We start from the raw sequence: 144,179 nt of genomic DNA, 5'->3' as shown, positions 1-144,179 counted from the left end.
TTGATCTTGCTTCCAATTGGCCTTGGCTTGACTTCAGAAGGTTGTTGGAGTTGAATTGGATCAAGGAAAAGCTTAGACTCTTGGAGTTTCAATCTCAAAACAGAAGGAGATTTGAAACTCGATTTTCAAATTAAAACCTTTAAGATTATCCTCTAATGGTGAGGGTTTGGATTGCAGTTCAAAGCTTGGACAAGGTATATCTAATTTTGAGCCTTGAGGGTCTTATTTATAGGCAAAGCATTTGATTTCCACACACTTTCAAAATTGACCAAAACTAGCAATTCTCTTGCATGATTGCATGGGCATGTGATAGGCCCATGAAATGATGTGATTAGGTCTAAAATTCCTTGTATGCAATGCTGAAATCATGTCATGTGATCATGCAATGGAGATTGAAATGCGAATGTGAAATTCCTCCAAATGAACCCTTGAAAAGAACCCATGCTCAAGTCCTCCAATTCTTGGCCAAATGAGATGATCATGGACTTTTTGAAAAGGTAGGATCAAGGGGAGCAACTTTTATGTTGAACATTTTTCCATTTTAAAGCTTATATTATGATGAACTTTGAGGTGGAAGTTTGGAAAATCAAATATATTTGAAAATTTTCTAAGTACCAAGTCAAATGTTCACTTCTTCCAACTTGAATAAATTTTGCTATGGGCTTCAAATGTAAAACATTCCATCATAAAAGTTGTATATCATTCAAACATATTCAATTTGGTCATAAATTTGACCTCATTTGGATTTGTCATGAAGGAGTTATGCATTTTAGAAGTTGAGGAAAATCACTTGTTCAATGGTAATGGCCTAAAATGACCTATAATGTTTCCTCTTGGAACATGCATTTTCAAGTTTAATTTGAAGTTTATCAAAGAAACAAAGATGGAGAATACATTTGTAATTTGATCATGAAACTTGAATGGATTTCATCTCATAAATATTGAGCAAGTTATGGTTCTTGGAAGATGACCTACTAACTAGCGTTCAAACAAAATGACCTATAATCATTCACTATAAAAAATGACTTTCCAAGAAAAACTAGATCTTTAATTAAACATAAAGGTTATTTGTAATGTCATTAAGAGTAACTTTGCTCTTGGGATCATTTTCATATGACAAAAATTGTAGGAGATAGGGTCTAAGGAACCCTAGTTTTGACCAGTTAACTTTCTCTTGTGAATAACCACAAACCATCTTGCAAACTTGAAATTCTCTTGATCTCTTGGACTCATGGAGTATAATATTTGAATAAGATGATGTTATATTAAGTATCCCTTGAAATATTTGATGAAATGGTGAAGAAACTTGCTGAGGAAGTCACACAAGATACCTAGATGAATTAGGGCTTCCAAGGCAAACAAGCTTCAAGCTCTTGATGATTTCTTGATAAAAATGATATGTGAAGACCATGGGATCCATATATGATGTCTAGAGTCAATGTGAACCATCTCTTGACTAGTCTCCTTGCATTGAGGGTGTCAAACCCTATATATGAGGTTGATGGAGCATGGGTGAACACACACACTACCTACAAAAGAAGTAAACTATACATTGACATATTTTTGGCATTTTGGTTAGTAAATAATGAAAAACAAAGTATGACACAATGAAATGTGCTTGGTAACCTCTCCCAATGCAAACCCAATGAATGAGGGGTAAGGAGGATGCCAAGGTGTGATCCCAAAGCCAATGCATATGATGAGATGGCATGAGGGATCTTAGGGTCAAAATTGGGGTCTTACAGATATGAATGGTATGGATTCTAAGATTGTGGAGCATATATTATCGTTCAATCCAGAATTCCCGCTGGTCAAGAAGAAGTTGAGAAGGACTCATCCTAATATTGCAGTAAAGATCAAAGAGGAAGTATAGAAGCAGATTGATGATGGTTTATTTGTTACCTCCGAATATCCGCAATGGGTGGCCAACATTGTGCCTGTACCGAAGAAAGATGGAAAAGTCTGCATGTGTGTTGATTATAGAGATTTGAATAAAGCCAGTCCGAAAAATGATTTCCCTCTGCCACACATTGATATGTTGGTAGACGATACAACTAAATTCAAAATCTTTTCGTTTATGGACGGATTTCCGGTTATAATCAGATCAAGATGGCACCTGAAGATATGGAGAAGGCCATATTCATTACACCATGGGGAACATTCTGTTATAGAGTGATGCCTTTTGATTTAAAGAATGTTGGTGCAACATACCAGAGAGTTATGACCACTCTTTTTCATGATATGATGCATAAAGAGATTGAAGTTTATATTGATGATATGATTGCTAAATCAAGTGATGAAGAAGAACATGTTAAGCATTTGTTGAAGTTTTCCAGCGTTTGAGGAAATATAAACTCCGCTTGAATCCCAATAAATGTAGGTTTGGTGTTTGTTCTGGTAAGTTGTTGGGCTTTATTATCAGCAAGAGGGGTATTGAAGTTAATCCTGCCAAGGTCAGAGCAATACAAGAAATGCCTGCGCCCAAAACGGAGAAGAAAGTCAGAGGTTTTCTCGGCCGCATCAACTATATATCAAGATTTATATCGCATATGGCTGCCACATGTGCGCCTATATTGAAGCTTCTTCGGAAAAACCAGTCTTGTGATTGGACCGAAGAGTACTAGAAAGCTTTTTATAGTATCAAAGAGTATTTGTTTGAGCCTGTGATTCTGTCTCCACCTGTTGAGGGAAGACCGTTGATCATGTATTTGACTGTGCTTAATGAGAGTATGGGCTATGTTCTTGGGTAGCAAGATGAATCTAGAAAGGAAGAATATGCAATTTAGTACCTCTATAAGAAGTTCACCGACTGTGAGACTCGGTATTCTATGCTTGAGAAGACATGTTGTGCATTGGCTTGGGCTGCTAAGTGTCTACGCCAATATATGTTGAATCATACCACTTGGCTGATACCTAAAATGGATCCAATCAAGTATATTTTTTAGAAGCCTGCTTTAATTGGGAGGAACGCCCATTGGCAAATGTTTTTATCTGAGTATGATATTGAATATCGATATCAAAAAGCAATTAAATGTAATGTGTTGGCTGACCACTTGGCTCACCAATCGATTGAAGATTATCAGTCAGTGCAGTATAATTTTCCTGATGAAGAGATTTTGTACTTGAAGATGAAAGATTGTGATGAACCATTGCTTGAAGAAGGGCCAGAGCCTGGTTCCTGTTGGGGCATGGTATTTGATGGAGTTGTTAATTCGTATGGTAAGCGCATTGGGGAAATGATTATTACTCCTCAAGGCACTCATTTTCGATTTACAACTAGATTGACCTTCAAATGTACAAACAATATGGATGAGTATGAAGCTTGCATTATCGTACTTGAAGAGGCCATTGATCTTAGAATTAAGTATCTTGATGTCTATTGAGATTCAACTTTGGTTGTGTATCAGATCAAAGGTGAATGGGAGACAAATCAACCTAGTTTGATACCGTATAGAGATTATGCGAGGAGGATATCAACTTTCTTTACAAAGGTTGAGTTTCATCATATCCCACAAGATGAAAACCATATGGAAGATGCTCTTGCAATGTTGGCTTCAATGATCATGGTAAAATTTTGGAATGAAGTTCCCAATCTGACTGTGATGCGTCTTGATAGGCCAGCTCATGTATTTGCTATTGAAGAAGCCAAAGATGAAAAGCCTTGGTATTATGATATTAGATGTTTCCTCCAAATTCAGATTTACCCGCCTGGGGCATCTTTGAAAGATAAGAAGACTTTGATAAGATTAGCTAACAACTCCTACCTAAATGGTGATGTGCTTTACAAGAGAAATTTCAATATGGTTTTTCTCAGATGCGTGGATAGACACAAAGCAGACCTGTTGATAACTGAAGTCCATGAAGGTTCCTTTGGTACTCATTCCAATGGACATGCTATGGCAAAGAAGATGTTGAGAGTAGGTTACTATTGGCTGACAATGGAATCTGATTGTTGCAAGTTTGTGAAGACGTGCCACAAGTGTCAAATTTATGTAGATAAGATTCATGTTCCTTCGACACTGTCGAACGTAATTTCCTCTCCATGGCCCTTCTCCATGTGGGGAATTGATATTATTGGTATGATTGAGTCCAAAGCTTCGAACGTACATTGTTTCATTCTAGTGGCTATTGATTACTTCACAAAGTGGGTTGAAGCGGCATCGTATGCAAATGTGATGAAGCAGGTTGTGGTTCGATTTATCAAGAATCTGATTATATACCGCTATGGTGTGCCAAGCAAGATCATTACTAATAATGGATCAAACTTGAACAATAATATGGTGGAAGATCTTTGTAAATACTTTAAGATTGCACATCATAACTTTTCTCCCTACAGACCTAAGATGAATGGGGTTGTTGAAGCTGCGAATAAGAATATTAAGAAGATTATTCAGAACATGGTTGTGACATACAAAGATTGGGTACCGTACATCCATCTGCACTTCAACAGGGGAAACCCATTTATCTCTCGTTTATGGTATGGAAGTTGTGCTTGAAGGAGAGTAGCCATCCAAGGCGCAACGGAATTTAAAAATTTCTCCATTTAGTGATCTTTACGAATGAGCATGATCAGTGATAGAATCGTTACCTCTTGTGGCGATTCAAACCATTGGTGCAGATCTCTTGTAACGATCAAAACCTTGGATACAAATCCACGGAGCGATCACGAACGTTGAACGATAACAACGTCTCTACTCAGTCCACACGAACGGGATCCTTCAATCTCAGTGCTAGCTGGTACGAATGAAGGCTTTGAGTGAGAGAGAGAGGGACACGAAATTCCAAGTCTTCACCTGAGTTTTAATCTCAGTGAGTTGAGTGACAATGCTTCTACCCAAGGGGTTCTATTTATAGAACCACTTGTGTGGGCTTCAAGCAAAAAAGCCCACTTAAGTGTATTTTGGCCCATATCTCATAATATGCCAAAATCACTTAAGTATTTGGTACCTTACCATATTTCTTAGTCCACTTAAGTGCATCGTACCTTACGGTGTTCCTTAGTTACTATATTTCTCATCAATCCGTCCTTTGTGTGTGACCCTGTAGGATTTCGCGACGTTGGCAATTATATTAAATCATGCATTTAACATAATAAACAATGAGCGGTATCTAGCAACACATCACTGCTACCTAAGACACGAAAATGTCATGTGATCTGACAAAACCTCCTGTGATAATAATTATGTGTATAATTACCCTTTTCCCCTTATGTCTATATTGAACACAAGGTATAGACCTTGTCATCCTTGTCCAGTTCAATATTGGGCCCATAGACATTTATCCTGTTACGCAGGATGAGCAAATTCCATCTAGGTCACTCATGTCCCTCAGCATGCTTTGTGGAGTACCCATCAACCGTCTTTATGGTCATCCAGTTACGGACAATGTTGGATCAACAATAAAGCACTCGACTCTACATCTAGGGTCCATAGTGGTTTCAGGTCGAAGAGTGGTATACACTATTATCACCATAAGAATAACTTATGACACTTTGCATAACTTTCTATATAGTATTCTCATAGAGGGTCAATCCGGTATAAATATTACTCTTAATATTCACACCTATGTTTAAGACTTGATAACTCTTTATCCATAATCCATGAGATGTGATCATCAGTCTACAAACATAATAGTCTTAATGCTTTAATGTTATCCCACTTCACAATAAAGCTCGACTACGGATACTTTAACAATAGTGTCCTTATGTTTAATGTGCTCTCATGATTAAGTCACACTTAATACATTAAACGGACTATCTATTCCAGGGACTTTATTAATCAACCATAATAAAGAAAAAGCCTTTTTATTAATTAATAAATAATTTGATACAAGTACCAAAAGTATTGGCCTCTAGGGCTTACACCAACAATCTCCCACTAGCACTAGAGCTAATCAAGCATACCCCTAATGCCCATTGATCTAGTATGGCCATCATGCTTCTGCTGCGCAAGAGGCTTTGTCAGTGGGTCAGCAATATTGTCAAGTGTAGGTACTCTGCATATTTTCACATCTCCTCTATCTATTATCTCTCGAATGAGATGATAACGCCTAAGTATGTGTTTGGATCGTTGGTGAGATCTAGGCTTCTTAGCTTGTGCGATAGCACCACTGTTAGGGACTATGCCAAGTTCACTAAGGAACTGTTGATCCAAACAACTACCTTTGCTGCACTTGAGGTAGCAATATACTCGGCCTCGGTTGTAGAATCCGCAACTGTATCTTGCTTTGAACTTTTCTAGCTCACAGCGCCACCATTTAAGCAAAACACATAACCATTGGAACCATTCATATTAAAGCATCTCAGCACTTTGTCTATGTACTCTGACTTAGGCCAAGCATTTTGTGATCTATCTCTATAGATTCTGATTCCTAATTTATAGGCTGTTTCACCTAGGTCCTTCATAGAAAAGCATTTCCCCAACCAAGACTTTACTTATTGCAGGGTAGGGATATCGTTTCCAATGAGTAATATGTCATCTACATATAATACCAAGAACACGATCATGCTCCCACTAACCTTCTTGTAGACACAAGGCTCATCTTCGTTTTGATGAATCCATGAGTAATACATCACCTTGATCAGATATCCATATATATCAGGTAGGTGACGTATCCTCCCTGACCTACGCTGGTCTTGTTCTACTTGAGCAGGTTGCTCTTACACAACTATTTGTGTTTCCTGCTCTTATTCATCCATAGGTGTATCAATGCCTTGTGATTCTTGAATTTCTTCAAGCTCTACTTTCCTCCCACTGATTCCTTTGGAAATAAAATCCTTTTCTAGGAAAACTCCAGTTCGAGCGACAAGCACTTTTCCCTCAGAAGGATTGTAGAAGTGATACCCTCTTGTTTCTTTAGGATACCTCACAAATAAGCATTTGTCAGATTTGGGCTCAAGCTTAGTTGAAATTTGTCGTTTCGCATAAACTTCGCAACCCCAAATCTTCATGTAAGACATATTTGGTTTCTTACCACTCCATATCTCATATGGTGTCTTTTAAACCTTTTTGGATGGAACACAGTTAAGTGTGTAAGCTGTTGTCAATAGTCCATGTCCCCAAAAGGAGTTTGGAAGATCGGCGTGACTCATCATGGATCGGACCATGTCTAACAGGGTTCGATTTCTTCTCTCAGATACACCATTCCATTGGGGTGTTCCATGAGGAGTGAGTTGGGATAGGATCCCACACTCTTTCAGATGGTCATCAAACTCTAGGCTTAAATACTTACCACTTCGATCTGATCGAAGAGTTTTCATATTCTTACCTAGTTGGTTTTGTACTTCATTCTTGAATTCCTTGAACTTTTCAAAGGACTCTGATTTGTGTTTCATTAAATACACATAACCATATCTACTGAAATCATCAGTAGATGTGATGAAGTATTAAAACCCTCCTTTGGCTGGTATGTTCAGTGGTCCACATACATCAGTATGTATGAGGGCCAAAAGATCATTAGCTCTTTCACCTTTTCCTGTGAATGGAGACTCTGTCATCTTTCCAATTAAACAAGATCCGCATGTCTCATATGATTCATAATCAAAAGAGTCCAAGAGTCCATCTTTATGGAGTTTGGAAATGCGCTTCTCATTTATGTGGCCTAATCGACAATGCCAAAGGTAAGTTGGATTTAACTCATTAGGTTTCATCCTTTTAGTATTAATGTTATAAATAGGCATTTCAAGATCAAGGACATATAGTCCATTGTTCATTTGTGTAGTAGCATAGAATATATCATTCAAATAAATTGAGCAACAATTGTTCTTTATTATAAATGAAAAACCAAACTTGTCCAAACAAGAAATGGAAATAATATTCCTGCTAATTGCAGGTACATAATAACAGTTCTCTAACTGAATTATTAAACCACTAGGTAAAGTCAATACATAAGTTCCTACGGCTAAAGCAGCAACCTTTGCTCCATAGCCAACTCGTAGGTCGACTTCACCTTTTGCCAAATCTCTACTCCTTTTTAGTCCCTGCACATTTATACAAATGTGAGAACCACATCCATTATCTAATACCCATGATGCACATGTAGATAAATTAATTTCAATAACAAAAATACCTGAATTTGAAGTCTCTACTCCATTCTTCTTATCTTCCAGGTACTTTGGGCAGTTTCTCTTCCAGTGTCCGGTCTTACCGCAATGGAAGCAGGTGCCTTCTTTTGCTATGCCTCCACTAGGCTTTAAAGCAGCAACGGTGGGTTTGGGTTTGACAACTTTCTTGCCTTTCCCTTTATCACCCTGCTTAGTGGGCCTTTTGTTCTGTCTCTTTCCATTTCCGATCATCAGAATGGAGTTCCCTTTTGACTTCAGATTCTGCTCGGCAGTTCTTAACATGGCGAGCAGTTCAGGAAGCGATTTGTCCATATCATTCATATTGAAATTTAGGAAAAATTGACTGAACCCATCTGGCAACGATTGCAAGATCAAATCAGTCGCAAGTTCCTTTCCGAGGGGAAAACCCAATCTCTCAAGGTTTTCCACATACCCAATCATCTTGAGTACATGGGGACCTACAGGGGCTCCCTCAGCTAACTTGCCTTGAAAAAGGGATTTTGAAACTTCAAACCTCTCATGCCTTGCTTGCTATTGATAGAGCAACTTCAGGTGTTCGATCATATCGAACGCTGACATGTTCTCATGTTGCTTTTGCAATTCTGAGTTCATGGTAGCTAGCATGAGACAAGCAGTTTCATTGGCATCATCGACATGCTTCTTATAAGCATCTCTTTCGGCCTTAGGTGCAGAACTAGGAGGTTCCTCTTCAGGAACAGGTGTCTCCAAGACATACAACTTTTTATCATGTTTGAGGACAATCCTCAAGTTTCGGTGCCAATCCATAAAATTTGTCCCAGACAATTTTTCCTTATCAAGGATTGATCGCAGGATGTCGTTAGAGGTGTTTGCTGTCAGGGTAATCTACATAAGGATTAATGAAAATATAAGTATCATTGATATATTTAATTAGGCCTTTACTCAAATATTCTCCCACTATTTTACTCAAAACAAATGACCCTCATCATTTGATTCGGAAAATCCCGCTGGAAGATTTTCTAGTGGGTCGAGATCCATATTTCACTTCGTTCTAAGTCCACGTAGGCGGATTACACAAAACTAGGTTATTTGGGTAGGAACTCCTTCCAGTTGTATCTCATACAACTCTCGAAAATTTCAGTTCGGTGAATAACTCCTTACTCCAATCCATCATATGGATTATTCCCAACTCTTGCTTCTAAACATATATAATAAAATTAAAATTAAGTTTGACTCATCGTTTTAGAAGTTGGATATTACAATTATCCCATCGCACCTTAACTAATACAAAACATGCACCTCGTGTAGGCGAAACCTACATTATTCGATACCAGTCTTGATGAGTGTTAAAACTTGGAAAGCAAACATATATAATATTCTCATAATTTATTCAGTTAAGTTTGACCCATTGTTTTAACAGTTGGATATTACAATTATCCCATCGCACCTTACTAATATATAGATCATGCACCTCGCGTAGGCGAAACCTACATTATCCGATATTAGTCTTGATGAGTGTTAAAACTTGGGAAGCATAAACTTAATATTTAATTTGAGGGAATTGCAATTTCTCTGATCTCACCGGCTTATTTATCATATAAATCGCCTCTCACATGCATCAACATACATTCACATGCATCAACATACATACATACATAATGAAACAGTTATGACCCCTAGCGCAATTGTTCTCCCAAGCCAATGAGAGAACCTAAGTTAACCTAACAACGATCTAAGCTTCTCCAAGCAAGATCTTCAAGGTTGTCCTCCTTTGGCACTGACTTCTTTGCTTTCTTCATATCATTACATTACATAAAGAAACTCGTTTTACATACGAGGGAGTGAGATGAGAAAAGAAGTTATATTTGGGAGATTAAGAGATTGGCACGACACGCAGGTCGTATTTTAAAACCCAAATAAAAATAAAGGAAAACTAAGGCCATAATCGATCATCACAAGACAATAATAAACACTTTATTATTATTATTAATTCCTTTAATTAATTAAAATCAAATTAAATTTAGACGACCGATCACCACATTTTAATGAACAATTCATTTAAAATCGATGTCGCTTTTCGCATCAACACTTGATACTTTTAAAGCACTGAGTTAGCCGAACGGGTGAATTTTGCCTTACGTTAACCGGTTAACCATATGTGTTAACCGGTTAACACTGTTTGAAATCTGTTCAAAAAATTGTTTTCTGCCTTGCGTTAACCGGTTAACACTGTTTGAAAATCTCTTGGAAAACTGTTTTCCGTCTTGCGTTAACCGGTTAACCAAAAGCGTTAACCGGTTAACACTGTTTGAAAAACTCAAAATTTTTATTTCGTATTGCGTTAACCGGTTAACCATACGCGTTAACCGGTTAACACTGTTCCAAAAAGTGTTTAGAAAGCACAACTCTTGTGCAGTCACAACACCAATCGCATAACTCTCTGACAACATAACCCTTGTGCCGTCACCAACCCTGATGCACCAATTTCAGACTGTCAAACACATCTCGATTGTTAATTCAGTATGATTGATCAACACGTCATTGCTTCACCATACTAATGTTGGATCAAGAAGCAAACGACCATTGATCGCTCAAGGGAAAATAATCATTGAGAGTTTGAATGAACGAAACAAGAACACTATATCATATATAATGTATTTTGCATCAGGATTACATATATCATATATATATAACTTGATCGATCTCACTTTAATCTTTGATTCATTCTGTCTTTAATCATATTATTACAGAACAAAAATAGTTATCAGATTCATGGTTTCGTAAGTGGCTCTGATACCACTGAAGGAGAATTGCCATCCAAGGCGCAGCGGAATTTAAAAATTTCTCCATTTAGTGATCCTTACGAATGGGCATGATCAGTGATAGAATCGTTACCTCTTGTGGCGATTCAAACCTTTGGTGCAGATCTCTTGTAACGATCAAAACCTTGGATACAAATCCACGAGCGATCACGAACGTTGAACGATGACAACGTCTCTACTCAGTCCACACGAACGGGTTCCTTCAATCTCAGTGCTAGCTGGTACGAATGAAGGCTTTGAGTGAGAGAGAGAGGGAAACAAAATTCCAAGTCTTCACCTGAGTTTTAGTCTCAGTGAGTTGAGTGACAATGCTTCTACCCAAGGGGTTCTATTTATAGAACCACTTGTGTGGGCTTCAAGCTAAAAAGCCCACTTAAGTGTATTTTGGCCCATATCTCATAATATGCCAAAATCACTTAAGTATGTGGTACCTTACCATATTTCGTATTCCACTTAAGTGCACCGTACCTTACGGTGTTCCTTAGTTACTATATTTCTCATCAATCCGTCCTTTGTGTGTGACCCTGTAGGTTTTCACGACGTTGGCAATTATATTAAATCACGCATTTAACATAATAAACAGTGAGCGGTATTAAGCGACACATCACTGCTACCCAAGCCACGAAAATGTCATGTGATCTGACAAAACCTCCTGTGATAATAATTATGTGTATAATTACCCTTTTGCCCTTATGTCTATATTGAACACAAGGTATAAACCGTGTCATCCTTGTCCAGTTCAATATTGGGCCCATAGACATTTATCCTGATACGCAGGATGAGCAAATTCCATCTAGGTCACTCATGTCCCTCAGCATGCTTTGTGGAGTACCCATCAACCGTCTTTATGGTCATCCAGTTACGGACAACGTTGGCTCAACAATAAAGCACTCGACTCTATATCTATGGTCCATAGTGGTTTCAGGTCGAAGAGTGGTATACACTATTATCACCATGAGAATAACTTATGACACTTTGCATAACTTTCTATATAGTATTCTCATAGCGGGTCAATCCGGTATAAATTTTACTCTTAATATTCATACCTATGTTTAAGACTTGATAACTCTTTATCCATGATCCATGAGATGAGATCATCAGTCTACAAACATAATAGTCTTAATTCTTTAATGTTATCCCACTTCACAATAAAGCTCGACTACAGATACTTTAAGAATAGTGTCCTTATGTTTAATGTACTCTCATGATTAAGTCACACTTAATACATTAAACGGACTATCTATTTCAGGGACTTTATTAATCAACCAAAATAAAGAAAAAGCCTTTTTATTAATTAATAAATAATTCTATACAAGTACCAAAAGTATTAGCCTCTAGGGCTTACACCAACGATGCTCCCCATAGAGCTTGGGATCCCATCATTCTTGTTTTGATGGAAGCCAAGTTGACAGATGTTGAATGGTGTCAAACCAGATATTACCAGCTGGATTTGATTAAAGAGAAAATGGTCTGTTGTACCGGAAGAGAATGAAGAAATCATTTGATAAGAAGGTCAAGCCTCGTGTGTTCAAGAAGGTGACCTCGTGCTCAAGAAGATTCTATCTTTTAAACCTAATGCTAGGGGAAAATGGACTCCTAATTATGAAGGCCCATATGTTGTTAAGAAAGCCTTATGAGGCGGTGCATTGATTCTTACAACTATGGATGGTGAAGAGTTCACGTGTCATGTTAATGTCGATGTAGTCAAGAAATAATTTTCCTAAAAAAGAAAAGAACAGCTCACTAAGTTGAAGACCTGAAAGGGCGATCCAGGCAAAAATCAGAGACAAAAAACAGAAAATTTATCCCGGTATATTGATTACCCTACCTTGGAGCAATCTAGGAAAAAATTAGGGATTATGGCAAGTAGAGTTGAGCTGACGATCGATCCCTTTGCAAATTCATTTTCTCCCCTATGGGTGAGTCAGATCCGATTATCTTTACCTGGGAATTGGTTTATTTCATAATTTATAAGAAGAATTTGGTGATTATTGAGGAATTCGGTGGTCTTTAGTTTGTTCTGACAAATCTTAGCATCCCAAGCATTTGGCTCATTGTCCTCGCTTAGAGTTTTATCTCTGGTATTCCCTAGCGGAGTTCGTTTTCTATTAGAAGATCCCTCGTTCCCAACAGTATTGGATTTTGAACAGTACTTGACTTTTATCCCCTACATGGTTGTCTCCCATTTAACATGGTGTTGACCTAAAATTCCCTACAGTGTTGAGAATTTGGATCCTTAACAGATCTTTGTTATCCTCGACATGTTTGGTTCATCATCTTTCAGCAGTGCTCTCTCCCCGAAGACTTTTCCGTGATTGATTGGAGGCATGTTCTCCATGTCTTTCCCCATCCAGAGTTGATTTATGCAGGGATATATGATTTACTTTCATCCCTAGCATTCTCTCCAGTTGGTGTTTACATCTTGTTGAGATTAGCCGAGTGTTGCAGTGATTCAAATCTTTGTTATTTACATTCTTTGTATTGTTTTGTCAGCATAATCACAATCATACACATGCATAATCATGCATAAAATACATCATTAGATATTTCATTATGCATTTGAGTTTTTCTTCTGATCCCCTTCTTCAATAATATTATTTACCCGTGCAGATTTGGTGTGTCTGTCCTCCTTCAATCGTAGAGTGTCATCCCCTTAGGAAGAAAGAGTCTTTGTTTGAACCACTCCCCTTGAGTTATATCCTTATTTGGGTTGAGTCTTTGTTTGACCGTTTCTTTCTAGTTATTACCTAGATAGATATTTTAGTCCCCCAAGAGTCTATTACCCAATAACTGGTAATATTCTTCTCAATGTTGAGTACATTACTTTTGCCCAATACCTAGTAAAATCTAATCTACTTCCTTTGTATTCCCCAGCGGATTCGTTTCCACGTTCCCCCAGTAAGTTTATCCTTGATATGTTCATCATAATCGGTGATGGATATTCTTCCTTTTTGGTTTTTTGCCTAGTAAAAAGGTATTTGTAATCCCTATTTTATTCCCTAGAGAGTTTATCCTTGATATGTTCACCTTAACCGGTGACGGATCTTCTCTTCTCTTTGGCATTCTACCTAGTAACCGGTAGTTATAATTCCTACTTTCCCCTGCTGAGTTTATCCTTGATATGTTCACCTTCACCGGTGACAGATACTCTCTCTTTGATATTCTATCCAGTAACTTGTAGATGTAATTCCTATTTTCCCCCAGAAGTCTATCCTTGATATGTTTACTCTAACCGGTAATGGATATTCTTCCTTTTTTCCCAGGTGGTTTATCCTTGATATGTTCATCCTAACCGATGATGGATATTCTTCTTTTGAGTTTATCCTTGATATGTTCACTTTAACCAGTGACGGATACTCCCTTTGTTGGTCTTCTGCCCAATAACCGGTAGTTGTAAATCCTATTTGATTTCTCTCCCCAGTAGGTTATTCTTACCTTGTTCACCGGTAATGAGTACACCTCTTTTTCTCAGCGAGTCATCGTTGATATGTTTATCATAATCTATAACGGATGCCCCTCTGAAATTCTAGTTATCAGACTTTAGATGTCACTCGGGTTGTTATGACATCCAATTCTGCACAGACAAGAGTTATGCAGAACTTAAAAGTAAGTGCAGTAAATAACACAAGTAATTGTTCACCCAGTTCAGTCCAACATGACCTACATCTGGGGGCTACCAAGCCAGGGAGGAAATCCACTATTAGCAGTATCAATTCAAAGCTAAACTCACCCGTTTACAACTTCTCACTTAATCACTACCCAATGCAATTTCAATCTTACACTAAGATCAGAGTTCCTACTCACTCCCCCTCAATCACCTCAGTGATAAATACCTTTAATCAAAATTAAAGACACTTTGAAGTCACACTTCAAAGACAACTCTTGATTATGCTTCACAGCTTAAATCAAGATACACAGCACTCACGCTTAAAAGCTTTGAGTGACACAACACTTACAACTCAATGAACACCCTATGCCAAAGCTATCATCTACTTGATAATGGCTTGGCTTACAAGATACGTCTAATACTAGACTCACAAAAATACAGCAGTGAAGTATGATGGACACACAAACTCTTCACGCCTCAAAATCCCCGAAACTGAATGAAGGAACGCCTTCCTTTTTATATTGCAGCACCTGGCCTTTTGCACCTGTATTCTCTTGAATTTTAGGTCACACAAGTTCCCTCAAATTCAACATTTAGGTTACTAACAAATAGGCTATTTGTTAGGTTCATTGAATGTAGCTTGGTTGTTGATTTCCTGGATTTTCTCTCAGTTGTTGAATCCCTGAAGAGTAGCCTGAGAAAAAGCTGTAACAGAAAACTGAATAACCTACAATATAGCATATGCTGTCAGGAATGAATGTCACGACATTCAGCTTGACATCAAGGTCCATATGCTGAGTCTGTTTTTCCAGAAAGCAGACTGTACAATTTTGCTAACCTGTACATGATCAAAATGATTATACTACAGTAACAGCTTACATTAATAAATATCAAAGTGTCCAACTTAACATTTACACAATTGGCCTTAAGTTAGTTCTGTTATTCTTTTGAAGAACAAACTAAGTTACATGCTGAGGTATAGCAGAACACCACTCTGCCTAATCTTCAGCAGCTGCTTTCAATGATGAATGTCATAACATCCAGTTTGACATTCAGTCAGTAGGCCTTATGCCAGGTCTGGTTCTTCCTTGATAACCAGACTGCACTTAAATACTAAGTTCTAACAGAACTCCTGCTGTTCTATTCCTTAGTATCTGTTAACAGGTATGAGTGTCACAACATCCAGTTTGACATTCAGTAAATCCTGTGTTAGCTAGTCCTGCAGTAACTACAATGTAGTCACATATACATGTTATGACATCAGTCAAGACATTAGTGTTTTACCATATAATGCAGCCAATTAAACACCTACACCCTCTGTCAGAATGTATTATCTTCCAAGCCAGTAACCGGTAATAGATAATATATCTCTTGTACTCCTGTGTTGAAGTTCTTTATTCCCTAGTTGAGTTTGGGCGCGTATTCCCTCAGTGAAATTACCAACCCTCCGTTTGGTTTGAGTATTTTAGCTTTTTCTGATCTATTCCTATCCCACGCAGATTAACCTTGTCCCCATACCGAGTCTTTCCATTGATTTATTTTCTTGGAAATCCCTCGTGTCTCCAGAAGTTTTCAAGTCGTACCCTGGCCTACGTATAGCTTGTTATCTCCCCAAGAATCTTTGTCTCCTCAGTGAGCTTTCCTTATGGAATGCGTTATACTCCTGTGGACTTTCAGTCTCGCCAAATTCTTTTCCTTTGTGGCAATATATTCCCCACAAAGATTATTTTTACATTTATATCATATGCATCATGAGGTCTCTTAGGGACCAAAATTTGTTTCTAGATGTTGTTATTTAAGTCCATTATACTAAGTCGATACGATGATTTTAACCTTCACATCTTCGGTTAGAATGTCCTTAAATAGGGGCAACTGTAAGACCCCAATTTTGACCCTAAGATCCCTCATGCTATCTCATCATATGCATTGGCTTTGGGATCACACCTTGGCATCCTCCTTACCCCTTATTCATTGGGCTTACATTGGGATAGGTTACCAAGCATATTTGATTGTATCATACTCTATTTTTCTTTGTTTACTAACCAAAATACCAAAAATATGTCTATGTATAGCTTTGTTTATTTTATAGGTAGTGTGTGCATTCACCAATGCCTCATCAAGCTTATATCCAGGGTTTAAGACCCTCAGTACAAGGAAATCAATCAAGGGATGGTTCACATTGGCTCTTGACATCATATTTGGGTCCCCATGATCTTCACCTATCATTTTGATCAAGAAATCACCAAGAGCTTAAAGCTTGTTTGTCTTGGAAGCCCTAATTCATCTGGGTATCTTGTGTGACTTCCTTAGCAAGTTTCTTCAACATTTGATCAAATATTTCAAGTTATACTTCATGTTACATCATCTTATACATATATGATTCTCCATGAGTCCCAAAGATCAAGAAAACTTCAAGTTTGCAAGTTGGTTCAAGGAGGTTGACCAGAGAAACTCAACTGATCAAAATTGGGGTTCCCTAGCCCCTATCTCCTACAATATTTGTCATACGAAAATGATTCCAAGAGAAACGTTACTCCTTATAATATTACAAATAACTTTCATGTTGATGTTAAGAGCTAGTTTTGCTTGGAAAGTCATTTTTTATGGTGAAATATTATAGGTCATTTTGTTTGTGCCCTAGTTAGGAGGTCAACTTCCAAGGACCATAACTTGCTTAATTTTTATAATATGAAGTACATTAAAGTTTCATGATCAATTTAAATATGTCCTCTCCAACTTTTATTCTTTGAGAAATTTCAAATTCAACTTTCAAAGGCATGTGCCAAGAGGAAACATTATAGGTAATTTTGAGCCATTACCACTGAACAAGCAATTTTCCTCAACTTCTAAAATGCATAACTCCTTCATGACAAATCCAAATGAGGTCAAAGTTGTGGCCAAATTGAATAGGTGTGAAAGAGATACAACTTTGATGAAGTATCCGGATATTTGACTTGGTACTTAGAAAATTTTCAATTATGTTTGATTTCCCAAAATTCCACCTCAAAATTCATCATGATCCAAGCTTCAAATAGAAAAGTGTTCAACATGAAAGTTGTTCCCCTTGATCTCTCCATTCCAAAAATTCCAAAATCACTTCATTTAGACAAGGTTTGAATGACTTGCGCATGGTTACTCTTCATGGTTCCTTTTGGATGAATCTCATGATCACTTCACAATATCAAATGCATGGCTTCATGTTACGCTTTCAACATCACTCATGATCATTTTTGGACCTTTTGAAATCATCTCATGGGCCTATCACACGCCTATGCAAGCATGCATCTCACCTTTCCAATTTTGGCCAATTTTTGAAGTGTGCAAAAAGCAATGAGCATGGCTATAAATACATGACCCTGGTGATCAAAAATAAGATCCCTTTTGCCCAAGCTTCGACCCCCTTCTTCACCAAACACCATTGAAAGGATAATCTTGAAGGTTTCTTGAGAAATCGAGTTTCGATTCTCATTTTGGTTTGGAATTGAAACTCTAAGAGTCCAAGCTTTTTAACCATCCAAATCATCTCATCCAAGCTTCTAGAGTCAAGCCAAGCCAAATTGGAAGCAAGGTAAAGTTAATTTGAAGCTCCTCGAAGGTGAGATTTCAGAAACTTTTCCTTTTTGATTCTCCCTCATTTCTCATCCATTTTGATTTATTGTTGGTTTGCTAAAGTCCTACCAATGTAAGCAACAAGATTGAGTTGCTTTGAGGTCAAATCGAAGCAACTTATTTCATGATCCTCAAAATTCAAATCCATGTATCTTTCAATATACTTGGAATTAGAGAAAATTGAGGCCAGATTCGAGCTTCAGAGCATTTTTTCTTTAAAATCATGTCCTTGTTTTTCATTTTGGTGAGGGTTGGTGGTCATCCAGTCCGGTAACGTTCACCGGAGAAGATGATCAGAGCCCTAGCTCCGGTGGAGTGTTGGCGTGTTCCCAACCCTTTGATCCATTCAAAATATTTTAATCTAGGCCCTTGGTTCTAATTACCATTGGTGTGACGCATTTGACTTGGTCTATCGTGGATAGCGCGAGCGTGGCCATCAGATCTTCCACCTCAATTAATGATGGAGATCTGATGGCCCTTGTTTTTTTTTAATTTCATTTTATTTTCTGAATTTCCATTTAATCCACTTAATTTATTTTAATCATAGAAATTTCATTTTTAATCCAAAAAATATGGGACTTTCACCAAAAATCTTTAAATTGTTTTCTCTCCTATATTCTGAATTAAAATTATTTTTTGGATTAATTTTTGTATTTTTCATGAATTAAATGTTTTTGTGCATATTTTTAATTGTTTAAAAATACTTTTGACTTTTTAAAAGAGTGAAATTTTTTGTCTAAGGTCCTTTGACCTTGTTTAACCTAGGATAAATCCCTTGGCCATTTATTTGGTGTTTTAAAGTGATATTAGGTTTTGACCAAATTAAAATATATATTTATTCATTTTTAATGTGATTTTTAATTGATTAAATGTTTAACAATGTGGTTGAGCCATTTTTATGGTCTTATAATGTTTGACTTTCTGTTTGGGCCTTGGTCAAGGTTTATTTGACTTTCGTTGGATCAAAACCGTTGGATTTAGGGGATTGATGAAATGTACATTTTATCTCCCAAAATGAATGGATGGTTTTGATTTGATGAAATTCCTCCCATGATCAATTTGTGTTTCTACCTTCCCCTCCCTCTCTATATTCATCCTTATTCTTTCCCATTCCCTCATTTTACCAATGAAATCTCTAATGTCTAAAGGCTAATTAATTTATCAAAAACCATGTGTCAGATGAATTAATATAAGTATGATTGAGATAGGTCCTTCCCATTTTATTTTAGTGTGTGGTATGTTTTAGGAGTTTGGTTCTTTGTACCAAATATCTAACATGCATTAACACCTATATTTTTATTGCCTGACCTCAGATAGTTGTGACTTCTGCATAAGTCCAGTTACGATTTCTTAACATAGAGATAAATTTGTACCTCAAGGCATATCATTCTAGGAAGTGAGATTGTAAGTCTCCCATTCTTCATGGCAATGTGTGGAGACTTGACCTTTTTTCTTTTCATGAGATCTAATGGCATACTTGTTGAACTATACAAGTTGAAGCCCTTCTCATGGAAGATGTCTTGGTTTAATGATTCATACTTGTGAATGAATGGTTGAGTGTTCTCCAAAGAATGACTTAATTAGTTAAAAGTCACCAAAATCACCTCTAACACCACTAACGTTTGACTAACATTTGACTGACTATTAGTCCTTATGCTTTTACTTTTAAGTCATTTACTTTATGCAATTTAAATTTCATTCATTTCTCATTCATTGCCATTTACATTTCATATAACTTGTTTATGTTTAAGTCCTTTTCTTTTTGCTTATTTGAGCCATATCTTGTGATTATATATACTTGTTTGTGTGTTTTGATTTTGTTTGTGGTATTAGGACCCTAAAACACCTAATAACAACAAAAACCCTAAAAAACACTTGGTGGACTGTTGAACTTGATCGGAGCTTATGGACTTAGAATTAGGCAACATTCCATATGCTAAAGGACTTAGCCAATCCCAACATTTTGAAGCTGAGTTATCTCTGATTATGCCTTCATCTGATGCAAGACTTGGAAATTTCTTGGATTCATCTACTACTTTGTCTTTGTGCTTAAGTGTTATTTTGATCTTGTGTCTAATGTTTTGTTCCAAGTTGATCAAGGAGTATTTCATTTAGTACATTGAAAGACAATGGAAACTGCTAGCTATTGGAATGCATGCTTGGATGTGGCCATCTTTCTTTGATGCCTTGATCTTCATGATGTCTGGATATTGCTCATTGGTTATTGATCATGGCCTGATTAAAGTCCCAAGGAAAATGGGTTTCTATATGACATTCTTGTCTGTTGGATTGCATTCCATTGGTCAGATCTTTTCAACTCTTAACTTTTAATTTGTTCTTAGGATAACCTCTTCATCTCCTCCTACTTCTTAAGTTTCAAAATCTCTCCCCCTTTTTCAAAACCTTTATTTTCTTGTGATTTCAAACTTCGACACGTCTTAATGATTAGTAACTTTGGCCTTATGCCATTGAATTTTCAAAAAATTTCTTAAATCAAATTTGGAAATAAACTTAACCATATTGACTTAAACTTCAAAATACAAAAAGAACTAACAACCCCATTCAAATTTTTGGCCCTTTGTGCCTTTTCTTATTAAACTTTTTTTAAAAGCAATTCACCAACTCATTTGAAATTTTTACCACAAACTACAAGGTTTTGATCCCTCATTTTTATGTTGGTACGTAGGCACGAGACCGAAGGTCTTGTCAAACACAAAAATATAATCAATGAATTCTTTTCTCATCCCCATACTCTATTTCATCAAACATCATTTATACCAAAAATACATGCACACATAAAAAAGGTCTCCCTAGGAGTACCTATGATACTTTGGGTACTAACACCTTCCCTTTGTGTAACCAACCCCTTTACCTGAAACACTGGAATTTTATTAGTTTTGATTTTGAAACTTCTTATATTTTGGTTTTGTTCGTACTTTTCCCTTTTCCATTGGAAACAATAAAATCACGGCGGCGACTCTGGTTTTGTTGATGTTAGGCTTATCCATAGCTTGATGGTCGTGAATTTACCGCTATAGAGACTACCCAAGCTCTCCTAGCCAGTTCCAGAACCTCACACCATATAAATCTTCTAAGATTTATTGAGAAATCAGGTTTTTGTTCAACTCAAGTTTCTGAACAAAAACTACAAAGATTCATTCCCTTTTCCACTTCATTGAGTTTCTACAAGCAAGAGGAAGAGAAAGCACGAAGAGTTACATCAAGAACAAAGTTGAGAAGCAGCTCAGAGAAGGTGAATTTCACAAAACTTCATCTCTTTGATTCTCCCTCCATACTCTAGATCTAAGCTGAATTTTGTGATGGCTGAAGTCCTACCAATGTAGGCAACATGAATGAGTTGTTTTGGACATGATTCGAAGCAACTCATGTTGAACAGCTCTGGTTTGATATTGAAGATAACTTGATCCATACCTTCACCTTTATTTGTGTTTGTATTGTGTGTGATCTCTTGGGTGTGATTGTTGCATCGATGCATACATTCACGTCATATAATTCATCACAAAAATAAATTCCAAGGAACTAAGGTCATGTTTACAAATATTTTCAGACTATGGATTATGGGTGAAGGAACACTAAAAAATACGGTTTCAGATGTCCAGATTTGAAAGACTTAAGGAAGCTATCATCCTTTGTAGTTGATACATTGGACTTCCAAGACCGATATGGAAAGCTTTTGTCTATTCTGGGTACTAAGTTGGAAGATGGGCTCCTCATCACTTTGGTCCATTTTTATGATTCTATGTATCGTTTCTTCACTTTCTCGGATTATCAGCTTATGCTCACTTTGGAGGAGTATTCTTATTTGGTTGGTTTGTCTATTTCTAATCAGATTCCATCTTCTGGTTTAGAAGAAGATCCAAAGCCTCTTGATATTGCCAAAGCTCTTCATTTGAAGAAATCTGAGATTGAAGCTCATATGACTTCTAAGAGTGTTATTCAAGGGATTCCTACCAAGTTCTTGATAGGAAAAGCTCACTATTTTACTGGTATGAGGAGTGTGGACGCATTTGAGGCTATCTTCGCTCTTCTCTATTATGGATTGGTTTTGTTCCCCAATGTTGATAAATTCGTTGACATTAATGCCATAAAGATATTCTTTAATGGAAATCCAGTTCCAACCCTTCGTGGAGACACTTATTATTCTATTCACCAAAGTACGTTGAAGAGTGGGGAAATGATTGTTTGTTGCACGCCTTTGTTGTACAAGTGGTTTATTTCTCACGTTCCGTAGTCTGCTTCTTTTTGGGATCTCAATAATGGATTAAGGTGGTCATAGAAAATCATGGCTCTTACTCACTCTGATATTGTATGGTATAATCGTGTTTATGATGGGATGATGATTATTGATAGTTGTGGTGAGGTTCCCAATTTACCCCTTCTTGGTACAAAGGGAGGCATTAACTAAAACCCAATTTTGGTGCGTTGTCAGTTTGGGTATGCTATAAGGGGTAAACTAAACAACATTTGGTTGAAAATTTTATATCTCAAGGAAAATGAAGATAATAGAGCTTTCAAGGAGAAGATTGTTCATGCTTGGTATAATATCCATATGAAGGGAAGAGAAGAATTAGGAATGAAAGATTGTGTCTCTTTAGAACCATATCTTTGATGGGTCCAAGCTAGAGCTCATGATCTTAAGATGTCATATCCTCGCCAAGAGTCTTTGCCTATGACTGATAGATGTCCTAATCTTGTTTTTTCGACTGATACTAAGAAACTTCAGATTTCTTTGACCCATATGCAACAAGAGAGAGATGCTTGAAAGAATAAGTGTCAGATCGTTGAGTTGAAGAATTTAGAGATTCAAAAGCTGTTGAAGCAAAGGGATGGAGAAGACTCTTCCAACAAGAAGAGGAGGGCGCAAGTGGATTTATTTTCCTCTAGCCCTATTCTACTTGCTAATTATTCTAATGTTCCTGCTACCTCTGGTGTTTGGAAGAGTGTTGTAGACAACATAGTGAATGGAAAAAGGAAGATGAAAGAAGAGTATGAAGAAAATATCGAAAAGTTATAAAAGATGTTACAGTCTACTATTGGTTCCTCCTCTGATGCAGTTTCTAGGGATCCTTAGGATGCTATTTTCCTTTTCCCTTGTATTTGTATTTTGGTTTCTCAAATTGTACTCTGTGTAATCCTTCCAACTATTATGAATAAAAATGAGATTTTATGGTCAATTCAAATTGTTATTATTGATTATTATGTTGAAATATTTGCAAATAAGACTTTGTATGAAGTTTCCATCAAATGATCAAGTCTTGGTGGATCAGATGAAGATTCGGCTTTCACATGGATTAAGGTAACACTTGAACTCTAGATAGTTATACAAGTGTTCACAACATGTTGCATTCATATCATAATCATTAAAAATAGTTTTATGCATAATCAAACCACCACACTTCATTTTTTAAAGTTATTTTTCAAAACTGTGTTAGAGTAACCAGTTATCACTTTTAGAGTAACCGATTACTCTGAGTAATTTTTCAAACCTTTTTTAAACGTTGGAACCATGTAACCGGTTATCCCATTTAAGGTAACCGATAACCTCAAGCGAAATTCAAATTATTTTGTAACGTTGAATGCATGTAATCGGTTACCCTATTTTAGGTAACCGATTACCACTGATTCAGAATGAAAAATACTTGCATCTTTTCATGAAAACTCCTATGGTCTCTTCATCATGAAACATGACATCTTTTGGATTATTGCATTCATCTGAGGAGGTGTTTTAGACATTATATAAACATCATTTTTCAGATTTCAAAGTAACCTCCTTGCAAAATTTTAAATCATTTTACACACATTCTCTCAAACTTTCTAAGTGTTCATCCAAACTTTCTTAAAAGTGAAACCTTGCACAAACTGTCATTTTCTACATTATAGTTTCATTTCATACAAAGAACACTTGTATAATTATTGTGAGATTTGAGTGTTACAAAGGAGAAGATCAATTATTTAATTGATATACTTCAATTTTCATCTATCTCATCTTATACAAATTATTCAGAATCATATTCCTTGATTATAACTTATTCTTAGGATTGTTAAGGATAAGTTTGTAAGGTTTATCCTTGTTATCCGGTGTGTGGATGCAAGAGGTCCATTTGTGAGAAATTGAGTCTCTATTGGACTTTAAACATTGTAAATCCAAGAGGATTGTTCATGGTGTGTTAGAATAGATAGAAAGACCTTAAGGTGAGGGGAACCACTATAAATCTCTGTGTCATTTACTTTCCGCACTTTACCGCTTTTACATCACTTAAGCACTCAGAAAGTAAAAGTCATAAACCGTCAAAAATCCGGAAAATAATCTTAGTGCCTCATTCACCCCCCTCTAAGGCACTCCTTAAACTTACATTGCATTCATTTACATCACAGGTTTCTTGCATTCTAGCCCTTCGGCCAGGTGTCTCATGATCTTCATCTTTGTATCATTCAAGCTAACACATCAGTACAACACTCATGCTAATCATCAATGTAAGATGGATCAATAGGAGTAAGAAAATAATGAACACAAAGAGGAGGTTTCTAGACTTACTACTCTTATGGATTCTCTCATCACAACTCAGAGTTAGGCGCCTCAAGCATCTGCAACTCTACAACAACGGATAGTTCCCTCCGAGATTACCTCGACACCCGTGTATGTGGCTCCAGTTAATTAGCTTGCATACTCTATGCCTGCCAGAATTTCTTGGGGAATGCCTCAAAACTATATTCCTACCATTGCTCCTATGCCGACATCTCGCAAGTTCATGTCTACTCATTCTCCTTTTGTGCATGTCATGCCTCAAGTTGGAGAGACTATCTACCATACCGACCGTCTGAAGGCCAAGATATGTATGAAAATATGGATGAAATGAAGGATCAATTTCAGGAACTGAAGAAGTAAATGAAGACCCCAAGGGGAAAAGATTTGTTTGGGAAGAGCGCTTATAAGCTCTAGTTGGTGCCCAATGTAAAGATCCATGTCAAGTTCAAGGTCCTTGACTTTGAAAAATACAAGGGAACGCTTTCTATACAAGCCATATTGTGATGTATGTCCACAAGATGTCAACCCAAACAGACAATGACTAGTTGCTCATTCATTATTTCCAAGATTTCTTGACCGGTGCCTCCTTTCGTTGGTACATGGGTATGGACAGTGGTAGCATTCTTACTTTCAATGACTTAGGTGAGGCCTTTATTAAGCAGTATAAGTACAATGTGGATATAGTGCCTGATCGTGACCAGCTTCGGTCTATGTCTCAGAGAGACAATGAGACATTTAAAGAATATGTGTAAAGATAGAGAGAGCTAGCCGCTCAGATCATTCCTCCGTTTGAAGAAAAAGAAATGACAAATATATTTCTCAAGACTTTCAGTTCATTTTACTATGAGCGTATGATTGCTAGCGCTCCCAATGATTTCTTTGATATGGTGAACATGGGGATGCGTTTAGAGGCAGGTGTCATGAGGACAGATTGTCTAAAGAAGAAGTGTCAACCCGTACGAAGTATGGGAGTGGTTTCTCGAAAAAGAAGGATGGATAAACTAACTCAGTGATTGTGGAGAGGCAAAGGAAGCCTTATGTGAAGAAGAGTTCCAGATCTCATCAACAATATCATCAAGTGTCTTCTGTTACTCTAGTGTTTGCCAATAATTATGTCGTTCAATCGGTAACATTCCAACCTTAACAACAACAACAACAACAAACTACTCATAAAAACAATCAACATAACTACAATCACAAGAATAATCAGCACAATAGCTATGAGAGGAAGAAGGTCACATTTGACCTTATTCCGATGTCCTATCATCAAGGGGTACTAGGCCATGCCTGAACCTATGTCGTGGTGGTATAAGCCTAATTAGCATTGTGCCTATCATCAAGGGGTACTAGGCCATGATATTGAGAACTTTTATCCATTGAGATACGAGGTTCCAAGGTTGGTAAGAAGTGGGTTGGTGTCCTTTGAGGACTGTGTGCTGAATGTTAAATCCAATCCGTTACCCGCTCATTGTAACTCCTCTGTAATCTTGATGGACGATTGTACCAAAGAGTACAGAGTTTATGATGTCCTAAATATCTGAAGATCCTTGGTAGATCTTCACAAGACTTTGTATCAGATAAGTGAATGTGAGCATGATCATGACAGTTGTATCATTTGTAGTGTCAATCCACGTGGGTGGGTGATTGTGAAGAGGGATATTTAAAGCTTAGTGGATGAGGGTATGATTCACATACACCAAGCTAGATATCTGGATGATGATGTGAATGCGATTGTTCAAGTTATCAAAACTGGTTGGCGGGCCCAGTCCCGTATGCCTCTGATAAGGTTGTACCTTACATGTACGATGGTACTATGATCAAAGATGGGCAACAGGTTCCTCTTCCAAAGCTACTTCAGTAGTAAGCATTGTTCATGTTGTCAAGGTGACCCAAAGTGGTCGAGTGTTCAGTCCAGTATTCCCAAAGGCTGTTGAGAACGTCGTAGTTGGAAAGAAGGCCGACGTGGTTGTTCCTTTGTTTGGTCCTGTTAATAATCCAATCTTTCATTTTGGTGAGTCCAACAGTTTGAAGAATAAGGATAATAATGATGAAGTACTCCGTCTGATAAAGAAGAACGAGTTTAACGTCATGCTCCAAGATTTCTGTTTCATCTCTATTAATGAATTCTAATGCACACTGTGAGGCTTTGTAAAAAGTACTTGAGCAAGCCTATGTTGAACATGATGTTATGGTTTATCAATTTGACCACATCGTTGCTAACATTACTACGTGCAACAATATGAGTTTTTGTGATGAGGAGCTTCCAAAAGAAGGTAGGAATCATAATCTGGCTCTCCACATATCTATAAACTATAAGGAGGATGCCTTGTCCAACATCTTGGTAGACACTGGTTCATCTTTGAACTTTTTACCCAAGTCTATCTTGGCTAGGTTATCTTATCAAGGAGCACCCATGAGATATAGTGGTGTGATTGTGAACGCGTTTGACGGATCTCGCAAAACCGTCATTGGAGAAGTTGACGTCCCAATTAAGATTGGTCCGAGCGATTTCCAAATTACTTTCTAGGTAATGGATATCCACCCGGCCTCTAGCTTCTTATTGGGTAGGCAATGGATTCATGAAGTAGGTGTTGTTATGTTAACTCTACACCAAAAGCTCAAATTATACAAGATGGGAAGCTTGTCATTGTTGGAGGTGAGAAGGCAATGTTGGTGAGCAACTTATTATCTTTCATGTATGTTGAAGTCGAGCAAGCTGTTGGAACTCCATTCCATGCTTTGTCTGTGGCTAATGTGACCCAGAAGACTGGGGCATACATGTCTTCTTTGAAAGATACGCAAGAGATTATACAGGCTGATGACACATGCAATAGGGGTTGTGTCATGGAAGTGGTTGAGAACAAGAATCAAACCGGTTTGGGATTCGAGCAAGGTCCGTTCAAGAAGGAAGTCAAGGCTATGCAATATATTTTTCGTAGTGGTAGGTTCATCCACAAGGAAGAACAACACTTAGATGTGATCCTTCATGAAGATGAAGATGAAGAAGAAGACGGTGCCAACTTTGTAACGCATGGACAAATTTGCAACAATTGGGTTGTTGTTGATGTTTCTATTATAATTCATCGCTCAAAGTAATATACCTTATTGTTTAAAGAAAAATCCCTCTCTTATGCCTAATGGAGAAGTGAACACATTATCAGGCATTCTCAATTATCATCAATCAAATGCGATTTTATTCATCCATATTTAAGTTGTTTTTACTTTTTGCTTTTTTCTGAAAATGGTAATCACAAAAAGCCTAAATAGACAATAATTTTTCCCATATCTGCATAATGTTTGTTTGCACCTCGTATTTCTAAAATCAAAATATCAAATCATTATGTAGGTTGCTTCTCAAACCCATTGAAAATAATGACCCTACTCCCTCTCTGAACTTTGATTTCCCTGTGTTCGAGGTTGAGGAAGATAATGATGATGAAGACGTTTCTAATGATTTATCCCATTTGCTTGAGCACGAGTAAAGAACCATTCATCTGTTTGAATAACAAATTGAGTTGGTCAACCTGGGTTCCTAAAATGATATCAAGGAGATCAAGATTGGGTCACAACTTCATCCAGAGGTTAAGAAGGGGTTGTTTGAGGTTCTTCGAGAGTACTCTGATGTGATTGCTTGATCTTATCAATACATGTCAGGTATTTATACCGATATTATGGAGCATAGATTGTCGTTGAAGTCAGAATGTTCGCGAATCAAGCAAAAGTTAAGAAGAACTCATCCTAGCATGGCAGCGAAGATTAAGGAAGAAGTGCAAAAGCAAATTGATGTCGGTTTCCTTGTTACCTCCGAATATCCTTAGTGGGTGGCCAATATTGTGCCTATTTCGAAGAAGGATGGAAAAGTCCGCATTTGCGTCGACTATAGAGACTTGAACAAAGCTAGTCCTAAAGATGATTTTCCTCTACCACACATTGATATGTTGGTAGATAATACAACTAAGTTCAATGTATTATATTTTATGGATGGAATTTCCGGTTATAATAAGATAAAATTGGCACCTGAAAATATAGAGAAAACCACATTCATTACGCCTTGGGGAACATTTTGTTACCGAGTGATACCTTTCGGTTTGAAGAATGCTGGTGCAACATACCAAAGAACCATGACCACTCTTTTCCATGTTATGATGCATAAAAATATTGAGGTCTATGTTGATGATATGATTGCCAAATCAAGGTCTGAAGATGTGCATGTTGAGCACTTATTGAAGCAATTCCAACGTTTGAGGAAGTACACACTCCGCTTGAATCCCAATAAGTGTACATTTGGTGTCTTCTCTGGTAAGTTGTTGGGCTTTATTGTCAGTGAGAATGGTATTGAAGTTGATCCTGCCAAGGTCAAAGCAATACAAGAAATGCCTGCACCCAAAATAGAGAAGAAAGTCGGAGGTTTTCTCGGCCGCTTGAACTATATTTCATGATTTATATCGCATATAACTTCCACATGTGCGCTTATATTCAAGCTCAATCAAAAAGATCAGTCTGGTGATTAGACCGAGGATTGCAAAAAAGCGTTTGACAGTATTAAAGAGTATCAGCTTGAGCCTTCGATTCTGTCTCCGCCAGTTGACGGAAGACCATTAATCATGTATTTGATTGTGCTTGAAGAGAGTATGGGTTGTGTTCTTGGTCAGCAAGATGAATCTGGTAAGAAAGAATATTATATTTACTACCTTAGTAAGAAGTTCACTGATTGTGAGTCTCGGTACTCTATGCTTGAGAAGACATGTTGTGCTTTGGCTTGGGCTGCTAAGCGTTTGCGCCAATATATGTTGGATCATACTACTAATTGATATCCAATATGGATCCAATCAAGTACATATTTGAAAAGCCTACTTTAACTAGGAGGATTTCTCATTGGCAGATGTTGTTACATGAGTATGATATTGAATACCGAGCTCAGGAAGCGATTAAAGGTGGTGTCTTGGCTGACCATTTGGCTCATGAACCTATTGATAATTATTAGTCAGTACAATTTTATTTCCCTGATGAAGAGATATTGTATTTGAAGATGAAAGACTGTGATGAACCATTGCTTGAAGAAGGGCCAGAACTTGGTTCCCGTTGGGGCTGTTAACTCATATGGTAATGGCATTGGGGAAGTAATTATTACTTCTCAAGGCACTCATTTTCCGTTTACAACTAGATTAAACTTCAAATGTATGAATAACATGGCTGAGTACGAAGCCTGCATTATGAGGCTCGAAGAAGCCATTGATCTTAGAATCATATATCTTGACGTCTTTAGAGATCCAGCTTTGGTTGTTAACCAGATTAAAGGTGAATAGGAGACGAATCAACCCGGTTTGATACCATATAGAGATTATATGAGGAGGATATCAACTTTCTTTACAAAGGTTAAGTTTCATCATATCCCTCAAGATGAAAACCGGATGGCAGATGCCCTTGCAACGTTAGCTTCCATGATTATTGTGAATTATTGGAATGAAGTTCCTAAAATGACTGTAATGCGCCTTGGTAGGCCAACTCATGTATTTTCTATTTAAGAGATAAAAGATGAGAAACCATTGTACCATGATATTAAGGGTTTCCTGCAAAGTCATATTTACCCACTTGGGACATCATTGAAAGACAACAAGACTTTGGAAAGACTGGTTGGCAACTTCTACCTGAATGGTGATGTTCTTTATAAGAGAAATTTCGATATGGTTTTTCTTAGATGCATGGATAGACACGAAGCAGGCCTATTGATGACTGGAGTCCATGAAGGTTCCTTTGGTACTCATTCCAATGGACATGTTATGGCAAAGAAGATGTTGATAGCAAGTTACTATTGGCTGACAGTGGAATCTGACTGTTGCAAATAAGTGAAGAAATGCCACAATTGTCAAATCTATGCAGATAATATTCATGTTCCACCGATACTTTTAAATTTCCTTTCCTCTCCATGGCCCTTTTCCATGTGGGGAATTGATATGATTGACATGATATAGCCCAAGGCATCAAATAGACATCGTTTCATTTTAGTGGCTATTGACTATTTCACAAAGTGGGTTGAAGTGACATCGTATGCTAATCTAACCAAGCAAGTTGTTGTGTTGTTTATCAAGAATCATATCATATGCCGATATGGTGTGCCAAGTAAGATTATTATTGATAATGGATCTAAATTGAATAACAACATGATAAAGAGCTCTACAAGGACTTCAAAATAGCACATCATAATTCTTCTCCCTATAGACCCAAGATGAATGGGGTTGTTGAAGCTGCAAATAAGAATATTAAGATGATTATCCAAAAGATGGTTGTGACGTACAAAGATTGGCATGATATGCTCCCATTTGCTTTGCATGGGTACCATACATTCGTCTGCACTTCGACAGGGGCAACCCATTTCTCTCTTGTTTATGGCATGGAAGCCAAGTTGACCGAAGCTGAATGGTGTTAGACTAGGTTTGATCAGCTCAATTTAATTGAAGAAAAGAGATTGACTGCCATGTGTCATGGTCAATTATATCAGCAGAGAATGAAGAAAGCTTTTGACAAGAAGGTCAAACCTTGTGTGTATCGAGAATGTAACCTCGTGCTCAAGAAGATCTTATCTTTCAAACCTGAATCTAGCGGCAAGTGGACTCCTAATTATGAAGGCTCATATGTTGTCAAGAGAGCCTTCTTAGACAGTGCATTGATTCGTACAAGTATGGATGGTGAATAGTTCACTCGTCCCGTGAATGTCGGTGCAGTTAAGAAATACTTCACCAAAAAAGAGAAATGAACAGCTCGCTAAGCTGAAAACCCGAAAGGGAGGCTTAGGCAAAAATGAGCGTCTTAGTGGATTGAAAACCCGAAAGGGCGGTCCAGGAAAAAATTAGAGACATGGAACAGAAAAATCATCCATAAATATTGAGTACCCCACCTTGGGGAAATCTAGGAAAAAACTTGGGATTATGGCAAGTAACTACATCCGACTACACCTAATCGTTGAAGAAACATTACCAGTAAATTGGTTCTGATTCATCATTCTCAACCAAGGACAAAGCACAATTGGATTTCGAATTCGGTAGGGAGAGTAGTGGTCATTGTCGCAACCTGAAAAATACAGTGCGCGAAAAAACAACCGGCGAAAGAAAAAGACAGAAGAGTCGCCACCGTGCGTTATTCATCCCAAAGGAGGGAAAGGAAACGCTCGAAGTAAACCTGAAAAAGGAAAGGACAAGACGGGGTCTCGCAACCAAATCTTGGGTTCGGGAGTCGGTTATGCGAAGGGAAGGTATTAGCACCCCTACGCATCCATAGTACTCTACGGGATCCACTTTTGTGGTTTTTGTCTAAAGGGTGTGGGTTTACCTAATGTGTTTATTTACTAAAAAGGTTAAGAGAAATGACTCGCGCGGATGTCGCATCCACTGCATACGTATCTCATCTGAATATGAGAATCAGAGTCTTCGTAGCTCGGCTGACCTATGGGTTGGGGGATGTGTGCTCGCTAAGACATCGCGTCTTATGCCTACGTATCTCATCTGGAATGAGAATCAGAGCAAGCCGTAGTTCGGCTAACTACGGGGTTATGGATTGGGTTTTGGACGAAGAACGTTACTACGCAATCTACCGGATGCTCGACCTTTGGAGACTTACTCGCGTGTAGTAGAAGGAGATAACGTGTTGCTTTGGGTTTTAGGGTTTGGGATGCTCGAGGGCAAACAGGCAGTCCTTGACGAAGGAACCGCGCTACATGTGGGGATATGAATACAAAACACAAAACATGTATCTCAAAGTAAAATGCCACCAAGGGGCTCAAACATTGCCTCCTATCGAGGTCTTCCAGCTAAGAAAGCGATAAAGTATGAGAAAGGGAAAAAATTACCACACGGATAAAGATCCGAAGTAACAACAATTAAAGGAACGATAAACCCTGAGATCCTTCCAAGCTAACATCATCAAAGAAAGTGGGTCAGTACAGGTAATCGGAATGAACCTTCAGGGGGTATCCCACAAATAAAGTGGGAAACCACGCAAGTTATCCCTACAAACGTCATGTGAGCCCTCACAAAAACTCAACAGAAAGGTTAGACAAACAAGGTGAAATCCAGGGAAAACAATGCCATGGCAACACAAAGACAGGTTAGAGAAACAAAATAGGGTAACCAAGAGTTGCCCCTAAATCAAAATGTAACCACATGAATAATTCCATCAAAATTCACAAAAAGCTCACAAAAAGCAATCAAGGGTAGGAGGCCTAAACCTCTTGTCAAACACATGCATCAAAAGGGTATCAAATTCACTCATAATACCTCATACATTTAGAGCATTCAAATTAAAGGCATAAAGATGATGGATATATGGCAAACCTGATTGGAGAGCTTGATTGAAATTGAGTTGCACCCGTGAGGTTTACAAAACAATCTTTAGGGTTTATGTGAGGCAGAGGTTATTCTGTGCAGTTGAGTTCCCTTCAGGGTTTGGAGGCTGCTCTGAACTCTGTTAGTTCTTCTCTCACTATCTTTTTCCTCAGGGTTTTGTTACAAGGAAACCTCAGAGTATTTTGCTCCTTTCCTTTTTCTCCCTCTTTCTCTAGTGAATCTCCCAGTGTAACTCCAAGTGTGTTTTCCTCTACTGAAACTTTAGTATTTATAGACTGATTTTCGTGGGTAGTGGGCTCAAATGAGGGAGACCCAAGTCCAAAAAAAAAAAATTTGTTATATTTTATTTATTTATTTAATTAATTATATTTATTTATTTATTTTTAACTTTTTTTTCTTTTCTTTTTTTTTTTTTTTTTTTTTTTTCGTGTTTTTTTTTTTTTTCGTTTTTTTTTTTTTTCAGGAAAAATGAAGGGTAAATTTTGGGGTATTACAGCTGCCCCTATTCAATCAACTGGAGACCTGGAAAGAAGATAGCGGCGGCTTTCGTGCTTTCGAGGTATCAAGGGATTGAATACAATAAAAGCCCAAAATTTTGCACTGAAGTGAAGTGAAGTAACAATGTCTGTCAGAATCGGCAAAGAGGTGGTCTTGAAAGAAGAATCCGTCTGGTACGGTGAGAGTCAGTCTGAATACCGAAAAAGAATGTTAACTTAGATACCAAAATAAATGGTAACACAGAAATAACCATGGCCTGAATGCCGCTCATCAGTCTGAATACTGGAAATGACTTCGATCTGAACATCGGAAAGTTGGCCTGAATGCCACAAGTCGCATCGACCTGAACGTCGGAAACTTCTTCGATCTGAACATCGGAAAGACTTGGCCTGAATGCCACTTCGATCTGAATATCGGGAAAACTGGCCTGAATGCCACTTCGATCTGAACATCGGAACACTGGCCTGAATGCCACTTCGATCTGAATATCGGAACACTGGCCTGAATGCCACTTCGATCTGAATATCGGAACACTGGCCCGAATGCCACTTCGGTCTGGATACCGGAAAACTGGCCTGAACGCCACTTCGATCTGAATATCGGAAATTGGCTTGAACGCCACTTCGATCTGAATATCAGAAAACTGGCCTGAACGGCACTTCGATCTGAACATCGGAAATTGGCCTGAATGCCACTTCGGTCTGAATACCGGAAAAACTTCATGCCTGTCAGCATCGGCAGAAATATGGAAAGATAATAGAGGCGGCGCATGGGCCAATGACACTTGCTGGGGATAACCAAGGTGGGTCATGAACAATCTTCAGTCTGAGTACTGGAAACAACTTCTAGCTTATCACTTGAGATACCGAGAATGTTTTATGCTTACATGCGTATGTTTGAATCTTTCAATGGCGTAATGCTCCATGAAAATGGAAATGCTACGCGATTTGGGAGGATGCAATGCAATATGATTCTACGCAGATCGTGATTCTACTGGGGAAATGATCACCATCTTCTGGACCCTGGCAAGGCTGTTGGAGATGCACAGCGCAAAGAATTCTGTGGGGAAATGACCCGCCACACGGTGTTCTAGCAATGACGAAATACCGAGATTCTGACTGGGAAGAGAGAACGACACTGAACACCTGCTGTTGGGGAAAGCGATAGTGGTTCTGGCAACCACGATCTGCGAGAGATGACTCAACGGGGGAAGCAAACACTGATACGGTACCGAGGTTCTGCTTCAAGGAAAGAAACCATGGATCTGGCATTGGGGTTATCGATCTGGCCTCGAACTCTAAGGAGCAGCCACTTCTGCTGGGAAGATACAGTCTGGCACTATCAACTCCGCTGGGGGTATACAATCTGGCACTGCCAACTCTACTGGGGAGTGTATATTCTGAAACAACCGCTTGGGGAAGTACGGTGGTGAGAACCTGCTGGGGATTGAAGAATCCAACACTCTGATCAGCTCTGCAGGGATAAGACACCGAATTCTCTGTTGGTGACCTCACTGGGGAAGATATTCACGATCATCTGCAAGGGGATTTTAAGGAAATGCCCCGAGGGTATCTGTTCTGAATAGACGATCCAAAGCACTTAAAATTTACAGCAATTTTAAATGTTTATTGAGCATGTACCTGTAAAGCCCTTATGTGTCATGATGCAATGTTTATCAAAAATTCGGACGTCATTTTTGCAAACAAAACAGTAAAATGAAAATGAAAACAGAGATATACTGAATAACATGATTTTATTGATTGAATGGCCTCTGAATAGGCATTTACATCAGGAAGCAATCCCTGGAAAGAGGTAATCGCACAAAAGATAAAAACAGAAATTAATCTAATGGCAATGTGAAATGGATTTCTATTGGGTTCCAATTCTTCTATGACTTGCCCGTCTTTAAGATCCTCCAGATAATCAACCTTCTGAAAAGGTGATTGGACTGTTTCCTACCTTTCGAAAATTTCCAGTCATCGACATGAGATGAGATTCAGAACTAACTCAGAACGCAGTCATTCGCTTAATCCCTAACTTTTGCCTGGATCGCCCTTTTCGGGTTTTCAATCCACTGGGATACCCATTTTTGCCTAAGTTGCCTTTTCAGGTTTTCAACTTACCGGGTGTACGATCTTTTCATTTTTAATCCCTAATTTTTGCCCGAACCTTTTCATTTTCTTGGTTCGTCGGGATGCCCATTTTTGCCTGGACTATTCTTTTTACTGTCCAGCGGGTCTATTTTATGCGAAGTATTTTTTAACTGCGTCTGAGTTCAAAGGGGATGTGAAGTTTTCACCATCCATAGTTGCAAGCATTAAGGCCCCACCATCAAAAACCTTGGTGACAATATACGGTCCATCATAGTTAGGAGTCCACTTGCCCCTGTGATCTGTCTGAGGAGGAAGGATCCTTTTCAACACTAAATCTCCGACTTGGAAACAACGAGGACGCACTTTCTGATCAAAGGCTCTCTTCATCCGACTCTGATACAACTGCCCATGACAAATGGCTGCCATTCGCTTCTCTTCGATAAGACTCAACTCAATGAACCTTGTCCGAATCCATTCGGCTTCGTCTAACTTGACATCCAACAAGACTCTTAGAGAAGGAATCTCCACTTCAACAGGTAGGACTGCTTCCATACCATACACCAGGGAGTAAGGGGTTGCCCCGGTCGATGTACGTACTGAAGTGCGGTACCCATGCAAGGCGAAAGGTAGCATCTCATGCCAATCTCTGTACGTGACGACCATCTTCTGCACAATCTTCTTTATGTTCTTATTTGCCGCCTCAACAGCGCCGTTCATCTTAGGGCGGTAAGGGGAAGAATTGTGATGCTGAATGTTGAAGTTCTGACAAAACTCCTTCATCATTTTGTTGTTGAGATTAGAACCATTATCAGTAATGATTCTTTCGGGAATGCCATAGCGACAAATGATTTCTTTCTTGATGAAACGGGCAACCACATGTCTGGTGACATTCGCGAACGACGCTGCCTCGACCCACTTGGTGAAATAGTCGATGGCAACAAGGATGAAGCGATGCCCATTGGAAGCAGTCGGCTCAATCTTTCCAATCATGTCAATGCCCCACATAGAAAACGGCCACGGCGAAGACATCACATTCAGAGGATTTGGCGGTACATGCACCTTATCAGCATAAATCTGGCATTTATGACACTTCCGAGCATATTTGAAGCAATCTGACTCCATGGTCATCCAATAATAACCCGCTCTCAACAATTTCTTAGCCATTGCATGTCCGCCGGCATGAGTACCGAAGGAACCTTCATGAACTTCCTGCATTAACATGTCCGCCTCGTGTCTGTCCACGCATCTGAGCAAAACCATGTCGAAGTTCCTCTTATACAACACATCGTCTTTGTTCAAGAAGAAACTGCCTGCCAATCTTCTCAAAGTCTTTCTGTCATTGTTGGATGCCCCTGCAGGGTACTCTTGATTCTTCAGAAAGCACATGATATCGTGATACCAGGGCTTGTCATCGACTACCAGTTCAGCAGCAAACACATATGCGGCCCTGTCAAGGCGCATCACATCGATCCTGGGAGCATGGTTCCAGCGAATTACCTTGATCATGGAGGATAGAGTAGCAAGTGCGTCTGCCATCTGGTTCTCATCACGAGGTATATGATACAATTTTACTGTTGTGAAGAAAGTCAACAGTCTTCTCGTGTAGTCTCTGTAGGGGACCAAAGTGGGTTGGAGAGTATTCCAATCACCATTCACTTGATTGATCACCAGAGCTGAATCTCCGAAGATGTCCAAAGTCTTGATTCTCAAATCAATGGCTTGCTCAATACCCAAAATACAGGCCTCGTACTCAGCTTCATTATTTGTGCACTCAAAAGTCAAACGAGCGGTGAAAGGTATGTGGGCACCTTTCGGAGTTGTAATGACAGCACCAATTCCACTTCCTCTAGCATTGACAGCCCCATCAAACAACAAAGTCCACTTTTCGTTTGGATCAGGTCCCTCCTCAACAACTGGCTCTTCACAGTCTTTCATCTTGAGGAACATGATGTCTTCATCAGGGAATTCAAACTTCATTGGCTCATAATCATCAATCGGCTGCTCGGCAAGGTAGTCTGACAGAATACTACCTTTGATGGCCTTCTGTGACATGTACTGAATATCATACTCTGTTCAAATCATTTGCCAACGAGCGACCCTTCCGGTGAGAGCTGGCTTCTCGAATATGTATTTCACTGGATCCATCTTAGAAATCAACAAGGTAGTATGGTTCAACATATACTGCCTCAGTCGGCGAGCAACCCAGGCCAAAGCACAACAAGTTTTCTCAAGCTGCAAATATTTGATTTCATAGTCAGTAAACTTTTGGCTAAGGTAGTATATGGCATGCTCTTTTCGACCAGACTCGTCATGTTGTCCCAATACACACCCCATCAAGTTCTCGGTCACTGACAGGTACATTATCAGAGGTCTCCCAGGAACTGGAGGTATAAGGATTGGAGGTTTCTGTAGATACTCTTTTATCTTCTCGAAATCCCTTTGACAATCTTCATTCCACCTGATAGCCTGATCTTTCCTCAGCAATTTGAAAATTGGCTCACACGTGGTTGTTAGGTGAGCGATGAACCTTGCAATGTAGTTCAACCTCCCTAAGAAACTACGGACTTGCTTCTCTGTTCTTGGCTCTGGCATTTCCTGTATTGCTTTCACTTTGTCAGGATCCACCTCAATCCCTTTTCCGCTAACAATAAAACCCAACAATTTTCCCGATCTCACCCCGAAAGTGCACTTGTTCGGATTAAGTCTCAGTTTGAATTTCCTCAAACGCTCAAACAGTTTCTGCAAATTCACCAAATGTTCTTCTTCTGTCTGAGATTTGGCAATCATATCGTCCACATAAACCTCGATTTCATGATGAATCATATCATGGAACAGAGTCACCATAGCTCGTTGATATGTTGCTCCGGCATTTTTCAGACCAAACGGCATCAGTTTCTTTGTCTCCTCAGTGAGTTTTTCTTATGGAATGCATTTTGCTTCTGTGGACTTTCAGTTTCTTCCAAATTCTTTTACTTTGTGGCAATATATCCCCCCCGAAGATTATATTTTGCATTCATATCATATGCATCATGAGGTCTCTTAGGGACGAAAATTTGTTTCTTGTTGTTCATATTTAAGTCCATTCTACTGTGTTGATACAAAGATTTTAACCTTCATATCTCCGAATAGAATGACCTTAAATAGGGGTAGCTGTAAGACCCCAATTTCTACCCCTAAGATCCCTCATTCCATCTCATAGCTTTGCATTGGCATTGGGATTACACCTTCGTATTTTCCTCACCTATCATTCATTGGGTTTGCATTGGGAGAGATCACCAACAATATATGTTTGTATCTTACTTTATTTTCTTTGTTTGCTAACCAAAATACAAAAATATGTCTAGTATAGCTTTTGTTTCTTTTGTAGGTAGTGTGTGTGTGTGTGTGTGTCCATCTGTGCCCCATCAAGCCCACAACTAGGGTTTGAGACCCTCAATGTAAGATATCAAGCAATAAAAGGTTCACATTGGTAATAAACATCATATATGAATCCCCATATTATTTATTTGTCATTTTGATCAAGAGTTCATCAAGAGTTTGAAGCTTGTTTGTCAAGGAATCCCTAATTCATCTGGGTATCCTGTGTGCCTTCCTAGGAAAATTTCTTCAACAGTTGGTCAAAGATATAATTTGATACTTCATTTTGCATAATCATAAGCATATAAGATCCTCCATGATCCCCTAATAGGAAAGGAACTTCCTGTATGCAAGTTGATTCAAGGAAGTTGACCAGAAAAGTCAACTAGTCAAATCTAGGGTTTCCTAGACCCTATCTCCTACAACTTTTGTCATATGAAAATTATTACAAGATAAAAGATACTCTTTGTGACATTCCAAACATCTTTCATCTTGGCCTCGAGAACTAATTTGTCTTGGAAAGTCATTTTGTATGGTGAAATATTATAGGTCATTTTGTTTGTGTCCTAGATAGAAGGTCAATTTCCAAGAGCTATAACTTCCTCATTTTTTATGATATAAAGATGATAAAAGTTTCATGATTCATTTCAATATTTATTCTTCAACTTTTCTTCTTTGATAAATATTCAATTCTACATGAAATGTCATGGACCATGAGTAAACATTATAGGTCTGTTTTGGTCCTCATCGTTGAACGAGCAAATTTCCTCAACTTCTAAAATACATAAATCCATTATCCAAACTCCAAATGGTTCCAAATTTGTGGTCAAATTGAAGGGAACTGAAATAGATACAAACGTGTTGAAGGAGATAAGTTCATTAAAAGCTCACATCAAAAGTTATTCAAGGTGGAAAGACAGGTAATTTGGCTTATAACTTAGGAAAAACTCTAAGTATAGTTGATACCTCCACCTTCGAGGCTAGTTTTCTCCATTTTCCAAGCTTCAAATTGAAAAAGTCACAACATAAAATTTGTTCCTTACGATGAGAGATTTCCAAAAATTCCAAGATCACATCATTTGGATGAGAAACGAGGGACTTGCACATGAGGTCCTTCCATGGCTTATTTTGGCAACTTTTGAGCTCCAAATAACGCACAAGTTTGCATAGCCTTGTGTGATGATTTCAAAAACCTCCTTGCATGATTTAGAGTGGATTATAATCATTACTTGGGCCTGTACTATCAACCATGCACCCATGCACCAAGAATTACTCATTTTTCATTCAAAATTGGAAAGATGCACATATAAATTCCTTGGCTTATAAATCAAACATCATTTACTCATAAATGAAGGGGGAGACTGCCCAAGCTCTGCCAGCCATTTTCATAACCTTAAACGATATAATTATTTGAAGATTTATTGAGAAATCAAGTTTTTGTTCAACTCAAGTTTTTGTTCAACTCAAGTTTCTGAGAAAAAACTCCAAAGATTCATTCCCTTTTCCACTTCATTGAGTTTCTACAAGCAAGAGGAAGAGAAAGCAAAAAGAGTTACATCAAGAACAAAGCTCAGAAGTAGCTCAGAGAAGGTGAATTTAACAAAACTTCATCTCTTCGATTCTCCCTCCATACTCTAGATCTAAGCTGAATTTTGTGATGGCTGAAGTCCTACCAATGTAGGCAACATGACTGGGTTATTTTGGACTTGATTCAAAGCAACTCAGGTTGAACACCTCTGGTTTAATCTTCACTTTTCTAATTATATAGTGAGAGATGGAACAAATAAGTGTCATATTCGTGATCCTTGCAATTTTTCCTTTCAAATGATGTTAAATCCATCAATTTATGGGCAAGTTTGGTCTTGACAGTCTGGCGACCGTCACCGAAGAAGACAATAGAAGCTAGGGATCCGGTGATGGTGTAGCAATGCTCTCACCCTAGGATCTCTCTTCCATCTTTTAATCTGAGCCATTGTTTGTTTTTACCATGTGTATGATGCGTTGACTGAAGGAACATGTGGAACGCGTGTTTTGGATCATCAGATATGTCGCCTCAATTAATGAGGGATGATCTGATGGCTCCCATTTCATTTTATTTTATTTTTCTAAATTGATTTTTAAATAGCCATTTCTTTTAAAATTCACCAAAATTCAATTTTGGTCCAAAAATTATGAGACCAACCCTAAAAATTAAAAAATATTTTCTTCTTCCCATTTATGATTTAAAATTAATTTTTGGATTAAGTTTGATATTTTTGGTGAATTTTGTGATTTTTAAGTTGTTTTAATTTGTTTTTAATTACTTATGACTTTTGAAAAATACCAAAAAAATTAGTCAATGGTCCTTTGACCTTACTTGACCTATGATAAATCCCTTGACAATTTCTTTGGTGTTTTGAAACAGTTTTAGGTTTTTTATCTTTGAAAACTTATTTTTCTTAATTCTTAAAAATGTTTTAAAAATAGTTTAATTGATTTAATGTTTTGGTGAGCTTTTGCATTGATTTTATGTTGACCTTACTTCTGTTTGGCCTTGGTCTTGGTTGAATTGAACCTAGACTTGGTCAATAATATTGGATTTAGGAGGTTGATGAAGTTTAAAACTTCATCCCTAAGATGTATGAATGGTATTAATCAAGTGATATTCATCCCTTGACCAATTTGGGATCCCCTTCATTTCATCTCTCTATTTTCATCTCATTTCTTCCCCAATCATCACTTGGCCAATGAATTCTCCTGGATCATTAGCTAGTTGATTCATCAATGACCTTGTGTCAGATGAATCAACATAGGCTTGATTTAGATAGGCCCATCCTCTCTTGTTTTTGTGTGCGGTATGCTTTAGGAGATTGGTTTTGGTTACTTTGTCTCTAGCTTGTGTTAACACCAACATTTTTTTATCGACCCCAGATTGGTATGGCTTCTACATGAGCCTACTTACGATTGCTTAACATAGTGCTAAATTGGCCTCTGGGCACAAATTGACATACTAACTTGACAACTAACATTTAATTCTCTTGTCATTTACTTTAATGCAATTTAAATTCTTTCACTTTATAATTCCTTGTCATTTACATTAATGCAATTTGTTTATGCATCAGTCATTTTCCCTTTCCCCACTTGGGCCTATGTTTATGCTTTAGTTATTTTCATTTTTGTTCACTTGAGCCATTATATTTTGTGCTTGTGATATATTTGTGCCTGTGATCATATTTTGTTTGTGGTCTTAGGACCTTAAAACACTTAATAAAAACTAAAAAAAACTAAAAAGACACATTGGTGGACTATTGGATCTTTGTCTATGACTTGATTTGGACCTATGGACTTAGAGTAGGCAACATTCCTAAGCTATGGAAGAAACACTTGGGCAATGCCATTAATTTGAGACCAAACATGGCCAATGTCATTCATCTGACACAAGCTTGAGAGACTCCCTTGGGTTTATCTGATACACTCTCTCTCTTTATCTAAATTATTATTTTGATTTTATTGTTATTATTTGATGTTTTCTCTTTTAGTATGTTTCAAGGGATTTTTCATCCGATACGTATAAAGGACATTCAAGATTGCTTACTTTGGAGTGCTAGCTTGGATGATTGAATATCTTTATTTGATACCATTGGGCTTCTTATTAATTACTTGGATGATTATGGCTTTGTTGTTTTCTTGACAATCAAAAGGAAATGGGTTTCTATCTGACACTATTGTCTTGTGGATGCTTCCCATGGGTTAGATCTTTTCAAGTCAGAACTCTTAATTTGTCTAGGGTAGCCTATTCGTGATCATTTTCAAAACTTCTTTGCTTGTTGTTTTTAAACTTAGACTTCTTTTAATGATTAGAAACCATGTCCTTATGTCATTTATTTTCAAACTATTTTCTTAATCAAGCTTGTAAGAAGACTTAATCATATTGACATTATTTTCAAAAATAACAAAAAGAACTAATAACCTCATCTATTCATTTTAGTCACTTGGTTCCTTTTTCCTTTTAAGCTTTTCAAAAAGAAAGAATTTAGATTAGAGTTATCCTTGGTTGAGACATAATTCTCCCATTCCATTATATGTTGAGTGTAAGACTTTCCATTTACTAGGGGTTAGATGCATACTTATTGATTTAATCCGAGTTGGAGCCCTCCCTCTTAAATATTGTAAAACCCTCATTATCAGTGGATGTTTGGTTTAGTATTCTCCCATTGATAACAATAGACATTTAAGCTTTTGTTAAAATCAATCCACCCATCTTTGAAATTTTTACCACGAACTACGAGGTTTTGATCCCTCATTTATGTTGGTACGTATGCATAAGACCAAAAGTCTTATCAAACACAAAATGTAAATAATGAATTCTTTTCTCATCCCTTCATTCTATTTTTAAAACAAACATCTTTTCAACGAAAACAAGTACACAAAAAAAGGGCTCCCAGGGAGTATCTAGGACACTTTGGGTGCTAATACCTTCCCTATGTGTAACAAATCCCCTTACATGTAAACTCTGACATTTTATTTGTTTTGATTTGAAAATTTCTTATCTTTAGGTTTTGTTCGTACTTTCTCCCTTTTCCTTTGGAAATAAGAAAAGTGTGGTGGCGACTCTGGTTTTATTGATATTGAGTTAACCAATAGCTCAAGGGTCATGAATTTACCGCTACATATGTTAGTGACTTATTATGTCGGGGCGACTTCTAGAGCTATGTAGGTATGTTAGAGAACTATTATATGGAGGGCATGTTCTAGAGTTGTTAGGCATATGTATAGAACTATGGTGTGGGGGACATGTTCTAAATCTCTTTAAGCATGTTCTAGAACTATCGTGAGGGGGAATGTTTTAGAGCTTTGTAGGCATGTTCTAGAACTATTGTGTAAGGGGCATCTTCTAGAGCTCTGTAAGCATGTCCTATAACTATTCTTTGGAGGGCATGACCTAAAGCTCTGTAGACATGTTCTAGAACTTTTGTTTGAGGGAATGTTCTTAAGCTCAAAATGAGTGTTATAGAACTATTAGTCTACAGCTTTCTTGGGTTGTTTGTGTGCGGGTAGTCTACAACTCTTTAGGCATGTTCTATAGTTTTGTAGCCATGTTCTGGAACTGTAGTATGAGGAGCATGCTCTAGAGCTTTGTGGGCATGTTCTAGAGCATTAGACACATGTTCTAAAACTATTGGGTAGGTGCATATTCTAGAGCTATGAAGGAATGTTCTAGAATATTGTGTGAGGGAAATTTTCTTGAGCTTTGTTGGCATGTTTTAGAATATTTATATGGGGGGTTTTGTTTTGTACCTTTGAATGCATCTACTATAAATTTTGTGTGGAAATTATATTCTAAAACTTTTTCTGCATGTTATTGAACTATTGTGTGTGTGTTTGGGGGGGGGGGGGGTTGTGTTCTAGAACTCTGAGGTATATTCTAGAATAATTGTATGTGAGACATGGTTTGGTGATTTATAGGAATGTTCTATAACTATTGTGTGGGATATTGTTGAAGACTTATGTGGGAATGTTCTGGAGCTATTGTGTAAGAGCATGTTCTAGATCTATCTTATGAGGGGCATGTTTTAGAGCTCTGTAGGCATGTTATAAAATTATTGTATGGTTGGATATTCTAGAGCTATATTGGCATGTTCTAGAATTATTGTATGGGGGGATGTTCTATAGCTTTTTAGCCATATTCTAGAACTTTTGTATGAATTACTTGTTCTAATACTCTGTAGGCATGTTATTAACTAATTATATCGTGGAAAATTCTAGATCTCTATAGGAGTGTTAGGGAACTATTGGGTGGAGGGCATATTCTAGAGTTCAGTAGGTATATCTCCAGAACTATTGTGAGGGGGACATGTTCTAGAGCTCTTTAGGCATGTTCTAGAACTATTGTGAGGGTGGCATGTTCTAGAGCTTTGTAAGCATGTTCTAGAACTATTGTGTAAGGGGAAACTTCTAGAGCTCTGTAAGAATGTTCTAGAACTATTTTTTGGAGGCATGACCTAAAGCTATGTACTCATGTTCTAGAACTATTGTTTGGGGGGAATGATCTTAAGGTCTTACATGTGTCTAGAGCTCTAGAACATGCCCACAAAGCTATGCACTCATGTTCTAATGCTTTGTTGGATTGTTCTAAAACTATTATGTGACAGGCATGTTCAATAGTTTTGTGGCCATGTTAGAGAACTGTTGTACGAGGAGCATGTTCTAGAGATCTATGGGCATGTTCTAGAGATATAGAGACATATTATAACACACTTGTTAAGGTACAAAACTCTCGTGTAGTTGCATGTTCTAGAGCTATGAAGGAATTCTCTAGAGTTAATGTGTGGGGGGATTTTATTGAGCTTTGTTGGCATATTTTAGAACTTTTGTATGAGGGTTTTCTTCTATAGCTTTGAAGGCATCTTTTAGCAATTTTGTGTGGAAATTATATTCTAAAATAATTTATGCATGTTATTCAACTATTGGGTGTGTTGTGTTAGGGAATGTTTAACAGTTATGTAGGCATGTTTTAGAGCTATTATGTAAGGGAATGTTTTAGATGTCTATAGGCGTGTTGTAGATCTATTGTATGAGGGGCATGTTCCAAAGCTTTCTAGGCATGTTCTATAATATCGTAGCCATGTTCTAGAATGGTTGTATGAAGAGCATTCTTTAGAGCTATGTGGGCATGGTCTAGATCTCTAGACACATGTTCTAAAACTATTATGTAGGTGCATGTTCTAGAGCTATGGAAGTGTGTTCTAGATCTATTGTATGAGGGGTATGTTTTAGAGCTTTGTAGGCATGTTCTAGATTTCTAGACACTGGTTCTAGAACTATTGTGTGAGGGCATGTTCTAGAACTATATGGGCATGTTCTAGAATTATTGTGAGGGGGTGTTCTTTAGCATTGTAGGAATCTTCTTGCTTTTTTAGGAGGGTAGGATCTTCTATAGCTTTGTAGGCATGTTCTAGATCTTTGTAGGCATGTTCTAGAAGTATTATATAAGGGGCATCTTCTAGATCTCCGTAAGCATATTCTAGAACTATTCTTTGAGGGGAAAGGCCTAAAGCTTTGTAGTAGTGTTCTAGAATTATTGTTTTGGGTTTAATATTCTTAAGCTCTGTATAACTGTTCTAGAACTACTGTTTGTCAAACATGTTCTAGATCTATGTCTTAGAACTCAGTTGGTATGTTCTAGAAGAATTGCATGGGAGATACATTCTGGTGCTTTCTAGGAATGTTCTCGAATTATTATGTTGGGGCTTTTTGAAAAGTTATATAGGCATGTTCTAGAGCTATTGTATCAGGATATGTTTTGAAGGTCTATAGGTGTGTTCTAGATCTACTGTATGAGGGGTATGTTTTAGAGCTTTGTAGGCATGTTCTAGAGCTCTAGACACTGGTTCTAAAACTATTGTGTGAGGGCATGTTCTAGAACTATATGGGCATGTTCTAGAATTATTGTGAGGGGGTGTTCTTTAGCGTTGTAGGAATGTTCTTGATTTTTTAGGTGGGTAGGATCTTCTATAGCTTTGTAGGCATGTTCTAGATCTTTGTAGGCATGTTCTAGAAGTATTATATAAGAGGCATCTTCTTGATCTCCGTAAGCATATTCTAGAACTATTCTTTGAGGGGAAAGACCTAAAGCTTTGTAGTAGTGTTCTAGAATTATTGTTTTGGTGGAATGTTCTTAAGCTCTGTATAATTGTTCTAGAACTACTGTTTGTCAAACATGTTCTAGATCGATGTCTTGGAACTCAGTTGGTATGTTCTAGAACAATTGTATGGGAGATATATTCTGGTGCTTTGTAGGAATGTTCTAGAAATATTGTGTTGGGGATTTTTGAAAACTTATATAGGCATGTTCTAGAGCTATTGTATAAGGACGTGTTTTAAAGGTCTATAGGTGTGTTCAAGATCTATTGTATGAGGGATATGTTTTAGAGCTTTGTCGGCATGTTCTAGAGCTCTAGACACTGGTTCTAGAACCATTGCGTGAGGGCATGGTCTAGAACTATATTGGAATGTTCTAGAATTATTGTAAGGGGGTGTTCTTTAGCATTGTAGGAATGTTCTTGATTTTTTAGGTGGGTAGGATCTTCAATAGCTTTGTAGGCATGTCCTGGAACTTTTGTGTGAATGACCCTTTCTAATACTCTATAGAGGATAATTCTAGAGCTCGATAGGTATGTTAGAGAACTACGGTATGGAGGGCATGTTCTAAAGTACAGTTGGCATATGTTTAGAACTATTTGAGGGGACAGGTTCTAGAGCTTTTTAGGCATGTTCTAGAACTATATGAGGGGGCATGTTCTAGATCTTTGTAGCCATTTTCTAGAAGTATTATATTAGAGGCATCTTCTAGAACTCTGTAAGGATATTCTAGAACTATTCTTTGAGGGGAAAGACCTAAAGCTCTGTAGTAGTGTTCTAGAATTATTGTTTTGGTGGAATGTTCTTAAACTCTGTATAATTGTTCTAGAACTACTGTTTGTCAAACATGTTCTAGATCTATGTCATAGAACTCAGTTGGTATATTCTAGAACAATTGTATGGGAGATATATTCTAATGCTTTGTAGGAATATTCTAGAAATATTGTGTTGGGGATTTTTGAAAAGTTATATAGGCATGTTCTAGAGGTATTGTATAAGGACATGTTTTAAAGGTCTATAGTTGTGTTCTAGATCTATTCTATAAGGGGTATGATTTAGAGCTTTGTATGCATGTTCTAGAGCTCTAGATACTGGTTCTAGAACTATTGTGTGAGGGAATGTTCTAGAACTATATTGGCATGTTCTAGAATTATTATGAGGGGGTGTTCTTTAGCATTGTAGGAACGTTCTTGATTTTTTAGGTGGGTAAGCTCTTCTAGAGCTTTGGAGGCATTTTCTAGAACTTTTGTGTAAATGACCTTTTCTAATACTCTATAGAGGTTAATTTTAGAGCTCGATAGATATGTTAGAGAACTACTGTATGGAGGGCATGTTCTAAAGTACAATTGGCATATGTTTTTAACTATTTGAGGGGACATGTTCTAGAGCTTTTTAGGAATGTTCTAGAACTATATGTAGGGGGCATGTTCTAGATCTTTGTAGGCATGTTCCAGAAGTATTATATAAGGGGCATCTTCTAGAACTCCGTAAGCATATTCTAGAACTATTCTTTGAGGGGAAAGACCTAAAGCTCTGTAGTAGTGTTCTAGAATTATTATTTTGCTGGAATGTTCTTAACCTCTGTATAATTGTTCTAGAACTATTGTTTGTCAAACATGTTCTAGTTCTATGTCTTTGAACTCAGTTGGTATATTCTAGAACAATTGTATGGGAGATATATTCTGGTGCTTTGTAGGAATGTTCTAGAAATATTATGTTGGGGCTTTTCGAAAAGTTATATAGGCATGTTCTAAAGCTTTTGTATAAGGAAATGTTTTAAAGGTATATAGTTGTGTTCTAGATCTATTGTATGAGGGGTATGATTTAGAGCTTTGTAGGCATGTTCTAGAGCTCTAGACACTGGTTCTAGAACTATTGCGTGAGGGCATGGTCTAGAACTATATTGGCATGTTCTAGAATTATTGTGAGGGGGTGTTCTTTAGCATTGTAGGAATGTTCTTGATTTTATAGGTGGGTAGGATCTTCAAGAGCTTTGTAGGCATGTTCTAGAACTTTTGTGTGAATGACCCTTTCTAATACTCTATAGAGGATAATTCTATTGCTCGATAGGTATGTTAGAGAACTACTGTCTGGAGGGCATGTTCTAAAGTACAGTTGACATATGTTTAGAATTATTTGAGGGGACATGTTCTAGAGCTTTTTAGGCATGTTCTAGAACTATATGAGGGGGGCATGTTCTAGATCTTTGTAGGCATGTTCTGGAAGTATTATATAAGGGGCATCTTCTAGATCTCCGAAGCATATTCTAGAACTATTCTTTAAGGGGAAAGACCTAAAGCTTTGTAGTAGTGTTCTAGAATTATTGTTTTGGTGGAATGTTCTTAAGCTCTGTATAATTGTTATAGAACTACTGTTTGTCAAACATGTTCTAGATCAATGTCTTAGAACTCAGTTGGTATGTTCTAGAAGAATTGCATGGGAGTTATATTCTGGTGCTTTCTAGGAATGTTCTCGAAATATTATGTGGGGGCTTTTTGAAAAGTTATATAGGTATGTTCTAGAGCTATTGTATAAGGATATGTTTTAAAGGTCTATAGGTGTGTTCTAGATCTACTGTATGAGGGGTATGTTTTAGAGCTTTGTAGGAATGTTCTAGAGCTCTAGACACTGGTTCTAGAACTATTATGTGAGGGCATGTTCTAGAACTATATTGGCATGTTCTAGAATTATAGTGAGGGGGTGTTCTTTAGCATTGTAGGAATGTTCTTGATTTTTTTGTGGGTAGGATCTTCTATAGCTTTATAGGCATGTTCTAGAAGTTTTGTGTGAATGACCCTTTCTAATACTCTATAGAGGATGATTCTAGAGTTCAATAGGTATGTTAGAGAACTACTGTCTGGAGGGCATGTGCAAAAGTACAATTGGCATATGTTTAGAACTATTTGAGGGGACATGTTCTAGAGCTTTTTAGGCATGTTCTAGAACTATATGAGGGGGGCATGTTCTAGATCTTTGTAGGCATGTTCTAGAAGTATTATGTAAGGGGCGTCTTTTAGAACTCCGTAAGCGTATTCTAGAACTTTTTTTTGAGGGGAACGACCTAAAGCTCTGTAGTAGTGTTCTAGAATTATTGTTTTATGGAATGTTTATAAGCTCTGTATAATTGTTCTAGAACTACTGTTTGTCAAACATGTTCTAGATCTATGTCTTAGATCTCAGTTGGTATGTTCTAGAACAATTGTATGGGAGATATATTCTGGAGCTTTGTAGGAATGTTCTAGAAATATTGTGTTGGGTCTTTTTGAAAAGTTATATAGGCATGTTCTAGAGCAATTGTATAGGGACATGTTTTAAAGGTCTATAGGTGTGTTCTAGATCTATTGTATGAGGGGTATGTTTTAAAGCTTTGTAGGCTTGTTCTAGAGCTCTAGACACTGGTTCTAGAACTATTGTGTGAGGGCATGTTCTAGAACTATATGGGCATGTTCTAGAATTATTGTGAGGGGGTGTTCTTTAGCATTGTAGGAATGTTCTTGATTTTTTAGGTGGGTAGGATCTTCAGTAGCTTTGTAGGCATGTTCTAGAAGTTTTGTGTGAATGACCCTTTCTAATACTCTATAGAGGATGATTCTAGAGTTCAATAGGTATGTTAGAGAACTACTGTCTGGAGGGCATGTGCAAAAGTACAATTGGCATGTGTTTAGAACTATTTGAGGGGACATGTTCTAGAGCTTTTTAGGCATGTTCTAGAACTATATGAGGGGGGCATGTTCTAGATCTTTGTAGGCATGTTCTAGAAGTATTATATAAGGGGCATCTTTTAGAAAACCGTAAGCATATTCTAGAACTTTTTTTAAGGGGAAAGACCTAAAGCTCTGTAGTAGTGTTCTAGAATTATTGTTTTGGTGGAATGTTCTTAAGCTCTGTATAATTGTTCTAGAACTACTGTTTGTCAAACATGTTATAGATCTATGTCTTAGAACTCAGTTGGTATGTTCAAGAACAATTGTGTGGGAGATATATTCTGGTGCTTTGTAGGAATGTTCTAGAAATATTGTGTTGGGGCTTTTTGAAAAGTTATATAGGCATGTTCTAGAGCAATTGTATAAGGACATGTTTTAAAGGTCTATAGGTGTGTTCTAGATCTATTGTATGAGGGATATGTTTTAGAGCTTTGTAGGTATGTTCTAGAGCTCTAGACACTGGTTCTAGAACTATTGTGTAAGGGCAAGTTCTAGAACTATATGGGCATGTTCTAGAATTATTGTGAGGGGGTGTTCTTTAGCATTGTAGGAATTTTCTTGATTTTTTAGGTGGGTAGGATCTTCTATAGCTTTGTAGGCATGTTCTAGATCTTTATAGCCATTTTCTAGAAGTATTATATAAGAGGCATCTTCTAGATCTCCGTAAGCATATTCTAGAACTATTCTTTGAGGGGAAAGACCTAAAGCTCTATAGTAGTGTTCTAGAATTATTGTTTTGGTGGAATGTTCTTAAGCTATGTATAACTGTTCTAGAACTATTGTTTGTCAAACATGTTCTAGATCTATGTCTTAGAACTCAGTTGGTATGTTCTAGAAGAATTGCATGGGAGATACATTCTGGTGCTTTCTAGGAATGTTCTCGAAATATTATGTTGGGGCTTTTTGAAAAGTTATATAGGCATGTTCTAGAGCTATTGTATAAGGATATGTTTTAAAGGTCTATAGGTGTGTTCTAGATCTACTGTATGAGGGGTATGTTTTAGAGCTTTGTAGGCATGTTCTAGAGCTCTAGACACTGGTTCTAGAACTATTGTGTGAGGGCATGTTCTAGAACTATATTGGCATGTTCTAGAATTATAGTGAGGGGGTGTTCTTTAGCATTGTAGGAATGTTCTTGACTTTTTTGGTAGGTAGGATCTTCTATAGCTTTGTAGGCATGTTCTAGAACTTTTGTGTGAATGACCCTTTCTAATACTCTATAGAGGATAATTCTAGAGCTCGATAGGTATGTTAGAGAACTACTGTCTGGAGGGCATGTGCAAAAGTACAATTGGCATATGTTTAGAACTATTTGAGGGGACATGTTCTTGAGCTTTTTAGGCATGTTCTAGAACTATATGAGGGGGGCATGTTCTAGATCTTTGTAGGCATGTTCTAGAAGTATTATATAAGGGGCATCTTTTAGAACACCGTAAGCATATTCTATAACTTTTTTTAAGGGGAAAGACCTAAAGCTCTATAGTAGTGTTCTAGAATTATTGTTTTGGTGGAATGTTCTTAAGCTCTGTATAATTGTTCTAGAACTACTGTTTGTCAAACATGTTATAGATCTATGTCTTAGAACTCAGTTGGTATGTTCTAAAACAATTGTATGGGAGATATATTCTGGTGCTTTGTAGGAATGTTCTAGAAATATTGTGTTGGGGCTTTTTGAAAAGTTATATAGGCATGTTCTAGAGCAAATGTATAAGGACATGTTTTAAAGGTCTATAGGTGTGTTCTAGATCTATTGTATGAGGGATATGTTTTAGAGCTTTGTAGGTATGTTCTAGAGCTCTAGACACTGGTTCTAGAACTATTGTGTGAGGGCAAGTTCTAGAACTATATGGGCATGTTCTAGAATTATTGTGAGGGGGTGTTCTTTAGCATTGTAGGAATTTTCTTGATTTTTTAGGTGGGTAGGATCTTCTATAGCTTTGTAGGCATGTTCTAGATCTTTATAGCCATTTTCTAGAAGTATTATATAAGAGGCATCTTCTAGATCTCCGTAAGCATATTCTAGAACTATTCTTTGAGGGGAAAGACCTAAAGCTCTATAGTAGTGTTCTAGAATTATTGTTTTGGTGGAATGTTCTTAAGCTATGTATAACTGTTCTAGAACTATTGTTTGTCAAACATGTTCTAGATCTATGTCTTAGAACTCAGTTGGTATGTTCTAGAAGAATTGCATGGGAGATACATTCTGGTGCTTTCTAGGAATGTTCTCGAAATATTATGTTGGGGCTTTTTGAAAAGTTATATAGGCATGTTCTAGAGCTATTGTATAAGGATATGTTTTAAAGGTCTATAGGTGTGTTCTAGATCTACTGTATGAGGGGTATGTTTTAGAGCTTTGTAGGCATGTTCTAGAGCTCTAGACACTGGTTCTAGAACTATTGTGTGAGGGCATGTTCTAGAACTATATTGGCATGTTCTAGAATTATAGTGAGGGGGTGTTCTTTAGCATTGTAGGAATGTTCTTGACTTTTTTGGTAGGTAGGATCTTCTATAGCTTTGTAGGCATGTTCTAGAACTTTTGTGTGAATGACCCTTTCTAATACTCTATAGAGGATAATTCTAGAGCTCGATAGGTATGTTAGAGAACTACTGTCTGGAGGGCATGTGCAAAAGTACAATTGGCATATGTTTAGAACTATTTGAGGGGACATGTTCTTGAGCTTTTTAGGCATGTTCTAGAACTATATGAGGGGGGCATGTTCTAGATCTTTGTAGGCATGTTCTAGAAGTATTATATAAGGGGCATCTTTTAGAACACCGTAAGCATATTCTATAACTTTTTTTAAGGGGAAAGACCTAAAGCTCTATAGTAGTGTTCTAGAATTATTGTTTTGGTGGAATGTTCTTAAGCTCTGTATAATTGTTCTAGAACTACTGTTTGTCAAACATGTTATAGATCTATGTCTTAGAACTCAGTTGGTATGTTCTAAAACAATTGTATGGGAGATATATTCTGGTGCTTTGTAGGAATGTTCTAGAAATATTGTGTTGGGGCTTTTTGAAAAGTTATATAGGCATGTTCTAGAGCAATTGTATAAGGACATGTTTTAAAGGTCTATAGGTGTGTTCTAGATCTATTGTATGAGGGGTATGTTTTAGAGCTTTGTAGGTATGTTCTAGAGCTCTAGACACTGGTTCTAGAACTATTGTGTGAGGGCATGTTCTAGAACTATATGAGCATGTTCTAGAATTATTGTGAGGGGGTGTTCTTTAGCATTGTAGGAATTTTCTTGATTTTTTAGGTGGGTAGGATCTTCTATAGCTCTGTAGGCATGTTCTAGATCTTTGTAGCCATTTTCTAGAAGTATTATATAAGAGGCATCTTCTAGATCTTCGTAAGCACATTCTAGAACTATTCTTTGAGGGGAAAGACCTAAAGCTCTATTGTAGTGTTCTAGAATTATTGTTTTGGTGGAATGTTCTTAAGCTCTGTATAACTGTTCTAGAACTATTGTTTGTCAAACATGTTCTAGATCTATGTCTTAGAACTCAGTTGGTATGTTCTAGAAGAATTGCATGGGAGTTATATTCTGGTGCTTTCTAGAAATGTTCTCGAAATATTATGTGGGGGCTTTTTGAAAAGTTATGTAGGCATGTTCTAGAGCTATTGTATAAGGATATGTTTTAAAGGTCTATAGGTGTGTGCTAGATATACTGTATGAGGGGTATGTTTTAGAGCTTTGTAGGCATGTTCTAGAGCTCTAGACACTGGTTCTAGAAATATTGTGTGAGGGCATGTTCTAGAAATATATTGGCATGTTCTAGAATTATTGTGAGGGGGTGTTCTTTAGCATTGTAGGAATGTTCTTGATTTTTTAGGTTGGTAGGATCTTCTAGAGCTTTGGAGGCATTTTCTAGAACTTTTGTGTAAATGACCTTTTCTAATACTCTATAGAGGATAATTTTAGAGCTCGATTGATATGTTAGAGAACTATTGTATGGAGGGCATGTTCTAATGTACAGTTGGCATATGTTTTTAACTATTCGAGGGGACATGTTCTAGAGCTTTTTAGGCATGTTCTAGAACTATATGAGGGGGGCATGTTCTAGATCTTTGAAGACATGTTCTAGAAGTATTTTATAAGGGGCATCTTCTAGAACTCCGTAAGCATATTCTAGAACTATTCTTTGAGGGAAAAGACCTAAAGCTATGTAGTAGTGTTCTAGAATTATTATTTTGGTGGAATGTTCTTAAGCTCTGTATAATTGTTCTAGAACTACTGTTTGTCAAACATGTTATAGATCTATGTCTTAGAACTCAGTTGGTATGTTCTAGAACAATTGTATGGGAGATATATTCTGGTGCTTTGTAGGAATGTTCTAGAAATATTGTGTTGGGGCTTTTTGAAAAGTTATATAGGCATGTTCTAGAGCAATTGTATAAGGACATGTTTTAAAGGTCTATAGGTGTGTTCTAGATCTATTGTATGAGGGGTATGATTTAGAGCTTTGTAGGCATGTTCTAGAGCTCTAGACACTGGTTCTAGAACTATTGTGTGAGGGCATGTTCTAGAATTATTGTGAGGGGGTGTTCTTTAGCATTGTAGGAATGTTCTTGATTTTTTAGGTGGGTAGGATCTTCTATAGCTTTGTAGGCATGTTCTAGATCTTTGTAGCCATTTTCTAAAAGTATTATATAAGAGGCATCTTCTAGATCTCCGTAAGCATATTCTAGAACTATTCTTTGAGGGGAAAGACCTAAAGCTCTATAGTAGTGTTCTAGAATTATTGTTTTGGTGGAATGTTCTTAAGCTCTGTATAACTGTTCTAGAACTATTGTTTGTCAAACATGTTCTAGATCTATGTCTTAGAACTCAGTTGGTATGTTCTAGAAGAATTGCATGGGAGTTATATTCTGGTGCTTTCTAGGAATGTTCTCGAAATAGTATGTGGGGGCTTTTTGAAAAGTTATATAGGCATGTTCTAGAGCTATTGTATAAGGATATGTTTTAAAGGTCTATAGGAGTGTTCTAGATATACTGTATGAGGGGTATGTTTTAGAGCTTTGTAGGCATGTTCTAGAGCTCTAGACACTGGTTCTAGAAATATTGTGTGAGGGCATGTTCTAGAACTATATTGGCATGTTCTAGAATTATTGTGAGGGGGTGTTCTTTAGCATTGTAGGAATGTTCTTGATTTTTTAGGTTGGTAGGATCTTCTAGAGCTTTGGAGGCATTTCTAGAACTTTTGTGTAAATGACCTTTTCTAATACTCTATAGAGGATAATTTTAGAGCTCGATTGATATGTTAGAGAACTATTGTATGGAGGTCATGTTCTAAAGTACAGTTGGCATATGTTTTTAACTATTTGAGGGGACATGTTCTAGAGCCTTTTAGGCATGTTCTAGAACTATATGAGGGGGGCATGTTCTAGATCTTTGAAGGCATGTTCTAGAAGTATTATATAAGGGGCATCTTCTAGAACTCCGTAAGCATATTCTAGAACTATTCTTTGAGGGAAAAGACCTAAAGCTATGTAGTAGTGTTCTAGAATTATTATTTTGGTGGAATGTTCTTAAGCTCTGTATAATTGTTCTAGAACTACTGTTTGTCAAACATGTTCTAGATCTATGTCTGAGAACTCAGTTGGTATGTTCTAGAACAATTGTATGGGAGATATATTCTGGTGCTTTGTAGGAATGTTCTAGAAATATTGTGTTGGGGCTTTTTGAAAAGTTATATAGGCATGTTTTAGAGCTATTGTATAAGGACATGTTTTAAAGGTATATAGTTGTGTTCTAGATCTATTGTATGAGGGGTATGATTTAGAGCTTTGTAGGCATGTTCTAGAACTCTAGACACTGGTTCTAGAACTATTGTGTGAGGGCATGTTCTAGAACTATATTGGCATGTTCTAGAATTATTGTGAAGGGGTGTTCTCTAGCATTGTAGGAATGTTCTTGATTTTTTAGGTGGGTAGGATCTTCTAGAGCTTTAGAGCTCGATAGATATGTTAGAGAACTACTGTATTGAGGGCATGTTCTAAAGTACAGTTGGCATATGTTTTTAACTATTTGAGGGGACATGCTATAGAGCTTTTTAGGCATGTTCTAGAACTATATGAGGGGGGAATGTTCTAGAACTATATGAGGGGGGCATGTTCTAGATCTTTGAAGGCATGTTCTAGAAGTATTATATAAGGGGCATCCTCTAGAACTCCGTAAGCATATTCTAGAACTATTCTTTGAGGGGACATGCCTAAAGCTATGTAGTAGTGTTCTAGAATTATTATTTTGGTGGAATGTTCTTAAGCTCTGTATAATTGTTCTAGAACTACTGTTTGTCAAACATGTTCTAGATTTATGTCTTAGAACTCAGTTGGTATGTTCTAGAACAATTGTATGGGAGATATATTCTGGTGCTTTGTAGGAATGTTCTAGAAATATTGTGTTGGGGCTTTTTGAAAAGTTATATAGGCATGTTCTAGAGCTATTGTATAAGGACATGTTTTAAAGGTATATAGTTGTGTTCTAGATCTATTGTATGAGGGGTATGATTTAGAGCTTTGTAGGCATGTTCTAGAGCTCTAGACACTGGTTCTAGAACTATTGCGTGAGGGCATGGTCTAGAACTGTATTGGCATGTTCTAGAATTATCGTGAGGGGGTGTTCTTTAACATTGTAGGAATGTTCTAGAAGTTTTGTGTGAATGACCCTTTCTAATACTCTATAGAGGATAATTCTAGATCTCGATAGGTATGTTAGAGAACTACTGTCTGGAGGGCATGTTCTAAAGTACAGTAGGCATATGTTTAGAACTATTTGAGGGGATATGTTCTAGAGCTTTTTAGGCATGTTCTAGAACTATATGAGGGGGCATGTTCTAGATCTTTGTAGCCATGTTCTAGAAGTATTATATAAGGGGCATCTTCTAGAACTCCGTAAGCATATTCTAGAACTATTATTTCAGGTGAAAGACCTAAAGCTCTGTAGTAGTGTTCTAGAATTATTGTTTTGGTGGAATGTTCTTAAGCTCTGTATAATTGTTCTAGAACTACTGTTTGTCAAACATGTTCTAGATCGATGTCTTAGAACTAGGTTGGTATGTTCTAGAACAATTGTATGGGAGATATATTCTGGTGCTTTGTAGGAATGTTCTAGAAATATTATGTTGGGCTTTTTGAAAAGTTATATAGGCATGTTCTAGAGCTATTATATAAGAACGTGTTTTAAAGGTCTATAGTTATGATCTAGATCTATTGTATGAGGGGTATGATTTAGAGCTTTGTAGGCATGTTCCAGAGCTATAGACACTGGTTCTTTAGCATTGTAGGAATGCTCTTGATTTTTTAGGTGGGTAGGATCATCAAGAGCTTTGTAGGCATGTTCTAGAACTTTTGTGTGAATGACCCTTTCTAATACTCTATAGAGGATAATTCTAGAGCTCGATAGGTATGTTAGAGAACTACGGTATGGAGGGCATGTTCTAAAGTACAAATGGCATATGTTTAGAACTATTTGAGGGGACAGGTTCTAGAGCTTTTTAGGCATGTTCTAGAACTATATGAGGGGGACATGTTCTAGATCTTTGTAGCCATTTTCTAGAAGTATTATATAAGGGGCATCTTCTAGAACTCCGTAAGCATATTCTAGAACTATTCTTTGAGGGGAAAGACCTAAAGCTCAGTAGTAGTTTTCTAGAATTATTGTTTTGGTGGAATGTTCTTAAGCTCTGTATAATTGTTCTGGAACTACTGTTTGTCAAACATGTTCTAGATCTATGTCTTAGAACTCAGTTAGTATGTTATAGAACAATTGTATGGGAGATATATTCTGGTGCTTTGTAGGAATGTTCTAGAAATATTGTATTGGGGCTTTTTGAAAAGTTATATAGCCATGTTCTAGAGCTATTGTACAAGCACATGTTTTAAAGGTCTATAGGTGTGTTCTAGATCTATTATATGAGGGGTATGTGTTAGAGCTATGTATGCATGTTCTAGAGCTCTAGACACTGGTTCTAGAACTATTGTGTGAGGGCATGTTCTAGAACTACACTGGCATGCTATACAATTATCGTGAGGGGGTGTTCTTTAGCATTGTAGGAATGTTCTTGATTTTTAAGATGGGTAGGATCTTCTATAGCTTTGTAGGCATGGTCTATAACTTTTGTGTGAATGACCCTTTCTAATACTCTATAGCGGATAATTCTAGAGCTCGATAGGTATTTTAGAGAACTACTGTCTGGAGGGCATGTTCTAAATACAGTAGGCATATGTTTAGAACTATTTGAGGGGACATGTTCTAGAGCTTTTTAGGCATGTTCTAGAACTATATGAGGGGGGGATGTTCTAGATCTTTGTAGCCATTTTCTAGAAGTATTATATAAGGGGCATCTTCTAGAACTCCGTAAGCATATTCTAGAACTATTATTTGAGGGGAAAGACCTAAAGCTCTGTAGTAGTGTTCTAGAATTATTATTTTGGTGGAATGTTCTTAAGCTCTGTATAATTGTTCTAGGACTACTATTTGTCAGACATGTTCTAGATTTATGTCTTAGAACTCAGTTGGTATATTCTAGAACAATAGTATGGGAGATATATTCTGGTGCTTTGTAGGAATATTCTAGAGTTATTGTGTAAGGACACGATTTAAAGGTCTATAGTTGTGTTCTAGATCTATTGTATGAGGGGTATGATTTAGAGCTTTGTAGGCATGTTCTAGAGCTCTAGACACTGGTTCTAGAACAATTGTATGAGGGCATGTTCTAGAACTATATTAGCATGTTCTAGAATTATTCTGAGGGGGTGTTCTTTAGCATTGTAGGAATGTTCTTGATTTCTTAGGTGGGTAGGATCTTCTAGAGCTTTGTAGGCATTTTCTAGAACTTTTGTGGGAATGACATTTTCTAATACTCTATAGAGGATAATTCTAGAGCTCGATAGGTGTGTTAGAGAACTACTGTATAGAGGGCATGTTCTAAAGTACAGTTGGCATATCTTTTTAACTATTTAAGGGGACATGTTCTAGATCTATATAAGGGGGGGCATGTTCTAGATCTTTGTAGGCATGTTCTAGAAGTATCATATAAGGGGCATCTTCTAGAACTCCATAAGAATATTCTAGAACTATTCTTTGAGGGGAAAGACCTAAAGCTCTGTAGTAGTGTTCTAGAATTATTATTTTGGTGGAATGTTCTTAAGCTCTGTATAATTGTTCTAGAACTACTGTTTGTCTAACATGTTCTAGATCTATGTCTTAGAACTCAGTTGGTATGTTCTAGAACAATTGTATGGGAGATATATTCTGGTGCTTTGTAGGAATGTTCTAAAAATATTGTGTTGGGGCTTTTTGAAAAGTTATATAGGCATGTTCTAGAGCTATTGTATAAGGACATGTTTTAAAGTTCTATAGGTGTGTTCTAGATCTATTGTATGAGGGGTATGTTTTAGAGCTCTGTAGGCGTGTTCTAGAACTCTAGATATTGTTTCTATAATTATTGTTTGAGGGCATGTTCTAGAACTATATTGGCATGTTCTAGAATTATTGTGAGGGGGTTTCTTTAGCATTATAGGAATGTTCTCGATTTTTTGTGTGGGTAGGATCTTCTATAGCTTTCTAGGCATGTTCTAGAACTTTTGTATGAATGAACTTTTCTAATACTCTATAGAGGAGAATTTTAGAGCTCGATAAGTATGTTAGAGAACTACTTTCTGGAGGGCATGTTCCAAAGTACAATAGGCTAATGTTTAGAACTATTTGAGGAGGATGTGTTGTAGAGCTTTTTAGGCATGTTCTAGAACTATATGAGGGGGCATGTTCTAGATCTTTGTAGGCATGTTCTAGAAGTATTATATAAGGGGCATCTTCTAGAACTCTGTAAGCATGTTCTAGAACTATTCTTTGAGGGGCAAGACCTAAAGCTCTGTAGTAGTGTTCTAGAATTATTGTTTTGGTGGAACATTCTTAAGCTCTGTATGATTGTTCTAGAACTACTGTTTATCAAACATGTTCTAGATATATTGTATGAGGGGCATGTTCTAGACCTCTATAGGCATGTTCTAAAAATCTAAAGACGTTTCTAGAACTAATGGGTGGGGAATGTTTTGAGCTATATTGGCATGTTCTAGAGATCTAAAGACGTGTTCTAGAACTAATGTGTTCTTGAGCTTTGTAGGAATGTTCTAGAACTTTGGTGTGGGTAGGATGTTCGATAGCTTTGTATGCATGTTCTAGAACTTTTGTATGAATGAATTGTTCAAATACTTGCTATGCATGTTACTAACATATTATGCGGGGGGCAATTCTAGAGCTCTGTAAGTATTCTAGAGAACTATTATGTGGAGGGCATGTTCTAGAGTCCAGTAGGCATATGTATAAAAGTATTATGAGGAGGGAATGTTCTAGAGCTCTTTAGGCTTGTTCTAGAACTATTGTATGGGGTGCATGTTCTAGAGCTTTGTAGGAACGTTCTAGAACAATTGTGTAAGGGGCACCTTCTAGAGCTCTGTAACCATGGTTTAGAACTGTTCTTTAGAGAGCATGAACTAAAGTTATGTAGTCATGATCTGGAACTATTCTTTGGGGGTAATGTTCTTAACATCTGTATATCTGTTCTAGAACTATGGTATGCTAAATATGTTCTAATGCTCTGTTGGATTCTTCTAAATCTATTGAGTGGTGGGCATGTCTTACAGCTCTTTAGGCATGTTTTATAGTTTTTGTAGCCATGTTCTAGAACTGTTGTATGAGGAGCATTTTCTAGAGATCTGTGGGCATGTTCTAGATCTTTAAACACATGTTCTAAAACTATTGCGTAGGTGCATATTCTAGAGCTATGAAGGAATTGTAAGACCCCAAGTTTGACCCTAAGACCCCTCATGTTATCTCATCATGTGCATTAGCTTTGGGATCACACCTTGGCATCCTCCCCACCCCTCATTCCTTGGGATTGCATTGGGAGAGGTCGCCAAGCATATTTTCATTGTATCATACTTTGTCTTTCCTTATTTACTAACCAAAATACCAAAAATATGTCAATGTATATTTTTTTGTTGTTGTAGGTAGTGTGTATGCTCACCTATGCTTCATCAAGCTCATATATAGGGTTTGAGACCCTCAATGCAAGGAGACTAATAAAGAGATGGTTCATAATAACTCTAGAAATAATATATGGATCCCCATGGTCTTCACATATCATTTTGATCAATAATTCATCAAGAGTTGGAAGCTTGTTAGCCTTGGAAGCCCTAATTCATCTAGGTATCTTGTGTTACTGCCTCAGCAAGTTTCTTCACCATTAGATCAAATATTTCAAGGGATACTTCATATTACATAATATTAGACATTTATGATCCTCCATGAGTCCCAAAAGTCAATAGAATATCAAGCTATCAAGATGGTTCGTGGTGGTTGACTAGAGAAAGTCAACTCGTCAAAACTGGGGTTCCCTAGAACCTATCTCCTACAATTTTTGTCATATGAAAATGATTCAAAGAGAAGGCTACTCAAAATGACATTCCAAATAACTTTCATGTTGAAGTTAAGAGCTAGTTTTGCTTGGAAAGACATTTTTTATGGTGAAAGATTATAGGCCATTTTGTCTGAACACTACTTAGGAGGTCAAATTCCCAAGACCATAACTTGCTCAATTTTTATTAGATGAAAGCCATTCAAATTCCATGATCAAATTAAATATGTCTACTTCAACTTTTATAGTTGGAGGAAGTTAAAATTCAACTTGCAAGAGCATGTGCCAAGAGGAAACATTATAGGTCATTTTGGGTTATTACCATTGAACAAGTGATTTTCCTCAAATTCTAAAATGCGTAACTCCTTCATGCCAAATCTAAATGAGGTATAATTTGTGACAACGTTGAAGAGGTTTGAAATAGATACAACTTTGATGAAGGAACTTCTTCCATTTGAAGTCCATAGCAAAAGTTATTCAAGGTGGAAGAAGTGAACATTTGACTTAGTACTTGGAAAATTTTCAAATATGTTTGATTTTCCAAAATTCCACCACAAAATTCGTCATGATCCAAGCTTCAAATGGAAAAGTGTTCAACGTGAAAGTTGTTCCCCTTGATCTTACATTTCCAAAGTCCATGATCATCTCATTTGGATCAAAAATGAAGGACTTGCGCATGGGTGCAATGTGTGGTACCATTTGGAAGAATTTCATGATCAAACTCATTCCATCTTTGTATGGCTTAATACAACACTTTCAGCATGACCTATGCACGACTTTGGACCGTTGCTAATGATTTTTTAGGCTTTGTGCATGCCCATGCTAGCTCATGAAGAAACTTGCTATTTTTTAACATTTGGAAGAAATTGTGTGGAAATCAATTGCATTGGGTATAAATAGGATGCATTATGATCAGAACTCCATGAAAACCTTGCCCAAGCCTTGCCATACCAATCAAAACCCTCAAATCCATAGAATTTCTGAAGATTTCTTTTGAAATCGAGCTTGAACTTCATCTTCTGTTTGGAAGTTCAAACTCCAGAAATTCACTTCCCTATTCATCTCAATTGGCTTCTGCAAACAAGAGGAAGAGAAAGCAAGCAAACCCAAATCAAGATCAAGTGAATTTGAAGCAACTCAAAGGTGATTTTTTCAGAAACTTCATCTCTTCAATTCTCTCACAATTCTTCACCATTGTTTGTGAGTTTTGGTTGTCTGAAGTCCTACCAATGTAGGCAACAAGATTGAGTTGCTTTGAGGTAAAATCAAAGCAACTCAGTTCATGATCCTTAAAATTCAAATCCAGGTATCTTTCTATATACTTGGAATTAGAGAAAATTGAGGCCAGATTCGAGCTCCTGATCATTTTTATTTGAATCCATGTCCTTGTTTTTTATTTTAGTGATGATTGATGGTTGACCAGTCCGGTGAGGTCCACCGGAGAAGAAGACTGGAGCCCTAGCTCCGGTGGTGTGTTGTCACACTTCTCAACCATCAGATCTGTTTAAATTGTTTTAATCTTTGCCTTTGGTTTTAATTACCAATGTTGCCATGTGCTGACTTTGGAACACCATGGACATGACGCGCGTGGCCATCAAATCTGCCACCTCAATTAATGAGGGAGATCTGATGGCCGTTGTTTTTTTGAATTTCTTTTTATTTTCTGATTTTCTATTTAATCCATTTAGTTTGTTTAATTCATATTAATTTCATTTTTAATCCAAAAAGTATGGGACTTTCACCAAAAATCTTTAAATATTTTCCTCTTTCATTTTCTGAATTAAAATTATTTTTTAGATTAATTTTGATATTTTTCATGAATTTAATGTTTTTGTGCATATTTTTAATTGTTTAAAAATACTTCTGACTTTTCAAAAATTATGAAATTTTTTCTTTAAGGTCCTTTGACCTTATTTGACCTAGGATAAATCTCTTGCCCATTTATTTGGTGTTTTGAAGAGATTTTAGGTTTTGACCAAATTAAATTGAATTTGAATGCATTTTCAATTTGATTTTTAATTGGTTAATTGTGTAAAAATTATGTTGAGCCATTTTTATTGACTTATGATGTATGAATATGTGTGACTTGGTCAAGGTTGATTTGGCTTTTGTTGAGTTAAAATCATTGGATTTAGTGGATTGATGAAATGTACATTTCATCTCCCAAAATGAATGAATGATTTTAATTTGATAAAATTCTTACCATGACCAATTTGTGTTTCTCTCATCTCCCCTCCCTATTCATATTCAATCACATTCTTTCCCATCCCTTTCATTGACCAATGAAATCTCAAAAATCCTAAGGCTAATTCGTTCATCAATAACCTTGTGTTAGATGAACCAATACAAGTATGGATGAGATAGGTCCACCCTTTGATATTTTTTTCTTTTAGTATGTGGTATGTTTTACGAGTTTAGTTCATTATACCAAATCTCTAGCATGCATTAGCACCTAAATTTTTATTGTCCAACCTCAGATAGTTGTGACTTCTACATAAGTCCAATTATGATTGCTTAACATAGAGATAAATTTGACCCTAAAGGCATAACATTATATTAAGTGAGATTGTAAGTCTCCTATATTTCATGGTATTGTGTGGAAACTTGACCTTTTTTCCTTACTTTGGAAGATATCTTGGTTCAAGGATCCATGCTTGGGAATAGATGGTTGAGTTAATAGATGCTTGTGAAAAGCAAAACATCACTAACATCTAATTAACTAACATTTTACTAACTTTTATTAATATTTCTTTTACTTTCAAGTCATCTATTTTTTTATGCAATTTAATTTCTAGTCATTTACATATCATTTAACTTGTTTATGTTTATGCCATTTTCACTTTGCTCATTTGAGCCATAAATTGTGATTGTATATATTTGCTTGAGTATTTTATTTATGTTTGTGGTCTTAGGACATTAAGATACCTAATAAACAACAAAAAAACCTTAAAAAATGTTTGTGTGGACTGTTGGGTTTGATCTGAACTTTAGGACTTAGGAATAGGCAACATTCCATATGCAAAAGGACTTGGCCAATACCAACATTTCTGAGACCAAGTTAATGTAATTTGAGCTTTCATCTGATGCAAGTATTGGGATCCACTTGAATTCATATGCTACATGGTCTTGATGCAACTATTATTTTGCTCGCATGCCTAATACCTTGTTCTGAGAAAAATCAAGGAGTATTTCATCTAGTACATGAGAAGACAAAAGAAGACTATTAGCTGTGGATTTGCTTGCTTGGATGTGTTCATCTTTATTTTATGTCTTGCTCTTCATATTGCTAATTGCTTGTGGATATTTTCTTGATTCAAAGTCCAAATGGAAAGTGGGTTTTCAATATGACATTATTGTATGTTGGATTACATCCCATTGGTCAGGTCTTTTCCTCTCTTACCTTTTAATTTTATGCTTAGGATTAGTCTCTTCATTTCCTCCCACTTCTTAAATTTCAAAATCTCTCCCCCTTTTTAAAATAAAACCTTGTTTGCTTGTGATTTCAAAACTTAGACCTTATTTCAAATTAGAAACTTTGACCTTACGCCATTGCATTTTTTTAAAATTCTTTTCCTAATCAAAACTTGTAAATGAACTTAACAATATTGACTTAAAATTTCAAAAGACAAAAAGAACTAACACTCATTCAAACTTTTGGATCCTTTGTGCCTCTTTTAAACTTAAATTTTGATTAAAAGCAACCCACTCATTTTGAAATTGTTACCACGAACTACGAGGTTTTGGTCCCTCATTTTTATGTTGGTACGTAGGCATAAGTCTGAAGGTCTAGTCAAACACAAAAATATAACCAATGAATTCTTTTCTCATCCCCACACTCTATTTTTCTCAAACATCTTTTATACCAAAAACACATACACACATAAAAAAGGGCTCCCTATGAGTACCTAGGACACTTTGGATGCTAATACCTTCCCTCTGTGTAACCAACCCCCTTACCTATAATCTCTGGTATTTTATTAGTTTTGATTTGAAAACTTCTTATCTTTGGGTTTTGTTCGTACTTTTCCCTTTTCCTTTGGAAACAATAAAAGTGCGGTAGTGACTATGGTTTTATTGACGTTAAACTTATCCATAGTTTGATGGTCATGAATTTACCGCTACAGAAATTAAGTGGCGACTCTGCTCGGGAGTAGTCCTCAGTGGGTTTAGCCTACTTTTTTATGTGTATATATTTGTATATTCGATGTTTGTATATTTGTTTGTGTGATATAATATGTCTGTTGTGCTTGGTGATCTCTGAGTGGTGAGATAATTTCTAACCCGAACTTGAGTGCAATTAAGATAGGAGGATGGTATAGTCATGTTCAACTTGTGTGGAGTAGTCCTTAACAAGTTGGCTTGAGACCCATCTACTCAATGGAGACCCTTTTGGAGTTATTAATGTTACACAAGTTATTTGTGGTTAGGCATTAATTTCTTTGATTTGGGGTCCTAAGATCTAAGAACCGTAGAACATTTAATTCAACTTGGCCTATTTAGGACGTAGTGCGGAGACTGTTCAGGTGTAGACCTGATAACAGTTGTTACACGATACTACACTTAGACGAGTTTCTCTTGAGAATATTGTGGGTTGATGAGTCAGTCATCCTAAACTATAATATTCGATAGATGGAATTAAGACTCTAGGAACTTTTTATAACTTGATTTATAGGTTTTATCCTTGGTACACTCCTTTGGGATGGCTCTTAACCTGACTTCATGCTCATGACTCACAATAAACGCTTTGATTCTTGGTTGATCCAATCATGTCTTGTAAATATCGAATGAACTTGGGTGTTGATAAGGTGAAAACCATAATCCACCAAAATGGATGATTGATCTTGACAATGACTTGATTCATCTCTTGACCTTTGTTTGTGTTTGCCTTGTGTGTGATCCCCTGTTTGTGATTGTTGCATTCATGCATTCATGCACATCATAGCATTCATCACACGAAAATAATTTCAAGGAACTTAGGTCTTGTTTGCAAATATTGGTAGACCATGGGCTGTGGACGAATGAACACTAAGAAGTATAGTTTAAAATTTCCTGATTTGAAAGAGCGAAGGAAGCTATCATATTTTTTATTAGATCCATTGGACTTCAAGCAACGTCATGGGAAGATTTTGTCTGTATTATCTGCTGATGTGGTTGAAGGACTCTTGAGTGTGTTGGTTCCGTTTTATGACCCTTTGTACCGTTGCTTCACTTTTCCCGATTATCAGCTTGTGCCAATGTTAAAGGCGTATGCCCATCTCCTGGGAATACATGTATCTAACAAGGTGCCTTTTAGTGGATTGGAGGAGATTCCCATATCTCATATCATAGCTGAAGCTCTTCATCTGAAGAAGTCTGAGATTGAGGCTCATTAGGTGAAGAAAGGAGGAATGTAAGGGTTGACTTCTGACTTCCTCATTGGTAAAGCTATTGTCTTTGCTCAAGCCAGTTGTATGGATGCTTTTGAAGCCATCTTTGTGTTGCTCATATATGGTTTGGTTTTGTTTCCTAACATTTACAATTTTGTTGATGTTAACACCATTAGAATCTTCTTGATTGGTAATCCTATACCTACCGTGTTATGTGATATTCACTTCTCTTTGCATTTGAGGAATTATAAAGGTGGTGGGACTAGTGTGTGTTGTGTTCCTCTTCTGTAGAAGTGGTTTATTTTGCACTTGCCTCAGACGCCTGCTTTCTTGGAGAACAAAGAATGTCTACGGTGGTCTCAGAGACTAATGTCTATCACTAATGATGATATTATTTGGTATGATTTTGCATTGAGTAGCTTGGATATTATTGACAGTTGTGGTGAATTCTCTAATGTGCCTCTCATGTGTACACAAGGAGGAATCAACTACAACCCTGCTTTGGCTCGTCGTCAACTTGGGTTCCCCTTGAGAGATAAACCTAAAAACACTCAGTTAGAAGGTCTTTTCTATCAAGAGGGTAAAGATCCCCAACATTTGGAGCTGAAGATGATACACGCTTGGAATAATGTGCATAGGAAAGGAAGATCCAAGCTTGGTCTCTGGAACTGTGTATCTTTGGAAGCTTACACAACTTGGGTGAAGAAGAGAGCTTTGGCGTTGAAGATGCCGTATACTTGTGAAAGACCTATGTCTTTGGTTGTGGCTGGGCCATTAACTCTCCCTAACCAAGATGTAGAGGAGTTGGAAGACACACTCATTAAGATTAAGAAAGAGAGAGATATGTGGGAAGAACGGTTCCATGCTTTGAGCAGAAAGCATGAGGAGTTGCAGCTTGAGTCAAAGGATAAAGATGCGCTTATTGAACTTCTTGAAGACTGAGCAGTGAAGATACAGAGAGAGCTAGAGGCTTCATCTTCCTCTAGTATGCCTCAGCCTTCCGGTGTTTGGAAGAAGATTATTGATCAGCTTGTCCTTGAGAAGGGTCAGATGAAGATATCTTTCGAGACCGAGATTCAATGCATCCGAAGGAAGTACGCGCCTACAGCGAGATCATCTGACACTGTTGCTAAGGGATCCTTAGGATAATTAGTTTCCTTTTATCTTGTATTTATACTTTGGTTTCTGAAGTTGTACTCAGTGTAATCCTTCCAATATGGGGTTAGACAGTGCAAGTGTTCGTACTTTCAACAATCTGGGTGAAGCTTTTGTTAAATAGTATAAGTATAATGTGGATATGGCACCTGATAGAGACCAGTTGAGGTCTATGTCTCAGAAGGATAAAGAGACACTTAAGGAGTATGCTCAAAGGTGGAGGGAACTTGCTGCTCAAACTAATCCTCCATTGGAAGAAAAAGAGATGACGAAGATTTTCCTGAAGACCCTGAGTTCGTTTTATTACAAACGTATGAATTCCAATGCCCCCAGTGAGTTTACCGAAATGGTAAACATGGGAATCAGGTTAGAAGAGGGAGTCCGTGAAGGACGTATGTCCAAGGAAGAAGCGTCGTCCAGTAAGAGGTATGGAAGTGGTTTCTCCAAGAGGAAAGAAGGGGAAACCAATTCAGTATCTGTAGGGAGGAAGATGAGGCCTCATGTCAGAAGAAGTTCTCAACCACGTCAGCATCAACATCATGTTTCGTCAGTAATTCTGGTTTTTTCCAACAATTCCAATAGTCGATGAGTTTCGATTCAACAACAACAACGTCAATAACAACCTCAACAAAGAACCAACTTCAACAACAACAATAATAATCAACAACAAATCTTTGAGAGGAAGAAGGTCTCCTTTGACCCTATTCATATGACATATGCAGAATTGTATCCATCTTTGGTTCTCAAGAACCTTTTCCAACCAAGAAATCCACCTCAAATTCCTGAGCCACTTCCATGGTGGTTCAAACCTGAACTTCGTTGTGCCTTTCACCAGGGAGCCCATGGCCATGACATTGAGAACTGCTACCCGTTGAAGTAGGAGGCGCAAAATCTTGTAAAAGAGAGAGATGGTCTCCTTTGAGGACCAAGAGCCGAATGTGAAAGCTAATCCATTGCATGCTCTTGGAAATGCTAGTCTCAATATGGTGGATGGATGTCCGGGAAATTTCCAAGTCTTTGAGGTACGACGTATCCGTAGGTCTCTGGTGGAGATGCATAGAACATTGTGTTTGATTAGTGATTGTGAGCACGACCATGATGGTTGTGCAATCTGTAGTCTGAACCCCCGTGGTTGTATGATCATCAAGAGGGATATCCAGAAGTTGACGGATGAGAATGTAATCCAGATTCCATAGTCGAGGGATATAGATGATGTGAATGTGATCGGGCATGTGTTCAAGACCCTTGAGCGGGTAGTAATCCAATTTGATAGTGTCGCATCACGCGAAAAACCGGCGGGAAAACAAGAACAACAGAGCCGCCACCGTGCGTTATTTATCCCAAAAGAGGGAAAGGAAACGCTCAGAGTAAACCTGGAAAGAACATGGTCTCGCGACCAAAGAGAATGGGTTCGGGAGTCGGTTATGCGAAGGGAAGGTATTAGCACCCCTACGCATCTGTTGTACTCGACGGGATCCACGCACAAAAGGAAAGAATATTGGTTGCTAAAATACTGCTCAAACTCGCACACACTGGCTGAAAGAGACACAAGAAAACAAAAGAGACTGAAACTGACTCGGCAGGATACCGTATCCTGGGCCTACTTAGTCTATCAGGCATAGACATCAGAGTCGAAGTAGTTCGGACTGGGGAAACAACACATGCTCGCTAGGATGTCGCATCCTATGCATACGTATCTCCTCGGACGAGAGAAGAATCAGAGCATTCGTAGCTCGGCTGACACGCACACAAACAAACACAGGCAAAGGCAAACGTGGAGCCTGAATGCCAATCACTGGACTTACATCAGCATCCGAACCAAAACACACGCACCTCATCTGGTATGAGGATCAGGGTGACGTAGTTCCTCTACGGAGGGATACAGGACTAGCCTAACCAGATAACATAGGGAGACACAACTAGGGAGACTACGACTCGAGCCTAGATGTTATCATGCAAAATCATCCCTAAGTTAAGGTTTCTAGCTAACTGGCACAGGGAGCCAGCCTATCCTAGTCATGACTTGCACAGGAAGCAAGCCACCCACACATTTAACTTGCACAGGGAGCAAGCCAAGCAAGACCTAACTTGCACAGGAAGCAAGTCTAAACTAACCCTAACTTGCACAGGAAGCAAGCCAAACAAACATACAAGCACAGATAGCACACACTATACACAGGCAAGTGGCTCAAACAAGGGTTAGGTTTTAGTCGAGGGGTCATATCAACCTCAACAAACAAACCTCTGGAACTGGGTGAATGTGCTCTTAACCTTGCCATTGAGGGGCTAAGGTGAAGCAGATGAAAGGTGAGTGAAGATAAGACTTCACAGCTCTTATCCCTGGCCTGGGAGAGCTTAAGACAAGAATGTGTGGGTTCAGAAAGTGGGAACCCTTCTACACATTTAAAACTGACTCAACTGTACAATTGTATAAGATCTTGGGTTTGTATCTGCAATGCATCAACATAGTGGTGTGAGCAAAGCAGATGACACACAGAATAGCAGGGGATAGATTGCATATCCCTTGTGTCTGCCAATGCCTCTTCACTTAGGAGGTCTTTGACTCTGTACAAGGACAAATGTAAACAATCACAAACATTGCCTCTTAAGGAGGACTTCAGACAGTTGCCTGGCCAAGTAACAGGCCAGGTCTTCCAGACTACATGAAGAAAAAGAGATTATACCTCAAGCAAGTTGCTATTTAAAGCAAAGCAAAGCAAGTTCAAAGAACTAAGCAACTAAAGGTACCTGAAATGGTCAAACAGATCAGTACACAATTCAAAAGTTAAAGCAACAGGAAGTAGGAATCAACAGTCAAAACAAACAGACAAATGGGCAAAGCACAAAGCTCAAGGCATATGAGCCAAGCAACCTACAAAACAAAGAGGTTAGCTCATGATAATCAAATGAACTCAATCAAATTGTAGTGATCTCTTTGGGCATTTGTTGCTTAACCTGAAACAACAAACTTAAACATGAGCAACATGATCACTAGGACAAGCCTAGGGTCAAAAAGAGATAAGAAAGTCAAAACAGCAAATGAATTTCAATCAAAATCAAGTTCAAGCAATCAAGAAGCAAACTCAATTGGGTTCAACTTCATATCCATCATCATCATCATTTCATGAACAATTTAGGTCAAAAAGTTGCAAACAAAAGCTCATAGAAGTCAACAGCAAGACTTAACTCAAAAGCAATCTTAAACATTTCCAAAAATCATCAAATAAATCATGACCAATCACAACCCACAGCATGGTAAGCATGTCAAATTTCATCTCATTTGGACAAGTGGAAGGTAGTCAATGAAAATCAGAAAGTCAAAGCAATTTTGAACATGCTTAAAGAAGTCAACCAATCATGCATCAACTTGAAAAATTCATAAATCAGAGATAGCATATGATAAATGAATGGGACCAAAACCATGTCAAAGATTAGGATGTCTAGTTATCTCATGTAAAATTTCATGTTCATCTAATAAAGTATGAGGATTTCACAAATGAAATGGCAACATGTATCACAAGAAGTCAACATTTTGGTCAAACAAGGGAAAAAATCTCAAACAATTAGGAAATGCCACAAATAATTCCAAGAAAATTCACATGTAAACAAGACATCCAAGAGTACATTCATGCCAAAATTCTAACCAATTTGAGTTCAAGAAGCATGGCAATGAAAATCATGAAGTTGGACATCAATGGTGTAACACAAATTGTCACACCCTAATTCAAAAAATCATAACTCATAAACCAGCAATGATAAATTCACAAACTCTACACCAAAATCACCATGAGTGTGTCTAGTTTAAGCACAAAAAATTTCAGGGCCACTGGATAAAGCATCATCATTTCACAAATGTTTTGGCAAAGTGTACAAAATATGCATACATGTTACAAACCCTAATACCATTTAAAATCCACTCATCCAAAAAATCAGCAAAAATCATGATAAAAAAGTAGAGATCCAGATGAACACAATGCAAAAATTCCCATGAGATTTGGAATTAAAATGGATGAGATATGATTTTTCAAAGTTTGAGTAATTAAATGAAATAAATAATGAACATAACATGGATTAATAAGACACATGCCACGGCCAATGGCAATTTTGAAAATACCGGGCAACTCAAGTAAAACGCAGCGCACAGCTTATCCTGCGTGGCGCTTGGTCATTGGCTACGGCGGTGGAATAGGGCTAATACATGCAGAACAAAAATGCCAATGGCCAATCCGTGTTTCTGGGTTTAAAACTTAGGGTTCTTCGCTACTGTTCCTCATGTTCATCATTTTTAACAAAAAAAACCAACAGAAGCAAATCGTGACCAAAATTAGAAAAGCATGTATCAATGTGTTCATCTAAGCCTGTACGTTAATAATCCCACAACCATTAACGTCGGTTCGAGCTATCAAGAGAAAACCAAGCAAAAACATATACAAGCGTCAAACTTCATTTCAGCATATCTTCATAATAACTCAACCATTTTCCATGGTTCAAAGCTCATAATGACCAGCAAGGTGAACTCTTCACAAAGCATAGCATCATTTTGATAGAAGAGAGATTCGAAATATATACCAGTTTTGAAGAACTGAGATGAATCGTGGCTTTTCGGTTGCAAAAGGGCAAAACAGATGCTCCTTCGAGTTTGTAATGATGAGTGGTCAAGTGTAGAGTGCTCATACGCCTTGCTTCTAGCTTCCAACAAGTTCTGCCATGGGAGAGCTCAAAGGTAACAGTAGTTGGAATGGCTTCACAGCTGTGATATCCTTCTTGCAAATGCTTCCAAATGATCACTGTATCGTGAAACCAATCAGACCAGCTCGGGCTCCTTGAAGGTTTTTTTGGCAGAATTGCAAAATGAAGAAAATGATGGTTTTGAGAGAATGAGGTTTTCTGTGTTTTGAGGCTGCAAACAGGGTTCTCATTTTGCAGAAAAAATGATGTACATCTGCTGTTTTTGTGGTACTGAATCCAAGTCCATGGAAATGTGGGATAGAGTTGGTAAAAGTGTACTTTTCTTCCAATTTTCAAGCAAGTTGGCATGGGTGTATGTACTGCACGAATTTGGCTTTGTAACATGACCAAAACCACATTTCTGAACTATTTCCATTGGCCAAATGGTTTAAAAATGATTATTTTGAAAAGTCAAAATTCAACTCACTTGAAATTAATTAAGGCAAGTTCAAAAAGGCCATTTTGCATGGTGATGTTTTGGTGCATGAGGATGACATATTTGGAAATATGAGGTCAAATGTGACTTGTAGGAAAAAACCCCACCAAATTTGGCCAAATGGTTTGGGAGATATGGCCTTTTGAAGTTCAAGAATTTCTGAAAATGATTTGATCATAACTTGCCAACCATACATGGGAATTGAGTGTTCTTGGACTTTTTGTAAATGGGAGAACAAGATCTTCAACTTTCATGTTGGGCAAAAATTCATTTGAAGCTTGTATCATGATGTAAGTTTGAGGATCAAGACTTTCCATTTTTGGCAGGTTTCAGTTACAGGTCCAGTTTCCATTTTTGGGAATTTCTGATTTTGCTTCAAATTCTTCCATGATGGTGTTTGACATGATATATGAGGCCTATATGGACATGAATGAGCTCTCTCAAACCAAATCCAACCATCAAAACCATAAAATCAGACACAGTTGACCAAGTTTGACTTTTTAGGGTTTCTAGCAAACTGTGCATTGACTGATGACTTCTGAACATCCAATCTTTGACCTAAACACTTCAAATGGATCCCCAAGTCATGTGAACATGTTGGACCAACCCTGAGGCCTTGGCTCCTTGAGAATTGTGTTTGCTTGCTTGACTGACTGATCTCCTGACCAGTTTGACCTAATTTCTTGATTGACTTGCACTTGAGGCAAAGGGACAATGCAATGCTATGCAGTGGACCATGATATGCTATGACCTAATATGAGAATGTATGTACAATGATGGGTGCAAATTTGAGGTGCTACAGCTGCCCCTATTCAATCAGCTGGGAACCCGAATGGATGAGAGCAACGGCTGTCAGACTTTCAGGGTAAACAGGGATTGAATACCAAGAACCGTAGAAATTTGCACTCTGCCGGATAATACAAGAAGAACCACGTCATTTACCGATGACGACTGCAATTGACAACTTCAGAAAAGCGAAACCATTTACCGATGGTTAGAAACTGGTAACTTGATATTTACCGATATCAACTTCAGCAAGACCATTTACCGATGGCTGCTGGGAAACAACTTCTGATGTAAAAGGAAGCAAAACCATTTACCAATGGTGGCTTCAAAGAAACTTGACATTTACCGATATCAACTTCAACTCGACCATTTACCGATGGCTACTGCGACTGGAGATCTGATATTTACCGATATCGAAGAAAACGGGGCCATTTACCGATGGCGGATAAAACTGGGCATTCAATATTTACCGATATCGAAGCATACGGGGCCATTTACCGATGGCGTTTCCACTTGGGGAGGAACAAAATCTTTGTGGTGTAATCAGACAAAATGTTTACCGACGACTTCTGGGGATCTTGATTTTATCAACAAGGAAACAAAGCATGACCAGACTTTTACCGATGACTGGGATGAGACTCGACGTTTATCGACATCGAAAGATGATGTTTACCGACATCAAAACAAACGACCAGACACTTACCGATGACTGGGAATGAGAAATTTATTAGGGAGATACAAACAAATATTCGCAACCGGAAACCAGACAGGACATTTACGGATGACTCTACTGGGGATTTCTAGCTGGGGATTACCAGACATTTACCGATGACTGCAGAAAAGACTCGATGTTTACCGACATCGAAAGATGATGTTTACCGACATCAAAAAAATGACCAGACATTTACCGATGACTGGGGAGAAAACCCGATGTTTACAGACATCGAAAGATGATGTTTACCGACATCAAAAAAAAATGAACAGACATTTACCGATGACTGGGGAGAAAACCCGATGTTTACATACACCGAAACAATGGTGTTTACCGACACCAACAATGATGACCAGACATTTACTGATGACTGGAGAGAAAAACCCGATGTTTACAGACACCGAAACAATGGTGTTTACCGACACCAAACATGATGACCAGACATTTACTGATGACTGGGGAGAATACCCGATGTTTACAGACACCGAAACAATGGTGTTTACCGACACCAAACAAAGAAACACACGCGGGTGCTGGCATGACACTTACCGGTATCACAAGAACGACTTTTTAGATATGTCAAGGCAAGGTTGACCACCTGCTGGGGGTCTCACTGGGGAGAAACAAACTTTCTGTCACCAACGGGTGACGTAATAAACCTCTGTGGGGATATCAATCCTGAATGCTGTCAAGAGCAACTGTAGCAGACTTGCTGCGCTGATGTTGAATGAAATGATCCGCCTCTGCCGGGGATACGGTCTGATGAGGTTAACACATGAATGCATATGTTTGAATTTTTCTATGGCGCAATGTTCCATATTGAATGGAAATGCTACGCGGTTTTGAGGATGCAATGATTACTACATGCAAAATGCAAAAATGATGAAAAACTCCGGCTGGGGAGCCAAAACTGATCGGGTACTCCAACTCTGCGGGGAGACTCTGCAGGGAGAGCAACGACTTCTCACTCATGTTGGAGAATAGCACTGCTGCTGGGGAAAGGTAAACTCCGCTGGGGATATCCTTCAGTCCACAGATAGGATAAATGTTGGAGATAAATTTCTATGAACCTGCCTCACTCGGGGAGGAAATCGGCAAATACAGGCCTGCTGGGGGATAGGAAATCCTTAGATTTGTTGGGGAATAGAAGGCACTATCCACAGACGTCTCCGCAGGGGAACATAGCTCTGATAGCTTCCATACTTGCTTGGGGAAAATACCTGCTGAGGAAACGTCCTCACAGATGCCAACCTGAAAAACAGCACAACAAAATGCCCCCAGGGGATACATGGACAAGATACGCTCAAGTGTCCTCAACATTCAAAATGATTTTCAAATGTTTCATCATCCTGCAAGCTATTGTTTAGCCTTCATGTTCTTATATGCAATGCTTATCAAAAATTCGGACATTTTTGCAAACAAAACAGTAAAAATAAAAACCAAAGAGCTATTTATCTGAATAACGACTTTTATTGATTGAAAATGTGCCTGAAGAGGCGAATACATTGGGAAGCAATTCCTAGAAAGAGGTAATTGCGCACAAAAGGAAAAATCTATCCTAATGGCAACGTGAACACGACATCCACTATTTCCCAATTCTGTTATATCTCACAGATCATCAGTTTTCCTCCCAACTCCTTGCTTTCTGAGAAGAATGACTGGACGGATCACATCTTTCGAGATGGCAGACGACAAAGCTTGATGAAGTACAGACAACTCAGATTGTAGTCTTCGCTTTAATCCCTCTTTTGCCTGGATCGCCCTTTCGGGTTTTCAATCCACCGGGATACCCATTTTTGCCTAAGCCGCCCTTGCGGGTTTTCGACTTACCGGGTGTACAAATTCTTTTCATTTTATCCCTAACTTTTGCCCGAACCTTTTCTTTCTGTTTTTTGGTTCGCCGGGATGCCCACTTTTTGCCTGGACTCTTTTTTTCTTTTTGTCCAGCGGGTCAATTTATGCGAAGTATTTTTTGACTACATCTGAGTTAACAGGAGACGGAAAATCTTCACCATCCATAGTTGTAAGCATCAAGGCTCCACCGGAGAAGACCTTCTTCACAACATACGGACCTTCATAATTAGGAGTCCACTTGCCCCTGTTATCTGCACCGGGAGGGAGGATCCTCTTCAAAACTAGATCACCGATCTGATAGCTTCGAGGACGCACTTTCTGATCAAAGGCTCGCTTCATCCTTCTCTGATACAACTGTCCATGACATACAGCTGCTAGCCGTCTCTCCTCGATAAGGCTCAACTCGTTAAACCTTGTTCGAATCCACTCGGCTTCGTCCAGCTTGACATCCAATAAAACTCTCAGAGAAGGAATCTCCACTTCAACAGGTAGGACAGCTTCCATACCATACACAAGGGAGTAAGGGGTTGCCCCGGTCGACGTACGTACTGAGGTACGGTACCCATGCAAAGCGAAAGGCAGCATCTCATGCCAATCCTTGTACGTAACGACCATCTTCTGCACAATCTTCTTGATATTCTTGTTCGCCGCTTCTACAGCACCATTCATCTTCGGTCTGTAAGGAGAAGAATTGTGATGTTCAATCTTGAAATCTTTACAAAGCTCTTTCATCATCTTGTTGTTGAGATTCGAACCATTGTCAGTGATGATTCTCTCAGGAACTCCATAACGACATATGATTTCTTTCTTGATGAACCGGGTAACCACTTGTTTGGTAACGTTAGCATAGGAAGCTGCTTCCACCCATTTGGTGAAATAGTCAATCGCAACCAAGATGAAGCGATGTCCATTCGAAGCAGTAGGCTCAATCTTCCCAATCATATCAATGCCCCACATGGCAAACGGCCAAGGCGAATTCATGACATTCAGAGGGCTTGGTGGTACATGCACCTTATCAGCATAAATTTGACACTTATGGCACTTCCGAGCATACTTGAAACAATCGGATTCCATAGTCATCCAGTAATAACCCGCTCTCAACAATTTCTTAGCCATTGCATGTCCGCCGGCATGAGTACCGAAGGAACCTTCATGAACTTCCTGCATTAACATGTCCGCCTCGGGTCTGTCCACGCATCTGAGCAAGACCATGTCAAAGTTTCTCTTATACAACACATCATCCTGATTCAAATAGAAGCTTCCAGCTAGCCTCCTCAGGGTTTTCTTGTCATTCTTCGACGCACCTTCAGGATACTCCTGAGTCTTGAGGAAGTTCTTGATGTCATAATACCACGGCTTCTCATCAATCACAACAGACTCGGCTGCAAACACATACGCAGGCCTCTCAAGTCGATTCACCGCAACATGTGGCACATGATTCCACCAATGAACTTTGATCATTGACGACAAAGTAGCCAAGGCATCAGCCATTTGATTCTCATCCCGGGGGACATGATACAACTTCACCTTCTTGAAGAACGTCAGTATTCTTCTGGTGTAATCTCTATACGGAATCAAATGCGGCTGATTCGTATTCCAATCTCCATTGACTTGATTGACCACTAGAGCGGAATCTCCAAATATATCAAGAGTTTTGATCCTCAGATCAATGGCTTCTTCTATCCCCATGATACAAGCCTCATACTCAGCTTCGTTGTTGGTGACGTCAAACGTCAATCTGGCAGAAAAAGGTATATGAGCACCTTTAGGATTGATCAATACTGCCCCAACACCGTTACCGTTCATATTCACAGCCCCATCAAACATCAGTGTCCATTTGTCATCCGGATCCGGTCCTTCCTCGACAAGAGGCTCTTCGCAATCTTTCATCTTCAGATACATGATGTCTTCATCAGGGAATTCAAACATCATAGGCTGATAATCTTCAATCGGTTGCTCGGCGAGGTAGTCTGACAGAATACTACCTTTGATGGCCTTTTGTGACGTGTACTGAATATCATATTCTGTTAGAATCATCTGCCAACGAGCAACGCGTCCGGTGAGAGCTGGTTTCTCAAAGATGTACTTTACTGGATCCATCTTAGAAATCAATAAGGTAGTATGGTTCAACATATACTGCCTCAGTCGGCGAGCAGCCCAGGCCAAAGCACAGCAAGTTTTCTCGAGCAGTGAATATCTTGTTTCACAGTCGGTAAACTTTTTGCTAAGGTAGTATATGGCATGCTCTTTTCGACCAGACTCGTCATGCTGTCCCAATACACACCCCATCGAGTTCTCAGTCACTGACAGGTACATTATCAGAGGTCTCCCTGGAACTGGAGGTATAAGGATTGGAGGTTTCTGTAAATATTCTTTAATCTTGTCAAAAGCTTTCTGACAATCATCATTCCACTTGATCGCCTGATTCTTTCTAAGCAGTTTGAAAATTGGTTCGCACGTGGCTGTTAGATGAGATATGAACCTTGCAATGTAGTTCAATCTCCCTAAAAACCCACGGACCTGCTTTTCCGTTTTCGGTTCAGGCATCTCTTGAATAGCTTTGACTTTCGCTGGATCAACCTCAATCCCTTTTTCACTGACAATGAAGCCTAACAGCTTCCCTGATCTCACCCCAAACGTACACTTGTTCGGATTCAACCTCAGCTTGAACTTTCTCAACCGGTCAAACAGCTTCTGCAAATTAACCAGGTGCTCCTCTTCTGTCTGCGACTTCGCAATCATATCATCTACGTACACTTCAATTTCTTTGTGCATCATGTCATGAAAAAGAGTCGTCATTGCCCTCTGATAGGTAGCACCAGCATTCTTTAGCCCAAATGGCATCACCTTATAGCAGAACGTGCCCCAAGGTGTAATGAATGTCGTCTTTTCCATGTCCTCTGGCGCCATCTTGATCTGATTATATCCAGAGAAACCATCCATGAAAGAGAATACCGAGGATTGAGCCGTATTATCAACCAATACATCAATGTGAGGTAATGGGAAATCATCTTTCGGACTCGCTCTATTCAAATCCCGGTAATCGACACACATTCTGACTTTGCCATCCTTCTTCGGCACAGGAACGATGTTGGCCACCCATGGGGGATAACTTGTAACAGCCAAAAAACCTGCATCCCACTGCTTCTGAACCTCTTCCTTGATCTTAGTTGCCATGTCAGGACTCGTTCTACGAAGCTTCTGCTTGACCGAAGGACATCCTTCTCTAAGAGGTAATCGATGCACCACAATGTCTGTATCCAACCCAGGCATATCTTGATATGACCAGGCGAATATCTCCACATATTCTCTCAGCATCTCAATCAGCCTCCTCTTGACAGAGTCCTCTAAAGCAGCCCCAATCTTGATTTCTCTTTTGGCGTCCTCAGTACCCAAATTAACAACCTCCAACTCCTCCTGATGAGGTTGGATGACCCTTTCCTCTTGCTTCAGCAATCTGACCAATTCTGCAGGGAGTTCACAGTCTTCCTCACTCTCCTCTTCAGCTTGGTAGATGGGATTGTCGAAATCATACTGAGCCATAACAGAACTGTTCATAGTGAATGCCATAAGATCGCTTCTGCATGTTTAATGCTTTGTTTTAGAAAAAGAGTTCAATAAAGTCACAAAAAACAAAACATTGCCATTTTTATTGTTTTTTGAAAAAGATGAAAACAAAAAATAGAAAGACAGGGATCACAAAGTTTGATTGCAAAAAATGTCCTTCATTAATGATAATCATTAAAACATGATGAGGCCCTACAATGAATCACTACGCCTTGGGCAGATCGTAGGATTTTCATGCAAAATGACAAAACAACAGAAAATTACTCTGTCAGAAGAGTAACTTGAACCACTTCTTCAGCCGTCCAGTTGTTGATAGACCCCCTGGTGCACACGGGCGAACCCAGTTGTCCAAATCACAATCACTGTCACAGTCTTCACTACCGGTTGCAGAGACGTCGCCATGATTCATCAGCCCAGCGCTGGTAAAGGTACTCGGACCCGCTTGACCATTCTGCTCTGCTTGGAGAGGCTCGTAACCAACGCCAAATTTGTCTTCTTTGACAGGCAAGTCCACCATCTTGCCCCAGCCTTCAGCTTTGCCAGAATCAACAACCTCCTTAGCCTGCTTGTAAGAAGTAATTGAAGCACCTGGCTTCCTCTGCTCAGCGTACGCCACTTTCTCAAGAGCCACAGTCTCAAACGCCTGGCATAAGGTTTCGTGGATCTCGCCATCCACCTCAACATACTTGAACGAGGATAGATGACTCACCAGAATCTCTTCTTCACCGCACACGGTCACAATCTGACCGTTCCAGACATACTTGAGCTTTTGATGGAGAGTCGACGAGACTGCCCCTGCTGCATGAATCCATGGACGCCCCAATAAACAACTATAGGCGGGCTGGATGTCCATAACATAGAAGATGATATCGAATACCTCAGGACCTACCTTCATAGGCAAGGTAACTTCCCCACATACAGAATGTTTGGATCCGTCGAAAGCACGAACGATCAGGTCACTGGGAGTAAGCACAAACCCTTCCACATCAATCTTCTTCAGAATCTGCTTAGGCAACACATTCAGTGACGACCCGGTGTCTACCAATATGTGAGACAACACTGCCCCCTTGCACTCCATGGTGATGTGCATGGCTTTGTTATGGTTCCGCCCTTCAGGCGGTAAGTCCAGGTTGGTGAATCCTACGCCATGCCTGGTGCTCACATTGGCCATCACACCCTCCAGTTGATTGACAGAAATCTCCTGAGGCACGTAAGCCAGATTCAACATCTTCAGCAAGGCATTACGGTGTGCCTCAGAGCACAACAACAAAGAAAGTATAGAAATCTTGGACGGAGTTTGATTCAACTGATCTACAATCTTGTAGTCACTCTTCTTGATTATTTTCATAAACTCCTCCACGTCCTTCTCAAATGAGCCCTCGGGCGCTTCCTTCTGGACAGGCTCTTCCTCAACCACAGCTTGCTTACCCTTTGCTTTGGCGAGAGCCTCAGCATTATTGTCCCTCAAAGGCTGCGGTGCGAACAGACGACCGCTTCTGGTAAAACCTCCTGGACCCCCTACATTATCCACAGCCGGACCAACAGTTGCAGGAACTCTATTCGGTAAACCGATTGTCACTGGAGTTTGATTCACTGGTCTCGTCTGACTTTCAGCCCTTCTGTTACTGCGGTGAGCATTATCATACTTCCACGGCACGGCTCTACTATTCTCAACAGCCCTCCTTCCAGACGCGGTGATAGTAGTTGGAGCACTGATGGTTACAGGCACGGAAATGGTGACTGGGGTACCGTTCGTTGCAGGTGCACTAACGACCCTTTGTCCACGTCCTTCAGTTGGTTTAAAGTAAATGATGATAGTTGACACTGTTCCACGATCTTTTACAGCCCTACTGAATTGCAAACAACCCTCATCCATCATACCCTGGATACCGGCCCTTAACTGGTCGCAACCATTCTCAGATTCTGCACAACCCAAACAATCCTCTTCACAGCCCGAGTAGACACCCCCATTCAGTAGACGACCCTTCACAACTAGCAGAGAAGTCTGAACATCATCAACATTAACAACCAGATCTTCAGCTTCTTTCCCCTCAATATTGTTCACTCTATGCCCACCATGCTGAGGCATAGGGTTGTTTACGACGTTAGGCACCGGAGCGAAGTTGATTGCCTTGGCATCGATCAAATCTTGGACCTTGTGCTGGAGAGCCCGACACTTCTCAGTATGATGCCCTGGTGCCCCAGAGTGAAAGTCACAACGGACGTTGGCGTCGTACCCAGGAGGCAATACTGTAGGCGGAGCCATTGTACGCAACTCAACCATCCCCAACCTGAGTAGTTCGGGCAGCAGTTCGGCGTACGACATGGGTAGCGAATCAAAACGTCGATCAGGCATCCTTTGTCTGGGCTGATACGGACGTTGCTGTTGTTGTTGTTGTTGTTGCGGTTGTTGAACTCTTTGTTGTTGTTGTTGACGAGGTTGAGGTGCCGGAATGGTTATTGCAGCAGCTTGACGGTATTCAATTCTGTTCTGATCTCTGCGGTGTTGAACAGCATTAGTTTCACCCTCTCTTCGACGAGGTGCCCCAGCAAACGGCTTCTTAGAAGAAGAGGAACCAACATCTTGGATCTTCCCAGTTTTAATCAAGCTCTCAGTCCTCTCTCCACAAATGACAACATCAGAAAAACTACCGAATGGGCAGCTCCCCATCCGATCCATAAACACACCCTGAAGAGTACCGATAAACATATTTGTCAACTCCCTCTCCAGCATAGGGGGTTGAACTCTAGCCGCCAGTTCACGCCACCTTTGGGCGTACTCCTTGAAGCTTTCATTGGATTTCTGACAAAGACTCTGCAGCTGAGTCCGGCTAGGTGTCATGTCCATGTTGTGTTTGTATTGCCTCAAGAAGGCCTCACCTAGATCCCTCCAACAGCGGATAGAATCTCTCTTCAATTCCATGTACCAGTCCAAAGAAGCCCCAGATAGACTACCTTGGAAAAAATACATCCACATCTTTTCATCATCGGTATACGCAGAGATTTTTCGATAATAAGCCTGCACATGGGTGCGAGGGAAAGAAGTACCGTTGTATTTATCGAAGGACGGTGCTTTGAACTTGTAAGGGATTCTCAAACCTTCCACCAACCCCATATTGGTAACATCAAAACCGAGAGAATTCTGACATTCCATAGCTCTAATTTTCTCAGCAAGGGCATCAACTTTACGATCCCTCTCATTAACCCTTCCCAGAACGTCTTCGTCTTCACTGAGCAGAGAAAACATATCCTCTTGTCTGTCAACAATCGAAGCAGGATTACGGGCCGGGATACGAACTGCTCTGGCATTAGCGGCATCTGGAGCAATAGGTTGACCGTTGATTCGAATACCCCCCAACTCATCACCTGTAGCATAGTTGTTGATGGGTACAGCAGCAGCAACATTATTATCATTGACCGGGCCTCCCTCTGGCGGAGCATGGTTGACCGGTGGAATTGCAGCCTCTTGTCTCTGAACCATGGCTCGAAGCTCTTCCTGACCTTGTGCAACCCCTTGCATCATATTCATAAACTGGGCCATGTTAGCCTTCATCTCAGCCAACTCTGCTTGAACTTGATCCATACCTCTCTGTTGATTCAGTCTTGTTGAGTAGCGGTGCGGACGTTGATCAGCTATCCTGCCTGAACAGGAACCAAGAGTGAGAAGTCACGACCAAGAACACCTGTTATGCAAAATGATATGAGTATGGTGCTAATGATGCGTATGATGCACATGATATGTTCATTCCTCAGGCATTCAAAGAGCCTGAGTCATCCTCAAAAGATGGCAACCTGCAGCAAGAACAACACAGAAGCACAGAAACAACATACACAAGAGTGATGAGTACAAGGTGAAACCAACAACCTCATCTATATGAGTAACAGGATCGTACAACAAAGTCGACAAAGAAAATCCAAACAATCGGAGTACAACAATGAATCCCATCCAACAAGCCTGGAGGTGATTCTCAACATACATATCAAAGATACAAGCTAAGACAAACGGCCTCCCGGAATGAGAGTCTTCAAGTACTGACACTGGTCTATCAACAGGTCACATTCTGAACATTCTGGCAAAAGAGTGATCTTCTCCTTCAGTTGTCGTCTAAGCTCTACCACTTCTCCTCCGAGGTGGTTCTCTGATGCCTGTCTCAAGTCTACTTCCTTCTTCAACTGGATGTCTTTATCTCTGAGTTGCTTCTCCAAGTCTCTGATCTTCTTCTGATAGCTGGCCTCAACCCTCTGCAGCCTCAAGCACTCCCGGTGTTCTGCATCTAACATGCTCTCCATCTCCTCGTAGGATCTCTTCTTGCTTCTCAGTCTGCTAGCATCTTCTTCTCGCACTCCTCTGAGTTGATGAACCAAGTTCAAACTATCAGCTTTGGCTTTGTACAGCTCCATCTGGGTATCTTGCTCCTTCTCTCTCAAACGGCGATTCTCCATCAGGGCTTGCTTGTAGTGCTCCGCAGGCACACTCTCAGCAAGGATCAAAGGTGGTTGCTCCTGCAACGGCTCCATCCTATCGTAGGGTAACAACAAAGTTTCTACTCTCTCCTTGACCCAATCAGTGTAATCGGGCATAGCAACGGCAAACTTCTTCCCTAAGATAGATCCGTCCTTCATACCAATAGACTTCCAAGCTCTCCCTATCTGCTCCAATCTGGCCGGGTCACTCTGCTTTTCAAAATACACACTTTCAGCTACCTCAGCCTCTAGTGGTCTCCCTCTCATCACAAACCCCAACTGGCGAAGAGAAAGAACCGGGTTGTAATTGATGCAACCCCTAGTCCCTACAAGTGGCACATTACGGAATCCTCCACAGCTCATAATGACGTTACGCACATCCATCCGGTAAGATTGCCACCTGATATCATAGGAAGTAAGAGACATAACCCTCTGAGTCCACTTATGCGTGCTCTGAGCATCCACAAAAGGTCCACTGACTGGCAGGAGAGACAAGAACCATCTGAGCAAAAGCGGGAGACAACACCTGATAGCCCCACCCTTACCATGCCTACTGTGAATAGCATAGTAAGTGTCAGCCAACAGAGTAGGAACTGGATTTCCTCCAATGAAAATACTGACTGCAGCATAGTCAACAAAATTGGGCATACTCGGAAACAGGACGATCCCATAGATCATGACGGCCAACTGAGCATGAAAGGCTTCCCAACTTCCCTTCTCTGCTTCTTCTCTAGCTACCCTCAACAGAAACTTCAAAGGCAATCCTACAACATCCCCACTAGACTTCCAACTATCACTGACTTCCTTGATACCCAAATGGAGAGCTCTGGCAACAACTCTGAAATCAACCTCCTTGGGCACATCCAAGAAAGGAACCTGATACCGGACCGGGACACTCAGCAGAATGGAGTACTCCTTAAGAGTAGGCGCCAACTGATAATCTTGAAAGGTGAAACAATGAAGCTCTGGGTCATAGAACTGTAGAAGAGTCTGCAACGGCACCGGATCGACTACCATCTTCAACAGTGTCAGAATATCTCCATACTGGTCAACAAACCCCTTCTGGTTACCACTGGTCATAAGGTTGCTCAACTCAATAGGAGACGTCAAAGGTTCACGGTGAAAGCTGTAGGAACAAGTCTTCCGCTTCAACTCTGGGACTGTTGCCATCTCTATCAGTGAACAAGCTCTGGAATGTACCTGAGAAATGATATGCATGCAGGGATTAGTTTTTTTTGTTTTCTTTTTCCCCTTTTCTTTTTTTTTTGTATCTTTTTTATTGCGTTTCTTTTGAAAAATAAATATGCTATGATGCAAATGATGCAGACACGACTGGTTGGCTGTGTCTCTCAGAACACAGGATCAAAACTTCGGCTTGAATTCGGAACCACAAATTCATCTGAAACCCAAAGTCATCTGAGACCCCAAAATTCGGAACCAATAGTCACCAACAGGATCACAAGTCACCAACAAGTCACCAACTGTACCTGTAATAGTGATCATTCCCTCCCCACTCACGGGTGTCGTCTAGGCTAGGGTAAGGTCGAGAGAAACGCAGCATAAATAACCTTTCGCAGAACATCATCATATACACACCCGAAGTATGTAACGATAATGCCCCACCAGGGTCTGAACTGCTCGTGATATCAATGTTCCGCTAAGTGGCGCAATACCACCCGCTTCCCATGAATCACTCTATTCCTAAGCATCCTAGATTTCACTCATGGCCTGGGTATTGGGCCTTTTACCTCATGTAACTCCCACCCCAACAGAGAGAAACAGACAACCAGCCAGGTGAACAGATGAATATGAATGCAAACATTAATGCAAACAATAAATGCAAACAGTAAATGCAAATATATACAAATGAATGCAATAAATAACAACAAACAGCAACCAAAGCCCTAACCTAGAGAGCGCTAGGAGAGACTCGCTTAGGGAAGATGGACCAGCACAGGTCAACTTCTCTGATTTCCCCAGCAGAGTCGCCAGCTGTCGCATCACGCGAAAAACCGGCGGGAAAACAAGAACAACAGAGCCGCCACCGTGCGTTATTTATCCCAAAAGAGGGAAAGGAAACGCTCAGAGTAAACCTGGAAAGAACATGGTCTCGCGACCAAAGAGAATGGGTTCGGGAGTCGGTTATGCGAAGGGAAGGTATTAGCACCCCTACGCATCCGTCGTACTCGACGGGATCCACGCACAAAAGGAAAGAATATTGGTTGCTAAAATACTGCTCAAACTCGCACACACTGGCTGAAAGAGACACAAGAAAACAAAAGAGACTGAAACTGACTCGGCAGGATACCGTATCCTGGGCCTACTTAGTCTATCAAGCATAGACATCAGAGTCGAAGTAGTTCGGACTGGGGAAACAACACATGCTCGCTAGGATGTCGCATCCTATGCATACGTATCTCCTCGGACGAGAGAAGAATCAGAGCATTCGTAGCTCGGCTGACACGCACACAAACAAACACAGGCAAAGGCAAACGTGGAGCCTGAATGCCAATCACTGGACTTACATCAGCATCCGAACCAAAACACACGCACACTGGAACCCAAATGCCACTCGATGGACTTACATCAGCTTCCAAGCACACAACAAGACAAAACAAAGACACAGGCGCCCGGAGAGATCAGCTCATCTCCTGCCTACGTACCTCATCTGGTATGAGGATCAGGGTGACATAGTTCCCCTACGGAGGGATACAGGACTAGCCTAACCAGATAACATAGGGAGACACAACTAGGGAGACTACGACTCGAGCCTAGATGTTATCATGCAAAATCATCCCTAAGTTAAGGTTTCTAGCTAACTGGCACAGGGAGCCAGCCTATCCTAGTCATGACTTGCACAGGAAGCAAGCCACACACACATTTAACTTGCACAGGGAGCAAGCCAAGCAAGACCTAACTTGCACAGGAAGCAAGTCTAAACTAACCCTAACTTGCACAGGAAGCAAGCCAAACAAACATACAAGCACAGATAGCACACACTATACACAAGCAAGTGGCTCAAACAAGGGTTAGGTTTTAGTCGAGGGGTCATATCAACCTCAACAAACAAACCTCTGGAACTGGGTGAATGTGCTCTTAACCTTGCCATTGAGGGGCTAAGGTGAAGCAGATGAAAGGTGAGTGAAGATAAGACTTCACAGCTCTTATCCCTGGCCTGGGAGAGCTTAAGACAAGAATGTGTGGGTTTAGAAAGTGGGAACCCTTCTACACATTTAAAACTGACTCAACTGTACAATTGTACAAGATCTTGGGTTTGTATCTGCAATGCATCAACACAGTGGTGTGAGCAAAGCAGATGACACACAGAATAGCAGGGGATAGATTGCATATCCCTTGTGTCTGCCAATGCCTCTTCACTTAGGAGGTCTTTGACTCTGTACAAGGACAAATGTAAACAATCACAAACATTGCCTCTTAAGGAGGACTTCAGACAGTTGCCTGGCCAAGTAATAGGCCAGGTCTTCCAGACTACATGAAGAAAAAGAGATTATACCTCAAGCAAGTTGCTATTTAAAGCAAAGCAAAGCAAGTTCAAAGAACTAAGCAACTAAAGGTACCTGAAATGGTCAAACAGATCAGTACACAATTCAAAAGTTAAAGCAACAGGAAGTAGGAATCAACAGTCAAAACAAACAGACAAATGGGCAAAGCACAAAGCTCAAGGCATATGAGCCAAGCAACCTACAAAACAAAGAGGTTAGCTCATGATAATCAAATGAACTCAATCAAATTGTAGTGATCTCTTTGGGCATTTGTTGCTTAACCTGAAACAACAAACTTAAACATGAGCAACATGATCACTAGGACAAGCCTAGGGTCAAAAAGAGATAAGAAAGTCAAAACAGCAAATGAATTTCAATCAAAATCAAGTTCAAGCAATCAAGAAGCAAACTCAATTGGGTTCAACTTCATATCCATCATCATCATCATTTCATGAACAATTTAGTTCAAAATGTTGCAAACAAAAGCTCATAGAAGTCAACAGCAAGACTTAACTCAAAAGCAATCTTAAACATTTCCAAAACTCATCAAATAAATCATGACCAATCACAACCCACAGCATGGTAAGCATGTCAAATTTCATCTCATTTGGACAAGTGGAAGGTAGTCAATGAAAATCAGAAAGTCAAAGCAATTTTGAACATGCTTAAAGAAGTCAACCAATCATGCATCAACTTGAAAAATTCATAAATCAGAGATAGCATATGATAAATGAATGGGACCAAAACCATGTCAAAGATTAGGATGTCTAGTTATCTCATGTAAAATTTCATGTTCATCTAATAAAGTATGAGGATTTCACAAATGAAATGGCAACATGTATCACAAGAAGTCAACATTTTGGTCAAACAAGGGAAAAAATCTCAAACAATTAGGAAATGCCACAAATAATTCCAAGAAAATTCACATGTAAACTAGACATCCAAGAGTACATTCATGCCAAAATTCAAACCAATTTGAGTTCAAGAAGCATGGCAATGAAAATCATGAAGTTGGACATCAATGGTGTGACACAAATTGTCACACCCTAATTCAAAAAATCATAACTCACAAACCAGCAATGATAAATTCACAAACTCTACACCAAAATCACCATGAGTGTGTCTAGTTTAAGCACAAACAATTTCAGGGCCACTGGATAAAGCATCATCATTTCACAAATGTTTTGGCAAAGTGTACAAAATATGCATACATGTTACAAACCCTAATACCATTTAAAATCCACTCATCCAATAAATCAGCAAAAATCATGATAAAAAAGTAGAGATCCAGATGAACACAATGCAAAAATTCCCATGAGATTTGGAATTAAAATGGATGAGATATGACTTTTCAAAGTTTGAGTAATTAAATGAAATAAATAATGAACATAACATGGATTAATAAGACACATGCCACGGCCAATGGCAATTTTGAAAATACCGGGCAACTCAAGTAAAACGCAGCGCACAGCTTATCCTGCGTGGCGCTTGGTCATTGGCTACGGCGGTGGAATAGGGCTAATACATGCAGAACAAAAATGCCAATGGCCAATCCGTGTTTCTGGGTTTAAAACTTAGGGTTCTTCGCTACTGTTCCTCATGTTCATCATTTTTAACAAAAAAAACCAGCAGAAGCAAATCGTGACCAAAATTAGAAAAGCATGTATCAATGTGTTCATCTAAGCCTGTACGTTAATAATCCCACAACCATTAACGTCGGTTCGAGCTATCAAGAGAAAACCAAGCAAAAACATATACAAGCGTCAAACTTTATTTCAGCATATCTTCATAATAACTCAACCATTTTCCATGGTTCAAAGCTCATAATGACCAGCAAGGTGAACTCTTCACAAAGCATAGCATCATTTTGATAGAAGAGAGATTCGAAATATATACCAGTTTTGAAGAACTGAGATGAATCGTGGCTTTTCGGTTGCAAAAGGGCAAAACAGATGCTCCTTCGAGTTTGTAATGATGAGTGGTCAAGTGTAGAGTGCTCATACGCCTTGCTTCTAGCTTCCAACAAGTTCTGCCATGGGAGAGCTCAAAGGTAACAGTAGTTGGAATGGCTTCACAGCTGTGATATCCTTCTTGCAAATGCTTCCAAATGATCACTGTATCGTGAAACCAATCAGACCAGCTCGGGCTCCTTGAAGGTTTTTTGGCAGAATTGCAAAATGAAGAAAATGATGGTTTTGAGAGAATGAGGTTTTCTGTGTTTTGAGGCTGCAAACAGGGTTCTCATTTTGCAGAAAAAATGATGTACATCTGCTGTTTTTGTGGTACTGAATCCAAGTCCATGGAAATGTGGGATAGAGTTGGTAAAAGTGTACTTTTCTTCCAATTTTCAAGCAAGTTGGCATGGGTGTATGTACTGCACGAATTTGGCTTTGTAACATGACCAAAACCACATTTCTGAACTATTTCCATTGGCCAAATGGTTTAAAAATGATTATTTTGAAAAGTCAAAATTCAACTCACTTGAAATTAATTAAGGCAAGTTCAAAAAGGCCATTTTGCATGGTGATGTTTTGGTGCATGAGGATGACATATTTGGAAAGATGAGGTCAAATGTGACTTGTAGGAAAAAACCCCACCAAATTTGGCCAAATGGTTTGGGAGATATGGCCTTTTGAAGTTCAAGAATTTCTGAAAATGATTTGATCATAACTTGCCAACCATACATGGGAATTGAGTGTTCTTGGACTTTTTGGAAATGGGAGAACAAGATCTTCAACTTTCATGTTGGGCAAAAATTCATTTGAAGCTTGTATCATGATGTAAGTTTGAGGATCAAGACTTTCCATTTTTGGCAGGTTTCAGTTACAGGTCCAGTTTCCATTTTTGGAAATTTCTGATTTTGCTTCAAATTCTTCCATGATGGTGTTTGACATGATATATGAGGCCTATATGGACATGAATGAGCTCTCTCAAACCAAATCCAACCATCAAAACCATAAAATCAGACACAGTTGACCAAGTTTGACTTTTTAGGGTTTCTGGCAAACTGTGCATTGACTGATGACTTCTGAACATCCAATCTTTGACCTAAACACTTCAAATGGATCCCCAAGTCATGTGAACATGTTGGACCAACCCTGAGGCCTTGGCTCCTTGAGAATTCTGCTTGCTTGCTTGACTGACTGATCTCCTGACCAGTTTGACCTAATTTCTTGATTGACTTGCACTTGAGGCAAAGGGACAATGCAATGCTATGCAGTGGACCATGATATGCTATGACCTAATATGAGAATGTATGTACAATGATGGGTGCAAATTTGAGGTGCTACAGATAGCAGCAATAACAACATAGTCAATAAATCGGTATCGCCGTTGGTAATAAGGTTATCGGGCCCCGTCCCGTATGCATCTGATAAAGCTATTCCTTATCAGTATAATGCTACGATGGTAAAAATGGTCGAGAGTTTCCTTTAGCTGTAACAAATTCTGTGGTGAATATAGATGATATTGCAAAGGTGGCCCGTAGTGGTCGTGTCTTCGGTCCAGTCTTTCCAAAGGAGGTAAAGGATGTATCAGCCAGTAAGAAGGTGGATGTGCCTATGATAAACCCAGTTAGTGCTCCCGTGTGTCAGTCTGGTGAATCCATCAAACTGAAGCCTAATGATGATGATGATGAAGTTTTATCATTGATTAAGAAGAGTGAGTTTAATATGGTGGAGCAGCTACTCCAAACCCCGTCAAAGATTTCAGTGTTGTCTCTGTTAATGAATTATGAAGCATATAGAGAAGCATTATAGAAGGTACTATAGCAAGCCTATGTTGAGCACGACGTTACTGTGGATCAGTTTGACCACATTGTGGCTAACATCACTTCTTGAAATAATCTGAGCTTTTTTAATGAAGAGCTTCCTAAGGAAGGTAGAAATCACAACCTAGCACTCCATATTTCAACGAACTGCAAGGAGGATGCAATGTCCAATGTGTTGGTTGATACTGGGTCTTCTTTAAACGTGCTTCCAAAATCAACTTTGTCTAGACTCTCTTATCAAGGCACCCCTATAAGGTACAGTCGTGTGATCATTAAAGCATTTGATGGTTCTCGCAAAACCGTCATTGGTGAAGTGGACCTATTAGTTAAGACAAACCTGAGTGATTTTCATATTACTTTTCAAGTAATGGATATCCACCCGGCCTATAGTTTTTTATTGGGAAGGTCATGGATCCATGAAGCAGGAGTTGTGACATCTACTCTGCACCAGAAGCTTAAATTTGTGAAGAACGGCAAGCTTATCGTTGTTGGTGGAGAGAAGGCTCTCTTGGTGAGCCATTTGTCATCCTTTACCTATGTTGAAGCTGAGAAGAAGGTCAGAACTTTGTTCCAAGCCTTGTCTATTGATGAAGTAAAGAAAACTGGGGGATCCATGTCATCTTCCAAGGATGCTCAGAAGGCTATTGAGACAGGTAGCACTGATCAGTGGGGTCACATGGTAGAGATTGCTGAGAATAAGAACAGGGCCGAATTGGGATTTCAACAAGGGTTGTTCAACGTAAAAGCTGAAGATGTCCAACCGAGTTTCCATAGTGGAGGTTTCATTCATGGTAATGATCAACACTCAGCTGTTGTAATCGAGGATGATGAAGATGAAGCTTGTGCCAACTTTGTGACGCATGGCCAGACTTGCAACAATTGGATTGTTGTTGATATTCCTGTTATTGTTCACCGCTCTAAGTAATTTGTTTTTCATTTTTAAAATCCTTATCCTATGCCTAAGAGGGAAGTAAACATTGTTAGGCTTTTCAATTATCATCAATGAAATACAATTTTATTCATCCACATCTATGATGTTTTATTTTTACTTTTTTCTTTTCTGAAAATGGTAATCACAAAAACCATAAATAAATAATAATTGTCCATCTGCATAATATTTGGTCACAATTCACTTCTCTAAATTCATAATATCAAATCATTATGCAGGTTGGTTCCCAAATCCATTGAATACAATGATCATTCTCCCTCTCCAAACTTCGAGTCCCTGTGTTTGAGGCTGAGGAAGAAATTGATGAAGAATAAATATCTGATGAATTATCTCGTTTACTTGAGCATGAGGGAAAAGCCATTCAGCCATTTGAAGAGCATATTGAATTAGTCAAGTTGGGTTTCAAAGATGATGTGAAGGAAGTCAAGATTGGGTCTCAAATGTGTCCAGAAGCTAAGAGAGGGTTGATTGATCTTCTTCGAGAATATTCAGATGTGTTTGCTTGGTCCTGTCAAGACATGCCTGGTTTGGACTCTAAGATTGTGAAGCATAGATTGTTGTTGAAGCGAGAATGCCCGCTAGTCAAACAGAAGTTGAGGAGAACTCATCCTGATATGACAGTGAAGATCAAATAGGAAGTGCAAAAACAGATTGATGCTGGTTTTCCTCTTACCGCTGAGTATCCGCAGTGGGTCGCCAATATTGTGCCTGTTCCTAAGAAGGATGGAAAAGTTCACATGTGTGTTGATTATAGAGATTTGAATAAAGCTAGTTCGAAAGATGATTTCCCTCTGCCACACATTGATATGTTGGTAGATAATACAACTAAATTCAAAGTATTTTCATTTATGGATGGATTTTCCGGTTATAATCAAATCAAGATGGCACTCGAAGATATGGAGAAGACCACATTCATTACACCCTAGGAAACATTCTGTTATAGAGTGATGCCTTTCAGTTTAAAGAATGGTGGTGAAACATACCAGAGAGCAATGACCACTCTTTTCATGATATGATGCATAAAGAGATTGAAGTTTATGTTGATGATATGATTTCCAAATCAAGTGATGAAGACGAACATAATGAGCATTTGTTGAAGTTATTCCAGTGTTTGAGGAAGTACAAACTCTGATTGAATCCCAGTAAGTGTACTTTTGGTGTTCGTTCTGGTAAGTGGTTGGGCTTTATTATCAGTGAGAAGGGTATTGAAGTTGATCCTGCCAAGGTCAAAGCAATACAGTAAATGCTTTCGCCCAAAACTAAGAAGAAAGTCAGAGGTTTTCTCGGCCGCTTGAACTATATCTGAAGATTCATAACGCATATGAATGCCGCATGTGTGCCTATATTTAACCTTATTCGGAAAGATTAATCTTGTAATTGGACCGAAGATTGCCATAAAGCTTTCGACAGTATCAAAGAGTATCTACTTGAGCCTTTGATTCTGTCTCGACCTGTTGAAGGAAGACCGTTGATCATGTATTTGATTGTTCTTGACGATAGTATGGGTTGTGTTCTAGATCAGCAAGAAGAATATGGAAATAAAGAATATGCAATTTACTACCTCAACAAGAAATTCACCGGCCGTGAGACTCGGTATTCTGTGCTAGAAAAGACTTGTTGCGCGTTGGCTTGGGCATATAAGCGTCTGCGCCAGTATATGTTGAATCATATTATTTGGTTGATATCCAAAATGGATCCAATCAAGTACATTTTTGAGAAGCCTGCTTTAACTGGGAGGATTTCCCGTTGGCAGATGTTGTTATCTGAGTATGATATTGAATACCGATCTCAAAAGGATATTAAGGGTAGTGTCTTGGTTGACCATTTGGCTGAAAGTGTTGCATTAAGCCATGCAAAGTTAGAATGAGTTTGATCATGAAGTTATTCCAAATGGTACCACACATTGCACCCATGTGCAAGTCCTTCAATTTTGATCCAAATGAGATGATCTTGGCCTTGGTCAAATCAACCTTGACCAAGGCCCACACAACACCAAATAAAAGGCCGAGAGATTTATTCTAGGTCAAACAAGGTCAAAGGACCTTAGACAAAAAATTTCATGATTTTTGAAAAGTTAGAAGTATTTTTAAACAATTAAAAATATGCACAAAAACATTTAATTCCTAAAAAATATCAAAATTAATCCAAAAAATAATTTTAATTCAGAAAATGAAAGCGGAAATTATTTAAAGATTTTTGGGGAAAGTCCAATATGTTTTGGATTAAAAATGAAATTAATATGAATTAAACAAAATAAATGGATTAAACAGAAAATCAGAAAATAAAAAGAAATTCAAAAGAACAAGGGCCATCAGATCTCCCTCATTAATTGAGGTGGCAACTCTTGTGGCCACGCGCATCATGTCTATGGTGTTCCAAAGTCAGCACATGGCAACATTGGTAATTAAAACAAAAGGAAAAGATTAAAACAATTTAAACATATCGGATGGTTGAGAGGTGTGACAACACATCACCGGAGATAGGGCTCCAGTCTTCTTCTCTGGTGGACCTCACTGGACTGGTCAACCATCAATCATCACTAAAACAAAAAACAAGGACATGGATTCAAATAAAAAATGCTCAGGAGCTCGAATCTGGCCTCAATTTTCTCCAATTCCAAGTATATAGAAAGATACAGGGATTTGAATTTTGAGGATCATGAACTGAGTTGCTTCGATTTGACCTCAAAGAAACTCAACCTTGTTGCCTACATTGGTAGGACTTCAGAACACCAAAAATCACAAAGAGTGTTGAAGAATTCAGACAGAATCGAAGAGATGAAGTTTATGAAAAATCACCTTCGAGTTGCTTCAAATTCACTTGATCTTGATCTGGATTTTCTTGCTTTTTCTTCCTCTTGCTTGCAAAATCCAATTGAGATGAAAAGGGAAGTGAATTTCTAGACTTTGAACTTCCAAATAGAAGATGAAGTTCAAGCACGATTTAAAAAGAAATCTTCAGAAGTTCTATGGAATGGAGGGTTTTGATTGGTATGGAAAAGATTGGGCAAGGTATTCAGGGAGTTTTGATCACACTGCACTCCTATTTATAGCCAATGCAATTGATTTCCACACACTTTCTTTCAAATGTTCAAAAATAGAAAGTTTCTCCATGAGCTAGCATGGGCGTGCACAAAGCCCAAACAATCATTTGCAAAGGTCCAAAATCGTGCATAGGTCATGCTGAAAGTGTTTCATTAAGCCATGCAAAGTTGGAATAAATTTGATCATGAAATTATTCCAAATGGTACCACACATTGCACCCATCTGCAAGTCCTTCAATTTTGATTCAAATGAGATGATCTTGGACTTTTTGGAAAGGTGAGATCAAGGGGAACAACTTTCATGTTGAACACTTTTATATATGAATCTTGGAAAATGATTAATTTTGAGGTGGAAGTTTGGAAAATCAAACATATTTGAAAATTTTCTAAGTACCAAGCCAAATGTTCACTTCTTTCACCTTGAATAACTTTTGCTATAGACTTAAAATGGATAAAGTTCCTTCATAAAAGTTGTTGGTATTTCAAACCTCTTAAATTGGGTCAATTTTTTTACCTCATTTGGATTTGGAATGAAGGAGTTATGCATTTTAGAAGTTGAAGAAAATCACTTATTCAATGCTAATGGCCCAAAACGACCTATAATGTTTCCTCTTGGCACATGCACTTTCAAGTTGAATTTGAACTTTCTCCAAACATCAAAGTTGACGTAGACATCTTGAATTTCATCTTTGAATTTTAATGTATTTCATCTCATAAATATTGAGCAAGTTATAGTCTTGGGAATTTGACATCCTAACTAGGGTTCACACAAAATGACCTATAATCTTTCACCATAAAAAATGACTTTCCAAGAAAAAATAGCTCTTGACTTCAACATGAGAGTTCTTTGGAATGTCATTTTGAGTAATGTTTCTCTTAGAAGAATTTTCATATGACACAAAGTGTAGGAGATAGGGTCTAGGGAACCCCAGTTTTGACAAGTTGACTTTCTCTGGTCAACCACCATGAACCATCTTGCTAGCTTAATATTATTTTGACTTTTGGGAGTCATGGAGAATAATATATGCCTAATATGGTGTAATATGAAGTATACCTTGAAATATTTAATCAAATGGTGGAGAAACTTGTTGAGGAAGTCACATAAGATATCTAGATGAATTAGGGCTTCCAAGGAAAACAAGATTCCAACTCTTGATGAATTCTTGATCACAATGATATGTGAAGACCATGGGGATCGATATATGATGTATAGATTCATTGTGAACCATCTCTTGATTAGTCTCTTTGCATTGAGGGTCTCAAACCCTATATATGAGCTTGATGGAGCATAGGTGAGCATACACATTACCTACAAAAACAACAAACTATACATTGATATATTTTAGGTATTTTGGTTAGTAAATAATGAAATACAAAGTATGATATAATCAAAATGTTCTTGGTGACCTCTTCCAATGCAATCCCAAGTAATGAGGGGTAAGAAGGATGCCAAAGTGTGATCCCAAAGCTAATGCACATGATGAGATAACATGAGGGATCTTAGGGCCAAAATTGGGGTCTTACAGCTGCCCCTATTTAGGGACATTCTAACTAAGGATGTGAAGGTTAAAATCTTCATATCGACTGAGTATAATGGACTTAAATAACAACATATAGAAACAAATTTTGGTCCCTAAGAGACCTCATGATGCATATGTGTCGCATTATGCGAAAAACAGGCGGGAAAACGAAACAACAGAGCCGCCACCGTGCATTATTTATCCCAAAGGAGGGAAAGGAAACGCTCAAAGTAAACCTGGAAAAGACATGGTCTCGCGACCAGAGAGAGATGCGATTGGGAGTCGGTTATGCGAAGGGAAGGTATTAGCACCCCTACGCATCCGTCGTACTCGACGGGATCCACGCTCAAAAGAATAGAATAAAGGTTGCTAAACGACTGCTCAAAGACTGCACGAACTGGAAGGAAACACAGATGAAAGACGGAAGAAGGAGAGGACTTGGCAGGATATCGCACCCTGGGCCTACGTAGTTTGTCAGACACAAACATCAGAGTCGACGTAGTTCGGGGACATGGGAAACGTGCTCGCTAGGATGTCGCATCCTACGCATACGTATCTTCTCTATCCAGAGGAAGAATCAGAGCACTCGTAGCTCGGATAACGCACGCCAAACAAAACCCACACAGGAAACTGACTGCCAATCGCTGGACTTACGTCAGACTCCACACGAACAGGCAAACATGGAAACCGAATGCCAATCGTTGGACTTACATCAGACTCCGAACCAACAAACACACACTGGAAACCAACTGCCAATCGCTGGACTTACGTCAGACTCCAACAAGCAAACAAGACACAGGAAACCAACTGCCAATCGCTGGACTTACGTCAGACTCCAACAAACAAACGAGACACAGGAAACCGACTGCCAATCGCTGGACTTACGTCAGACTCCAAACACACACAAAGGGTTGAAAAAGAAAAAGGGCGCCCGGAGAGATCAGCTCATCTCCTGCCTACGTACCTCATTTGGTATGAGGATCAGGGCGACGTAGTTCCCCTTAACAGGGAAAGAACTTCTAGCCTAACCAGAGACAAAGGGAGACGCAAACTACTAGGGAGACTACGACTCGAGCCTAGAAGTTGTCATGCATACGATCCCTATGTTAAGGTTTCTATCTAACTTGCACAGGAAGCAAGCTATCCTAAACAGCACAGGCAAATACATACAAGCACAAAAAGCAAGCACACACATTATATGCAAAAAATTGGGCTCACACAAGGTTAGGCTATAAAACAAGCCAACTGGAATAGGGTTTAATTAGCTCTTAACCCTAACATTGAGAGTTAGGGTGAAGTAGATGAAATGGGAAGTGAGGGTAAGACCTCACAACTCTTATCCCTGGCCCGAGAGAGCTTCAGACAAATGAAAGTGTGGGAGTTCAGAATGTAGGAACTCTTCTCCACATGACTGACACAACAAAGATCTTGGGTTATTATCACAATGCATCAACACAAAAGTAAACATTCACAAGCATTGCCTCTTAGGGAGGGCTTCAGACAGGTGCCTGCCCCCATAACAGGACAGGTCTTCCAGACTACATGTAGTCAGAGAAAATATACCTCAATGGTTAAGCAACCAAGCAAAGCAAAGCAAGTTCAAAAGAACTCAAAGCAACTTAGGTACCTGTGAAAAATCTAAACTAATCAGTTCAACTGTACAGACAAACAATCAACAAGCAATAACAAACAGACAGACAATATTCACAATGTACAAGCCACAAGGCAAACTCAAATGAGTTAGCATCAACCTACAAAACACACAAGTGTTAGTAATCAAGAGCAAACATCAATGCTCAAATGAGGAAGCATCATCAACTATGGACTTGGATGTTTAAACCTGAAATCAAAGCCCACATGTAAGCCACAAACCACTAGGTCAAAGCCTAGGGTCAAAGATGGAGAAAAAAGTCAAAACAGAACATGAAATTTAACATGAATCATCTTCATTCAATCAAGAACAAATCTCAAAAAGTCCCACATCAAAATCATTAATCATATTCATTTCATGAGCAAAACATGGCAAGGCATGCAAATGGTGATCACATTGAGACATCAGAAGAAACAAATGCACACCAAATCAAAAATGACTTGAATAATCTTGGCAAAATTCATGGGTAAATAGGATATATAACATGATCATCACACAAAAAATTAGAGGCATTGGACATCATTAGGCATGGCAATCACATAGCATAAAACAGACAACCCAATGTGTGACACAAATTGTCTCACCAAGTTAGCATGAGCATAAAACAGAATTGGATCATGGTAAAAATCTCAAACCAAAGCCAAACTATCACTCAACATGTCTAGAATCCACACACAAAATTTCAGAAGCATTGGATAAGAAACAAGCATTTTTGATGAATGGAACAAGGCAAGGTCAAACATACATACATGTGCAATCACCCTAGGACGAATCATTTTTTATGCCAGGAACTATAGCACCTCAAATTTGCACCTCCCATTTTCTACATTCATTTTCATGGTTAAGTCATTAACATTACATTGTCCACTGCATAGCATTGCATTGTCCATTGCCCAAGTGCAAGTCATCAGTCAAGACTGGTCAGGAGATCTAGTTGTGCAAGCAAGCAAGTGCATTTCCTATTGAAGCAAAGCCCTAGGGTTGGTTCATTGAGTTCTTATGACCTAAGGATCATTTTGAAGTGGTTTGGCCAAAGATTGGATGATCAAAGCTCAACAGTCAAGCTGAAATTCATCTGAAACCCTAGAAAGTCAACCAAAGTCAACTGTGCATGAAATCATGGATTTGAAGGTGGGAGATGGTTAGAGAGGCCTCATTCATGTCTATACAAGTATCATTTGACATTTCAAACATCAACAAAGAAGAATTTGAGGTCAGATGAAAAGTTTCCAAAAATAGTAAGTGACCTGTAATTTGAAATTGCCAAAAATGGAAAGGTCTTCTCCTCAAGTTTACATCATCAAGCAACCTTCAAATGAAATTTTGTCCAACATGAAAGTTGACGATCTTGCTCTCACCTTTCTAAAAAGTCCAAGAACATGAATTTCTCATGAATGGTTGGAAACTTATGGATCAATCATTGCCAAGTCAATTTGAACTTCAAACTTGCATAACTTTTGAACCAAAAGGCCAAATGGAATGGTTCTTTTTGCAACATTCTTATTTTGACATGAGCTATCCAAAACCTACATCAAAAACCCTGCATCTCCATTACAAAATTTTGGCATTCTCATTTGAATTTCATTCGAATTTTGGAGGGAAAAGTCTAATTCAAAAATTAAGCATTTTCCACACATGGTATCATTGGCATTTGGCTCCAAATTGATTTTTGAGGTGAATTAAGCACATAATCGTGTACTGTAGCATTCATTTTCATGCATGCAAGGTGAATTGCAAATTGGCCATTACACCTTCATTTCACTAATTACTATTGCATTTGGTTAATTGTGATTAGTAACTTCATTAGTCCATCATATAAAAAGATAATCAAAATAGAATTCAGGCTTAACACACTTCATTTTGCTCATATCTAGATCCAATTGCATAATCTTCATTTTTTGCTCTCTCACTTTTTCTGCAAGTTTCTTTAAATCCTTTGCTATTTCCTCGATTGAATCATCATCCACAGTGATAATGGAGCTGGATTGAAGCAAGAATTCATCATTTTCGAGCAGAATTTGGAACTGTTGGAGCTTAGCATCATTCATGGCAATTGCGGATTTGAGCTACATCAAGCATAATTGAGCAACAATCCTTCATCCATTCATCTACCTAAGCCTTGAGAAACTTCTGTTTACGCCCTGCCAAGCCTGAAAACTACAAATCCAGTTCTGCATCTCTTTGAAGGTTAGGATTCGAATCTTGTAATTCTTGAAATCATGATATGCATTTTGTAGATCTTTGATCCCTGAGTATGTTGAGCTTTGTCTCGTTGATTTTCATCCAGAAATGAATAAGTTATGTTGAATATAAGTTTGATGTGTGAATCTTATTCTGTTCGATTCGCTCATGTTAGTGAGAATTAGGATAAATTGAGTTTAGATTGTTGATGTACATGCAAAGACGTGTGCAATGGTGTATTGTTTGTGAATTTCTGTGACAAATGTTCTTGACCTGGAAATTTTGTGATGAATGTGTATGAACATGAAGAACATTTAGGGTTTTGAGTCTAGGAGCGTGTTAGATCTTTGCCTCGCCCGTTTGCATGCGTTTTAGTATTTCCGCTCATGTATTGGTACGCGTGGACATTACATGGCGTGATGATTGGTCCAGACTGATTGGCGCTGCCACATCAGCTTTAATGAAACGGTGAGTTTCATTGGAAGCGCGCCTTGGTTCAAATTGTTGGCCAGTTCGATACTTGGCTGAAGCAATTTCACATAAGCGCTTTGCATTTTATTCTTTGACCACCATGCCATTTCATGTACATGCTCTCATGTTTTTTTTATTTTTTCCATTCATTCAAAAATCCATATCTCCATGAATAATTATCCAATTGACCTGAGATTTTTTGCATGATGTTCCTCATGATGTCTACTATTTTTTGATGATTTTTCCAGAAATTGTGCACGTATGGATTTTAATTTTGGCTAGGGATTGTGTATACATGTGTTTTCTTGACATGCCTTGCCATTTTGATTGTGAAATGATGAGATTTTATCCAACACTCTTGAAATTTTGTGTGCTTAAAATAGACATCCTAATGAACATTTTGGTATAGAGTTTGCATTTTTCCCATTTCTTTACCATGCCATTAAAATGCCAATTGATGTGAATTTTTGCATGATGCTACTTCTGGATGTTAGGATTGATCATGAATTTTTGTGGAATCTTTGGATGCATTTTGGATTTGTTTGAGATTTTCCTTTCTGGCTTGTCATTTGTGGACTTTTGGATAGTCATGAATTTATATGATTTGTGAAATGCTTGATGTTTATCATATGAACCTGAAATTTTGCACATGGATTCTAGACACTTTGAAGTTAATTGTGGCTTTGATTGGATGCATTTATCATGCAGGGATTCTGTGTCATGCTTGTGTGAAGTTGATGCATCTATTTGTGCCCTAATTGAGCTTGTTTGTGCATACCTTGCCTTATGGATTTTAATTGACTTGCTTAAACTTGTTCAAATGCTTTGAGTTTTGGTGTGTTGATCATGTTATGAGTGCGGTTTAGCCATGATTTTTCTTGGAATCTATTGGGCCATTTTTGAATTAATATGGATTTGTTCTTGCTGTTGCTTCAATGTGGTTCCAAATTGCATGCTTTGGCTTATGTGCTTTATGAAATGAAATTGGTGTATGATATGAATATGAGACCACTTGGATGATGTTCTTAATTGATTAAACTTGATTCATGCCAATTTTCATGTTCTGTTTTGAATTATTTCTCCCCCTTTGACCCTAGGCCTTGTCCTAGTGGTTTGTGCTTATGCTTGAGTTGTGTTTTCAGGACAAGAAGCATATGGCCTTGAGGAATTGGTTCATTGGCTTGAGTTGCATATTTGGTTGATGTTGACTAACATTGAATTGTTTTGTAGGTGATTTAGCTCCTTTGAGTTGAGCTTGTGCTTTGCCTTGTGGCTTGCCTTGTTTGTCTGTTTAACCATTGTTGTCTGAGTTGTACAGTTGATTGTCTGTTGTCTGTTGACTTTCTTTTTTGAGTTGTGTACTGATTATGTTGGATTGTTTTCAGGTACCTTAGTTGCTATAGTTCCCTTGTGAACTTGCTTTTGCTTTGCTTGATAGCTTGAGCATTGAGGTATAATGTCTCTAACTTCATGTAGTCTGGAAGACCTGGCCTGTTATTTGGTCAGGCACCTGCCTGAAGCCCACCTTAAGAGGCAATGCTTGTGATTGTTTATTTTTGTCCCCAAGCAGGAAAAGACCTTTGATAAGGCAATTGGCAGAACACAAGAGATGTGCAATCCATCTCCTGCTATTCAGTTGAGTCATCCCTTTGCTCACACAACTGGTGTTGATGCATTGTGGATATTAACCCAAGATCTATGTTGAGTCAGTCATAAGTGTAGAAGGGTTCCAACTTTCTGAACCCACACTTTCATCTGTCTAAAGCTCTCCCAGGTCAGGGATAAGAGCTGTGAAGTCTTATCTTCACTTCCCATTTCATTTGCTTCACCCTAACTCTCAATGTTAGGGTTAAGAGCTAACATCACCCGATTCCAAATGGCTTGTGTTTCACAGCCTAACCCTTGTATGAGCCCACTTTGTTTGTATATAGTGTGTGCTATTTGTGATTGTTTGCTTTTGCCTGTGCTGTTTAGGATAGCTTGCTCCCTGTGCAAGTTAGATAGCAACCTTAACTTAGGGATGATATGCATGATAACATCTAGGCTTGAGTCGTAGTCTCCCTAGTTGTGTCTCCCTTTGTATCTGGTTAGGCTAGTCCTTTGTCCCTGCGTAGGGGAACTATGTCGCCCTGATCCTCATACCAGATGAGGTACGTAGGCAGGAGATGAGCTGATCTCTCCAGGCGCCCTGTTTGTTTTGTCTTGCGTGTGTTAGGAGATGGATGTAAGTCCAGCGATTGGCATTTGGTTTCCAGTGTGCGTGTGTTTGGTTTGGAGTCTGATGTAAGTCCAGCGATTGGCATTCGGTTTCCATGTTTGCCTATTTGTGTGGAGTTTGACGTAAGCCCAGCGATTGGCAGTCGATTTCCTGTGTTGTTTTGTCTTGCGTGCGTTAGCCGAGCTACGAGTGCTCTGATTCTTCTTTAGTCCGAGAAGATACGTATGCATAGGATGCGACATCCTAGCGAGCACGCTTTCCCCTAGTCCCGAACTACGTCGACTCTGATGTCTGTGCCTGACAGACTACGTAGGCCCAGGATGCGATATCCTGCCGAGTTAGTTTCTTTTGTTTTCTGTGTCTCTTTCAGCCAGTGTTTGATGTTTATTTGAGCAGCGTTTTAGCAACCTTTATCCTTCCCTTTGTGCATGGATCCCGTCGAGTACGATGGATGCGTAGGGGTGCTAATACCTTCCCTTCGCATAACCGACTCCCGATCCCATTCTCTTTGGTCGCGAGACCATGTCTTCTCCAGGTTTACTTCGAGCGTTTCCTTTCCCTCTTTTGGGATAAATAACGCACGGTGGAGGCTCTGTTGTTTTGTTTTCTCGCCTGTTTTTCGCGTAATGCGACAGGCACAACTTGCAATTTAATGATCATTAAAAAGTAGACAGAATGAGGATCATGATGCAAAAAATTGGAGATCATTTGGCGCATTTTTCAATTTTGAATGATTTTTTGAAGTTGATAGAAAAATTTGAAATCAAAAATGAGCCAAGCATGAAATAATGATGGAAAAGGAGAAAAAGGCAAGGCAATTTGAAATAAGTTCCCAGCCAGGTTCGAACCGGTGCCAAATTTGAAATTCCAAGCGCGCCTAATCAAAACGACTGTGTTTTGACATTCAAACCCTAAACACGCGCGCTGCATGGATTTCGTAGCTAATTGGAATTTTCGTAGCTAAACTCAAGCCAATTCGTAGCAATACTGGAAATAACATGCAGTTCATACAAGGACGATGAAGATCATGAAGATCTTCATCTGGAATTTCCAAAAAAATCAAAAACGCCCAGAATTTAATGAGACCTACGCCATTCAACTCATCATGCTATGCTCATGCAAGATCAACCATTATTTCATGCAAAAACATCATAATCAATCCAAATCGAAGATAATAATATTCGTCACCAAAACTTCAATTGAACATATCTTGCTCAAAACAACACCAAATCATACAAAATTTACATCAGAATGATCACCAAGCCACGATCTACACAATTAGCATAATGAATTTGAGAATTAAAGAGGTCGAAAAACTGACCTCTTGATGAACAGAACTGGATTCACGTGCTTCCAAGCCTTGCCAAGCCTCATATCTTCTCCTATGATGCTTGTGAGATGAATGATGATGAAATTGAAGCTCAAGGATGCACGAAACCAGCTTAATCTTTAACTGCCATGGATGCTTCACACTTTGAACCTAGCTCAATATGCCACGATTTTCTCTAAATCCACGTCCAATTCTACTCAACAACACTTCATAAACATGAATCAACCAATAGAAAGTGCTTTTGTTTGAAGAAATTTGGAAAAAAGTTTTAGAGAAATTTTTTTGAGAATTTTGTGATTCTAGATGTGAAAATGTGCTAATGATCAAAAACAGTTAGGGTTAAGTATATATATGCTATGCTAATGAGGTTTTAATCATGTTTAAGCCAAAGCCAAAGGTGATTAGCAAGTTAGAAGGTGTTTGTGCAAAAATGCTTTTTCACCTCACACTCATGCCATGCACGTGAACAGTACATGTTTATGGCCCAAAATGCCTTAAAATGAGTCCATGCAAGGTTTGGAAATGATTTAGTATGCTCATGATCAATTAAAATGACTTTATGCAATTTTCTTCCAAAAACATCATGAATAAACCAAAGGCCATGCAAATGAAATTCATGTCAAATAATGGTAGGCTTGGAAAATACATGTTATAAGGATCAAAATGCAAAAAGAACCACTCCTTTTGGAGTTTCGGTTTGAAAGTTATGTCCATTTGAACTTTGAAACACACTTTGCCATGATTGAACCATATCTCCTCAACCACACATGAGAAGTCCATGATCTTGGACTTTTTGGAAATGGGAGAGAAAGATCTTCAACTTTCATGTTGGACAAAATTTCATTTGAAGCTTTCTTAATGATGTAATCTTGAGTTGAAGTTGGTCCAAAATCTTTCCATTTTTGGAAAGTTCAAATTACAGGTCACCTGCTATTTTTGGAAAGTCTTGATCTTACTTCAAATTCTTCAATGTTGATGTTTGAAATGTCAAATGAGACTTGTTTGAACATGAATGAAGCATCTCTAACCACTTCCCACCTCCAAATCCACAATTGACTGTGCAGTTGACTTCTGTTGACTTTTGTGGGCCTCAGATGATTTGCACATGGACTGATGAGTTCTGAACCTTCAGCACTTGGCCAAACCACTACAAAATGATCCTTGGGTCATGTGAACTCATTGGAATCACCCTAGGGTTTTGATCTCATGGAAAATGCTCTTATTGCCTTGCACAGTTGAATCTCCTAACCAGTCTTGACTGATGGAATGCAATGAACTATGCAATGTTAATGACCTAAAGAATGAGATGTATATACAAATGGGAGGTGCAAATTTGAGGTGCTACAACTGCCCCTATTCAATCAACTGGGAACCTGAACGGATGAGGGCAACGACTGTCAGACCTTCAAGGTAAACAGGGATTGAATACCAAAGAACCGTAGAAATTTGCACTCTGCGGGAAATGAACAGGATATTTGCAACAGTAACTAGACAAGACGTTTACCGACGACTCTACTGGGAAGTTCTGGCTGGGGAACAACCAGACGTTTACCGATGACTGGGATGAGACTCGATGTTTACCGACATCGAAAGATGATGTTTACCGACACCAACAAAAGACGACCAGACATTTACCGATGACTGGGATGAAGACATACAAACAGATGTCAATAGACAACTTGAAAAAACTCAACGTTTATCGACACCAACGGAGAGGTGACCAGACATCAACGGATGAACTGGGAAAGGGATACAATCAGACGTCAATGGACGACTGGGAAAGACTCAACGTTTATCGACACCAACGGAGAGGTGACCAGACATCAACGGATGAATGGGAAGACTCGACCAGACGTCAACGGACGAACGGGAGAAGCTCGACGTTTATCGACACCAACAGAGAGGTGACCAGACATCAACGGATGACCTGGGGAAAGAGATACAACCATACGTCAACGGACGAACGGGAAAAACTCAACGTTTATCGACACCAACGGAGAGGTGGCAACTTCATTGGGGAATAGGAAGCGATACAACTAAACGTCAACGGGCGAATAGGAAAAACTCAACGTTTATCGACACCAACGGAGAGGTGACCAGACAACAACGGATGAATGGGAAAGACTCGATGTTTACCGACATCGAAAGATGATGTTTACCGACACCAAGGAAAGACGACCAAACATTTACCGATGACTGGGATGAGACTCGATGTTTACCGACACCGAAACAATGGTGTTTACCGACACCAAAAAAAGGACGACCAGACATTTACCGATGACTGGAGTAAAACTCGATGTTTACCGACACCGAAAGAATGGTGTTTACCGACACCAAGGAAAGAACACACACGGGTGCTGACACGACAGTTACCGGTATCACAAGAATGACATCTTCAACACGTCACGGCAAGGCTAAACACTTGCTGGGGATCTCACTGGGGAGAATCAAGCTTTCCTTTCACGGACGTATGAGGACATAAATCTCTATGGGGAATTATCAATCCTGAATGCTGTCAGGAGCAACTGTAGCAAATGTGCCGTACAGATGTTGAACAACTATCCGCCTCTGTCGGGGGTATGTTCTGATTAGGTTTAACACATGAATGCATATGTTTGAATTATTCTATGGCGTAATTCCCCATATTGAATGGAAATGCTACGCGATCCCTACATGCCAGATACAAAATGGTGAAAACTCCTGCTGGGGAGCAAACAGATTGTTCTGCTGAACACACAAACTGATAGATTCTCCAAATCTGTGGGGAGACTTCGTTTGAGGAATACTCTGTGGGGGAAAAGCATCAACTTCTCACTCATGCTGGGGAATAGCATTGCTGCTTGGGGAAAGAATAGATCCCAACGGGAACAACCTTCACCGGATCCAATCCGCTCGGGGACTCTGCTAGGGAAACAACCAATGCTCACCTCTGCTGAGGATAGCTGCCAATCCACAGGTAGGATAGACTCTACTGGGAATAATTTCCACCGAACCTGATCCACTCGGGGAACTCGCTGGGGAAAACCATCAACACAACCCTCTGCTAGGGAGATCTGCTAGAGGAAAACATTCACAACCCTAGTGGGGAAAGGCATAACTCTGTTGGGGAAATAATAGACCAGACCACTGCTGGGGATAGACATCCACAACCCTGCCGGGAAAAGTATTCATGACCATGCTGGGTATAACAGTACTTAAAACCAGACTGCTGGGGAACAGAATACTCCACTGACACCTCCGCTGGGGATACAACATCCTTCCAACTCCGTGTGGATCAACGATCTTCCAACTAACTGGGGATAAACCCACTCTTAGGCCTGCTGGGGAATAAAATAGCCTTTGATCCTGCTACTGAGGGACACACTATCCACAGACGCCTCTGCAGGGGAAAATAGTCTGATAGCTTTCAGACTTGCTTGGGGGAAACAGCCTCACTCCTGCTGAGGAATTCCTGGTCTTGAATATGTTGGGGAGACAAGCCCTGCACTTGCTTCAACTGCTGGGGAAAGCCCCTCTCACACTAATGGGCAATGCTGACAACATCCCTGAACAAACCGTGGCTTATCTGCTTCAGCCAGGAATCAAAGGGATAACCTGTAAACATCAAGACAAACATGCCCTAGGGGATTGCATGGACAAGATACGCTCAAGTGTCCTCAACATTCAAAATGATTTTCAAATGTTTTATCTTTCTGCACGTTATTGTCTAACCTTCATGTTTTTATATGCAATGTTTATCAAAAATTCGGACGTTTTTTTGCAAACAAAACAGTAAAAATAAGAACAAGAGAGCAATTTATCTGAATAACGACTTTTTATTGATTGAAAATGGGCCTGAAAAGGCGAATACATCGGGAAGCAATTCCTAGAAAGAGGAAATTGCGCACAAAAGGAAAAATCTATCCTAATGGCAATGTGAACACGGCATCCACTATTTCCCAATTCTGTTATAACTCACAGATCATCAATTTCCTCCCAAAATTCCTTGCTTTCTGAGAAGAATGACTGGACCGATCATACCCTTCGAGATGGTAGACGACGAAACGCGATGAAGTACAGATAACTCAGACTGTAGTCTTCGCTGTAACCCCTCTTTTGCCTGGATCGCGCTTTCGGGTTTTCAATCCACCGGGATACCCATTTTTGCCTAAGCCGCCCTTGCGGGTTTTCGACTTACCGGGTGTACAATTTTTCATTTTTTATCTCTAACTTTTGCCTGAACCTTTCTTCCTTTTTTTTTTTGGTTCGCCGGGATGCCCTTTTTTGCCTGGGCTCTTTTATTCTTTTTTGTCCAGCAGGTCAATTTATGCGAAGTATTTTTTGACTACATCTGAGTTAACAGGGGACGGAAAGTCTTCACCATCCATAGTTGTAAGCATCAAGGCTCCACCAGAGAAAACCTTCTTAACAACATATGGACCTTCATAATTAGGAGTCCACTTGCCCCTGTTATCTGTACCAGGAGGAAGGATCCTCTTCAAAACTAAATCACCAGTCTGATAGCTTCGAGGACGCACTTTCTGATCAAAGGCTCTCTTCATCCTTCTCTGATACAATTGCCCATGGCATACCGCTGCTAACCGTCTCTCTTCGATAAGGCTCAACTCGTTAAACCTTGTTCGAATCCACTCAGCTTCGTCAAGCTTGACATCCAACAAAACTCTCAGAGAAGGGATCTCCACTTCAACAGGTAGGACTGCTTCCATACCATACACAAGGGAGTAAGGGGTTGCCCCGGTCGACGTACGTACTTAGGTACGGTACCCATGCAAAGCAAAAGGCAACATCTCATGCCAATCCTTGTACGTCACGACCATCTTCTGCACAATCTTCTTAATATTCTTGTTTGCCGCCTCTACAGCACCATTCATCTTCGGTCTGTAAGGAGAAGAATTGTGATGTTCAATCTTGAAATTTCTGCAAAGCTCTTTCATCATCTTGTTATTGAGATTCGAACCATTGTCAGTGATGATTCTCTCAGGAACTCCATAACGACAGATGATTTCCTTCTTAATGAATCGGGCAACCACTTGTTTGGTAACATTAGCATAGGAAGCTGCTTCCACCCACTTGGTGAAGTAATCAATCGCAACCAAGATGAAGCGATGTCCATTGGAAGCAGTAGGCTCAATCATCCCTATCATATCAATGCCCCACATCGCGAATGGCCAAGGCGAATTCATAACATTCAGAGGGCTTGGTGGTACATGCACCTTATCAGCATAGATCTGACACTTATGGCACTTCCGAGCATACTTGAAACAATCGGATTCCATAGTCATCCAGTAATAACCGACTCTCAACAATTTCTTAGACATTGCATGACCACCAGCATGAGTACCAAAAGATCCTTCATGCACTTCTTGCATCAACATGTTTGCTTCGTGTCTATCCACGCATCTGAGCAGAACCATGTCAAAGTTCCTCTTATACAACACATCATCCTGATTCAAATAAAAGCTTCCAACTAGCCTTCTCAGGGTTTTCTTGTCATTCTTTGACGCACCTTTAGGATACTCCTGGCTCTTGAGGAAGTTCTTGATATCATAGTACCACGGCTTTTCATCAATAACAGACTCGGCTACAAACACATACGCAGGCCTCTCGAGTCGATTCACAACAACATGTGGCACATGATTCCACCAATGAACTTTGATCATGGACGACAAAGTAGCCAAGGCATCAGCCATCTGATTCTCATCCCGGGGGACATGATACAACTTCACCTTCTTGAAGAACGTCAGGATCCTTCTGGTGTAATCTCTGTAAGGAATCAAATGCGGCTGATTGGTATTCCAATCTCCATTGACCTGATTGATCACTAGAGAGGAATCTCCGTAGATATCCAGAGTCTTGATCCTCAGATCAATGGCTTCTTCTATACCCATGATGCAAGCCTCATACTCAACCTCGTTGTTGGTTACATCAAAAGTCAGTCTGGCAGAAAAAGGTATATGAGCACCTTTCGGATTGATAAGCACTGCCCCAACACCGTTGCCATTCATATTCACAGCCCCATCAAACATCAAGGTCCACTTGTCATCAGGATCCGGTCCTTCCTCGACAAGAGGCTCTTCACAATCTTTCATCTTCAGATACATGATGTCTTCATCAGGGAATTCAAACATCATCGGCTGATAATCATCGATCGGTTGCTCGGCAAGGTAGTCTGACAGAATACTACCTTTGATGGCCTTCTACGACGTGTACTGGATATCATACTCAGTTAAAATCATCTGCCAACGGGCAACACGTCCGGTGAGAACCGGCTTCTCAAAGATGTACTTCACTGGATCCATCTTAGAAATCAATAAGGTAGTATGGTTCAACATATACTGCCTCAGTCGGCGAGCAGCCCAGGCCAAAGCACAACAAGTTTTCTCGAGCTGTGAATATTTGATTTCACAGTCGGTAAACTTTTTGCTAAGGTAGTATATGGCATGCTCTTTTCGACCAGACTCGTCATGCTGTCCCAATACATACCCCATCGAGTTCTCAGTCACTGACAGGTACATTATCAGAGGTCTCCCAGGAACTGGAGGTATAAGGATTGGAGGTTTCTGCAAATACTCTTTTATCTTATCAAAAGCTTTTTGACAGTCATCATTCCACCTGATTGCCTTATTCTTTCTTAGCAATTTGAAAATCGGTTCACACGTGGCAGTTAGGTGAGATACAAACCTTGCAATGTAGTTCAATCTCCCTAAAAACCCACGAACCTGCTTTTCTGTTTTAGGCTCAGGCATCTATTGAATAGATTTTACTTTTGCTGGATCAACCTCAATCCCTTTCTCACTGACAATGAAACCTAACAGCTTCCCGGATCTCACTCCAAACGTACACTTGTTCGAATTCAGCCTCAGTTTGAATTTTCTCAGGCTGTCAAACAACTTCTGCAAATTTACCAGGTGCTCCTCTTCTGTCTGCGACTTCGCAATCATATCATCCACGTACACTTCAATCTCTTTGTGCATCATGTCATGAAAGAGAGTCGTCATAGCCCTCTGATAGGTAGCACCGGCATTCTTCAGCCCAAATGGCATCACCTTATAGCAGAACGTGCCCCAAGGTATAATGAATGTCATCTTTTCCATGTCCTCTGGCGCCATCTTAATCTGATTATAACCAGAGAAACCGTCCATGAAAGAGAAAACCGAGGATTGAGCCGTATTATCAACCAATACATCAATATGAGGTAATGGGAAATCATCTTTCGGACTCGCTCTGTTCAAATCCCGGTAATCGACACACATTCTGACTTTGCCGTCCTTCTTCGGCACGGGAACAATGTTGGCCACCCACGGGGGGTAAGTAGTCACTGACAGAAAACCCGCATCCAACTGCTTCTGAACCTCTTCCTTGATCTAAACAGCCATATCAGGACTAGTTCTGCGAAGCTTCTGCTTGACTGAAGGACAATCTTCTTTGAGAGGTAGCCTATGCACCACAATATCGGTATCCAACCCAGGCATATCTTGATACGACCAGGCGAATATTTCCACATACTCTCTCAGCATCTGAATCAACTTTCTCTTGACGTCTTCCTTCAATGCAGCCCCGATCTTGATCTCTTTTCTGGCATCCTCAGTACCAAGATTAATAATCTCCAACTCCTCCTGATGAGGTTGGATGACCCTCTCCTCTTGCTTCAACAATCTGACCAATTCTTTGGGGAGTTCACAGTCTTCCTCACTCTCCTCTTCAGCTTGGTAGATGGGATTATTGAAATCATACTGAGCCATAACAGAACTGTTCATAGTGGGGTCCGTAAGATCACTTCTGCATGTTTAATGCTTTATTTTAGAAAAAAGAGTTCAAGAAAGTCACAAAAACAAAAACATTGCCATTTTTTATTTTTTTGAAAAAGTGAAAACAAAAACAGAAAGACAGGGATCACAAAATTGTTTGCAAAACGTCCTTTATTGATGATATCATTGAAAAAACATGATGAGGCCCTACAATGAACCACTACGCCTTGGGCAGAACGTAGGGTTTTGTGCAAAATGAAAAACAAAAGAAAATTACTCTGTTTGAAGAGTAACTTGGACCACTTCTTCTGCTGTCCAGTTGTTGATCGACTCCCCTGGTGCACACGGGCGAACCCAGTTGTTCAGATCACAATCACTGTCACAGTCTTCACTACTGGTTGCAAAGACATCACTGTGATTCATCAGCCCAACACTGGTAAAGGTACTCGGCCCTTTCTGCTCAATCTGCTCCGTCTGCAGAGGTTGATAACCAATTCCGAACTTGTCTTCTTTGACGGGCAAATCCACCATCTTGCCCCAACCTTCTGACTTACCAGAGTTGACAACCTCCACAGCCTGTTTGTAGGATGCAATTGAGGCACTTGGCTTCTTCTGCTCAGCAAAAGCCACCCTCTCAAGAGCAACAGTCTCGAATGCCTAGCATAAAGTCTCATGGATCTCGCCATCCACCTCTACATACTTGAAAGAGGATAGGTGACTCACCAGAATGTCTTCTTCACCGCACACAGTCACAATCTGACCGTTCCAAACATACTTCGGCTTTTGGTGGAGGGTTGACGAAACTGCCCCAGCTGCGTGAATCCAGGGACGCCCCAAAAGACAACTATATGCTGGTTGAATATCCATCACATAGAAGACAATACTGAACACCTCCGGGCCAATCTTCACTAGCAATGTGACTTCTCCAAAAACAGACCTTTTGGATTCATCAATTGCACGGACAATGAGATCACTCGGAGTAAGGATAACCCCTTCAACATCAATCTTGCCCAGAGTCTTCTTACGCAGCACATTCAAAGACGAGCTAGTATCCACCAACACGTGTGACAATACTGCGCCTTTTCACTCCATAGTGATATGCAGGGCCTTGTTATGGTTGCGACCTTCAGGCGTAAGATCCAAATCTGTGAACCCCAAACCGTGCCTGGTGCTCACATTAGCAATAACCCCCTCCAACTGGTTGACAGAGATCTCTTGAGGCACGTAAGCCAGATTCAGCATCTTCAATAAGGCATTACGGTGTGCCTCAGAGCATAACAGCAATGAGAGTATAGAAATCTTGGACGGAGTCTGATTCAGCTGATCTACAATCTTGTAGTCACTCTTCTTGATTATCTTCATGAACTCCTCCACGTCTTTCTCAAATGACCCCTCAGGCGCTTCCTTCTGGACAAGTTCTTCATCAACCACAGCTTGTTTGCCCTTAGCCTTGGTAAGAGCCTCAGCATTGTTATCTCTCAAAGGTTGCGGTGCAAAGAGACGACCACTCCTTGTAAAACCTCCCGGTCCCCCAACATTGTCCACAACTGGACTCGCAATCACAGGAGCTCTACTCGGCAACCCAATAGTCACTGGAGACTGATTAGCCGGCCTGATCTGACCTTCTGACCTTCGATTGTTGCGATAAGCATTGTCGTACTTCCACGACACTGCCTTACCGTTTTCAACTGGTATTCTACCAGACACAACAACAGTAGTGGGAGCACTGACAGTTACTGGTGCGGAAATGGTAACAGGAGTACCACTGGTTGCAGGCGCACTGACAATTCTCTGGCCACGTCCCTCGGACGGTTTGAAATAAATGGTTATAGTTGACACCACCCCACGATCTTTAACAACCCGAACAAACTGTAGACAACCCTCATCAATTAATCTCTGGATACCAGCCCTCAACTGTGAGGAACCATTCTCTGAACCTTCACAATCTGCACAGTCCTGATCACAGCCCGGGAATACGTCCCCATTCAACAGACGATCCTTCACAACCAGCAATGAAGTCTGAACATCTTCAACATCAACTACCAAGTCTTCAGCTTCACCATCTTCCACATTGTTCACCCTATGCGCCCCATGCTGAGGCATAGGATTGTTCACAACATTAGGCACAGGAGCAAAATTGATAGTTTTGGCGTCAATTAAGTCCTGGACCTTATGATGAAAAGCCCGACAGTTCTCTATGTGGTGCCCCGGTGCACCAGAGTGGGAATCACAACGAACGTTGGCATCATACCCAGGTGGTATTTTTGTCAACGGAGCCATGGTGCACAACTCCACAAACCCCAATCTGAGCAGTTCAGGCAACAACTCAGCATAGGTCATCGGCAACGGGTCGAAACGTCGATCCGGCATCCTCTGTCTCGGTTGATAAGGACGTTGCTGTTGTTGTTGTTGTTAATTCCCGCCACCTCTGGGCGTACTCCTTGAAGCTCTCTCCAGATTTTTGACATAGACTCTGCAACTGAGTCCGGCTCGGCGCCATGTCCATATTATGTTTGTATTGCCTCAAGAAGGCTTCACCCAGATCTCTCCAACTTCTGATAGACTCTCTCTTTAGCTCCATGTACCAATCCAAGGAAGCCCCAGACAAGCTGTCCTGGAAGAAGTACATCCACATTTTCTCATCATCGGTGTAGGCGGATATTTTCCGGTAATAAGCCTGCACATGGGTGCGAGGACAAGAAGTACCACTGTATTTGTCAAATGAGGGTGCTTTGAACTTGTAGGGAATTCTCAATCCTTCAACCAGGCCCATATTCGTGACATCAAAACCCAAAGAGTTCTGACACTCCATGGCTCTGATCTTCTCAGCAAGGGCATCGACCTTCCGATCCCTCTCTTCAACTCTTCCAACATCATCATCTTCACTGAGCAGCGTGAACATGTCTTCCTGCCTGTCAACCAGCGGAACAGGATGGCGAACGGGAGCCCGGGTAGCTCTGGCATTAACAGTCTCTGCAGCAAGAGGTTGTCCATTAATCCGAATACCCCTCAAATCATCACCCACGGCATAGTCATTGGCGGGAGCAGCAACAACAACATTATCATTCATAGGTACACCCACTGGTGAAGCACGACTAAGAGGTGGGAGCACAGCTTCCTGTCTCTGGGCTAAGGCACGCAGCTCCTCTTGCCCTTGAACGACCCCTTGCATCATTGTCATGAATTGGGCCATGTTAGCCCTCATCTCAGCCAACTCTGCCTGAACTTGGTCCATGTTCCTCTGTTGATTCAATCTGGTTGCGTAACGGTACGGACGTTGATCAGCAATCCTGCCTAAAACAGGAACCAGAGTGAGAAGTCTCGATCAAGAACACCTGTAATGCAAAATGATATGTGTATGATGCTAATGATGCGTATGATGCACATGATATGTTCATTTCTCAGGCATTCAAGAGCCTGATTCATCTTTCAAGAAATGGCAACCTGCAACAAGAACAACACAGAAGCAACATACACAAGATAACGAGCACAACGTGAAACATCAACAACCTCATCATAGACATGAGCAACAAAGATCATACAACAAAGGTTCAAATGATCAGCGTACAACAATGAATCCCATCCAACAAGCCTAGAGGTGATTCTCAACATAAACATCAAAGATACAAGCTAAGAAAAATGTCCTCCAGGAATGAGCGTCTTCAGATAATGGCACTGGTCTATCAACAGGTCGCATTCTAAACATTCTGGCAGAGGAGTGAGCTTCTCCTTCAGTTGTCTTCTAAGCTCCACAACTTGCCCTCCAAGCTGGCTCTCTGATGCATGTCTCAAGTCTACTTCCTTCTTCAATTGGATGTCTTTGTCTCTGAGTTGCTTCTCCAGGTCTCGTATCTTCTTTTGGTAACTAGCTTCAGTTCTCTGCAGCCTCAAGCACTCCCAATGTTCTCCATCCAACATGGCTTCTATCTCCTCATAGGACCTCTTCTTACCCTTCAGTCTAGCAACTTCTTCACCCTGCATGTCTTTGAGTTGATGAGCCAAGTTAAACTTGTCAGCTTTGGCTTTGTAAAGCTCCATCTGGGTATCTTGTTCCTTTTCTTTCAACCGACGATTCTCCATCAAGGCTTGCTTGTACTGCTCAGCAGGTACACTCTCAGCAAGGATCAAAGGTGGTTGCTCTTGCAAATACTCCATCCTATCATAGGGCAACAACAAAGTCTCAACTCTCTTCTTGATCCAATCAAGGTAATCAGGCATAGCAATGGCAAACTTCTTCCCCAAAACAGCTCCATCTTTGACACCAATGATCCTCCAAGCTCTTCCTACTTGCTCCAATCTAGCAAGGTCACTCCGCTTCTCAAAATACACACTCTCAGCTATCTCAGCATCAAGTGGTCTTCCATTCATCACAAACCCCAACTGGCGAAGAGAAAGAACCGGGTCGTAATTGATGCAACCCTTAGTCCCTACAAGTGGCACATTACGAAACTCTCCACAACTCATGATGACATTACGCACATCCATCCGGTAAGATTGCCACCTGATATCAAAAGAGGTAAGAGACATAATCCTCTGAGTCCACTTATGAGTGCTCTGAGCATCCACAAAAGGTCCACTGACAGGCAGAAGAGACAAGAACCACCTGAGCAACAACGGGAGACAGCATCTGATAGCTCCACCCTTACCATGCCTACTGTGGATAGCGTAATAAGTTTCATCTAACAAAGTAGGAACCGGGTTTCCTCCAATGAAGATAGTGACTGCAGCAAAGTCCACAAAGTTGGGCATACTCGGGAATAAGACAATCCCATAAATCATGATAGCTAACTGAGCATGAAAAGCTTCCCAATTTCCTTTCTTTGCTTCTTCTTTAGCCCTCCTCAACAAGAACTTCAAAGGCAACCCTACCACATCACCGCTAGACTTCCAATTGTCACTCACTTCTTTGACACTCAGATGAAGAGCTCTGGCAACAACTCTGAAATCAACCTCCTTTGGCACGTCCAAGAAAGGCACCTGATACTGGATCGGGACATTCAGCAGAATGGAGTACTCTTCGAGAGTGGGAGCTAACTGATAATCCTGGAAAGTGAAGCAACGGAGCTCTGGATCATAGAACTGTAGAAGAGTCTGCAACGACACTAGATCTACCACCATCTTCAACAGTGTCAACAAATCCCCATACTGATCAGCAAACACCTTCTGATTACCGCCGGTCACAAGGTTACTCAACTCTATCAGAGACGTCAAAGGCTCACGGTGAAAACTGTAGGTGCAAGTCTTCCGCTTCAACTCTGGAATGGATGCCATCTCTCACAGTGAATAGACTCCTGGATGAACCTGAGAAATGATAAACATGAAGAGATTAGCTTTTTCTTTTCTTTTTTTGCTTTTTTCATGATTTTTTCATTTCTTTTTTTTTATTGCATTATTTTTTGAAAATAAATATGCTATGATGCAAATGATGCAAACATTACTGGCTGGCTGTAGATCGGAGCACAGGATCAAAGCTTTGGCTTGAATTCGGAACCACAAAATCATCTAAGACCCAAAGTCATCTGAGACCCATAATTCTGACCCAATAGTCACCAACAGGACCCAAGAGTCACTGACAAGTCACCAACAAGTCACCAACGTTACCTGTAATAATGATCAATCCCTCCCCACTCACGGGTGTAATCTAGGCCAGGGTAAGGTTAAGAGAAACGCAGGATAAACGACCCTTTCATAGAATATCATCCTGTACACACCCGATGTATGTACCGACAATACCCCATCAGGATCTGAACTGCTCGTGATGTCAAGTTCCGCTAAGTGGCACAATACCACCCGCTTCCCAAGAATCACTCTATTCCTAGGTGTCCTAGAGTTCACTCATAGCCTGGGTATTGGGCCTTTTACCTCATGTAACTCCCCCCCCCCACAGAGAAACAGACAACCAGCCAGCACAGATGAAAATATGATGAATGCAAACATAAATGCAAACATAAATGCAAACATAAATAAATGAATGCAATAAATGAAACAGCAAAAGCAACCAAACCCTATCATAGAGAGCGCTAGGAGAGACTCGCTTAGGGAAGATGGACCAGCAAGAGGTCGACTTCTATTTCCCCAGCAGAGTCGCCAGCTGTCGTATTACGCGAAAAATCGGCGGGAAAACGAAACAATAGAGCCGCCACCGTGCGTTATTTATCCCAAAGGAGGGAAATGAAACGCTCGAAGTAAACCTGGAAAAGACATGGTCTCGCGACCAGAGAGAGATGGGATCGGGAGTCGGTTATGCGAAGGGAAGGTATTAGCACCCCTACGCATCCGTCGTACTCGACGGGATCCACGCTCAAAAGAATAGAAGAAAGGTTGCTAAACGACTGCTCAAAGACTGCACGAACTAGAAGGAAACACAGATGAAAGACGGAAGAAGGAGAGGACTCGGCAGGATATCGCATCATGGGCCTACGTAGTTTGTCAGACACAAACATCAGAGTCGACGTAGTTCGGGGACAGGGGAAACGTGCTCGCTAGGATGTCGCATCCTATGCATAAATATCTTCTCTATCCAGAGGAAGAATCAGAGCACTCTAGCTCGACGCCAAACAAAACCCACATAGGAAACCGACTGCCAGTCGCTGGACTTACGTCAGACTCCACACGAACAGGCAAACATGGAAACCGAATGCCAATCGCTGGACTTACATCAGACTCCGAACCAACAAACACACACTGGAAACCAACAGCCAATCGCTGGACTTACGTCATACTCCAACAAGAAAACAAGACAAGGAAACCAACTGCCAATTGCTGGACTTACGTCAGACTCCAACAAATAAACGAGACACAGGAAACCGACTGCCAATCGATGGACTTACGTCAGACTCCAAACACACACAAAGGGTTGAAAAAGAAAAAGGGCGCCCGGAGAGATCAGCTCATCTCCTGCCTACGTACGTCATTTGGTATGAGGATCAGGACGACGTAGTTCCCCTTAACAGGGAAAGAACTTCTAGCCTAACCAGAGACAAAGGGAGACGCAAACTACTAGGGAGACTACGACTCGAGCCTAAAAGTTGTCATGCATACGATCCCTATGTTAAGGTTTCTATCTAACTTGCACAGGAAGAAAGCTATCCTAAACAGCACAGGCAAATACATACAAGCACAAAAAGCAAGCACACACACTATATGCAAACAATTGGGCTCACACAAGGTTAGGCTGTAAAACAAGCCAACTGGAATAGGGTGTAATTAGCTCTTAACCCTAACATTGAGAGTTAGGGTGAAGCAGATGAAATGGGAAGTGAGGGTAAGACCTCACAGCTCTTATCCCTGGCCCGGGAGAGCTTCAGACAAATGAAAGTGTGGGAGTTCAGAATGTAGGAACTCTTCTCCACATGACTGACACAACAAAGATCTTGGGTTATTATCACAATGCATCAACACAAGGTGTGTGAGCAAAGTGAATGACACACTGAATAGCAGGGGATGGATTGCACATCCCTTTTATCTGCCAATTGCCTCTTAAGAGGTCTTTACCTGCTTGGCACAAAAGTAAACATTCACAAGCATTGCCTCTTAGGGAGGGCTTCAGATAGGTACCTGCCCCCATAACAGGACAGGTCTTCCAGACTACATGTAGTCAGAGAAAATATACCTCAATGGTTAAGCAACCAAGCAAAGCAAAGCAAGTTCAAAAGAAATCAAAGCAACTTAGGTACCTGTGAAAAATCTAAACTAATCAGTTCAACTGTACAGACAAACAATCAACAAGCAATAACAAACAGACAGACAATGTTCACAATGTGCAAGCCACAAGGCAAACTCAAATGAGTTAGCATCAACCTACAAAACACACAAGTGTTAGTAATCAAGAGCAAACATCAATGCTCAAATGAGGAAGCATCATCAACTATGGACTTGGATGTTTAAACCTAAAATCAAAGCCCACATGTAAGCCACAAACCACTAGGTCAAAGCCTAGGGTCAAAGATGGAGAAAAAAGTCAAAACAGAACATGAAATTTAACATGAATCATCTTCATTCAATCAAGAACAAATCTCAAAAAGTCCCACATCAAAATCATTAATCATATTCATTTCATGTGAAAAACATGGCAAGGCATGCAAATGGTGATCACATTGAGACATCAGAAGAAACAAATGCACACCAAATCAAAAATGACTCAAATAATCTTGGCAAAATTCATGGGTAAACAGGACATATAACATGATCATCACACAAAAAATTAGAGGCATTGGACATCATTAGGCATGGCAATCACATAGCATAAAACAGACAACCCAATGTGTGACACAAATTGTCACACCAAGTTAGCATGAGCATAAAACAAAATTGGATCATGGTAAAAATCTCAAACCAAAGCCAAACTATCACTCAACATGTCTAGAATCCACACACAAAATTTCAGAAGCATTGGACAAGAAACAGGCATTTTATGATGAATGGAACAAGGCAAGGTCAAACATACATACATGTGCAATCACCCTAGGACAAATCATTTTTTATGCCAGGCACAACTTGCAATTTAATGATCATAAAAAAGTAGACAGAATGAGGATCATGATGCAAAAAATTGGAGATCCTTTGGCGCATTTTTCAATTTTGAATGATTTTTTGAAGTTGATAGAAAAATTTGAAATCAAAAATGAGCCAAGCATGAAATAATGATGGAAAAGGAGAAAAAGGCAAGGCAATTTGAAATAAGTTCCCAGCCAGGTTCGAACCGGTGCCAAATTTGAAATTCCAAGCGTGCCTAATCAAAACGACTGTGTTTTGACATTCAAACCCTAAACACGCGCGCTGCATGGATTTCGTAGCTAATTGGAATTTTCGTAGCTAAACTCAAGCCAATTCGTAGCAATACTGGAAATAGCATGCAGTTCATACAAGGACGATGAAGATCATGAAGATATTCATCTGGAATTTCCAGAAAAATAAAAAACGCCCAAAATTTAATGAGACCTACGCCATTCAACTCATCATGCTATGCTCATGCAAGATCAACCATTATTTCATGCAAAAACATCATAATCAATCCAAATCGAAGATAATAATATTCGTCACCAAAACTTCAATTGAACATATCTTGCTCAAAACAGCACCAAATCATACAAAATTTACATCAGAATGATCACCAAGCCACGATCTACACAATTAGCATAATGAATTTGAGAATTAAAGAGGTCGAAAAACGGACCTCTTGATGAACAAAACTAGATTCACGTGCTTCCAAGCCTTGCCAAGCCTCAGATCTTCTCCTATGATGCTTGTGAGATGAATGATGAAGAAATTGAAGCTCAAGGATGCACGAAACCAGCTTAATCTTCAACTGCTATGGATGCTTCACACTTTGAACCTAGCTCAATATGCCACGATTTTCTCTAAATCCACGTCCAATTCTACTCAACAACACTTCATAAACATGAATCAACCAATAGAAAGTGCTTTTGTTTGAAGAAATTTGGAAAAAAGTTTGAGAGAAATTTTTTGAGAATTTTGTGATTCTAGATCTGAAAATGTGCTAATGATCAAAAACAGTTAGGGTTAAGTATATATATGTTATGCTAATGAGGTTTTAATCATGTTTAAACCAAAGCCAAAGGTGATTAGCAAGTTAGAAGGTGTTTGTGCAAAAATGCTTTTTCACCTCACACTCATGCCATGCACGTGAACAATACATGTTTCTGGCCCAAAATACCTTAAAATGAGTCCATGCAAGGTTTGGAAATGATTTGGTATGCTCATGATCAATTAAAATGACTTTATGCAATTTTCTTCCTAAAACTTCATGAATAAACCAAAGGCCATGCAAATGAAATTCATGTCAAATAATGGTATGCTTGGAAAATACATGTTAATTAGGATCAAAATGCAAAAAGAACCACTCCTTTTGGAGTTTCGGTTTGAAAGTTATGTCCATCTGAACTTTGAAACACACTTTGCCATGATTGAACCATATCTCCTCAACCACACATGAGAAATCTATGATCTTGGACTTTTTGGAAATGGGAGAGAAAGATCTTCAACTTTCATGTTGGACAAAATTTCATTTGAAGCTTTCTTGATGATGTAATCTTGAGTTGAAGTTGGTCCAAAATCTTTCCATTTTTGGAAAGTTCAAATTACAGGTCACTTGCTATTTTTGGAAAGTCTTGATCTTACTTCAAATTCTTCAATGTTGATGTTTGAAATGTCAAATGAGACTTGTTTGAACATGAATGAAGCATCTCTAACCACTTCCCACCTCCAAATCCACAGTTGACTGTGCAGTTGACTTCTGTTGACTTTTGTGGGCGTCAGATGATTTGCACATGGACGGATGAGTTCTGAACCTTTAGCACTTGGCCAAACCACTTCAAAATGATCCTTGGGTCATGTGAACTCATTGGAATCACCCTAGGGTTTTGATCTCATGGAAAATGCTCCTGTTGCCTTGCACAGTTGAATCTCCTAACCAGTCTTGACTGATGGAATGCAATGGACTATGCAATGTTAATGACCTAAAGAATGAGATGTATATACAAATGGGATGTGCAAATTTGAGGTGCTACAATATGATATGAAAATGCTCAAATAATATTTTTTGGAAAAAATTGCCACAAAGGAAAAGAAATCTGGAGAGACTGAAAGTCCACAGGAGCATAATGCGTTTCGTAAGCATAACTCACTGGGGAGACAGAGACTCTGGGAATAAAAGTTGTGCGTAGGCTAGGCTACGACTTAAAAAACTGCTTGAGACACGAGGGGAATTCCATGAAAATAAATCAATGGAAGGACTCGGATAGGGATAAAGAAAGTTGAAATCCTCCTCGTATAATCTCTATATGGTATCAAATCGGGTTGATTCGTCTCCCATTCACCTTTGATCTGATTCACAACCAAAGTTGAATCTCCATAGACGTCACGATACTTAATTCTAAGATCGATGGCTTCTTCAAGCCCCATAATGCAAGCTTCATACTCAGCCATATTGTTTGTACACTTGAAAGTCAATCTAGCTGTAAACGGAAAATTAGTGCCTTGAGGAGTGATAATTATTTCCCCAATGCCATTACCATACTGATTAACAGCTTCATCAAATACCATGCCCCAACGGGAACCAGGTTATGGCCCTTCTTCAAGCAATGGTTTATCATAATATTTCATTTTTAGGTACAAGATCTCTTCGTCGAGAAAATCAAATTGTTTGACCTAAGATAAATCTCTTGGCCTTTTATTTGGTGTTGCGTGGGCCTTGGTCAAGGTTGATTTTACATTTGTTAAGTTAAAATCATTGGTTTTAGGGGATTGATGAAATGTACATTTCATCTCTCAAAATGGAAAGGGTGATGCACAAGCTTGCATGGGCGTGTACAGGCCCATGAAGCAATCCATTATGATCCAATTGCAACTGCATTGAAGTTCAAATCATGCTTGAGTGGCAAGGCAAAGTGAAATGGAGTTTTGGACATTTGATTTCTCCAATGATGCAGACCTGTTAAGACCATGCACAACCCTAGAAAAACTCATCCAAAATGCACGAGATAGGGTTATTTTGAAAGCTTAGATCAAGGGGAACTACTTTGATGTTGGACACATTTCCAATTGGAACTTGGGTCATGGTTAATTTTGAGGTTGAAGTTTGGAAATTTCAACATGTTGAAAAATTTTCTGTGTTAAGTCATATATCTCAATATTCCACCTTACTTAACTTTTTATGTGAGCTCTAAATGAGAAAAGTGTATTCATAAAAGTTGTATATCTTTCAAATACCTTCAAAATGGAAACCAATTTCATGTCATTTGGACTTATAATTATAGAGTTATTGATTTTTGAAGTTGAGGAAAATCACTTGTTCAATGGTCTAGGTCAAAAATGACCTATAATGTATCCTTATATCACATGCTCATAAAAGTTGATTTAGCTCTCACTCCAAACATCAAAGTTGAATTAGACACCTTGAATGTGATTGTGCAACTTGGAAATCTTTCATCTCATAAAATTTGAGTAAGTAATGTTCTTGGGAAGTTGACTTTCAAATTAGGGTTTAGACAAAATCACCTATAATGTTTCCACATAGAAAATGATTTTCCAAGAAAAAATAGCTCTAGCTCTAAACATGAAAGTTTTTTGAAATGTCATTTAGAGTAATGTTTCCCTTGGAAGAATTTTCATATGGTGAAAAGTTTAGGAGATAGGGTCTAGGGAGACCCAGTTTTGATCAGATGAATTCATCTGGCCAACCACCATCAACCAACTTGCTAACCTTCAATTCTCTTAACTTTCTAGGATCATGGTAGATCATATATGCACAATATGATGAATTTTGAAGTGTCCCTTGAGAAATTTGATCAATTGGTGAGATAGCTTGTTGGAGAAGTTACTCACGATACTCAGTCAAACTAGGGTTTCCATGGGAAATCACTTCCAAACTCTTGAAGAATACATGATCAATATGACATGTAGAGATCATTAGAACTCATATATGATGATTTGAGACATTGTGGATCAATCCTTGATTTTACTTTTAGCCATGAGGGTCTTAAACCCTAGATGTGAACTTGATAGATCAATGATGATCATGCCCTACCTACAAAAGAATTAGGCAAATGCAAAGACATATTTTTGGTATTTTGGTTAGTAAAATGATAATATACAAGTATGATACAATCACATAGCTCTTGGTAATATCTCCCAAAACAAACCCAACAAAAGAGGGGCAAGGAGAATGCCAAGGTGTGATCCCAATGCTAATGCATATGATGAAATTGCATGAGGGATCTTAGGGTCAAAATTGGGGTCTTACAACATGTTCTAGAACTCTGTAGCTATGTTCTAGAACAATTGTATCAGAGACATCTTCTGGTGGTTTGTAGGAAATGTTCTAGAACTATTGTGTGGGAGAATGTTTAAGAGTTATGTAGGCATGTTCTACACCTATTGTGTAAGGGCATATTTTAGAGATCTATAAGCATATTCTAAAGCTATAGAGACAGGTTCTAGAACAATTGTGTGGGGGAATGTTCTAGAATTATTGTGTGGAGGTGTCGTTGAGCTTTATAAGAATGTTCTAAAAATTTTATGGGGGTAGTACGTTTTATAGCTTTGTAGGTGTGTTCTAGAAAGTCTGTGTGAATGGCTTTTTCTAGTACTCTGTAGGCATGTTATTAACTTATTATGTGGGGGTGAATTCTAGAGCTCTGAAGGAATGTTAGAGAAGTATTATGTGGAGGGCATGTTATATATTTCAGTAGGCATATGTTTAGAACTATTGTGAGGGGGACATGTTCTAGAGCTCTTTAGACATGTTCTAGAACTATTGTGAAGGGGGCATGTTTTAGAGCTTTGTAGGCATATTCTAGAACTATTGTATAAGGGGCATCTTATAGAGATCTTTAAGCATGTCCTAGAACTATTCTTTGGAGCGCATGCGCTAAGCTCTGTATTCATGTTCTAGAACTATTGTTTGGGAGGAATGTTCGTAAGCTCTCTATGAAAGTTCTAGAATTATTATATGTCAAGCATGTTCTAATGCTCTGTTGGATTATTTTTAAACTATTGTGTGGCGGGCATATTCTACGACTTTATAGGCATGTTTTATAATTTTGTAGCCATGTTATAGAATAGTTGTTTGAGGAGCATGCTTTAGAGCCTGTTTCCATGTTCTAGAGCTCTAGGCACATGTTCTAAAACTATTGTGTATATGCATCTTCTAGAGCTATGAAGGAATGCTCTAGAATATTGTGTGGAGGAATTTTCTTGAGCTTTGTTGGCATATTTTAGAACTTTTGTATAGGAGGTTTGTTTTATACCTTTGAAGACATCTTCTATAATTTTTGTGTGGAAATTATATTCTAAGACATTGTATATATGTTATTGAACTATTGTGTGTGTGTGGGGGGGGGGGGATGTTCTACAACACTATAGGTATATTCTAGAACAATTGTATGGGAGATATGTTCTGGTGCTTTGAAGGGATTTTCTAGATCTATTGTGTGGGGGCTTGTTGAAGAGTTATGTAGCCATGTTCTAGAGCTATTGTGTAAGGGCATGTTTTGGTGGTCTATAGGCGTGTTATATATTTATTGTACGAGGGGCATGTTCTAGACCTTTCAAGGCATGTTCTAGAGCTCTAGAGACGTGTTCTAGAACTATTCCGCGTGGGCATGTTTAGAGATATATTGGCATGTTCTAGAATTATTGTGTGTGAAGGTGTTATTTATCATTATAGGAATGTTCTACATTTTTGTGTGGGTGGGATGTTTTATACCTTTTTAGGCATGTTCTATAACTTTTGTGTGAATGACTTGTTCTAATACTCTGTAGTCATGTTATTGACTTATTATGTGGGGGAGAATTCAATAGTTATGTAGGTATGTTATAGAACTATAATGTAGAGCGCATGTTCTAGAGTTCAGTAGGCATGTGTCTAGAACTATTGTGAGGGGGATATGTTCTAGAGCTCTTTAGGCATGTCCTAGAACTATTATGAGGGGGCATGTTCTAGATATTTTTATGCACGTTCTAGACCTATTATATAAGAGGCATCTTTTAGAGCTCTGTAAGTATGTTCTAGATCTCTTCTTGGGAGGGAATGACCTAGAGATCTGCAGTCATGTTCTAGAACTATTGTTTTGGGGTAATGTTCTTTATCTCTTTATAAGTGTTTTAGACTAATTATATTTTAGACATATTATAATCCTCTGTTGGATTGTTCTAAAACAATTGTGTGGCGAGTATGTTCTATAGCTCTGAAGGAATGTTCTATAGTTTTGTAACCCTGTTCTAGAACTGTTGTATGAGGAACATGCTTTAGAGCTATGTGGCATGTTCTAGAGCTCTAGACACATGTTCTAAAACAACTGTGTAGGTGCATGTTCTAGAGTTATGAAGGAATGTTCTAGAATTATTGTGTGGGGGGATTTTCATGAGATTTGTTGGCATGTTATAGAACTTTTGTATGGGGCGTTTGTTATATACCTTTGAAGGAATCTTCTATAATATTTTTATGGAAATTATATTCTAAAACACTGTATGCATGTTATTGACTGGTTATGTAGGGGTTCGGGAGCTCTGTAGGCATGTCCTAAAATTATTGTATAGGGGTGTTCTTGAGCAATGTATGAGTGTTCTAGATTTTTTGTATGGGTAGGGTGTTCTATAGCCTTTTAGGCATGTTATAGAAATTTTGTATGAATGACTTGTTCTAATACTCTGTAGGCATGTTATTGACTTATTATGTAGGGGCGAACTCTAGAACTCTATAGGCATGTTAGAGAACTATTGTGTGAAAGGCATGTCCTAGAGTTCATTAGGCATATGTCTAGAACTATTGTGACGGGGACATGTTCTAGATCTCTTTAGGAATTTTCTAGAATTATTGTGAAGGGGGCATTTTCTAGGGTTTTATAGGCATATTCTAGAACTATTGTGTAAGGGGCAATGTCTAGAGCTCTGTAAGCATGTTCTAAAATTTATTTTGGGGGGGGGGATGACCTAAAGCTCTATAGTCATGTTCTAGAAATATTGTTTGGGGGGAACGTTCTTAAGCTCTGTTTGAATATTCTAGAACTATTATATGTTAGACATGTTGTAATGTTTTGTAGGATTGTTTGTGTGGCTGGTATGTTCTACAAATCTCTAGAGCTCTGTAAGTATGTCAGAGAACTATTATGTATAGGGCATGTTATAGAGTCTAGTAGGCATATGTATATAACTATTGTGAATGGGACATGTTCTAGAGCTCTTTAGGCATGTTCTATAACTATTGTGCAAGGGGCAACTTCTAGAGCTCTGTAAGCTCTATATGAATGTTCTAGAACTATTATATGTCAGACATGTTCTAATGCTTTGTTGGATTTTTGTAAGACTATTGTGTGGCGGACATGTTCTATAGTTTTGTAGGCATGTTCTATAACTGCTGTATGAGGAGCATGTTTTAGAGCTCAAAGGGGATGTTCTAGAGCATTAGAGACATGTTCTAAAACTCTTGTGTAGGTGCGTGTTCTAGAGCTACTAAGGAATGTTCTAGAATTATTGTGTGGGGGGTTATAATTAAAATTTTGGCATGTTTTAGAACTTTTGTATGGGGGTTTTGTTTAACAATTACATAGGCATATTCTAGAGCTATTGTGTAAGGGCATGTTTTAAAGGTCTATAAGCGTGTCCTAGATCTATTGTATGTGGGGCATGTTCTAGAGCTCTATAGGCATGTTCTAGAACTCTAGAGATGGGTTCTAGAACTATTATGGGGGGGCATGTTCTAGAGCTATATCGGCACGTTCTATTATTATTGTGTGGGGGTGTTCTTGAGCTTTATAGGAATGTTCTAGAACTTTTGTATGGGTAGGATGTTCTATAGCTTTGTAGACATGTTCTAGAACGTTTTTGTGAATGACTTGTTCTAATACTCTGTAGGCATGTTATTAACTTTTTATGTGGGGGTAAATTCTAGAGCTCTATAGGAATGTTAGAGCACTATCATGTGGAGAGCATCTTTTAGAGTTCACTAAGCATATGTTTAGAACTATTGTAAGGGGAACATGTTTTAAATCTCTCTATGCATGTTCTAGAACTATTTTGAGGGGGGCATGTTTTAGTGCTTCGTAGGCATGTTCTAGAACTATTCTTTAGAGAGCATAAGCTAAAGTTGTATAGTCATATTCTAGAAATATTGTTTAGGGGGAATGTTCTTAAGCTCTGTATGAGTGTTCTAGAATTATTATATGTGAGACATGTTCTAATTCTCTATTGGATTGTTCTAAAACAATTGTGTGGCGGGCATGTTCTAGAAATATTGTGTGGGGGTTTGTTGAAGAGTTATGTACGCATGTTCGAGAGCTATTGTGTAAGGGCGTGTTCTAGATCTATTGTATGAGGGGCATGTTCTAGAGCTCTGTAGGCATGTTCTAGGGACGTGTTCTAGAACTATTGTATGGGGGCATGTTCTAGAATTATTTTGTTGTAGGTGTTCTTGAGCATTATAGGAATGTTCTAGAATTTTTATGCGGGTAGGATGTTCTATAGCTTTTTAGGCATGTTCTAGAACTTTTGTATGAATGACTTATTCTAATAGTTTTTAGTCATGTTAGTGACTTATTATGTGGGGCGTATTCTAGAGCTCTGTAGGTATGTTAGAAAACTATTGTATGGAGGGCATGTTCTAGAGTTCAGTAGGCATATGTCTAGAACTATTGTGAGTGGGACATGTTCTAGAGATCTTTAGGCTTGTTCTTGAACTATTGTGAGGAGGCATGTTCTAGAGCTTTGTAGGCATGTTGTAGAACTATTGTGTAAGGGGCATCTTCTATAGCTCTATAAGCATGTTCAAGAACTATTCTTTGCAAGACATGACCTAAAGCTCTATATTAATATTCTATAACTATTATTTGGGGGGATGTTTTTAAGCTCTATATGAGTGTTCGAGAACTATAGTGTAGGTGCATGTTCTAGAGATATGAAGGAATGTTCTTGAATATTGTGAGGGAAATTTAGCTTTGTTGGCATGTTTTACAACATTTATATGGGGGGTTTGTTTTGTACCTTTGAAGGCATCTTCTATAAATTTTGTGTGGAAATTATATTCTAGAACACTATATGCATGTTATTGAATTATTGTGTGTGGGGAGGGGGTAAATCTTGAACTCTGTAGGTATAATCTAGAACAATTGTGTGTGAGACATGTTCTGGTGCTTTGCAGGAACGTTCTAGAACTATCATGTGGGGTATTGTTGAAGAGTTATGTAGGCATGTTCTAGAGCTATTATGTAAGGGAGTGTTTTAGAGGTCCATAGGCGTGTTCTGGATCTATTTTATGAAGGGCATGTTTTAGAGCTCTGTAGGCATGTTCTAGAGCTTTAAAGATGTGTTCTAGAACTATTGTATGGGGGCATGTTCTAGAGCTATATTGGCATGTTCTAGAACTATTGTGTGGGGGTGTTCTTAAGCATTGTAAGAGTATTCTAGATTTTTTGTGGGCAGGATGATCTATACCTTTTTAGGCATGTTCTAGAACTTTTGTGTGAATGACTTGTTCTAATACTCTGTTGAAATCTAATTAACTTATTATGTGGGGGTGAATTCTAGAGCTTTGTAGGAATGTTAGAGAACTATTCTGTGGGGGGCATATTATAGAGTTCAGTAGCCATATGTCCATAACTATTATGAGGAGGACGTGTTCTAGAGCTCTTTAGGCGTGTTCTAGAACTATTGTGAGAGGGGAATGTTCTAGAGCTTTGTAGGGATGTTCTCGAACTATTTTGTAAGGGGCATCTTCTAGAGCATTGTAAGAATGTTCTAGAACTATTCTTTAGAGGGCATGACCGAAATCTCTATAGTCATATTCTAAAATTATTATTTGGGGGGAATGTTCTTAAGCTTTGTATGAGTGTTATAGAATTATTATATGTCAGACATGTTCTAATTCTCTGTTGGATTGTTCTAAAACTATTGTGTGGTGGGCCTGTTTTACAACTATGTAGGAATGTTCTATAATTTTGTAGCCATGTTCTAGAACTTTTGTGTAGGAGCATGCGTTAGAGCTCCGTGGGCATGTTCTAGAGCTCTAGTCACATGTTATAAAAATATTGTGTAGGTGGATGGTACAAAGCTATGTAGGAATGTTCTAGAATTATTGTACGGGGAAATTTTCTAAAGCTTTGTTGGCATATTTTAGAACTTTTGAAGGGGGGGGCTTGTTTTATAATTTTGAAGGCGCCTTCTAGAAATTTTGTGCGGAAGTTATATTCTAAAACACTATATGCATTTTATTGAACTATTGTGTGTGTGTGTCGGGGGGGGGGGGGGGGGGTATTATCTAGAACTTTGTAGATATATTCTAGAACAATCGTATGGTATACATGTTCTGGGGCTTTGTAGGAATATTATAGAATTATTATGTGGGGGTTTGTAGAAGAGTTATGTAGGCATGTTCTAGAGATATAGTAAAGGCATGTTCTAGAGCTCTGTAGGCATGTTCTACAAACGTGTTCTAGAACTATTATGTTATTGTGTGGGGGCATTTTCTAGAATTATTGTGTGTGTGTGTGTGTGGGGGGGGGGGGGGGGCATGTTATAGCATTATAGGAATGTTCTAGATTTTTTGTCCGGATAAGATGTTCTATAGCTTTTTAGGTATTTCTAGAACTTTTGTATGAATGACTTGTTCTAATAATTTGTAGGCATGTTAGTGAGTTATTATGTGTGGGCGTATTCTAGAGCTCTATAGGTATGTTAGACAACTATTGTATGGAGGGCATGTTCTAGAGTTCAGTAGGCATATGTATAGAACTATTGTGAGGGGGACATGTTCTAGAGATCTTTAGCAGTTCTTGAACTATTGTGAGGGGGGCATATTCTAGAGCTTTGTAGGCATGTTCTGGAACAGTTGTGTAAGGGGCATCTTCTATAGCTCTGTAAGCATGTTCCAGAACTATTCTCTGGTGGGCATGACCTAAAGCTCTGTAGTGACGTTCTAGAACTATTATTTAGGGGGATGTTCTTAAGATCTATATGAGTGTTCTAAAACTATTATAGTGTTACATGTTCTAATGTTCTGTTGGATTTTATGTGCGGCGGGTATGTACTACAACTCTCTAGCCATGTTTTATAGTTTTGTAGCCATGTTCTGATATTGTAGTATGAGGAGCATGCTTTAGAGCTCAGCGGGCATGTTCTAGAGCACTAGACACATGTTCTAAAACTCTGTAGGTATATTCTAGAATAATTGTATGGGAGACATGTCTTGGTGCTTTGTAGGAATTTTCTAGAAATATTGTATGGGGGCTTGTTGAAGAGTTATGTAAACATGTTCTAGAGCTATTGTGTAAGGCCGTGCTTTAGATGTCTATAAGTGTGTTCTAGATCTATTGTGTAAGGCAATGTTTTAGATGTCTGTAGGCATGTTCTAGAATTATTGTTTGGTGGGAATGTTCTAGAGATCTATAGGAAAATTCCATAATTATTGTGTGGGGGGTGGTCCTTAGCATTGTAGGAATGCTCTAGATTTTTTGTGTGGGTAAGATGTTCTGTAGCTTTTTAGGCATGTTCTAAAACTTTTGTGTGAATGACTTGTTATAATACTCTGTAGGCATGTTATTGACTTATTATGTAGGGGCGAATTCTATAACTCTAAAGGTATGTTAGAGAACTATTGTGTGGAGGGCATGTTCTAGAGTTCATTAGGTATATGTCTAGAACTATTATGAGTGGTGCATGTTCTAGAGCTCTTGAGTCATGTTTTGAAACTATTGTGAGGGGGGCATGTTCTATAACTATGTAGGTATTTTCTAGAACTATTGTGTAAGGGGTATCTTCTAGAGCTCTGTATGCATGTTTTAGAACTATTCTTTAGAGGGAATGGCCTAAAGCACTATAGTCATATTCTAGTAATATTGTTTGGGGGGAATGTTCTTAAGCCTTGTATGAGTGTTCCAGAAATATTATATGCCAGACAGGTTCTAATTCTCTGTTGGATTATTCTAAAACTATTGTGTGGCGGGCATGTTCTACAGCTCTGTAGGCAGGTTATATGATTTTGTAGCCGTATTCTAAAATTATTGTGTCAGGGGCATGCGTTAGAGCTTCGTGGGCATGTTCTAGAGCTCTAGACACATGTTATAAACTACTATGTAGGTGCATGGTATAAAGCTATGAAGGAATGTTCTAGAATTATTGTGTGGGGGAATTTTCATAAGCTTTGTTGGCATGTTTTAGAACTTTTGAATGGGGGGGTTTGTTTTATAACTTTGAAGGCATCTTTTAGAAATTTCATATGGAAATCATATTCTAAAACACTGTATGCATGTTACTGAACTATTGTGTGTGTGTGTGTGTGTGTTCGGGGGGGGGGGGGGAGTATGTTCTAGAACTCGATAGGTAAACAATTGTATGGTAGACATGTTCTGGTGCTTTGTAGGAATGTTCTAGAAATATTGTGTGAGGGCTTGTTGAAGAGTTATGTAGGCATGTTCTTGATATATTGTGTAAGGGCGTGCTTTTTTGGTCTATAGGCGTGTTCTAGATCTATTATATGGCTGGCATGTTCTAGAGCTTTGTAGGCATGTTCTAGAACTATTGTGTAACGAGTATCCTCTAGAGCCCTATAAGCATGTTCTAGAACTATTATTTAGAGGGCATGACCTAAAGCTCTATAGTCATATTCTAGAAATATTGTTTGGTGGGAATGTTCTTAAGCTCTGTATGAGTGTTCTAGAACTATTATATGCCATACATGTTCTAATTCTTTGTTGGGTTGTTCTAAAACTATTGTGTGATGGGCATGTTCTACAGCTCTATAGGCATGTTCTATAATTGTGTAGCCATATTCTAGAACTGTTGTGTCAGGAGCATGCTTTTGAGCCCCGTGGGCATTTTCTAGAACTATTCTTTAGAGGGAATGGCCTAAAGCTCTATAGTCATATTCTAGAAATATTGTTTGGGGGGAATGTTCTTAAGCTCTGTATGAGTGTTCCAAAAATATTATATGCCAGACAGGTTCTAATTCTCTGTTGGATTATTCTAAAACTATTGTGTGGCGGGCATGTTCTACAGCTCTGTAGGCAGGTTATATGATTTTGTAGCCGTATTCTAAAATTATTGTGTCAGGGGCATGCTTTAGAGCCTCGTGGGCATGTTCTAGAGCTCTAGACACATGTTATAAACTACTATGCAGGTGCATGGTATAAAGCTATGAAGGAATGTTCTAGAATTATTGTGTGGGGGAATTTTCATAAGCTTTGTTGGCATGTTTTAGAACTTTTGAATGGGGGGTTTGTTTTATAACTTTGAAGGAATCTTTTAGAAATTTTGTATGGAAAACATATTCTAAAACACTGTATGCATGTTACTGAACTACTGTGTGTGTGTGTGTTCGGGGGGGGGGGGGGGGGGGAGTATGTTCTAGAACTCGGTAGGTAAACAATTGTATGGTAGACATGTTCTGGTGCTTTGTAGGAATGTTCTAGAAATATTGTGTGAGGGCTTGTTGAAGAGTTATGCAGGCATGTTCTTGATCTATTGTGTAAGGGCGTGCTTTAGAGGTCTATAGGCGTGTTTTAGATCTATTATATGGCAGGCATGTTCTAGAGCTTTGTAGGCATGTTCTAGAACTATTGTGTAACGAGTATTCTCTAGAGCCCTATAAGCATGTTCTAGAACTATTATTTAGAGGGCATGACCTAAAGCTCTATAGTCATATTCTAGAAATATGGTTTGGGGGGAATGTTCTTAAGCTCTTTATGAGTGTTCTAGAACTATTATATGCCATACATGTTCTAATTCTTTGTTGGATTGGTCTAAAACTATTGTGTGATGGGCATGAACTACAACTCTGTAGGCATGTTCTATAATTGTGTAGCCATATTCTAGAACTGTTGTGTGAGGAGCATGCTTTTGAGCCCCGTGGGCATGTTTTAGAACTATTCTTTAGAGGGAATGGCCTAAAGCTCTATAGTCATATTCTAGAAATATTGTTTGGGGGGAATGTTCTTAAGCTCTGTATGAGTGTTCCAGAAATATTATATTCCAGACAGCTTCTAATTCTCTGTTGGATTATTCTAAAACTATTGTGTGGCGGGCATGTTCTACAGCTCTGTAGGCAGGTTATATGATTTTGTAGCCATATTCTAAAATTATTGTGTCAGGGGCATGCTTTAGATCTTCGTGGGCATGTTCTAGAGCTCTAGACACATGTTATAAACTACTATGTAGGTGCATGGTATAAAGTTATGAAGGAATGTTCTAGACTTATTGTGTGGGGGAATTTTCATAAGCTTTGTTGGCATGTTTTAGAACTTTTGATTGGGGGGGTTTGTTTTATAACTTTGAAGGCATCTTTTAGAAATTTCATATGGAAATCATATTCTAAAACACTGTATGCATGTTACTGAACTATTGTGTGTGTGTGTGTATGGTAGACATGTTCTAGTGCTTTGTAGGAATGTTCTAGAAATATTGTGTGAGGGCTTGTTGAAGAGTTATGTAGGCATGTTCTTGATCTATTGTGTAAGAGCGTGCTTTTTTGGTCTATAGGCGTGTTCTAGATCTATTATATGGCTGGCATGTTCTAGAGCTTTGTAGGCATGTTCTAGAACTATTGTGTAACGAGTATCCTCTAGAGCCCTATAAGAATGTTCTAGAACTATTATTTAGAGGGCATGACCTAAAGCTCTATAGTCATATTCTAGAAATATTGTTTGGTGGGAATGTTCTTAAGCTCTGTATGAGTGTTCTAGAACTATTATATGCCATACATGTTCTAATTCTTTGTTGGGTTGTTCTAAAACTATTGTGTGATGGGCATGTTCTACAGCTCTATAGGCATGTTCTATAATTGTGTAGCCATATTCTAGAACTGTTGTGTCAGGAGCATGCTTTTGAGCCCCGTGGGCATGTTCTAGAACTATTCTTTAGAGGGAATGGCCTAAAACTCTATAGTCATATTCTAGAAATATTGTTTGGGGTGAATGTTCTTAAGCTCTGTATGAGTGTTCCAAAAATATTATATGCCAGACAGGTTCTAATTCTCTGTTGGATTATTCTAAAACTATTGTGTGGCGGGCATGTTCTACAGCTCTGTAGGCAGGTTATATGATTTTGTAGCCGTATTCTAAAATTATTGTGTCAGGGGTATGCTTTAGAGCCTCGTGGGCATGTTCTAGAGCTCTAGACACATGTTATAAACTACTATGTAGGTGCATGGTATAAAGCTATGAAGGAATGTTCTAGAATTATTGTGTGGGGGAATTTTCATAAGCTTTGTTGGCATGTTTTAGAACGTTTGAATGGGGGGTTTGTTTTATAACTTTGAAGGAATCTTTTAGAAATTTTGTATGGAAAACATATTCTAAAACACTGTATGCATGTTACTGAACTATTGTGTGTGTGTGTGTGTGTGTGTGTGTTCGGGGGGGGGGGAGTATGTTCTAGAACTCGGTAGGTAAACAATTGTATGGTAGACATGTTCTGGTGCTTTGTAGGAATGTTCTAGAAATATTGTGTGAGGGCTTGTTGAAGAGTTATGTAGGCATGTTCTTGATCTATTGTGTAAGGGCGTGCTTTAGAGGTCTATAGGCGTGTTTTAGATCTAATATATGGCAGGCATGTTCTAGAGCTTTGTAGGCATGTTCTAGAACTATTGTGTATTGAGTATCCTCTAGAGCCCTATAAGCATGTTCTAGAACTATTATTTAGAGGGCATGACCTAAAGCTCTATAGTCATATTCTAGAAATATGGTTTGGGGGGAATGTTCTTAAGCTCTTTATGAGTGTTCTAGAACCATTATATGCCATACATGTTCTAATTCTTTGTTGGATTGGTCTAAAACTATTGTGTGATGGGCATGAACTACAACTCTGTAGGCATGTTCTATAATTGTGTAGCCATATTCTAGAACTGTTGTGTGAGGAGCATGCTTTTGAGCCCCGTGGGCATGTTTTAGAACTATTCTTTAGAGGGAATGGCCTAAAGCTCTATAGTCATATTCTAGAAATATTGTTTGGGGGGAATGTTCTTAAGCTCTGTATGAGTGTTCCAGAAATATTATATTCCAGACAGCTTCTAATTCTCTGTTGGATTATTCTAAAACTATTGTGTGGCGGGCATGTTCTACAGCTCTGTAGGCAGGTTATATGATTTTGTAGCCATATTCTAAAATTATTGTGTCAGGGGCATGCTTTAGATCTTCGTGGGCATGTTCTAGAGCTCTAGACACATGTTATAAACTACTATGTAGGTGCATGGTATAAAGTTATGAAGGAATGTTCTAGACTTATTGTGTGGGGAATTTTCATAAGCTTTGTTGGCATGTTTTAGAACTTTTGATTGGGGGGGTTGTTTTATAACTTTGAAGGCATCTTTTAGAAATTTCATATGGAAATCATATTCTAAAACACTGTATGCATGTTACTGAACTATTGTGTGTGTGTGTGTATGGTAGACATGTTCTAGTGCTTTGTAGGAATGTTCTAGAAATATTGTGTGAGGGCTTGTTGAAGAGTTATGTAGGCATGTTCTTGATCTATTGTGTAAGAGCGTGCTTTTTTGGTCTATAGGCGTGTTCTAGATCTATTATATGGCTGGCATGTTCTAGAGCTTTGTAGGCATGTTCTAGAACTATTGTGTAACGAGTATCCTCTAGAGCCCTATAAGAATGTTCTAGAACTATTATTTAGAGGGCATGACCTAAAGCTCTATAGTCATATTCTAGAAATATTGTTTGGTGGGAATGTTCTTAAGCTCTGTATGAGTGTTCTAGAACTATTATATGCCATACATGTTCTAATTCTTTGTTGGGTTGTTCTAAAACTATTGTGTGATGGGCATGTTCTACAGCTCTATAGGCATGTTCTATAATTGTGTAGCCATATTCTAGAACTGTTGTGTCAGGAGCATGCTTTTGAGCCCCGTGGGCATGTTCTAGAACTATTCTTTAGAGGGAATGGCCTAAAACTCTATAGTCATATTCTAGAAATATTGTTTGGGGTGAATGTTCTTAAGCTCTGTATGAGTGTTCCAAAAATATTATATGCCAGACAGGTTCTAATTCTCTGTTGGATTATTCTAAAACTATTGTGTGGCGGGCATGTTCTACAGCTCTGTAGGCAGGTTATATGATTTTGTAGCCGTATTCTAAAATTATTGTGTCAGGGGTATGCTTTAGAGCCTCGTGGGCATGTTCTAGAGCTCTAGACACATGTTATAAACTACTATGTAGGTGCATGGTATAAAGCTATGAAGGAATGTTCTAGAATTATTGTGTGGGGGAATTTTCATAAGCTTTGTTGGCATGTTTTAGAACGTTTGAATGGGGGGTTTGTTTTATAACTTTGAAGGAATCTTTTAGAAATTTTGTATGGAAAACATATTCTAAAACACTGTATGCATGTTACTGAACTATTGTGTGTGTGTGTGTGTGTGTGTGGGGGGGGGGGGGGGGGGGAGTATGTTCTAGAACTCGGTAGGTAAACAATTGTATGGTAGACATGTTCTGGTGCTTTGTAGGAATGTTCTAGAAATATTGTGTGAGGGCTTGTTGAAGAGTTATGTAGGCATGTTCTTGATCTATTGTGTAAGGGCGTGCTTTAGAGGTCTATAGGCGTGTTTTAGATCTAATATATGGCAGGCATGTTCTAGAGCTTTGTAGGCATGTTCTAGAACTATTGTGTATTGAGTATCCTCTAGAGCCCTATAAGCATGTTCTAGAACTATTATTTAGAGGGCATGACCTAAAGCTCTATAGTCATATTCTAGAAATATGGTTTGGGGGGAATGTTCTTAAGCTCTTTATGAGTGTTCTAGAACCATTATATGCCATACATGTTCTAATTCTTTGTTGGATTGGTCTAAAACTATTGTGTGATGGGCATGAACTACAACTCTGTAGGCATGTTCTATAATTGTGTAGCCATATTCTAGAACTGTTGTGTGAGGAGCATGCTTTTGAGCCCCGTGGGCATGTTTTAGAACTATTCTTTAGAGGGAATGGCCTAAAGCTCTATAGTCATATTCTAGAAATATTGTTTGGGGGGAATGTTCTTAAGCTCTGTATGAGTGTTCCAAAAATATTATATTCCAGACAGCTTCTAATTCTCTGTTGGATTATTCTAAAACTATTGTGTGGCGGGCATGTTCTACAGCTCTGTAGGCAGGTTATATGATTTTGTAGCCATATTCTAAAATTATTGTGTCAGGGGCATGCTTTAGATCTTCGTGGGCATGTTCTAGAGCTCTAGACACATGTTATAAACTACTATGTAGGTGCATGGTATAAAGTTATGAAGGAATGTTCTAGAATTATTGTGTTGGGGAATTTTCATAAGCTTTGTTGGCATGTTTTAGAACTTTTGATTGGGGGGGTTTGTTTTATAACTTTGAAGGCATCTTTTAGAAATTTTGTATGGAAATCATATTCTAAAACACTGTATGCATGTTACTGAACTATTGTGTGTGTGTGTGTGTGTGTTCGGGGGGGGGGGGGGGGAGTATGTTCTAGAACTCGATATGTAAACAATTGTATGGTAGACATGTTCTGGTACTTTGTAGGAATGTTCTAGAAATATTGTGTGAGGGCTTGTTGAAGAGTTATGTAGGCATGTTCTTGATCTATTGTGTAAGGGCGTGCTTTAGAGGTCTATAGGCGTGTTTTAGATCTATTATATGGCAGGCATGTTCTAGAGCTTTGTAGGCATGTTCTAGAACTATTGTGTAACGAGTATTCTCTAGAGCCCTATAAGCATGTTCTAGAACTATTATTTAGAGGGCATGACCTAAAGCTCTATAGTCATATTCTAGAAATATGGTTTGGGGGGAATGTTCTTAAGCTCTGTATGAGTGTTCTAGAACTATTATATGCCATACATGTTATAATTCTTTGTTGGATTGTTCTAAACCTATTGTGTGATGGGCATGAACTACAACTCTGTAGGCATGTTCTATAATTGTGTAGCCATATTCTAGAACTGTTGTGTGAGGAGCATGCTTTTGAGCCCCGTGGGCATGTTTTAGAACTATTCTTTAGAGGGAATGGCCTAAAGCTCTATAGTCATATTCTAGAAATATTGTTTGGGGGGAATGTTCTTAAGCTCTGTATGAGTGTTCCAGAAATATTATATGCCAGACAGGTTCTAATTCTCTGTTGGATTATTCTAAAACTATTGTGTGGCGGGCATGTTCTACAGCTCTGTAGGCAGGTTATATGATTTTGTAGCCTTATTCTAAAATTATTGTGTCAGGGGCATGCTTTAGAGCTTCGTGGGCATGTTCTAGAGCTCTAGACACATGTTATAAACTACTATGTAGGTGCATGGTATAAAGCTATGAAGGAATGTTCTAGAATTATTGTGTGTGGGAATTTTCATAAGCTTTGTTGGCATGTTTTAGAACTTTTGAAAGGGGGGGTTTGTTTTATAACTTTGAAGGCATCTTTTAGAAATTTTGTATGGAAATCATATTCTAAAACACTGTATGCATGTTACTGAACTATTGTGTGTGTGTGTGTGTGTGTGTGTTCGGGGGGGGGAGTATGTTCTAGAACTCGGTAGGTAAACAATTGTATGGTAGACATGTTCTGGTGCTTTGTAGGAATGTTCTAGAAATATTTTGTGAGGGCTTGTTGAAGAGTTATGTAGGCATGTTCTTGATCTATTGTGTAAGGGCGTGCTTTAGAGGTCTATAGGCGTGTTTTAGATCTAATATATGGCAGGCATGTTCTAGAGCTTTGTAGGCATGTTCTAGAACTATTGTGTAACGAGTATCCTCTAGAGCCCTATAAGCATGTTCTAGAACTATTAATTAGAGAGCATGACCTAAAGCTCCATAGTCATATTCTAGAAATATGGTTTGGGGGGAATGTTCTTAAGCTCTTTATGAGTGTTCTAGAACTATTATATGCCATACATGTTCTAATTCTTTGTTGGATTGTTCTAAAACTATTGTGTGATGGGCATGAACTACAACTCTGTAGGCATGTTCTATAATTGTGTAGCCATATTCTAGAACTGTTGTGTGAGGAGCATGCTTTTGAGCCCCGTGGGCATGTTTTAGAACTATTCTTTAGAGGGAATGGCCTAAAGCTCTATAGTCATATTCTAGAAATATTGTTTGGGGGGAATGTTCTTAAGCTCTGTATGAGTGTTCCAGAAATATTATATTCCAGACATCTTCTAATTCTCTGTTGGATTATTCTAAAACTATTGTGTGGCGGGCATGTTCTACAGCTCTGTAGGCAGGTTATATGATTTTGTAGCCATATTTTAAAATTATTGTGTCAGGGGCAAGCTTTAGATCTTCGTGGGCATGTTCTAGAGCTCTAGACACATGTTATAAACTACTATGTAGGTGCATGGTATAAAGCTATGAAGGAATGTTCTAGAATTATTGTGTGGGGGAATTTTCATAAGCTTTGTTGGCATGTTTTAGAACTTTTGATTGGGGGGGGGTTGTTTTATAACTTTGAAGGCATCTTTTAGAAATTTTGTATGGAAATCATATTCTAAAACACTGTATGCATGTTATTGAACTATTGTGTGTGTGTGTGTGTGTGTGTTCGGGGGGGGGGGGGGGGGGGGGAGGGAGTATGTTCTATAACTCGGTAGGTAAACAATTGTATGGTAGACATGTGCTGGTGCTTTGTAGGGATGTTCTAGAAATATTGTGTGAGGGCTTGTTGAAGAGTTATGTAGGCATGTTCTTGATCTATTGTGTAAGGGCGTGCTTTAGAGGTCTATAGGCGTGTTCTAGATCTATTATATTGCATGCATGTCCTAGAGCTTTGTAGGCATGTTCTAGAACTATTGTGTAACGAGTATCCTCTAGAGCCCTATAAGCATGTTCTAGAACTATTATTTAGAGGGCATGACATAAAGCTCTATAGTCATATTCTAGAAATATTGTTTGGGAGGAATGTTCTTAAGCTCTGTATGAGTGTTCTAGAACTCTTATATGCCATACATGTTCTAATTCTTTGTTGGGTTGTTCTAAAACTATTGTGTGATGCGCATGTCCTACAACTCTATAGGCATGTTCTATAATTATGTAGCCATATTCTAGAACTGTTGTGTCAGGAGCATGCTTTTGAGCCCCGTGGGCATGTTCTAGAGCTCTAGACACATGTTATAAACTACTATGTAGGTGCATGGTATAGAGGCATGAAGGAATGTTCTAGAGTTATTGTATGGGGGAATTTTCTTAGGCTTTGTTGGCATGTGTTTAGAACTTTTGAATAGGGGGTTTGTTTTATAACTTTGAAGGCATCTTTTAGAAATTTTGTGTGGAAATTATTTCCTAAAAGACTGTAAGCATGTTATTGAACTATTGTGCGTGTGTGTGTGTGGGGAAGGGGGGGGGGGGTATGTTCTAAAACTCTGTAGGTATATTCTAGAATAATTGTATGGGAGACATGTCCTGGTGCTTTGTAGGAATTTTTTAGAAATATTGTATGGGGGCTTGTTGAAGAGTTATGTAAACATGTTCTAGAGCTATTGTGTAAGGGCGTGATTTAGATGTCTATAAGCGTGTTCTAGATCTATTGTGTAAGGCAATGTTTTAGATGCCTGTAGGCATGTTCTAGAATTATTGTTTGGTGGGAATGTTCTAGAGATCTGTAGGCAATTTCCATAATTATTGTGTGGGGGGTGGTCCTTAGCATTGTAGGAATGCTCTAGATTTTTTGTGTGGGTAGGATGTTCTATAGCTTTTTAGGCATGTTCTAAAACTTTTGTGTGAATGACTTGTTATAATACTCTGTAGGCATGTTATTGACTTATTATGTGGGGGCGAATTCTATAACTCTAAAGGTATGTTAGAGAACTATTGTGTGGAGGGCATGTTCTAGAGTTCATTAGGTATATGTCTAGAACTATTATGAGTGGTGCATGTTCTAGAGCTCTTGAGTCATGTTTTGGAACTATTGTGAGGGGGGCATGTTCTAGAGCTTTGTAGGTATTTTCTAGAACTATTGTGTAAGGGGTATCTTCTAGAGCTCTGTATGCATGTTCTAGAACTATTCTTTAGAGGGAATGGCCTAAAGCTCTATAGTCATATTCTAGAAATATTGTTTGGGGGGAATGTTATTAGCTCTGTATGAGTGTTCCAAAAATATTATATGCCAGACAGGTTCTAACTCTCTGTTGGATTATTCTAAAACTATTGTGTGGCGGGCTTGTTCTACAGCTCTGTAGGCAGGTTATATGTGTAGCACCTCAAATTTGCACCCCCCATTTGTACATTCATTTCATTTTTAGGTCATTGACATTACACTAACATCACATTAACATTACCTTGTCATTGCATATCTCGTTGCATCTTATCAGTCAAGACTAGTATCAAGAAAAGTCATCAGTACATGTCCCAAGTCATCTGAGGCCCATAAAAGTCAACTGAGGGCTAGGAGGTGGAGAAATGGTTTGAGTCACTTCATTCATGTCCAAAAGAGGTTTATTCAACATGGCAAACTCATACCTTGAAGATTTTGAAGCCAGATCAAAAGTTTCCAAAAATGGAAAGTGACATGTAATTTCAAGTTTCCAAAAATGGCAAGTTTTTAGACCAACTTCAACTCAACTCTCCAACATCAAAGAAGCTTCAAATGAAATTTTGTCCAACATGAAAGTTG

The sequence above is a fragment of the Lathyrus oleraceus genome, chromosome 5 (genome assembly GCF_024323335.1).
Source record: "Lathyrus oleraceus cultivar Zhongwan6 chromosome 5, CAAS_Psat_ZW6_1.0, whole genome shotgun sequence".
Classification (NCBI taxonomy): domain Eukaryota; kingdom Viridiplantae; phylum Streptophyta; class Magnoliopsida; order Fabales; family Fabaceae; genus Lathyrus; species Lathyrus oleraceus.
This window is presented reverse-complemented; position numbering follows the sequence as displayed.